Source organism: Haliotis asinina, chromosome 11, assembly GCF_037392515.1.
Source record: "Haliotis asinina isolate JCU_RB_2024 chromosome 11, JCU_Hal_asi_v2, whole genome shotgun sequence".
Lineage (NCBI taxonomy): Eukaryota > Metazoa > Mollusca > Gastropoda > Lepetellida > Haliotidae > Haliotis > Haliotis asinina.
The window spans coordinates 14,799,434-14,943,612 of NC_090290.1; the positions used below are offsets into that span (position 1 = coordinate 14,799,434).

The following is a 144,179-nucleotide window of genomic DNA, read 5'->3' on the forward strand; positions in this document are numbered from 1 at the left end:
AGATGGTTAGATGAGTAATAAATATCTTTTTCCACAATGTCATATATACTTGTACTACCAAAAAGTTTACACTCACCTAAAGCACTCACTAAATGCTGTGTGTATATATATATATGGTTATATGGAAGATGAATTTCTCCACTTATTTGAGGGAACCAAACATCACATGCAAGATAGACTGCTCGAGAATCATGCTGAACAGCATGTGCACAGGTGCGTTTTGTTGTAACGTTTTATTGAGAATTCGACTGTTTTCACCGAGTTTCATCACTTATTGACCTCAATACGATAATCATGTTAACCTTACTGATTTGTTTTACAATACATCAGTTAATGCGTAAACATTGCATTTAAACAGTATGGAATATTTTAAATTTTCTAGTTAAGAACAGTTAACTGAAGTAAATGGCTATATTTGCACTAGTGAGTCAACTTTTGATGGGCAGTGTAGCTTAGATTTCCCTTCACGCAGACGCAGTTGTCGGAAGAACCGTAACCCTACAATTGTCGTTAATCTTTAAGGTATGGGAGCTACGATCAGCTTAGTGTACAACGGAACCTCCTCGGCCCCATGAATCAGGAAGGAGTGGATCTTTCCCTGGTTTGGGCTGGAGGATAAAAGTTGTTCATCCAGGATACCATTATCATTATTGCCACTGTATGTAACACCGGCAGGATTCGGAGAAACCTTCTGGAACATGGATCGATTTAAATGTGCCTCACATCTTCACTGTCACAAGACACCACGCACATGTTCCACCTGCATTATCTTAAATGAGGAGTTTAGTTTTACGCTGCTTTTAGCAATATTCTTGCAATATTATATCGGGGACACCAGAAATGGGGTTCACACATTTTCTTAAGATTGGTCCCAGTGTTGTCACAACAAAAGCAAAGGTCAACTGGAGAAATTTAATCCTCCGTTGTCAGTTCATCTTCAATGACCAGATAAAGTACCTATCAATTAGGGCTGGGACAGGTAGCCTAGATATCCATGACGGATGGGAAATGAGTTGGATACGGGTACTGCCTCAATACCTTTACTTTTAACATCATGTGACTAGTATATTAATCGATGCAATATGTTATTTTTTCACGATTAACCGATTGCATTGTCTTTGATGATTTAGTCATCATTACAGTCACTGAAGAATATTGCCATTTCTTACAAATTTGATGTCAGGAATTAACATAGAAGGTATCCGGGTAGGGTAGGGTAGGGTAGGGTAGGGTAGGGTAGGGTAGGGTAGGGTAGGGTAACAGGGGATGGGGTACCCATGTAATTGGCCCTGTCCCAACCTTACTATCAATAACTAATGTTGCCTCCCTTTGTGATCTAAAACCATACAAGGTTCCATATTTGTCTCCTTTGTGAACACAGTGACAGGTGTTCAGTACACCATGCTTGACAGCCAGTGTGAACCAGGAGCAGAATAACTACCCATGCTTTTCTTCACGTGAGAATTCCAACCCAGGCGATCCATGGAGATCCAGGTTAGAACTGGTATTCAGCAACCTCTGTTTGTCGTAAGAAGCGACTATTGGAATCTGGTGGTCAGGCTCCGCTGACTTGGTTGATACATGCCATCGTATCCCAAGTCATGATATTGATCACAGGATCGTCTGGTTGAAACTGCATAGACTGATGCTCATGCTGTCGATCTCTTATTCCATGTCTGTCTCTCCCAGAAGATTCCAGTCCAGACCTCTGAACTACATGAGTCTCTCTGGTGCAGGTCTCAGCTCCCCAAATTTGCAACTGGATCCAAGTGTGGATAAAAACTCAGCAATGAAAAAAAGACTGCCTTAAACCAGAGACCAGTTAATGCTTTACTACAAAACTAAATGTACAAAACAGTGATGACTTAAGTCGAACAAATGTTAGACACATAGCTGTCACCTACACAGAGAAAGGCGTGTTACATCAAACAGATAGTTCAGTCAGTCAGGGTGTTTTCGTGGAGTTTACTGTCAGAGCAGGGTACTCTGTGAGAGTGAGTGAGTTCAATTTTACAATGCTTTAAGCAATATTCCAGCTATATCACAGACACCAGAAATAATCTTCACTCACTGTACCCAAGTACGGAATCGAACCCAGGTCTTTGGTGTGATGAGCAAACATTTTAACCACTTGACTACCAAGTGCTCTGTGAGAGAAGAGGGTTACTTTCTCAAGATATGGGCCTTTCTGAGGCAAATGTCTCAATGGAACACCTTACAGAGCGAGAGGATTCTTGCTTAAAGCAGGGGTATCTGAAGAGATTCACTACTATTTTCACTACAACATGTAGTATACAAAAACAATACACATGACACTGAAATGGTGAGCCAGAGTAGGTCCTTCCAAACAGGAGTTGGTACTGGGGGTTTCCGACTTCTGCCAGCCACCTAAAACTGTATACACTCTAAACCCCATCAGCTTAGCATGATTCTAATTTCTGGATATATGTACTCTTCAAAATAAGTAGGGGAACCTGAACTTTCAATTTGGATTGGAACTGTAAACGTTAACAAACGTTTCAAGGGCAGACATCTTATGAACGCACCACCATTTCCCTCTATTATCTACCCTAAACACAACACATGATATGCACGTGCACAACGCAGTAGCCCCATACACGTGCATGGGGTCCATTCTTGATTTTTCAAGGTCGAGGAATCAATTAGAACATTAAATTTGACACTCATCTTGCATCACACATTTGCTAGTGTTTGTTTCTAGTGTTTTTTTGTTTTTTTAAGGAAAATCGTATGCATGCAAATTACATGCCATCCACCCATCATCTTACAAAATACATTCCAAATAACTATGGTTGTAAGGAAGTGCAAATGGTGATGCACTCTCAAAACATTCAATAATATCATATCAACATTGATTGACTTCGATGAATTCCCTAAATATGTTTAATCGTAAATTAAAAAAATGAAGATCCCTACTTTTTTGAAGAGCATATTTGCATGCCTGCCATAAAAGGTGACTATGCTTGTCGTAAGAGGCAACTAAAGGAATCAGATGGTCATGCTCACTGACTTGGTTGACACATGTCATTGGTTCCCAATTACACACATTGATGCTCATGCTGTTGATCAATGGACTGTCTGGTTAACACTTGATTATTTACAGATCACCGCTATTTAGCTGGAATATTGCTGAGTGCGGCGTAACACTAAACTCACTCACACCCACTTCACCCCAGAACACATCACAGTTGCATTATAATTTTTCCACAATGCCTGCTCACTTTGTCTTCTTATTTTCATTTAGTCTTGAAAACATGCTTCCGAGTGAAACTTACAAAGTGTCAACAGAGCTAGTCTCGAGCTGACCCTGAAGTTCTTTTACTCCCTAGCTTCATCACTGCCGATCACACTGTCTGTAACCATATGATGTAACAACGTGGTTGTCATGTTCTTCATCACAAGAGCAGGCAGATATATACAGTGATGATGATGATGCTCTTCATGTCCTTGCCAACTGCATCACAGGTTGTCTACATGTATATGGAGGAGATGAGATGAGTGAATCTGTACATAAACTGTCCTTCATCAGCTGGGAGGTCCGAACATATCAAGAGTTTGTGTCACAAGGATCAGATGTTCCATGAAAGAGTTGACGCTCACCCGAAGTTTCCGAGCCTCGGTTGCCTCGAACATCCTGCAACAAAATTTGTAAACGGTGACATACGTTATGTTCAGAACCAGAGATTATAGCTTTAATGGAGAAAAGATTCATCCTGGACAATCCTAAATTAATATTTTATCATTGTCATTTTGCTGTTTATGCCAATAAGATTTTACTAACTGTTACTAGAAGTTGGTCAGTCTTTTGTGAAGCATGTGACTTTATGGATGAAAACTCCTTGTTTATTGCACAGAGACATTTTGTAGATTATTTAACTGGCCTCTTACACCATTATCTGAGCTTGAGAACAGTGTGAGAATTCACATGAAAACATCACTCAATGCAATAAACAAAAAGTCATCCATTTACTTGTATGCTTAATTATTGATTCTTCTGGTAATGGAACAAAAATTATATGGTATTTTTTTTCATGGTGAGAAATTATATATTTTCATCAATTTCTGCAGCACTCTAGCTAAATATTGTCACTTGATGTGATGGCAGACAGTAAATGCTAACTGCATTCTCAACATTTTTCACAAATTAATTTTCCAAAATGGCTAGATGTCACCAAAGAAAATGATTCACCTACATAAAAAAGTGTAGCCTTGTAATTCATATTAAAAGTTACATGTAGCCTAAGTACCCCCCATAATAACAACATGGGGTGGGGGGCTGTTGTCCGGGGTGCTATTAACCCAGGGGGCAGATAGCCAGGTGGCAGTTGTCAGGGGGCAGTTGTCCGGGGGGGCAGCTAGTCTGATACGGTAGCCTAATACTTTCTTCACATGAAATAAGGAATGAGTGAACTTAAATAGTCTATAAACATTAACATTAAACGTGGTGTCATAAGATCAGGGCAAGTGGAAAATTAGTCAGGACAAGTTACTTTCTTGAAGTCACTGCATATACATCATGTATGGAATGCATGAATGCTCATCTGTTAAAATATAAAACTTTAATTAGTTTATGTACCTTAATTAAAAAATCCTGCGAATTAAAATGCAAATAGGTCCAGGTCCTTTTCCACAACATGATCATATTGAACTGCTGATCAAGGTAACCATGCTGCAACAAGACTTTCATACTTACATACTGCTTTCTGGAAGAGAGCCTATGTATATATCAGAACAAAATTGGGATGAACAATACCTCAAAAGTGTTATTTGTTGATTTGCTCCTGAAGCAAAATACTCCAGGTCTAAATATACTTTTACTTTACCTCTGGAGCAGGTGTAAGTTTACTCCTTGGCCCCATTTCTCAAAGCGATCGTAGCGCTTCGACAGTCGTAAGTCTATGTTAAAGTATGGAAGTCACGACTGTCGTTAGTCCATGTTAAAGGATGGGAGTCACGACTGTCGTAAGTCTATGTTAAAGTATGGGAGTCACAACTGTCGTAAGTCTATGTTAAAGTATGGGAGTTACGACTGTCATAAGTCTATGTTAAAGTATGGGAGTCACAACTGTCGTAAGTCTATGTTAAAGTATGGGAGTTACGACTGTCGTAAGTCCATGTTAAAGTATGGGAGTTACGACTGTCGTAAGTCTATGTTAAAGTATGGGAGTCACGACTGTCGTAAGTCCATGTTAAAGTATGGGAGTTACGACTGTCGTAAGTCTATGTTAAAGTATGGGAGTCACGACTGTCGTAAGTCTATGTTAAAGGATGGGAGTCATGACTGTCGTAAGTCTATGTTAAAGTATGGGAGTCACGACTGTCGTAAGTCTATGTTAAAGGATGGGAGTCATGACTGTCGTAAGTCTATGTTAAAGTATGGAAGTCACGACTGTCTTAAGTCTATGTTACAGCATGGGAGTTATGACTGTCGTAAGTCCATGTTAAAGTATGGAGTCACGACTGTCTTAAGTCCATGTTAAAGTATGGAAGTCACGACTGTCATAAGTCTATGTTGAAGTATGGGACTTAACGCTACAATCGTTTTGGGGAATGGGGCCAAGGAGTAAAAATATTTATGTCAATAAATTTGTTAATATAAGTAAGTTTACAAATAAGTAAATATACTCCTGTAAGTAAGTATGTGGACGTAAACACAGTGTTAGTTTAAGTTTGGATAATATACAATCCAATTTTAAAAGTAGGCTTACACATTCAAGATGTTCCCCTTCAGAGACAGTGTACGTCGGACTCCTCCTCGGCGAGGTTCCTCATCAACACTAAGCGTCGTGTGAGCTATCTCAGCCTGCCTCTGTGTCGGGAATGGCACCTTCAGATCACTTGTATTTGTCAAGGACAAATGTTACAGATTTGAAGTCTACCTGCATATCTTTCTTCACTGTATTACTGCAACAGTCTTGTCTACCATAATTCCGGTTAGAATGAGAACTTTCACATCAAAATGACACCACTTGGCATCACCATCTGGCATCACCAAAATAATAATATGATGCACTCACAAAAACGAATGAAACTGAAGTCTAGGGAAGAATGAGTTCATTTTTGAGACAGATCAAGGGTTAAAAAATTGCATCGAACGACGCCCGGGACAAGTCAGTGTTCATTTCGGGCAATCAAATAATGGCATCTTACTTGTCTGTGGGCTACTAGATAACTTCCACTTAAGGTTTCAAACTGCAAATAATCTTGGATTCCATTTCTTATCTGCTCTTAATGAAGCTATTCCCGTTTGAAATATTAATAAAGTAGAGCAAGTAGAGAGTGAAATTATCACTCTTCAATATATAATTAAAGATTGCAATAATAATATAGTAGAGCTAGCGTAATGTAGACCCAAAAATTGTAATACTTGTCTTCCGGTTGCATGACTGCGTGTGTGTCTGTCCATGTGTGTGTGTGTCTGTGCGTGTGTGATTTCATGCTGCTCTTAGCAATATTTCAGGAATGTCACGGTGAGAAGGGTGGGGACACCAGAAATGGGCTCAACACATTACCCAGTGTGAGAAATCAAACCTGAGTCTGCAGCATGACGAGCAGCGCTTAACCATCTGGTTACCCCACCACCCATTCAACATAGCAGTTCAAATGATCAAATTAGTAGTTTGACATAAAGTTAGTTGTCAACTAAATACATGAAAATATAAGGGATTCTGAAAAAGATAATGTGACACTAATCAAGAGTGAAGCTTTACGTTTGCATTACCTGCAACAGCAGATTTCCAAATTATCACCATTGCATTTCTTCTTGTCCCTTTGTTTTCCATATTTAATCAACAACAATTTTTGCCAGCATGCTCTGTGCCATTTTGAAACATTTCAACCTTAGCTCCAATGTGCATAACCCACAGCAAGCCAAGGTCTCCACATCACTGATGACAAGAACATCAAGCTATGGTAGGGCTTGTGATCATGATGATTCAGTGTCAATAAATTTGCTTTGCTGTTCCGGTTGAGCAGAGAATTAATTCCATTTGCAAACCTAACATCGGAGAATGCAGTTTCCGTGATCTAACATGCCTTTGTGGATCACCAGAGGAAGTTGAATTTGGGCTACACATTTGGGACTAATCCTTGTCTAAACTCCCAAGTTGATACAAGGCTGTAAGTGAGTGAGTGAGTGAGTGAGTTTAGTTTTACGTGCACTCAGCAGTATTCCAGCTCTATGGCGGCAGTCTGTAAATATTTCAGTCTGGACCAGTGACCAACAACATGAGCATCAATCTGCGCAATTGGGAACAGATGACATGTGTCAACCAAGTCAGCGAGCCTGACCACCCAATCCCATTAGTCTTACGACAAGCATAGTCACCTTATATGGCAAGCATGGGCTGCTGAAGGCCTATTCTACCATGGGACCTTCACAGGTGTATGATGATCACTATGGACAGGTTGTACAATGTGAGTGCCCCACTTCCCCTCCCCCAGCTAAAATTTATGCACAGAGTAAGTGACTTGCATGTCATGGATAAAAGCAATGACCCGAGCCACCACCCCACCTACCCACCCCCCCACCCCCACCCCCCACCCCACCCCCCACACACACACCATCCCCCGGCCCCTCCCAACCACCACCACCACCACCATTTATTGTGTTTAAAATTGCTGACATACCCACCCTAAATACATGTACATAAACTGATGACAATGAATGAACCGCACATAAATCACCAGCCATATTCTGCCAGATATTGTGAATGGTCCTTCACTTGATATTGTGTGGGAGTAGTGCACCAAAAGTAAGCAAACCCTAACCTTTACTCACTAACCCTAAGGATCTAGGAGGAGGTTGCCCAAGGGTTAAGGATCTAGAAGGGGGTGCCCAAGGGCTAAGGATACAGGAGCTCAGTTGTCAGTTGTCACCAGGTAGAGCGCCCGGTAAACTGCACTCTGGCCGAACATAACACCAGTTTTAACCGCGAGGGCAAACCGATTGAAGACCCTGCCGATCCCTCAACCCGTCAGTCAGCGTGTCACGCTAAGATGCATGGGGCCTGATCGCGAACACTTTTGCGCGGCGGTAGTTGTACCTCTTTCCTAAGTTACTGACAAGAAGCGAATAGGATACACACTTAGATTCCCTTCCATAACGTCGATTGTTTATCGTTGAACTACAGCCTTGTTTTCATTTTGCCATGTGAAACTCAATCAGGAAGTGATGTAAGCCGGAAGTACTTGTAGAATACTATTTCCCAACAAACACATCTCCTTGTATATTTTAAACATAAGGTGTCAGCTGAAACTGAAAACGACATTTCATGTTTATCAGGGATTTCATATTTCAGCCCTTGTACGTCTTTTTATACCTGGCCATTGGTATCGAAGAAAAAACAGCAACAAGTCTTTACATAAGAATGAAGATTTTTATGGATATCAACTTCTTCATTGTGAGAACACAACGTTTCGGAGTTAATGTTTACTCATTCATCACCTGACGTATTTCACTTCTAAATGCCCTTCAAAGACGTAATTCTTTACATAGTCAATGGTCAAAGGGACAAATATTTTTCACAATCAGAGATCATTTACACTGGTGTACGATCTCTGGCCAAATCATGCTTACTTTCTTTGTGGTCAATGAAAGCATTCTAAACACACTAAAGCTAAAGGTAACATTATATGAACATATTTGGATCCGTGTTGAACGTATTTTAAAAAAAACACACGCTAATTTGATGTAAAATCTTGACATTAACCATCAGACTATCACATAAATGTACGTATCATTCGGCGTATCACATGAACAAGATATTGCGGGGGATTCTTCTGTTGGTGAACATTAGCTTAGTCAAGCATTTCAGAAGAGGTCCTATCCAAACGATTCAACGAAACGACAAATTCAAGATTTGTGTATTAATCTACGTGATAATCATTCTGACAAGTAATTAGAACATATAAACGTTCCAGATATCCCGGAATCATGTTTATATAAGATATTGTGTGAATAAATACACACCCAGCCCCCATTTCTAAAAAAACCCAAATCTGATTTTTGAGTTTTTACTCAAATTACAGAAAACACATGAAAAAGCATTTCCCAGAATGAACTGAAATCGATCTTATACCAATACATAGTGGACACTTAGATGGATTACTGAAGTTGTTTGGGTTTTATTTTCAAAATGCAGGCATGTTAAAATTCAAGCTGTTCCACATTGCTAAACTCAGTTTGAAATAAAACAACAATACAATAGAATACACGTGTAATGCACATGTTATATGTTATACATGTAATTGAAGATGAAAAGAAATTGCATCATAATGATGTCAGTATCTACATCAAAACGTTGCAATGATTGCAGTAAAGAAGTTGACTAGCTACAGAACCCGGTTTTCCTTCATCTTTACAACTTCTCAAATGTCTCTCAAAGAAGAGAAATGATTTGATATGATCTCACTTGCGAGACAAGTGACACAATGACTGATGCCATTTTGGCACAATGTCGTTTAACTTGTTCCCGTATCAACTCCTTGAGAGATAGGTTGGAGGCGGGTCTCCTAAGTGTGAGACTCCCACTTGTGAGACACTGGAGTAGGTGATTAACAAAGAAAGCACACCACACTCCCCTATCTGACAGAATTGATTAAATTTAGTTAATTAGGGTTTAACTGTGTAACTGAACATTCTGAACAGAACAGGACACACATTTTATTCAGAAAGATCCCATACAGTGACACGGAAAGCATACAGCACATTGATAGGTATCAAGATATTAGGATGTTTACAGAAATTTTGGGAAATAAATTCATGTATAATGGCTCTTACTGCTGGACAGTAGGATATGACATGGAGTTCATCACAGACTTGTGATGTATAAAATTGGTAGGTTCTTTTAATCTTTCATCGCCGTAACAGCGTCCTGTTTCAATCACAGGCCCTCGTGTCATTGCTAGGATTAAAGAAGTTTTTTTTATAAAATATATAAAAAGTATAAAAATTTGAGATGACACCCGACTTGAAAGGCTTCACAGTGCAATATACTAGCGATTACAGTATGTATCTAGATGCATTGCACTAGGCATTTCAAGGCGGGGGGTCATCTAAAAAATTTTACATTTCTTTTTAAAAAGACATTATTCCTCGCAATGACACGAGAGCCTGTGGTTTCAGTGGGCAATCGGTGGTTTGAAGTTCTAAATTTAGTTAACCAGAGCCTATGATACGGTAACTTTAACAAGTATAGGTTCAAAAAGGCATACGATCCGCTTGGCACTTGATAACGATGAAAATTAAAATCAACATTTAAGAATATAAATCGTGCGTAACATTGTTAAAAATGGCATTCAATTTGTCATTACATCATAACATTTTAGTCCGGTTTACGTTTACGGATATAACTGATATCGTATGTACCTAATTCACCAATAATAATTCAATCTGATTGAAATAACTGTTTTAACTATAATCAATTTATAAACTTTTGACGGCTCTTTCTGGTCACCATAATATGGCAGGCCTTCTTGAAGTACCAATGGCCGGTAGCTCGTGTCATATCTTTGATAATCTATTCCATTATTTTTGTATCTATCGATGTTCTTTATTTCGAAACAAAAAGTGGTCTTTAACGAAAAATGTCTTCTGTGTTAATTAACGCGTCAGTAAACTATGCTAGCTTCCTGTGGGTGTTCATCAACTGGGCTGTTACCACTTTCTTTGTAGGGATATGGAAGCACCACCTATGTGCACTCCACCATAAATTAACGTGTCTCACAACTACGGGGGCACCGGGAAGCTACTTTGTCATTCAGTCGGTAATTAGCACGTACGCCATTAAATAATAGCCGTAATATTATGTAAAACCATCCGAAGGCAAAGTCATACGTACATCATGTAGAGAGTTGTCAGGAAGCTACGGCATATGACTAACGCATGCCCATCTGTCAATTAGTCCACTTCCGGTAGCTCGTGTCAACAGCAAGTGGAATTTACGCAAGTTTATTTATTGTCCAACCGAAAATTCCCCGGGTTTTCTTAACATGATTTTGTGGATCAGGAACAAGAAACATGTATTATAGATGATTGGAGGCAGTCCTCGTTTCTTAAGCTGTTTTTAGTGACTTTGTAGTATACAACAGACTGCTCAAAATGGGTATTTTGTTCTCGAAGCTGTGGAGTTTGTTCACAAATGAAGGTAAGTTTAAATGCCACCGTTGAATTTTTTTCCGTGTGTAAGATACAACTGACTTTTGAGAGGACAGGAGTCAAGTTTCATCCAGGTGGGTTAATTTAATTTTGGAAATTGCGTAGTTTCTTTATTCCACCGACATTTGGCAGAATACAAAACCGAAAACCCTTCTGATTTGATCCAATCTCAATTTGTACAAATTAAACATTCCACCATGTTTTCTGTTACCATTTTAACTTATTTAATCAGTGTCAGATAAGACGAGCAGCTTCCCTCTGTCATGTTGATTACTTGTCCTCATAATGTTAGTTGTTTTCGAGTGTTGTTGTTCATGGAAATTGATGATGAGAAGCATTTTGTGATTACATGTTAATCACAATGATTCACAATCACATGTACAGCTATTATTTGTCTTTCTAACTTATGAGAGATAAGTTTATCTTTGAAACAAGCCATCATCTGAGTATTTGGTTTATGTGTTTGCTGCAACAGGTCTTGTTATGTTATGAGTAGACAGGTCAATAAGCATCTGTCATACATGTAAATGTGTAACTATAATCCAGCAATGTGACCATATATGAAAGTAATAGTCACATTAGCAGAAAAATCATAATTGTTACTGCTCTGGCACAATTTTAACTAGAGTCACGCAGCCTTATGCCAGGTAGACTTGTACATCTGTAATGTCACATGCCTATGTCCATACTTATATTGAAAAAAAAACATGTAAGAGATTTTAAAAACAGGATGTATACAAGTTACAACATTAATCAGAATACTAGTGTTATTATTATGAAGAAACAGTTTAGAAGTGTGTAAGTGTTTTGTTTTGATTGGTGCTTTGTGTTGAAATAGCTTTGAGCACGGTCATCAGAGCATGACAGAGGACACTGACAGTTTGAAGTCAGCAAAGCTTCTGGTCTCATTTACTTAGTCATGTGTAGGAGTGGCCTTTGGATAAGACATAGGATGATACAAATCCTTATATGTTCCACCCATTTAAAGTCTACAGACTGTCAACTTCATTGTAAAAGATAGAAACCTCAAATATGAACTATTATCTTAAGAGTCACAGATCTCATACACTCATATGTAACAGAGTGTTTTGTATATCTACAACTTGTGGTTCTCATAATGTTTTTATAATTCCTGATATGTGAAGTCTAGTTTGGTTGGAATGTGAAAATCAAGTCACACATTCCAGTATTTTCTCCTGGATTCTGTTAGTTTCCCTTTTGTGTCCACCTTTGTTGTCCTACCATGTTTGTTGTTTTCATACATGTTTAACTATCTTTGTCATTTGAGTAAGGAACACAAATATTCTCTGAAACGTTGTTTCCTTCGTATTACAGAAGTGGAATACAGATCTCCCCTTTATGCCATTCTACGACTTTCTTTGCCTGTTTCAGTCATGAAAAAGGAAACAGTGTATTTTCTTTGGACATTGAGTTATTCCTCACATAACCCATCTCAAATCAATACAGAAGCCGTGTCAAGTCGTTGGTCCCTATGAAAATGTATTCATGGTTAATTATGATTTTTAAGCATGGTGAAGTTTTTGACAAACTTCAAAGTCAGTGTTGTTTTGCTCTGTCAAGCAGGTTCCCTTTTAGGAAATGTGTTTAGAATGTCCATCTGAAAGCATCATTCTCTTAACATTCTCTCCAATCAATCCATCTTGCTAGTCTCTTATTACTGAGCACTGGACACTGGCCATTGTCCTTCCACTGCTGTGTGTGCCCTGAGGAAATATGTCAACATGATCAAAGTGCTGTGACTGTGTAATTGACCACAGTAAACGACCGGATCAAGGTCATGATACACGACCTGGTTGTGGTAACAAGGACATGTAATTGTTGATCTGGGACGAGAGTTGCTGATACTTGGCAGTACTGTTGTGTTGTCCCGCTCTGGAAAATTTCATGATGGGTCTCTGTTGTTACTCATTTGTGTTCACTGTGAACAGTTTTAAAAGTAGAACATTTTAGAATTAGAGATCTTGATTTAGACTGAACAAGATTTGATTCAGACAGCAGCCCCAAACAAGATGATTCTTGAGGATAATTAATTTGTTGCTGAAACAGCTAGCAGTTTACATGTACAATGGTGTTGGACAGGATGGATCTTTGTTCTCAAAATTGATCACTGGGTTGTTTGGCCCAGACTTGCGGTGATTTAGCATGAATACTGGATAAAACAACGATGCCAAACCTGTGTTAAAGTGTTGTTTCACTATCCATGGCTGACACTATAGATACATGATATGACAGTAAGTCTGATGTGTCCCATACATCCAACATCTGTAGCCATGCTGTGTAGGTGATAATTGTGTCAGCCTATGTCAGCATGACTTTCCACAAATTCTGTATGCATGGGATCACAAGTCCATGGCATAGTGATGGACTATAAGCTTAATATGGATGTCGTGTATAACTTCCCATTCAGTTAACAAGTATAGGATTGTCAGTATTATCACTACATTCCTACGTATCCAAACTGATGAAGACCTGGTGAATACCTATGTTCAGCAACAGATGCAGAAGAGGCAGTAAAAAGGGAATCAGGCCCCGATTTCTCGAAACAAACTTAAGTTTTTACTCAAATCTCAAATTGAGTTTCACAGTTTGAAACAACTGAATTTTTCACTCAACTGCATTTTTGAAACATAAAAGCCCAAACTACTTAGGTAATCTATTCACCAAACTTAAATTGTCCCCTATAGTTTGAGTTTTATGTCGATTTCAGTTCATTCTGTGGAATGCATTTTCTCAAATTTGAGTAAAAACTCAGACTTAATTTTGTTTCGAGAAATTGGGCAAGGTGGACACATCTGTCATATTTTCTCTGTTTCCATGAAGGGGCTCCTTTCACAAAGCAAAGGTTTACTAAAGTTAACCTTAAGTCCCATTCTTTAACACTTCACTAAGGTTACCGTAGACTTAGGTAACCTTAGTACAGTGTTATTAATTGTTAAAGAATAGACTTAGGTAGCCTTAGTGCAGTGTTAAAGAATGGGAGTTAAACTTAAAGGTCACATGCAACGTATAACACAACTTTGCAGATTCTTGTACCTTTCGGTGTGCATTTACCGAAACAAATCATAAAAAATGCCAATTCAACCTATAAAGTTGAAAAAAAACGCGAAATCGGAGTTCAAACGTTTCACTAAATTCCCCCCAGTGCTGGGTGGAAAACTGGTTCCAACAGATGTGCTGCGCTGCGCCCGTGACGCATGCACAGTGAATAGGTTCGCGGAGCTTGAAACAGTATGCATGCCCAGCGTCTGAGGCTGTGAGCAGTAGTCTAATCTTGATTGTGTACACAAACAAGTAAATAATCTACTCGTTACGTAAAAAAAACTGTTGATTGTGGTAAGCAGTCTCTGTCACAGAGAAAGCTCAGTGTCTGGTTTATTCACACCTATATATTCTGCCTGCCTGTCTGCTAAAGACAACATGCAATACAGCTTCGATCACTGACCACGTGCAATTTGAACTTAACACCTATCAGACTATACGACATAAAGAAAATAAGTTGATTTATGACTCGTGCACCCGAGTCCCGTGTCTGCCACATTATGTAATTAGGCACATGTGATACACATGACATGTTTTTATGTCTGTGGGTTGCAAACATACTACATTCATTTTTTTTCGGATGACTGGATCTGACGGTAACTGGTGCAAACTCTTGTCAGTTTCAAGTCCTGCTTTGTACTTGGATGAATGACAGATTCCAGTAGTTTATCATCTCTACTGAAATGATTTTTGATTGGATCGAGCGCAAATTCAGAGAACATGTATTTTCAAAACCCAACATCTCTACATTCTTCATGGATAACCTCTTTTAGTGTATATGATTTTGTTTGACAACAGTATATGAATCCATACTGAAACGACGCATCAAGTACACAAAAAGAAGTCGTTATCCATACAGAATCTTACTTTCTTGTGACTGGCTATACTTCTAAAATGCCCATCAAACAGATCATCTTTCTGTACACACAATGAACCGTCAGCATATCAGCAAATGAAACAGCCAATCGGAAGCCGTCGTTACACTTGAGTGCATGTACACCCGCTATGACTGGGTTTGGTCTCCCGAGGCCTTCGTTTCGGGGGAAGTAAGCCCAAGTACAAAATATTGCACTTTTGAATCGCGATTGTACGCTTATAATTTTGTTTATTTGTTTTTTTAAAGCAGCAATGTATATTATGTCACGAATAAGTGATAAATGTGTTTTAATTATGTTTGATTTTTTGGTTGCATGTGACTTTTAACCTTAGTAAAGTTTGCTTTGTGAAAGGAGCCCCAGATCTTGTGCAGGTTAAGCTGGTTGAGTGTTCTCCCTCCAACAGCCAACCTAGCCAATAAGTACAGCAGCATACTATATCATTACATATATATCATCTCCACTACACATTGATTGCTGTCTCTGCAACCTGTCTGAAGGGATCGTTACCTCTGTGAGAGCTGACTTGTAATTGTATACCTTGTCTTGATGTATTGAGTTAGTTCAATATGCCAGAGATAGAAAGGAACCTGTTCACTGTCCAAACTGTGGTAACATGTACAGGAAGTGATCTATCTAGATTTGCTCACAGGCCAATATTCAGCCTCGGGTGTACTGTCAGCAGCAGTATTAATTCTTCAGTATTACAATTCCTAATTCTTGTAGTTGTATATTTGATTATGGGATATTGAATGATGGGTTGTCACGAGAATCACTTGTATTTCAGTGATACTAGGCCCCCAAAGGAGTACCAGAAATGTTAAGTTATTAAGTTCACACTGTTGCATTGTTTACGGATCTCTTGATTTGGGAATATAAAAATTTAAACAATAATACTACTTTGGCAAAATAGCATTTTCACTGATTGCTTGACAAGAGTGATTACGTTATACCCTGATGAAGGCTAAACTAAAACTGCTTGTTGATCAATTACATGTTAGTGTTAATCTGCTGTTTGTGAAAAATGCTATGCACATATACCTCTCATCATCTGGTTGTATTTAGTATTAGCTTGTTAATGATGTAAGAATCTACATCGAAACGTCAGTCTGTGCAATAAATAAGAAGGCATCACCCATAAAGTTGCATGTATCCATAAAGCAGTACATCTCAAAGCTAAAACAGTTCAAATTTGAGCCCAGAGTATGCCTTGCTCGTTCAGTTACAAGCTGCATGACTTGCTGTCCAGAGACACACTTTGACACGCAAGACCTTTCCCTCCCACAGGTGTCCAACTCCCACTGTTTGGTATTATGTAATCACCATAAAATCCCACTGAGACTAATCAGTGCCTCCAGTGGGACATGGTTAATCCCCTCCTAAAAGGCTAATTATCTGGCTATGGGAAGATGTGTTAATGCTTGTGTACAAGGATGTTATTAGAGTCCCTTGACACCTAGACGCGCTGGGTGTATTAGCAAGTACTCTGTCTCAGCCTGTGAACCACATTATTTTCCCTATATGTCCTCCTTCCAATGCTAGAGCCCTACATGATGCAAGCCTACATTTCTGCAGGTCCTGAATCTTTCTTACTGGGCCTCCTTTTCAATTTACAGGTTATTATTTGTTACTCTCAAAATTCTATATATTCATGGACTAGGCATTAGTCTAGTGGTAGGGAGCAGGGATTTACCTTGAGTTCTGTATTTTGAGGGTTCCTAGACAACAAACCTGTGGTCCCAGACACTTAAATGTCAGCCCCTCCTGGATTCCGCGGCAAATTTTTAAGAATTCTGAGGCAAATTTAAGCAAATTCTGCACCCCATTTTTCAATATTCTGCAAAACATTCTGCGGTTAAAACATTTAGAAAAAACAACTAAAACGTTATACAGACCTTCATGGTTTAATTCTCAAACAGATATAAAGTTACGTTGACAGTACACATCACATCTTGAGTAAGTTTGATGACAAAGCACCCACATTTTTTTCTGTGTTTAAGAATTAAACACTCGCTGAAAGTTATTTCTCTCCTCTCAGTTGTAACTTTGATGCAGATGAACAACTTAAGGTTTCATGCAAGCAACCGTTTTATTCCTTAAAGAAATCTGAATAATTTCAATTTTCAAAATGATCAATTTTGAGAATGTAATTGCAGTGTCAAATTCATCTAATATTGTTTGAAAGATGCCTAAAACTTGCTTTATTAATAAAGTATCTTTAATCATGTTTATTTTGAAAATGTTGTCACAATAAATATGTCCGTCCTTTTTATGTGTACCCAATCCTACTTTTGTCATTAACTCTACTTTTCGTTTCGGCTGAAGTCAGTTTTCACTCAGTTTTGAAAAGAAGCAAATTCCGCAGCAGAAAAGTGGCAAATTGTGCTCGGATTCTCCACGAAAATGCGTTTTCTGCGGACCAGACATTTTTCTGCATGGCAAGATAAATTCCGTGATTTTTTCTGCAACTGCTGAATCGTGGATCCAGGAGGGACTGAAATATCATGATATTAATACAGCTGTTGTATTGTGTATCTTGATCTTCACAAAAATTATTACAGTAAGTAAATTGCAAATGGTAGCCAGCTTGTAACAAACTCAATAACATATTGCTACTGGAGTGAAATATTTACAAACAGTATTTAGACAGTTCCTGCATTCCTTTGGATGTGCTGGTAAATTTTGTTGCATCCATTGTCAATATTTATGCATGTAGGATGCAGGAATTCACGTCCTGTAAATCCCTGAGAGAGAATGTAGGAGAGAGGGCTGTGTCAGTAAGTGACCCAGGGAGAGTGGTAGAAGTGGATGAGTGAATACAGGAAGTCAGGGAAGGAAATGAGTGAGGGCCGAGTGAGTGGGAAAGAATGAGTGGAGTGTTAGTTTGTTGCACTGATTCTGTATGTTTCTCAATCCGGATGTTACAGTTCACAGATTATCCTGGCTATCAGGTCTTCGTAATGTATAGAAGTGAATTATTTCAGTCTTATCACTGTTTCATATTTAGCCAGTTACTGGGTCCATGATAGTCTTGTACTTTGACTTTCCTTCATGTATTTTATTACCCAACTTCTGTCTTAGCTTAACATCCATACAGAAACAAAATTCTGGAAGTTGTTGAAGAAAATGTTTCTGCTTTACTATTGATGTTCGCAATAAAACGCAACAGGTTGAAGCTGCAATGTTGAGGTCCTTGATCCTGAGGTCTTGTCACAGGATGTCAGACATTCCTATAGGTCCAACACCTTCCTCATTCCTTCCCATGTTCATAGTTGCATTGTATCCCTGTGTACCTTGATGCCTCTCCCCTTGCGGCAGAGTCCAGTCAAAGAGTTATTTATAACACTGCTCCATGACCTATCATTCCTGCCCGTGTTGACAGTTGGTTTTGTCTTGAAGCCTCTCCCTTTAGTCTCTGGACCCAGTTGAAGTGTTATTTATAAAAATGTTCAAGACCTTTGTCACTCCTTCCCATGTTGACAGTTGGTTTAGTGTCCATGTCTCGAAGCCTCTCCCTTTAGCCTCTGGGCCCAGTTGAAGATTTTTTTTATAAAAATGCTGCAAGACCTCTGTCACTCCTTCCCATGTTGACAGTTGGTTTAGTGTCCATGTCTTGAAACCTCTCCCTTTAGTCTCTGGGCCCAGTTGAAGAGTTATTTATAAAAATGCTGCAAGACCTCTGTCACTCCTTCCCATGTTGACAGTTGGTTTAGTGTCCATGTCTTGAAACCTCTCCCTTTAGTCTCTGGGCCCAGTTGAAGAGTTATTTATAAAAATGCTGCAAGACCTCTGTCACTCCTTCCCATGGTGACAGTTGGTTTTGTGTCATTTCTTGAGGCCTCTCCCTTTAGTCTCTGGGCCCAGTTAAAGAGTTATGTATAATGCTGCTCCAAGACCTCCCTCAGTCATTCCCATGTTGACAGTTGTTTTTGTGTCCATGTCTTGAAGTCGTTCCTCTAGCCTCAGGGTCCAGGTAAAGAGTTATTAATAACACTGAGAATCAGGTCATCAATTATCCAGGGGCGGAGAAGACAGCTGTCACAATTAATATACCACGTCACTTTGGTAGAGATATTGTATCTTACCATGACAGGGACACTGATTTTCCACTGCATGCCAAGTTTGTATTTGAACAAGATGAATCTGATCATTCTTAATAAAAGTGGTATATTTGTCACAAAGGCACTGACATTTTTATGAGGTATTGTAACTCAACATTTAATTTTTTTGTCATATTTAACAGATCATGTAAATTGTTGGATAGTTGAAAAGCAGTTTGTCATATCTGTATTATGGAAACATCAATTTGTTGCATAGCCCATGAAGATTCAGGTTAGAATCTTTCTTCAGCAGCCCATGCTTGTTGAGGTGACCAATGGGATCTGGTGATCAGACTTGCTGACTTGGTTGACCCGTGTCATTGTACTCCAATTGCTGTTGATCACTGAAATGTTGTTTACTAACAGAGCATTGCATTAAGGTTTGAATATTGTTGAGTGCAGTGTTGAACAACGAACAACTTTCCTAGTTAAAGGCATGTAGTTTAGAATAATGAGAGATGAAAACTGCAGTGCAAAGCTGGAATGGATTTTTGCAGTGTGTACACAATACTGCATGTTGTCAAGTTTCATGTTTGTATAAATCAACTAGCATAACCTCACAGACTGCTTTTATGATCATCCCGACTTATGGCTACCAGATTGACCTAGCTGAACACAAAAACAACATCATGCTCCACCCAACTTGTCATGCCGATGAGCTGCAGAAGTAGGTGTGGTCAGGTTTTGTGATCATTCATGCAGACATAAACACAAGACACTGCTATACCCTTGCTAGGTCAGTGAAGTGTACTACATCGCTTGTAAATTATTTGACTATTCACAATCGAGAAGAACTTCAGAGAATGATAGTAATGGTAAATAGAAGTATTACTGAGTGTCTTGTGTTATTATGTGTATCAACACTCATTAAACACTCAGTAAATGTTTTTCAATGAGTTGATATGCTTGATATGTTGATATGATTGCTCGCATGATCAAGGCACATAACTGTATATCTCAGTCATTGAAATCTACCATCTGTTAAGCTGAATATTTTGAATGATTGTTTGCTCTTCCATAAAGATCCAGGTAGTACAGGACCCGTGAAGATCCGGGGTTGAAATTCAGCAACCAGTGCTCAGTGCCAAAAAAGGGCGAATGTGATTGTCATAAGAGGTGGCTAACGGAATCGGATGGCCAAGCTCGCTGACTTGGTTGACACATGTCATCGGTCCCCAATTACACAGATCAATGCTTATGATGTTGAATACTGGATTGTCTGATCCAGACTCAATTATTTGCAGACCACCGCCATATAACTGTAATACCTTTGAGTGCAGCATAAACCTAAACTCATTCACTCATTCACTCTAGGTAGGGCATTTGAGAAAGTTTTTTCCACTTTTTAAGAAGTGATTTGTATGAATTGTACTGTGCTTTCAGAGTGATGCCAAGTGACAATGGTTAACGTTTGTTACACCAGTTCATTGACAGCAGGGGAGGCACCTTCACTGGATACTCTCCTGTGTTAATCCCAGTTACCATGGTGACCACAGTCACACCTCTTCTGTCACTAAGGTGACTTGTGTCATTTGTACCATTTTAGCTTCATCACCTCCAGAAAGTTGTAGCTTCATCATCAGATTCACATGCTGGACTTGTCACCTTGAGTGATTGTACAGAGGGGTGTGGTATTTCAGGTGAAGTAATTACAGCACAACCCTGCCAAGTCTTTGTCTTTTATTTGGTCCTTCAGAGCAAGAGTTATGATATGAATAAGAAAATATTTTAAAATCTTTAAATTTGTCAGTGTTTCCTTCTGTGGTCAGTATTAGATCGGAGACATAAAGTGATATATATGAGATCACAGAAAACAAATTCTTCTGCTAAGAAAAAAAGACATCTGCAAAGTAATGAAACATTTTGCTCGTTTGTTTGGCATAATTCTTTCTGGTATTTGAAGGCTTTCTCAGTTGGCAGAGGGCAAGTGGTGCTTGCTCTGAATCAAACATCTCTCACTCTTAGATAGATGAGTTATTGGTTGGTTGTTGAAGGCTGTACTTGACAGTACTTAACCTGTATGGCAACAGACTCTAAGTAATTGGGTCTGGACCAGACAATCCAGGGATCAACAGCATGAGCATCTATGTACACAGCTCCGAAACAATGATGTCACCACCTCGTCCTGTTACAACAAGCATGGGTTGCTGAAGGCCAGTTTTAACCTAGATCTTCAGGGAGGTGATGCATGATAGAGTGGTCAGCTTCCGTACCTAATGTGTGTTTCTGTACCCAGGTGTCTGAACTGTAGACGTGCCTTTAGCCACAGGTTAGATTTAGCCAAGTCTAGATTGTTTTAAGGCTGTAATCAGCTGGAATGCTGCTGACTGGATTAAAATAACAAGTTCAGTGGAGCACATCCAAAACTGTCCTTAAGTCATGGTGACCTAGTTCCTCTCAGTTTAGGCTAAAAATGTCAGTCCGATAGAGTTTTATCTCTGTCATATGTGAGTAGATGATAGATTAATAAGTGTTTCCTACACTCACTAGCATTCAGTTTCTTGTCATACACCAAGCGAGAGCGTGAGTACATGACAGATTAATGAGTTTCCCTCACTCACTAGCACTCTGTCCTCAGGCAATCCTTGGTCAGATTGTTTGATTTCAAAATTATGTTTATGCCACGTGCCATCAATCATTTCCTTGCACAACTACTATACAAGCATTGTGATTCAGACATCACGATAGACTGTAGTTTGAAGGCTGTGCTCTGACTAACCGTGAAACAACGAGCAATTATTGATTCACCTGTTAGGAAACTCAGTGTGAATACAAGAGATGAAAGTGACTGTATTGATGATTTGAGATAGCACATGTCAGCAGTCAGGTCCGTGTTTGCCAGAATTGGAAACTTGTTACAGCTGAATATGTCTCATTAAATTTACCTGGATTGTGAATCTGTATGAACGTCGTTCGACTGAAGCACCTTATCCAGTTTTGATGTGGCAAGAATAATCCACCTACCCAACTATCCATAGACCCACCTTCCCATCCATCCAATCACCCACCCATCCACCAATCATCCATCCATCCACCCCAAATGACTTATAGAAATATCATAGGACTAAGAATAATAATAGGAATTTAAGAGCTCAGTAACCACCCCCCCACCCTCACCACTTTCTATAGTATGGTGACTGCACAACATCTGAAGAATGTTGAGGGTCTTCTTACGATGTTTTTTGTTATATCAGAGATATATGGAAAATGTCTTTTATGAGAGTTATGGACAATGTCATTGTATCAGAGATGTATGGACAGTATCATTGTATCAGAGATATATGGACAATATGATTGTATCAGAGATATATGGCCAATATCATTGTATCAGAGATATATGGACAGATAATCACTGTATCAGAGATATATGGCCAATATCATTGTATCAGAGATATATGGACAATATGATTGTATCAGAGATATATGGACAGTATCATTTTATCAGAGATATATGGACAGATAATCACTGTATCAGAGATATATGGACAGATAATCACTGTATCAGAGATATATGGCCAATATCATTGTATCAGAGATATATGGACAATATGATTGTATCAGAGATATATGGACAGTATCATTTTATCAGAGATATATGGCCAATATCATTGTATCAGAGATATATGGCCAATATCATTGTATCAGAGATATATGGCTAATATCATTGTATCAGAGATATATGGACAGATAATCACTGTATCAGAGATATATGGCCAATATCATTGTATCAGAGATATATGGCCAATATCATTGTATCAGAGATATATGGACAATATCATTGTATCAGAGATATATGGACAATATGATTGTATCAGAGATATATGGACAGTATCATTGTATCAGAGATATATGGACAATATCATTGTATCAGAGATATATGGACAGTATCATTGTATCAGAGATATATGGACAGTATCATTGTATCAGAGATATATGGCCAATATCATTGTATCAGAGATATATGGCCAATATCATTGTATCAGAGATATATGGACAGATAATCACTGTATCAGAGATATATGGCCAATATCATTGTATCAGAGATATATGGCCAATATCATTGTATCAGAGATATATGGACAGATAATCACTGTATCAGAGATATATGGCCAATATCATTGTATCAGAGATGTATGGCCAATATCATTGTATCAGAGATGTATGGCCAATATCATTGTATCAGAGATATATGGACAGTATCATTGTATCAGTGTATGGACAGTATCATTATATTGGAGATATATGGACAGTGTCATTAGACCAGATGTATATGGACAGTATATTGTTGATGCTATCATGTGTGTTATTACAACAACATAAATCAAATAGTGTACGTTTTTCAATCATAAACAGGTCTATTAACCTGGGGTATTCAGTTTCTGCTAAAAACACACAAATTTTCAGTACAAAGTCTATTTGGGACTCAAGTTAATTGTAGGTCGATGCAGAAAGTATCCCTCCTGAATCTGTGTGATAGTCTGATACAGAGTGGAATGTTCTACCTGTGGAATGCTCCTGTCAACACCAATGACAAACATTGAAATTACTTCATTGTTCTGTATGACAGGCCGTGTTTGATGTGAAGCCCTGGATGGTTGATCTTGGCCTTGTGTGTGACCAGCTTCGTCTTTCCGTTGCTGTGTTTTTATCAGGCTGCTTTTCTGTTCATGTACCCTACTCTACAGAAGTTGAAGCACACTCGTATAAGACAAGTCATAAAACTATACAAAGCTAGGTAAAACCAGCTGACTTACTCCCTATACACAAACAGAAAGTCGAACTCATAAGGACTTGAAGTTCAGTCAAAATCTGTAAAGTGTTTCCAAATCATTTCATTTTGGCAAGGAGGTGTATTTAGTGTACTTGCAGTAAAACTTGCGTAATTGAAAACTTGAGTGTTTTGGGGACAATGACCGCCGAGACTGTTGAGTGTGGTTAAAGGATTCAGCAAGTGTTGAGGACTCTCCTTTTTAAACTTTGAAATGAGATCCAATTTGTCTGATGCCAGCCATAGCACATTATCAATAGTGAGCTCTTTGCCTGACAAACTAGTGAATGACGTGAGCATCATGAGTCTGTCAGTCAGTGACTGAGTTTTTTACCACACTCAGCAATATTCCATCTGTATGATGGCAGTCTGTAATAATTTAGTCTGGACCAGACAATCCAGTGATCAACATCCTGAGCATTGTTCTGCACAGTTTGAATATAATGACATGTTTTAGCAAGTCAGCGAACCTGATCACCCATTCCCTTTGGTAGCCATTTATGACAAGGATAGGTTGCTGAAGATGGAACGATTCTAACCCGGATATTCATGTGTGTGTGAGGGTGTAGGGGCTACCTGATTGCCGAGTCAGACCACTTGATTCCATTAGCAGAGATGATGGTGTATTTCGGTCTAGAATATTCCTTTTGTGAAAACGTGCTCTATATCGAAGCAAGCAGAAGACAAGTATTACACTTTTTGGTTCTACATGACACTTTTTGACATCCGGTGTTACACTTATGCCCAATATAGGGTTGACATCTGTGCATTAGTCAACTGTAATTTGTGTGGGATCTATTTTTTCCCAGGGTCCCATGGGAACAAACCATAATTGCCTGCCACAATCAAATGTTGTCCTTTCAAACACAGGCAGACAGTTTATCAACTATTTAGGTACCACTGACCCATCTGCCCATCTCCATAGGTATTATAGTGTCACATGGTTCCAGTAAGAAATTTTTTTTAACCTTAGAATTTTGAGTATTGACCAGATTGTAGTGTATTGACATGAATCTACTATTAAGTTAAGGCAGATATATATTTCACAAGCAATTATTTTTCTCACAGACTAAGAAAATGTGGAATTCTTTGCCAGTTGCTCCATTCAACAGATACTGTTTTTAATTTCAACATCTTTCTTTCTATCTTTAGTGAATATGTAATCAAATCTGTCAGGGTTACCCCTAGACATGTATATGTTTGGGGGTCAGGTATATGCCTCCAAGTCTGACTTCTAAAGAACTATTGTGTGTACTTTCTGATCAGTCTGAAATCAGAAGACAATGTAGTTATATTTATTACATATGGCATTGACTTGTGTGGTTTTGATTAGTAATTTTATTGCATCTGAAGTGATGCAGTGTTTGGTTTTTATGTGTATTGTGACTTTGCTCTGTGTCATATACACATGTTTTCCATGTCAAGGGAAACCCTGAGCCTTATGAAAGAACTTAGCCGCGTGCCATTTCATGTCACAATGGTTAGAAAATGTGTCAGTTAAGATACTACATAAGATAGTGAAGTATCTATTGTCATGGCTTTTTCCACAGGTCTTCACCAAAAACTGTACAAGGTAACCTGTGTTGTTTGAAGGTTGCATCAGCCCAACTGTAACAGGATACAACAGATCAAGAATTTCATTTCTTATTACTCAATACAGATTTTGTTTGAGAAAAGCTCACGATTGATGCATTCCACTCCAACTTAAAACAAAGGACAAACTCACCTTCTGCTGCCACATGATTCATGTCCACGAAAAGCCTGCAATTTTGTAAACTTTCCTAACTGAGAAATCGCTTTGTCTAATAAAAAATGTTATAATATAGGCCAACAGAAACTGGCATGGTTGGGAACGTTGTTGTGCGGTAGGCTGAGCAAATGTTTCAGTCGCGTCAGGACTGCCAGAAATGTTATTGGTTCAGCCTCTTCACCAACAACAAGCAAACTTTTGAGGTAAAAGACAGCCAGTTACTGACAAGATTAAAGGTTTGTCGAAAACAAGGGGAAAGGTATTCACTGTCCTGTTCAGTGTCATTGGCCATTTCACTTACTTGAACTGTATTCTTGTGATTGTTCAACTCAGGGAATGTTATATGTTGGATGCTCCAATTGCATCGTTTGTGTATAAAATGCCTAATTCTGGAAAGATCAGTTCACTCAACTGACCAGCTGATACAGCTGTTAGTTTTGTATATCACTTGCTGGTTAGATTAATCTCACAGAGAGTTGTGGCCCTTTGTTGTGCAAGAATCTGAACATTGTGGGTTCTGACCTCCTTTGACCCATGGTTTCTCAGCATTTGTCTTTTCATCACATCCACAGTCATCAGGGATTGTGATTTTACATTCTTGTGCAAGCCCTGAATCTCTTAAAATGTCTTGTTCCAAAAAATAGATCACAGTAAAGAAACTAGCATGTCTTCAGAAACAATGATGTAAACACATTCTGACATGCCAGCAGAGACAGGTTTGACACAGACTGACAAGTGACGTTTTCCTTCAATATCCAACTAACATTCCATCAGACTAATTTGTCAAATCACTCTGATTACCATTAAACCCTGGACTCACTGACTCCTTCATGATCACTTGATTGACATTATCTGCTATAGTTCATGCCCTTGTTATGTGAACTGGTAGTCGATATTTCAAATGTCCCTTAATGCATTCTACTAGTACTTAAGATGAAATATTAATTAAATTCTATGTATTCCAATGAGCTTTACAGCATGCCGTGGTGTCATATGACAGTGTCAGTTGGGGGTAATGTGTCATCTAGGAAATGAAGGCTCAACTTGCTCATGATATATTTCCAGAAAAAAGAAATCCTTGAAAACCCATGAACAAGCTGTTATTTTCTTGCCTTTGTTTGAATTTGACACCTCATATTATTCCCATCAGTGGGGCAGTTCTGCTTGTTTAGTTCTATTTACAACTCATACATGAAATGGACTAGAACCATCATGTGACTTGAAGGACTTAGACTAATGCCTAGTCTCTGAATGGATACGATTTTGATATTAACAAACAAACCTATTATAAACTGAAAAGGAGCCCCATTGAGACCTGAACAATCTAGACTTGTTTCATTTAAAACTTTAGCCTTGCAGGGAGGGCCAGGCTGTGGGGAAAATAATGTGGTTCAGGGACTGTGAGATAGGCTACATTGCAGGGAGGGCAAGGCAGTGGGGAAAATAATGTGGTTCAGGGACTGTGAGATAGGCTACATTGCAGGGAGGGCTAGGCTGTGGGGAAAATAATGTGGTTCAGGGACTGTGAGATAGAGGAGAAATCAAGCATCTGTCTTAACCAATCTTCCATGTTACTGCCTTGCCATGTTAATAACTTTCCTGTTCATGTACTCATATTTAACATCTTTCCATGTTAAGATATGTTCCATGTTAATGTCTTGTTATTCTTTTGACATCTTGCCTGCTTAATATCATCTTGCCAATTGTAAGGCCAGTACATAATATCTCATTAGCAGAACAACACACCTCAGTGTTAGAGCCGGGGTGGGGTAACAAGGTACCCAGGACGGGTGGGTAATGCGTTTGACCTGGGTACCCATGTCAGTACTGGTACCCCGTGTTGATCATGTGACTAGCATATTAGACAATTTAATATGTTATACCCTCATGATTAAAAGGTTGTATAGTCTTTGAAGATTTAGGTGTAGCTGTGCAGTAACCGTTTTGAATATAATACATGATTAAGATGTTGAATAACTCGAAATTGTAGCTTCCAACCTGAGGAACATATTGCCATTTCTTACAGATTTGATGTCCGAAATTGATGTAACGAGTATCTGGGTAGGGTAGGGTAACCAGGGTATTGGGTATCAAGGCAGACAGTCTAGACCTGTCCCAGCCGTAGTCTGTGTAATCACATACACAAATCACAATATTAGGCATCAATCATTATTAAATTTTGATTGAAAGGATCACATGCTGATGTTGATTATCAGCCGTCTTAGGGTCGTTTGTCAGCAGCTCATGTATAGGACGACCTGTAATGATTGATTGTTTGATTAGTGGCTCCCCGTTCCAGCTTCCCTGGGCCAACACTGGGCAGGCAGGCATTGATTCCAGTGTTTACACTTTGAAGTGATAAACTAAACACAAATTAGATGGTAATGAGGCTGAATGATCCTTTGGGGCAGGTTTCTTGTCTTTAGAACATTTGAGAACTGACACTGGAAATGCTTAAATTATTGCCATCATGGGTCAAAATCAGCTTCAGAGATCGAAACAGGTTATTCAAAGGAAATCAAGTGTTTGGGGTAATTTATTTTGTTTCTACCACAGTGCTTTTGATTTCAACCATGAGCAAAATTTATGCTGGTCCTGTCGTCCCTGCCAAGTAAAAACTGATCTGGACCACTAGATGATAAGTTTGCAATGGTCCTGGTGACCTGAGTGAAGTATATATTTTTAGTTAAGTAAATCTATGTGTGTTTGTTCAGACCAATGAAGGATAGGACCACTAATTATTGTCCACTTACTGATCCTGTGGTCTTGTTGGAAATATTGAAAGGTTTCTTTCACTATTTCTACATTCTGTTTACGATTTTAGACAGTATTTATAATCTGTAAATAGATACATTTTTAATGGATCAGAGCTATGTTAGAAAACATCATGTTTGTGAGTAAAAATGCTTGCAGGATTTCTTGTAAGAAATTAATGCGATAACAGTTTCTTTAGAACTATTCAGATTTATAGCATACCAGTAGAATTCCATGGAAGGAATCACGTCATGCTTTTGGTCAATTTGTTCCATTGAGAGTTATGTCCCTTTTCCGTACCAGGAAACCAGATTCTCTCATACTATGATTCTTGATCTCAGCAACACACTGTTTGGTATTACAAATATCACAAATGGCTATAACTGTCACTCCTTTATGCTTTTTATTGTGGTCAGTTTGCAACATGTGGTGGAGTTATGTCCCTGTACGCTGCCAGGATCTGGGATTCTTCCATATCATGATTCGCGGTCTGTCAGCCCTACACTGTTTAATTTTACAAATATTGTTAATGTCACCGACTGTCATTCCTTTTGGCTTTGCTCCTAAATAAGCTGACCCCATGGCCATGTAATTGCGACCATATTTCACTCCAGTTTCCAAAAGGTGATATTGATTGCATAGACTCACAACTGCAGACAGCTGCATTAAGCTTTCATCATTTTATAATCAGGGTCTCAATCAGTGAATCTGTAAGCTATGTGTTGTGTGTTTAAAATTACTGTCAGCTATTTATTATTTCTTTAACATGATAAGAACTTGCAGAGGAGGGAATAATGGTGTTAAATATGAGCTCAGTGTTTAGTTTGTATGGTTGTTCCACAAACCTGGACAAAATATTGGTCCAGTCTGATATTCATTATTTTTACTGCTTGAGCCTCCTGACAATGACACCTTGAATGTAGATACAGTTGTTTCATGTGACAAGATGGTGAGTCACAGGACTCCAGATAAGGGCGGTATTGGCGTATGTATGGATAAGAAATATACTCAGTACGGTAGGAAAACAATCAGAAAATGTAGCAGATATGCACCACAGCAATGGTGTATGTTCTTAGAATCATTTGCGGGAGTATTTATCTGAAAAGCATTGCTTTATTGTTTACTGACCTGTTTGCACAAGAGGAGCAATGTTGTGGTACATGTATGAAACGAAACACACGATTACTTACGCGCCATTAAATTCCATTCAGCAATCTAAATGCACTCTTAACATTTTCCAGTACTCTTATATTGAAAACACAAGGCATACATACTCTTCATGTTGAAAACTTATCAGGATCCTTCCAGGTGTCATGTATACACAGTCAGTGACTACCTGGTGACGACCGCTGCTATGCCTGGTGACGACAGCTGCTATGCCTGGTGACGACAGCTGCTATGCCTGGTGACATGGCAGCTGTCATGTATACACAGTGTGCACCTAGTGATGACAACTGTTATACCTGGTGACCATGATGGCAGCATGACCACTGTACATTCTGAAACAATCACATTGGAAAAGCACTGTTACTGTTTGCCTCTTCCATTCTCAAACACAAAAAGGTCTGTGCTTTTACAAAATAATGTCATCAAGAAGTTCTGGAATTTCAGGGAATTTGGGCTAAACTTTGGGAATTGTATTGTTTAGAGTTTTTATTGTGAGAAATAAAATTTTCCAAGTAAATAAATATTGTGCTTCATTTTTTTTCTCAAATTATTTTATCGAATAAATCCCATGGACACCCTTTCAAAAAATATCAGTTGACATAGTCCTAAAGAACCTAACATGATATATGATAATGAGAGGATTGTATGTTGTGTCGTAACCATTCAGCACAATTTTCAACCTATGAGATGGTGGTCCTAAACAATCCAGTGATCAACATCATGAGCATCAGTCTGTACAGTTGGTTGTGATGATAGGCATCAAACAAATTAAGAAGTTGGCCACCTGGGTCCCATTTCACAAAACTATCGTAGAACTAGGTCTGTGTTACCGTGTAATAGGTATGTCAGTTGGAGTGCTAAGGGTACTTTATGAAACAGAACCCTGATCGTGTTCGTTGCTTTTATGACAAACATGGATTGTTGAAGACTAGTTCCAAACTAAAACCTGGTTAATAAGATGTATTAGGATCATGATGATCCTTTCCATTTTGCAGTAGATCTCTATAATGATGCTCTGCCAAGTGGAATGTTGATGCAGTTTGCAGTATTGACTGGTCACAACACTTTTATAGATCAAGTAGGTTTAAATGGATTGTGTGTACTGGAATCTTGTGACAGGGTCAGACTGTAAAGGTCACCTTTCCATAATTTTACTGCTTATGTGTATAATTAGTGTTGAGTTCCCACAGGTTTTCAGTGAGCCTTTAGGTGATAATCTAAACCAATGCTTGCTTGTATTTGCTGTAAAACATGTCGCTAGATCTGGCAAAATATTCATAAACTGCCAGTTTGTGTTCTGTATGATCAGAGTTTTTTGTCTGGATATTGTCTTTTTTTTTGTTTTTGTATTTGCAGTCCCGGATTGTGATCATTATTCTCATTGTACAGCTTGTCAGTGTAATCAATACGCCTTTGTTACTCTCACGAAACCTATACCTAACATGTTATTCAATCAAGTCAATTAATTTGTAATACAATGTTTTCAAGTCTGCCTGTGAAAATTATGCTTTCTGTATCATGGCCATTGTTGGTACTTGGATAGGCACTGTCATTGTGGTCCTAATTCCTGGTTACCATGGTAACTGATGTGCAACATACAGAAATAATTGGATTTTCTCCGTTCATCATCATGTTATTTGAGTCCAGATAGTGATGTAAAAAAGCTGTAAATAAGGAAAGATCTACTTCTTGTATTACTTATTGTGTTACCATGGTAATGTATACATCTGTTAGAAGGCAATGCCAGTTTTATTCTTTTAGTTGGTTATAATATAGGAGTCTGTATTGTGATTGAACATAATGGAATTGGCAATACCCACTGAGTGTGGGAGGGAGTTTTGCTTTACGCCGCACTCAGCAATATTCCAGCTATATGGCAGCGGTCTGTAAATAATCCAGTCTGGTCCAAACAATCCAGTGATCAACAGCATGAGCATTGATTTGGGAAACGATAACGTGTCAACCAAGTCAGCGAGTCTGACCACCCAATCCAGTTAGTCGCCTCTTGTGACAAGCATAGTCGCCTTTGCTGAATGGCTATTCTACCCCAGACAGCAATACCCACTGGCAGTAATACCTTGATTCTGAGTTTGGTCTGTAACTAATGATAATGTTATCACTGGATTGATTGTTGGGCGGAGACTCAATAGTTACAGTAGGCAGTCATGCAGCATGGACATTGCTGAGTGTTAAAAAGACTACAAAACACAGTGGCAGAAATACCTTGACTGGTGCTGATTAGGCAATGGTAATGTTATCACTGGATTGTCTGGCAGAGACTCAATATTTGTTGATGGCATTCAAACAGCATAGATGTTGCTGAATGTGAACCACAAAACACACTATGGCAGAATGTATGTTCAGTATGCATGCAGTGAGTTGCCACAACAACTAATGAATGTGCTAAGTCCAAGTTTATTGAAATGACTATTTAAGTAGGCTCAAATGTTATGCGAGTTGCTTCTATCTAGATTAATGCTGTGTTTAGCAATATCACAACCGAGGGAACAGCAAAAATAGCCTTTAGACATTGTACCCGAGGAGGAACATTGAACTTTTAGGGTGACATGTGACCACTTTAACCAGTAAATTCCATAACTTTATAAGAGAGCATTATGACCATAAGAATATTTTGACAACATGATTGAAGAGACCACTAACATACATAGAGGACCAATGACATTTCCTTACAGACTTGCTTGTTTACGAATGGTCCTGATAGCAGATCATTTTGGCATGCATGTGAATATGAAATGAATTTCTAACCCTGCTCGTAAATTTATGTCTAATGGCATGGTTAGACTTAACAGGTTTAGGATATTCCAGTATTCTACCAAATGCACCAATCCTTTGGACATGATATTCATTGCAGTGCTGTGATCCGCACTTAAACTGCGTTGTCCCAATAAATTTGATGACAGACATGCAATCTGCATTAGACACGGATAGGTCATGAGGTGCCATTGTCTGGAGGCGGCAATAAATACAAGTGGTGGGTTATACACTGGGGTGACTTGTACTTTAGATGAGATATCCCTGGGGTGATGGACCTGGGGGATATTGACCTAGGGCAATAGGTCATGGCATACTCGAATCATAATTTTTCTCCTGGATAGTTAACTAGGACGAACATGATACAGAAAAGTTTCCAGTATGAATGGATTGCACAGTAATAGTCATGATGCTAATTCCTGACAATAAATAGTACATGCATATCTTTCCAAGTATTGGAATCGGTGCCTGTTTTCAAAACTGACTTAATGAAAAAACAAGTGGGTGAAATTAATGAATTACATGAAGTATTGGATGGATTAATTAGCAATGCATAATGTGTTTACTAACATATGTTTTCTCTGTTTCAGAACATAAGGTGATAATAGTTGGCTTGGACAATGCAGGGAAGACCACGATTTTGTATCAGTTGTGAGTATAGATGTGAAACCTTAAATCATTGTCAGCAAGTTTGTCAAGGAATGTGTTACGATTGACATAACTGTGTTCACGGAAGGTTTTGTGTGAATGTATGCAGAAATAGAATCATGAGTATGTAGTCAACATCTTCTGCGCGTGAAATCTTCATTAAGATTCTGAGCCATTGAAAAATATATTGTTTTTTATGTTTCAGTTATAAGGTACTTTCTAAAATTAAGTAGATCTGAATCTGAATGTTGTTTGTGGGTTTTTTTTGCGTGGTTTCCATGTAAAACACAGGTTTCTGCATTAACGCAAACACTGCATAAGTGTTAACCAGCTAGAACTGGATACCTGTGCAAGCCTGCTCATCTCATATAGACTCTGATCTGCTAGTCTCATACAGCCAATGGTCTGCTAGTCTCACACAGCCTGTGGTCTGCTACTCTCACACAGCCTGTGGTCTGCTACCCTCATACAGCCTGTGGTCTGCTACTCTCATACAGACTCAGGTCTGCAAGTCTCATACAGACTCTGGGCTGATTATAGTCTCATACACACTGATCTGCTTATCACAGGCAGTTACTGATGAATGCATGATGATACCTCCAGTTTTCTGTTCAAATTAATAATTCATTTAAGATCACTGAAAGCAGTCATCATCCAGACTTAATGTTTGCCTGTTGCCATTGTTACAGATAAGTCTGTATTTAGTGAGTTAGATTTAAAACTTCGAGCATTCCTTGTAGTATGGGGTATGGGATTAGCCTCGTGGTTATAACAGCTGCTTGTGACGTTGATGACCCGGTTCAATTCCCCACATGGTTGCAATGTGTGAATACCATTTCCCGGTGTGCCTCGCCCAGATATTGCTTGAATGTGCTGAAAGTGGCTTAAAAACCATACTTTTTCACTCCATATGGTTGAATATAGTCAATCTGAGACTTTGTCCACTGGCCTTGAACACAGGTACAGAGTGGTGACCCAGTGATTTAAGTGTTTGCTTGCTGCACACCCAAGACTTGGGTTTGATTCCCTACATGGGTACAAGGTGTGAAGTCCATTTCTGATGTCCGCCTGTGGTGATATTGATGGAATATTGCTAATAGTGGCATAAAACCACTCTCATTTACTCTGCTAGAGGTGATCCCCAAGCAATTTTCATAAGTCTGAGTAACAATGGCAGTGTTCACGAATAGTGTTTTGAGATGTTTGTATGACCCACTGAAAATTCACATGACCCATAGAATAAAATTAAACACACATTTCAGATTTAACATTTATTATAAATGACTTTGAAATTTAACATTATGTAATAGCAAAAATATGATTTCAAATGCCATATGCCATAAATAACAACTTCAAAGTCATCGTGAAATATTCAGTCAGACACTGGGGCTGGCAGGCTGGCAACTTCGCTCTGACCGTTGGGGAATCTGCTGGATTGGTCAGAGGGTCAGATGCTATTCGTGAAGTAGGGGTGAAGGTAAAATTGGGATGAAAACTGATAAGATTTTTGCACAAAGGTACAATCTACGGCTTGCTTGTTTGCAGTTTGATGAATGAGGTCGTCCACACATCACCCACTATCGGCAGCAATGTGGAGGAGGTCGTGTGGAAGAACATCCACTTCCTCATGTGGGACATCGGGGGACAGGAGACGCTGCGGTCAGCTTGGAACACCTACTACACCAACACAGAGGTAATGGCCTATGGAGACGGGGCTAAGGGGATAGGTAGTTACAGAGGAGGCAGAGAAGATTGGGAGTTAGAGAGGATGAAGTTTGAGTGGGTAGGAGTTTGGAAATTATGTGAGTGTCCTGACTTCATACTGGCAGAGAAGACTTTTGGCAATTAGATTTAGAACTCATCTGAAACTAATTTTGAGCAGTTCAGTATTAAGAAGGTTTTTGGGTACTTGTGATATTTTATTCCCTAAAGGCAGATATTCAACAAGGGAACATAGTAGAAGGATTGTGGAGCTCACAGTCTCAAAGGTTAAACTTGTGACAAAGACATATCGTGATGTTCCCTGTAATAAGTCCCTCCAGCACATGCAGAAAACTGACAGTATGAGGGTTTTTCAAAACTATAATTCGTTGTCAGAAATCGGTCAGGTGGAAACCGACTTCAAGCATTAATGAAGCAAAAAGCTGCTTAATAGTTGCAAGCTAATATGTAGCTTTTTTTTGTTTCTGTTACCATGGTAACAAGGTGTATAATGTTCTAGGCACCCACGGACTGTCAGTTTTCATTCTTACCCCAGGACAATTTAAAGGCTGTATTTATGAAACAAGTTGGTGAGGTGTGTTGTATAAATGGAATATGATGATCACGCATTGCAGTTGCATGTGATCATGGCATACTTACTTTCTGAGGAGATCAAGGTGCAGAATTGATCCAAGTTATTGTATCATGATTGTACTGGACATTTGTAAAGCACATATTTATATCCAGTTCACCAGTTCACCTGTTCAAGGGCACTTTGTTTAGCCTTTAAATTCATCACTCCGATGTTTTCAGTCATCTACAAGTGTTGAAAAATATGCAAGATATGGCTATAAAAACACAGCTGTCAGTGTTGGATAAAACAAGTGATATAACATGTTTTAACTAGTCAGATTTGAGAATTGGGGTACAAAGCTGAATTTTCTGATCCAAAATCGATTTCTCCATCACATAAAACAAAATGCTAAAAATTCTAATGATTTTCATGTCCACTTGATCTCACATCATCTGTCATCCTGACCGTTTTTGCTTCCACTATATGCACATTTCCCAGGTCTGCATGTTAGTTTGTGATGAAATCCTTGGCACTAATGGAGCTTGTCTGTACTGCAGCATTGGAACATTAGTGCTATCTGATTCGTGTCATAATCTATTAATTATTTATGCTGGTGATAAGATGCTTTTGCTGCAAGTTGTGATGTAGGCACTGATAAGGCCTTGAGATAATATGCATTAATATGCATGGGCATATCTTGCCTTTAGTGGAAGACAATGGTAATGATCTGGCTCATGTAAATCCATTGATGCTATCACATATTTATTCATGTACTAAGCCTACCTGCATTTGTATATTGCTAAAAAAATCTTAAAAGATTGTGTTTCACCCACACAATTCATTTTCATTACCCTAGATAGATCAGAATTTGTAAATCTGTTCGAGAAAAATGAAACAAAACTTGTGTCAAGCACATAAAATGAGAAAGTGTCACTTTTACTCAGCCAGTTAATATCAAGCCCAACCTTCTACTGAATACATAAAAACATAAGACAAGATTATCTGTATGGTTGCCTAGAGACCAATTGCAGTAGGATTTTGAAATATTGATTTTTATAGAATGCATGTGACCTGGAATATTACTAGAGTGTATTTAGAGATATATGTCATGTCTGTGAGGTGTCACGTTTTGTATTCTGACAGCTCCTGTTCTTGAAGATTGGACAAACTAGTTAAATAAATATTGAGCCTTTTAGTGTGGTGGGAAAATACTGCAGCTTGTATGCTTACTGCCCTAATTTAATTTGAATGTGGGCCAGAATAAGTCTGTTGTGACAGAGCTATTTTACTGCATATTGTGGCATCAAATACAACTAACAAATAAAACTTGACTTGATTTTTCACTTTATGACCACTTGCACCATTTGTGTTTGTTGGTTTGTTGCTTGTATTGATCTCAGCAATAGTCTCCCTGTATTGGGGGTGAGGGTGGGTGTCTTTAAATATTGGAGTCAAAACCAGACAACCCAATGATTGTCATGAGCATTGGTCAGTGCAGATCTCCCAACAAAGTCAAAAGACTAAACCACTCAATCCCTTTAGTCATTTTGCCGCTTCTAACCAATGTCTTCCTGTGTTCATTTGTGAACTATTGACCAAAAGCAATCCCATTGTTTAGCAGACGAAAGGACCAGGATGTGACTTCAGTGAAAGTGAAACTGCCTTCATTAATGTGGTGTTACATTTAACAATACTAATGGCGACAGCATCATGTTTCAGTTTATTATCATCGTGATTGACAGCACGGACAGAGAGAGATTGTCCTTGACAAAGGAAGAATTGACAAAGATGATGCATCATGAGGTAGGCAACCATGGTAACAGTGCAGACTTCATATCCTGTCTCACCTTACACAGGTTTTTCTTCTAATAAGAAGGCATGCATTTTAAGTCCATCTGAGGATTCAGTAATGAAAATACTTTTCCTCACAGACAGCATTCATAGTTTGCCCAACATTGGCCCAACATTGGTCCAACGTTTGCCAATGTTGTGCCAACGTCTGTCAACATTGGGCCAACTATGAATGCTCTCTGGGCAGTCTCTACAGTGGCTTCTACAAAACAACATTCCATTGCATATGCATATGTATTTTTGATATCAGTTGCAACTGCTATGTCGTACTCATGTGTTCACTTGTAGCACCAAAGTCCTGAGTTTGATTCCCCTCACATGTACCATATGTCAAGCTCATGCATGGTGATATTCCTGGAATATTGTTGGAAGCAGTGTAAAACCAGATTCACTCTCTCAAGAAGAACAGGAAATGTTTCTGTAGTAAAATGGGGAAAGTGCAGTTGGATAAACATTTACCATTTTGGCAATTTCTACAGTGAGCCACCTAAGCAGACTGATGTCAACAGCAAGATGATAATCTGTCCTGATTTTGTCTTTTCCCGTTTGATAACAACTTTCGTGAAATACCAGATTGAACAAGAATGGATTACAAGGTTAATATGGTGTTTCTAACTCAGTGATCGTGGTAGGTTTTGTACGAGTGCGTGCAGAAATACAATTATAAATATGTAGTCCAAATCTTTTGCATGTGAAATTTTCAGTACAATCCTGAATCATGTTAAAATTTATTGTTTGTTTATATTTTGCAGTTTTAAGGTACTTTTGAAAATTATGTAGATGAGAATCTATATGTCCAAAATGCGCACAAAATATTTTTTGCGTGGTTTTAGTATTGTTTTGCGTTAAAAACGCTCGTTTCTGCATTAACACGAACACTGCTAACTGCTAAAGCTATATCACTCAATCATTCACTTGCTCTTATTACAGGATCTGAAAAAGACCTCAGTGCTGGTATTTGCCAACAAGCAGGACATCAAGGGATGTATGTCGGCGGCAGAGATCTCTCAGCAGCTATCTCTTACCTCAATCAAAGACCATGTATGGCACATACAGGGGTGCTGTGCCCTCACAGGAGAAGGGTAAGACCACAGCTAACATGTTGGGGAGGAGGGTCACTCGCCTCTGACAGACCTGCAGGGGAGGGGGTCACTCTCCTCTGACAGACTGACAGGGGTGGTGGTCACTCGCCTCTGACAGAGTGGCAGGGGTGGGGGTCACTCGCCTCTGACAGACTGACAGGGGTGGGGGTCACTCGCCTCTGACAGACTGACAGGGGAGGGGGGTCACTCGCCTCTGACAGACTGGCAGGGGAGGGGTCACTCGCCTCTGACAGACTGACAGGGGAGGGGGGTCACTCGCCTCTGACAGACTGGCAGGGGAGGGGTCACTCGCCTCTGACAGACTGGCAGGGGAGGGGGTCACTCGCCTCTGAAAGACTGGCAGTACAAGATAATTTCCGTAATTACCTAACTTCGTTAGTTCCCTTTGAGGACCAGAGTCTCCTTTCATGAAGCAACATTTACTAAGGTTAACCTTACTCCCATTCTTTAACATTACGCTAAGGTTAGTCTGAGGTAACCTTAGTGCAGTGTTAAAGAATGGGAGTTAAGGTTAACCTTAGTAGAGGTTGCTTGTGAAAGGAACCTTAGGTGTCCATTCCACAAGGCTGCAGTTACTAAGGTGATCATAACTAAAACAAAGACTTATGACTTAGTAACAATTAGGAATGCTTTGAGGAACAGGTCTTGGGTTGCACTGTAGAAAATGATTTTAATGCAAAGGTGATTGTAACTCCTGTACTGTAACATGACACTCTTAGTACTAAAGTGGCTTTGGACAATCACTCAGAGGGCTACAGTAGGTAGCCCATCTGTATCTGGTGGCAACTGAGGTTAGTTGCCGTCTGGGGCATAACCCCATAAACACTTCATGAAGGGTTTGATTTCATCTCCAGAAAGCCAGGCTTGTTGTGAAGACTGACAAATGTCTGGCCTGCCAAGTCTGAACTTTATTACTTACAGAACATATTGCAGGAACGTTGATAAATGCAGTGCTAAGTGACAAACATCCCAAACAAAACTTAATATCAACATCTTGTTTGTGTGTCCTTACAGTGCACATGCATTAGACTGAACACCCACCAACCATACTGGATCACATCCTGAACCCTAAACCTCACCCCTGTTTGATAACCCATGACCCCTCACCTCTAACACCTCAAAAAAAATCTCAATGAATAAAATAAATTGGCTAAAGCTGCGAATAATATAATATGGTGGAAGGTGTCTACTGTAATGCATTTTTTGCTGACTCGCAGTACTTTATAGTGATCTCTCACAAACCAACCCCAAGTCTCAAACTCAAGCATAGTAAGCTAAACATTTCTGACTCAGTCTGTCAATGGCTGTGACAAATGGAGGTGGAAGGGGAGCCTAGTGTGTTTGCTCATTTATGCCAAAGGCCTGAGTTTGATTCCCATGTCTGTACAGTGTTCTTGTATCTGAAATGGTATCTACCATGTTTCTGAAATAAAAGCCACATAAAACCCACCACACTCACTAATGAACAATCAACTTTGTTTGCAGGTTGTACCAGGGTTTAGAATGGATAACAAACCATTTGAAGAAACGGTGACAGATGTGATGAAATAGACCCAACAACTCTGTATAGTACAAATGGCTGCCAGGAAAAACAATCCAAGAACTTAACAAGAATTTCAAGTTATAAAGTCAGTGACATTACAGAGTTTCAAAAGGCAAGCCATTCTAAGCCAAATAGGAGGGGCTTCGGAACTGATAACTTTTCTCAAGGTGCTTTCTTCAAGCGAATGGTATGGATGCAGAACCTTTTCTTGGCAATGTGGATGGTAACGTGGAGAGGTATATGACGTGGATTATCGTCAGCACTTAATGTAAATTCCAAAATATCAGACCCCATTACCCACTCTCAGAACTGTGGATGGGACACTGCGGAATGAGTTGTTCTGTATTTTGCATGTAAGAAAATCAATAATGTATATTTTATTCATGTTTCAGGTGATATCATTTTCCAACTGGAATGCCCATTATAGGTCGATTCCTATGCTATTGTCTCCCAACAGTTTGTGTTCCACTGTTCTGTTTGTATTTTTGTGCAGAGTATCACCTGGTTTACACCTTCCTGCCCCTCATCCAAGTACTGATTCAGGAGAACCTAAATATTTCATTTCCTTATTTTAATTCTGTTTATTGCTATATCCCCTTTGTATAGAGACAGTGCTCATTACAAGTCTCCTTGACCTTTGGCTCAAACCTAAATACTGACTGAATGTTGGCCAAAAATATTTCTTATGATAGTATGATGTGTATGTTTATCAAGGTTAGGAGAGAATAGCAGATATATTTGCTTTCTAACTGGCAACATACAAGGATGTATGAAAAGAAATATTTGGTTTTATTATTTTCTGTATTTGTTTTAGCATTGTTTGACATTGTTCAGTGTGATTATTTCTCGTCACTGGAAATATTTGTAAGATATTTTCATGGGTGATGAATGAATGTATTTTGAGTGTATTTTCATCTGTACATGGTTCTTCTGTTCTGAGAAGACAAAAGTTTGTATACTAAGTGTAAACTGGTCAGTACCCATCCTGTGTTATGCAGGGTACATTATTTCTTTCTCTACAATAACACCCTGACCCCTTTCACTCCATAGCTTCATCTTGGGCTTAACTTTGCTGTCTATTTCTGTTGTCACTAACCTAACACTATATTGTATTTCTTTTGAACTTAAATTAAGTTTCCAATGTTTCCTGTGAACCTCAGTTTGCTATAGGTGCACTTTCTCATTCAGATACTTTAAATGGGATCTGAAATTGGAAAAAAATGTTTAAATTTGGGTTACAGTGTTTGCCCTGATGCAGAAAACCTGCATATTTGACACACATATTATCTCCAATACGCAGTGAATATAAAAGCTTGGGTCATTGTTCACGTAATGCTACTGGGCCCTAAGTTCAGATAATCTGTACTGAATAATCTTGTGTCCCAACTGTGATATTGCTGGAATATTACTAAAAGCAGTGTAACACTCACTCACTAGATTGTTGTGTCAGTCGAACCAAGCTGAAAATGAAGCTATGTTAATTCAAGTTATGTTGGTGTATGGGCTCTGAGCCTCAGGTGTAAACTAGTACTTCACAGAATAGAGATACAATACATTAGGGCTGGTTATGAAGACTGACAATCAGATGTGTTGTCAATTGGAAATACTATCATGAATTATCAGTATGGAAATTGTGTCACTGGTAATAAACTGTGGTGATGAAATAAAGTTTTAATTTACTGAGACATTATACAAACATAGATTATATTCTCAGGCAGCTTCCACATAATGTTTGGGAAAGAGTGATGTGGAATGTGGTGGTCTTTTTGCTATTTTCGAGACACTTTTGCTTAGAGTTACTTCTCTGATCAATAATCAATTGATTGTAAGGTCATGGTTAATGATGTATATGATCTTTACCCATATCCAGCCCTATAACACCCTGCATAATCTAGGATTGGCGGCAAGATACATATATAGAGAGAGGCAGGAAGAGAGAGAGAGAGAGTTATGCAAAATGGATAGACGTCTTTAATTTCTTTAAGGAACAATTTTCCAAACTACCTGTATATTTCATTTTAGAACCTGCTTAATCGCTGTTGAGGAAACAACATCAATTTCTGAATGTTTTCAACATCAACAGTTCATAACCTGAAAGAATACCATGAAAGGGAGGTAACTCAGCATCACACGGGTACTTGCAGTGACTGAGTTACTTACCTCACCTAAGTCTAGTCCACAAATGAAAGTAAATATTATTTGTTTGTCTCATGAAATAATATTCCTATACCAGTTTATGTTCTTTATGTCAAGTTTGTGTAAACTTTTAAATGTATATGGCCTGGTCATCGATCATTGTGGAGGATCTAGTGGGATTTAAGGGGGAGGTAATAAAAACATGAGGGGTCACAACTACATGGGGTTTGGGACTGGGAGAACACATTGAAAACGTCTGCTGTATTTTAGGAATTAAATGAAACCTAATTGGAAAGAAAATTCAATTTAATTTATTCAAGGTCTGGATTTCAATTATTAGAGTTGGGGGAGTCGTAAAAAAAATGTTAAATATAAATAGGGGAGGAAAGGGGACATTGTCATGATACAGTCCAAAGACATGTCAAGTTACCATTGTTACTGACTCAACTAAATGAGTAAAGTCTTCCTGTGCAGCCACGATAGAAGTTCAGTGTTTATTTTAGCCTGATCTTCAAAATGCTTTCCTTCGTTCACATTTTCTTAAGAATTTGAATATTTTTGCCGTTGCTTACTTATTTCAGAACCTCGTCCACTGAAATACAACATTGATAACTTTGTGATATTCAGAAAAATATGAGTCATATTTTGCAATGTCCAAAAATGGAAAGATCCTTGAAAACGTTTAGAAAGTGACAAGAAAGGAATTCTGTTTGAGTTACATTGGTATCATCACCACAAATTTGCACATTTCGCACTCTGGCCAGCATTACCTCCCTTGCAGCTTCCAGCTTGTGTTGAATGGTTTCTTGTCAAAACCTTAGAAGAATGTTTCATTTCGTTGGGATGTAGCTTGTTTACTAACATACTTGCAGTAAATCAAAGACGGAAGAGTCACAGTCAGTTTCACTGCCAGAGATATTCAGTATTTTTCTGTATTACCAGCATGACACTCACAACCTTGTTGATGAATGACAGGTACTTATCTCATATGGTGTACCTTGCAAAGTTCAAGACTCGGGGATCCATGGGTTCAAATATTACACAAGCTGACATTGTGGAAACAAAGAACTTTAAAATCTCCTTTTGTGTATAATATCCAGTACAGATCCACCTGTTTGTTTTAGTGAAACATTCCTGGTGTTTGCTTGCTAAGGAAATTGTGAAATAAACTGTAAAACAAGTGATTATATTGGTCTAGATTATTACACTGTGCTCCTTCATACATTGAGGCTATACTAAGAAAAACATTGTGTCATTGTTACATGTCACGTTTTTCTTTAAATGAATAATTTGGAACCTTCGCAAAAAAACAACGAACTTAAGATTTGAAACTTGATTTGCAGTTTTACAATTTCAAGGCATATTTGATGACAGAAGTTTGTATTGTTGCAAATGATGAAGTTTTAATGTCTTGTAAATATTTTTAAAAAAGATTCTATGACATGCTGCTTGAGAATATGTTTTATGCCAGACCCATATTTTTCACATTCTTGTATGTAGCTTGATGTTGGATAGGCTTTAAACTTATGAATACCAAACTGGATTCATGACAGTAGGGTAATGAAATGTGCTCACTCTGAAAATACCCTCATTGATGTTGTGGTCTCTCATACTATGCCCTCCTCTATCAGACATCTTGTGGTGTCTACTCTACATAATGATTCTGTGACAGAATTGACATCTCTGACTTTTTTCATAGCCTCATTTCATGATGTAAATCTACACACATCACCACTACACTGCATATGGACAACTTATTGACAGGTGATGGGGGAACATTGTATCAGGATATTAACTGTCCTGAGTGACTGATGGTAGAGCAAATCATTTGATTTTGACAGTAAAATTACATTTAAGCTCTATTTATTTGGCCAGAGATCAGAACAATTCATCAGCAATATATACTGAAGGAAAGAAATAACAGAAACATTTCCACCAGAAACTGCCTGCAGCTGAGCAGTTATACTCTGTTCCTACAAAATGGCAGAAAATTAGCTCTGATCAGTTGTCAGGGTGACATAGTGGTCAAGTGTTAGCTCATTACTCCTGAGTCCTGGGTTTGAATCCCCAAATGAGTTCAATGTGTTAACCCAATTTCTGGTATCTCCAGCAGCCAATCAGTAGCTAGAATATTTCTAAGAGTGTCAGTTACCTGTACTCACTAGCCTTGACAGACACCACTGTCACTCAGTGTGCAATGATAATGCTTTACATCTATCAGTGCTTCGTGTTACCATTATGTTCTGTTGCCTTATTTGTTTCTCTCAGTTCAGTATATATGTTTAAATGGACTTCCAGTGAAATCAGCTAGTTAGAATGCGTGTCCAGCTGGAAACAAATCAGTTTTGAACATGGACACAGGATCTGGCTTCAGATTAAGTCACTTGATTATCTAATGTGTTGTATCGCCATTCTATTTATATTGCTACAATCCAACACTATGGCTTCGTCATGTCACGGGAGCGGTGGGGTAGCCTAGTGGTTAAAGCGTTCTCTCGTCCTGCCGAAGACCCGGGTTCTATTCCCCGCATGGGTACTATGTGTGAGGCTCATTTTCTGGTGTCCCCTGCCGTGATATCGGTGAAATACTGCTTAAAAGCGGCTTAAAACCAGACTCACTCACTGACTCGTCATGTCACGTCCATCTCTCTTTACTTTATTCAACACCAAATTTCTCCTGAAATCATTATTACTGGCATCGTTACCCCGCTTAACCCAAGATGTCCGTGAAGTGATAGAAGATTGATAGTCGCATGACTTATCCCACCAGGTACTCATTCACTGATGGGTGAATAGAAATATGTTAGCTAGTGTTGTTACACAACGGTGAATGAAGCCATTATACCACAACAGGTGACTGGATGAAAGTCCAACACATTTAAATGCACAGCTGCTTATGAAAGAACATTACATAATTTGGATGACAGTTTTCATAAAACAATGCTTTTGGTATTTATAGAATGCAGATATGATGCACTTTACAATCAAGGTTGATTGATCAATAGATTGAATGTTTCAACCATCTTGTCATTTTTGTCTGAACTGAATGGTAACAGGTCTCTATAATTGTATGTGGCCATCATGTACATTCTGTACAGACTTTAGATAACAGTCTGAGTCCCAAGTCTAGTAAAATTCTGTTTTGTCAGGTCGGCTTAGCTGGTAAGTGTAAATGCTGCTTTTGAAAATACATTAGGCTGCATAAAATAAATTAAATGTTTCTGGGGCACAGTTTCTTCAAAAGTGATGAGAGTGGTAGGACTTTTTAATTTTTCTTTTTATAGAAAAAAGGTGAAACGAGAAGAACACATTTCTCTTTTTTTTTCTTTCAGAAATACTGCTTGGGAGGTTTATAATGTGTTAATGAGTAGTACATTCAGTCACTCTTGTCCTTACAGACTGTCATTTTTTATAGTGGACAAACGGATGATCGAGACATATCAAAGTTAAAATTATTTGTTTTAAATGGCAAGAAAAAATTGTCATGCACACAAATAGAAGTAACTCGCTGATGCCCGAGAAACATTTCACTTTTTTTATTTAGCCTTGGTCCTGAGTCAGACAGTGAAAACCTTGAAAGAATCAACAACTGAGCATTAAGATGCTATTTGAGGATGGAATCAGTATCTCTTTGTATCACTACATCAGAACTTCACTTTCTCTGGCTTCAGATTGTGTTTTCCCAACAACTTGCTCAGGTAGTTGTTAATCCTATACAATTATTCTATAGGTCATGGCTGAATGCCTGATGGTTGAATAGTCAGAGGTTAAGGGTCATGGTTGTATATATTTTTATGAAAATATCATGATAATGTCCACGTTGTCATTAAATATGTTGTGGAAATTTGAAATCATAGACAATAAAAATATGTACTGTATTTTGGTAGCTTTGTTCTATTTTACTCTGATTGACTGATTGAATGGTGTAATTGAATGATGCAGAAAGCTTTAAGAAGAGCTGTCAGCATTAGCATTGGATTAGATTTTCATTAGAAAATATTCTATTAACACTTTTATATATGAAAACAGAACAGTATTTATGCTTTGTCAGTACTAAAACAATGCTATGAGGTTTGGGGCGGTGGGGTAGCTTAAAGGTCAAAGCACCCACTACTCACGCTGAAAACCCGGGTTCAATTCCCCAGATGGGTACAGTGTGTGAAGCCTATATCTCATGACCATAATCATGATACAGCTTTGCTGAAAGCAGAGTAAGACCATACTTACTCATTCAGTGAAGTTTCCTTTTTCTTAATATGTAGTGGAGTTTGACTATCGAAGATTAAAGTAAAAAATACTCCATACTCCATGGTGATGCATGTTTAAATTAGTCAGCTCATTTTTGAAAAATCAGTTTTTTGCCCCATTTCAAACAATGTGGTCATTCATTCAAATTCAATCCTTATCCCGGAACCATTTCATTTAAAAGCACAACTTAACCATCATTTTAAGCTGATTTACATCAAGTAATTGGTTTAGTAATTAGTATGCAGATTAACATATTGAGACGGGGGCTTATATTGACTTTTTATCATTCTTTAAACTTAAAGTGGAAATATAGTAAACTGGCCGTTCATGCAATCATCAGGCTCATTAGGATCCCATTTGGATCTGGAATGTACTGCTAGTGTATGTTGACCAGTCGCAGTCCAGTTCCTCCAAGATAAGTTCACATCATCGCGCGCAGTCTTCAGTTATGACTGAACAAGTTCTGGCTTCATGTCAAACTGTGACATTTAGTCCATCGTAACGAACCCTCTACCGACTGGGCAATCTTTTAAATTGTGTCACATGCAGTGATAGATTCCGAGTGACACCCGGAAAGAATACCAGACCAATTCTCAACCCTAGTGATCGGAAAGGATAGCAGACCCTGGTGCTGACCCTGACCCTGACCTTAATGATTGGAAGGGATCCCAGATCCTAACTCTAAGCGCAAGTGATAGGAAAGGATGCCAAACCGTAGCCCTAGCCGTCGTCGTGATTTGTGGATGTACGCTTTGCAGGATTTGGAGACAGGAGTGAACTACAGGTACACCAGGGGCTCCTTTTACTAAGGTTAAACTTAACACCCATTCTGCACCAATGCAGTAGGGTTACCCTAGTGACTTATTATTAACTTTGAACTTTGTGAAAGGAGGCTCTGGTTTAAACTCTCTTATATGCGTGGGACTATTTTGATTATATTGTTAGCACAAGTCATTGTTATACGAGCGTATACTCTTAGGATGAGGTCGCACTGTATGTATTCATACCACAAAGGTCCCAGTTTCGAGGTACCGCTAATACTGATTTGTGATTTCCTCGTTTTATGTCCACTTCATGGGTGAATATTGCAAAATCATGCTCCGCCCACAGATAGATTTAAGTCCACATTCCTATGTCATGGCTAGGTGCTTATCCGTTGTAAGCCTCCATGACTGAGACATCTCTGAAACCACTCGGCCCATGGGATATGAAGCCGACCAATCAAGTAATGGTGTTTGTAAGTAATGCTCAGCCCTGACTCGACTGCCGTATTGATAGAACTGTAGTCCAATTGGTCAACCCATTCCTCTTAGGTTATCACGAGGACTGTATGTTTAACGCGTAATTCAACAATATTCAAGCTATGAAATTGAGTGTAAAGCTGGAAATAATGGTTGACCTTACGACATTTTGGTCCAGTGAGAGGCATGAAGCAAGTCTGCGAGCTTAACCATTCCTGGCACATAACGAACAACGAGGATGGCTGAAAATAAAATCTTTCTTAAGTGCCATTAGGACATAACACATGCATTGCGTATCTGCATAGTAATATGCTCGTAACTGGCACAGTTTCAACCTTCAGCTTTCAACCTCCATGTTTGACTGTGGCCCTCACCACTCAAATTAAGGACACCGAAGGTTTTCTTCAGTGGGCTCATCAGCACATCCACCCATGTACGTTTCAAAGTATAGATTATGGAACGTGCACGTTTGTTGTTTAGGTATCCAACAAACTCTAGAGGATGTGTCGACGTTTGTGGTATAAACACAAAACCACACACACACACACACACACACACACACAGAGAGAGAGAGAGAGAGAGAGAGAGACAAACACACATTCTCTTTCTCTCACAGAGTGACACACAGTGACACAATCTCGCTCTCTCTCTCTCTCTCTCTCTCTCTCTCTCACACACACACACACACACACACACACACACACACACACACATATTTGGGAACTTAATGCAACTTAGAGTTAGAATTAAAGGTTTGTAATGGCCAGGCAATGCCAGGCCCGTCATTGGTGTATTCTTACATTTAAACTGAAATATAACATTTTGTAACAAACGTTTTGAAAGTTGGTAATGGCAGCTCCGACAATCCTATGACCATGGTCAGTGTCCTGATGATTAAATAAAAAATGAAACACAACCAATTGTAGCAAATGTATTGAAACCCTCAATGAAGGGAATTATACAATCTCCCGAGGGCTGTCAACTTGGATGTGTTAACTTCAAGAAGAGCGTTCTCCTTGTGGATGAAGTTATTGCCTTGTGTTATTCGAGCCTGGAACCACGCGTATCGTGCCACAAACGGCGCAGCCTCAAGTCGAGGGACGATTGCCTTCATGTAGTTCTCTATGTGCGACAGGGAGGAAGAGTAGGGACAGGCGAACTCCGTCAACCACAGCTTCTTGTTGTACCGATGGTACACAGTCTCCAGGAACCTCATGTCGCTGTTAGCGTTGCAGGTGTAGGTGTGGACGCCGACGTAGTCGACTTGACAGCCGCTGCAAGCTTTGAAGAAGTCATCCAGCCATTTGTAAGTTTCCTCTGTGCACAATCCCCCAACACTGCCGCATCGAGCTGGAGCGGGACTGACCAAGGACATCCCGTGGGCCGCTGTTTGGATCTCTCGCCAGTGTGTGGCAGCAGCTTGAGGGGTCATGTGGGACTGGTCTTTGTGGTTAGGTTCGTTGAAGCCGAGAACGTGTTGTGTGGAGCTTGGGAAGTTCATCTTCTGACCCCAGTAACCCCAGACCATGGGCACGAACTCCCCGCGTGGTTCGCCTTGACAACCCAGCTCGTGATGCTTGTTGTAGTTCGTGCCCCAGTCATACCTGCAGCAAGAAGGTGGCCAGTGTACACGCGGTGGTCAGTAGACAGTTAACACGTGATGGTCAGTAGACAGATTACACGTGATGGTCAGTAGACAGATTACACCAAATCAGTAGAGAGTGGGCCTAGATTTTATGCCGCTTTGAGCAACATTCCAGCAATATCGCTGCAGGGACACCATAAATGTTGTCTCCACACATTGCGTCCACTTGGGGAATCAAACCCGGGTTTTCATCGCAACGAGCGAACGCCTTAACCACTGACCTACACCACCGCCCTGGTAGTCAGGAGACAGTTTGCTGCTGTATTTTAACAGTGCTCACGATCTAAATATTTGATCAAGATGACCACCGGATGGTCGTGACCTACCACCAACTGACGTCGTTGAGGGCCTGTGTGTCGTTGCAGTGGTAATTCCCCTTCATATACAAACACACACCTTTCTTCGGAGTACCCGCGACCAGCAGGGACGTCCCCAACACCAACGTGCCCAAAAGCAGCAACATGTCGACTGCGTTCTTCAGCGTAGAACACTATCATGAGTACACATTGTTACTATTATTTGAAACCATCATAATGAACCAGTGAATGACAGGCGCTGCACGCTTTGATTGTTGTTACCGAACACCTCAGTGTTACTTTGTTAGAAACACTGGTGTCGGTTCACATTAAAGTGTACCAGCGATACACCATTAGCCAAGACAAATTTGCATTAGCAAAACATCGGTATTTTCCTCACATCATGCGTGACTCAATTATTGTTTACAAACAATTACTAACACCAAGTACTAAATAAATCCCCACAGTTGGGCATTCCAAGCGTGCTTCTCACTTGTAAGCGGAGTACATTGAAAATAATAGAAGACCACTCAACCAATCAGAAAACGGGAGGTAAGATCAAAAATATTATAAAGTCCTCCTAACTACACTGTTATCTCCTGCAACTCATGATATAACATTTTATAGATAGGTCCTGCAGCTCATGGTATAACATTTTATAGATAGGTCCCAACATAACGAGAAGTTTAATAATAACCACACCCATTACTGACCAGCTGAAAACCTGCTGACAAAATCGGGCAAATACTACCCCGAGGAAACCAAGCACCTACCTATTACGTGTGTAAAGCGCTTACAGGACGAAGGACGCATCTGTTGCGTTTACTGGGTTGGCGAGTGGGCAGATAAGGAAAGGTCAGATACAATCTGGTCAGACACGATCTTATACCTCAATTAACAATGAAAACATGTCAAAAGTCTTCTGCATTAATTCCTAGGGACGGAGATAGCCGAACAACCCGGATGCAGGTGCGGTCATTTTGTCAGAAACGTCAGACTTTGACCGAGTATTCTGCCCTGACCTCGGAGATCTACACACCGAACGCAGTCGGTCAGCTGTCTTGCTATCTCTGATTATCTGCAGGAACACTCCGACCTGAAACAGATAGAGTGTTTGCTGTGTGCAAGGACTGATTCCTGGTGAGTACATAATGTTCGGCCTTGTGCAACCATGTTGCACAACACAATCTCAACTTTCAACCAAAGCATGTATCAACTGTTTAAGAGCTAACCTCGCTTCCATTGGAAATATATGAGTAATGCTATCAGATAAGGTATGAATAATGATTCAATCAATATAGACGCCAGGGAATAAATAAACAAAACAAAACAAAATAACAACAACAACAACAAAACTATGGTAAACGCCCAGTCTGTGGTACAGTTACACTTGTCGTTTGTCTTTCTACTGGTACGGGCCTTGAGGGAAGTGGTTAACGCGCTAGCTCATCACGCCAAAAGTCCAAATTCAATTCCCCATATGCGTTCGATGAACCGCGCCTTGATATATAATGAATACCTATAGTCGTATGTAGAAATATTTACTTTCTTTTTGATAATAGTAATCTAACAATTTTTCAAGAAAACATTTACTGAACGTGATGAATTTAAAGTGTATTATCATGTCGTCTCGATTACGACTTTTGGACAGCCTGCACTGCAGCGATTCTTTCAGAAAGCAGCGCTATGACGTGGACGGTTGCCATCGTTACCGGTGTGGCCGGACTGATCGCTACAGCGGTGACAACACCAAAGAAAGGCATCGGCATCAGCATGAAGAACTACCACTGCAACGACACCGTGACGATGTGGGACGTCCACTGGTGGTATGTGTGTTGTCTTGTTATGTAGCGTTTTGTAACGTTAACGTTTAAATATATCGTTCAGTGAAAGTAAGAGTCAAGGACTGACATTCGCATATTGTTATTGGATGTGTGAGGTGGGGTGGTGTTGAATGGGGCAGGGGTGTGTGGGCTGAGATAGGGGTGCGTGGGGTGGGGTCGTGTTGCTTGGTGTAGAGGTGTGTGGGGCGGGGCACGGGTGTGTGGTGGGGTATTACTGTGCGGTGGTGTGGTGAGTATGTATGGTGGGGTAGGGCAGGGTGGCTGATGTCGGTGGGGCGATGTGGGGATAGATATTATCACCCACTTACCCTTTCACTCACTGAACCTCTAACTCACACATCCACTCACTCATCTACTGACCCTCTGACCCTCTCACACACTCACTCACTCACCTTCTCACCCACACACATAAAACATCTTACTCACTCAACCCCTCAGTCACCTACCCTCTCACTCACTCGCTCACTCTCACTGAACCTCTCTCTGACACACATTCACTCACTCATCTACTGACCCTCTGACCCTCTCACCTACTTACTCACCCACCCACTCACTCACCCTCTCACTCCCCCCCTGTCACTCCCCTTCTCCCTCACGCACCCTCCCTCACTCACCCTCTCACTCACTCACCCTCTCACTCAATCACCCTCTCACTCACCCACCCTCTCACTCACCCACCCACTCACTCACCCTCTCCCTCACTCTCTCACCCACCCCCTCACTCACCCTCTCAATCACCCACTCTCTTACCCTTCCACTTACTCACCCTCTCACCCACTGACCCTTTCCTTACTCGCCTTCTCACTCACCCTCTCACTCACCCACTCACTCTCTTACCCACCCCCTCACTCACTCACTCATTCACCCACTCGCCATCTCACCCACTCACTCTCTAACTCATTCAACCTCTCACGTACCCTCTCACTCATCTAATGACCATCTGACCATCTCACACACTCACTCACTCACCCTCCTATTTACTCGCCCTCTCACCCACTCGACCTCTCCACACCAGGTACAGCTGGACGCTACAGTACAACAATGACCACACGATGGGATGTTCCTCTAGAGGAGAATTTGTACCGATGATATGGGGTTTAGCTAATTTCACCCAACTAAACATACCGAGCTTCGCAACCCACGTCCTCGGCGTTAACGAACCCAACGAGAACCACCCGGGACACATGACGCCCAAAGTAGCTGCGTCCCATTGGCCTCAGATAGAATCTGCAGCTTTGGGCAAGTCGCTCATCAGTCCCGCACCCGCCCGATGTAACGTCAACGGCACCAACTGCCTCATGGATAACCTCCAGTGGCTGGACGAGTTCTTCAAAGAGTGTAGTGGCTGTAAAGTCGACTACGTTGCCGTTCACACCTACACCTGCGGCGTCGAGAACGACATGCGGTTCCTGGAGACCGTCCACAAGCGTTACAAGAAACGAATCTGGTTGACGGAGTTTGCTTGCCCCATGACCGACTCCATCACCCGTGTTGAGAATTACATGAAAGGGATTGTACCCAGGTTAGAACGTGCGCCCTTTGTGGCTCGTTATGCGTGGTTTGGGAGCCGTATTCCAGTCGACAAATACGTCCACAAAGTCAACGCCTTGCTCGAGGACGACAAGTCCACGCTGACGCCACTGGGAAGATTGTATAATACCCTACGGTAATAAATACTATGCCTGAATGCTGATACGGTCACCAAGGTGTCGGAAATGTGTGATCTCTCTCTGTGAAACGTGATACCTAGTATTAGTCTTGCCTATGTTGGTTTTTTTATTGTTGGGAATAAAATGAAGAATCCAATACTTGAAATGGAGCCTGTTTCAGGCAATCAAGGGATTGATAGTATGAGCAAACATTCCTACTATCCCGACTCGCACTGTCATCAGCATAGCAGGCTGGGTACGGTTGTGGCAGCACATAACAATATAGGCACATAACGTGTGAAGATATCATGCTACGCATCGGCAGAGCAGAATTAGGCAGAGAACCGACTGTGGAACGAACGACTAGTCGGTGTGTTCAGGTAATGACATTTGGTTTGTTTTGGGTGACTGTTTCAAAACATGTTTCTCCGCGAAAGGACACAAAAAACCCAAACATGAAAAATACACCATAACAGCCCCCCACCCCACCCCACCCCCTCCCCACCCCCACAACACATACACACACGCACACTAATAAACAATTGGAATATTACTGAGTGCGACGTAAAACTAACCTCACTCAATCACTCTACTACCAAGTGTATTAGAGATACTATTCTATTTTGGACACACCCTACAATATAGATAATAATGTATGTCCCAGTCCTGGATTAGCCCGTATATCATATGTATACTGAACAGCAAAAGTAACATCACTTTTCAAAACCTAATGCAAATTTGTTCTTACAACGTGGTGTTTTTGTTATGATTGTACTGTTTAGTTAACTCGTTTTTCAATACACATTGACAGTTATTGCAAAAATGAGTGTGTTTTCTGATAAGAAGACATATCAACCAACTGACCCGAAAAGCAGACGTGGTAAACGGTTCCGTATCACATTCGTGAAAATGAAGATGCTCGTGCATGTCGTGACAAACCCTACCGATGAAAACCAGTCCTAAACTCCCCTGAAATTATTCTTGATACAATCGACATACCCCAACTAACGCTATAGTGTGGCGTCAATGAGTATTTGCTTGACACTTTGCAAACTGGAACCACCTGGTATAGGAAAAGTGTCTGTCTGGACATCGGTCGATGATTCGATCCCCAGACTGTATTGTATCAGATACTTCTTGTTATCCTGTAACTCGGCCTTGCTGGGATAGATGACATGGTCAGCTACTAGTAAATATAAAGTGCCTTTTGTTCGGTATCCTTGTGGGTGGGGTACATAACCAGCATACATCCGGACTGTTACGAGACGCCGCAGCCACCCACACACACAAGAACACACACACATGCGCACGCGCGTCTACACACATAAACACACACACAAAAATGTGCACGCTTTACAAAATTAAACATGCTTTTGAAGAGACTGACGTGACACCATTAACGCTGTGACACACCATTATTCAATTTTGTTTCATGTACATTGAAAATCCTTCCACAACCCTACAAACTAGTCTGGTGTATACAATTCCATGTGGGGTTTCTGGGACAAAATGAGAGATCTCTTCTGAACCATCCTGAAATAACATGTATTTTTCAGTCGTTACTACAGTGAGTTGTAAAGTCTACCCAACGGCGTAAGACTGGAAGAATTCGGCTCAAGCAGACTGCAGATCGGGTCGATGTAACCACTTTGTGTCAGACGCGCTATGAACCAGGAATATCCTCCAACAAACTCTGCCTTTTCCAGACGAGGTATAATAGCTTCCATATACTCCTTTACTTGCTCAAACGTTGGTTTCCCAGGACAAGCAAATTCCGTCAGCCAAACCTTTCTGTTGTACCGACTGTAAGCGCTCTCCAAAAACTGCATATCACTGTCTACTTTACATGTGTAGCTGTGCAGGGCTATATAATCTACCCGACATCCCTTGCAGGCTGAGAAGAACTTGTCTAACCAATCAAACGTCGTATATGTGCAGAGACCCCCTACCACACCACATCTGGCAGGGGCTGGGCTCATGAGAAGTCTGTCTTGTGCAGCAGCTTCTAGCTTCGGCCAGTTAGCTGCAGCATATCCAGGTGTCATCCGTGACTGGTCTTCGTGGTTGGGTTCATTGAAGCCGAGGACATATTTGGAATGACGAGGAAGGGAGATGGCCTGTCCATTGTACCCCCACACCATAGGAATGAACTCGCCCCTTGGGGAACCATGGCAACCGTGTGCATGGTGGCCGCTGTCGTTCGGTCCCCAGTCATACCCGGAAAGACAATTTACGGTCAAGGTCACAATTTACGACAACATGTCGGTGAAAATCCTAATGTATCATTAGAATGTTGGTATACCGTGCTGCAGAAACGTACTTAAATGAATCGTATGTGTATTTTCGTAGTTTGGAATAGTGAGTGTGTGGATTGCACATAACGTTATATTCTGCAACTTCGCAGCTGTTTCATGCAGTAGGTCACACAGATTGTAGTACTAACTCCGCATAGAAGGGTATGGTATGCATGAATTATATGTGTCTGCCTGTTCAACAGAATCATGCACCTTGAACTTACCCCTGTAGGTAGTTTGTGCTCTCAGAGAGGAAGGTGCTGCTGTCTGTTGACTTAAGGCATGCATGTGCTGCTCATGTGACACAAGTATCTGCCTGTACCCTTAGACATATGGAGACCTCATCACTTTTTGGACATATTGTGACACATGGCATCTTGTACAGACTGAGACTTATGACGTCTTGGGCATATGGAGACTCATGACCTCTTGGACATACTGATCCTCATGACCTCTTGGACAGATTGAGACTCATGACCTCTTGGACAGATTGAGACTCATGACCTCCTGTCTATATTTTGAAATTCACCACCTCTTGGACATATTGAGACCTCATGACCTCTTGGACATATTAAGACTCATGACCCCTTTCGCACATTCATACCTCATGGCCTCCTGTCTATATTGAGACTCATGACCTCTTGGACATATTAAGACTCATGACCCCTTTGGCACATTCATACCTCATGGCCTCCTGTCTATATTGAGACTCATGACATCTTGGACATATTAAGACTCATGACCCCTTTGGCACATTCATACCTCATGGCCTCCTGTCTATATTGAGACTCATGACATCTTGAACATATTGAGACCTCATGACCTCTTGAACATATATAGACTCATGACCCCTTGGACATATTGAGACCTCATGACCCCTTGGACGTATTGAGACCTCGTGAATCCTTGGACATATTCAGACACCATGACCTCTTAAGCATATTGTGACTTCATCATAGAGCTGCATGCAGATGAGAATGAACGAGTAGTTTTTTGAATGAAGAGTTACGAGGATATTTCCTTGCTTGACGTACAACATGTCTTCATGTATTTCCTTCAACCCACAACGGATATTACGAACTTTGTATCCGGGCCACGTGTTATATATTTTAGTCGAAATGCTTAGAACGAACAACGGTTATCACGAACACAGTTCGCTTCAAGTTCGTTATAGCCCAGGTTTACTGTGTTTATGGGCCGGTGAAATAATTCAAACATTAATAAGTTTGCGACGTGGAACAACAAACACACAAGAGAACTTACCACCAGCTGACATTGCTCAGAACGAATGTGTCATTACATTGGTAGTGGTCCGAAAAGGTCAGTGAAACACCCTTCTTAGTTATAGCATTCACTAACAGAACTGACCACGCACATACAGTGAGCACTATCCAGGTCATATCACAAGCTTCTGAGTTAGTCCTGGTGTCACCCACACACGGACTCTGTTCATTTGGAAATGCGTTTTGGCGCTGTGACCGTAACGTTTGTTCAAAATCAAGGAAACGAGAAATCTGCTCCTTTCCACATTTGATGTAATCTAAACATCATTCTTTTAGAGTTTAGTATGTGATTTATTTAATATATTCAACACAAACCTTGTATTTGTGTTTTGAATATATTAAATGAATATGTGGCTATGTTTATAACGTTATCTGTCTGCGGTGATAATCTCATCTAAAGTAACCATACCGGAGCGAATTCACCATATTTCCTTCACTAGCCAGTGAAGATTCGGGTTAGAACTGGCCTTCAGTATCCCATGCTTGTTGTAAGAGGCGACTAACGGGATCAGGTGGTCAGTTTCGCGGACTTGGTTGACACATGCATTTGTATCTCCAGTTCCGTAGATCGATGCTCATGCTTCTGATCACTGGATCTCGTCCAGTCTTGAGCATTTACAGACCACCGCTACAAAGCTGGAATGTTGCTTAGCGCGGCGTTAAACAACAAACCAACCCATCAACCTTCTCCAACCTTCTCCTCTTCTGCCCTCTGAGGGGTGGTAGGGTGGTCTGGTAGTTAAAACGTTCCTTCATAATGCGAACGTTAAGATCAGGGTTCGATTCCCGACATGGGTAAAATGTGTGGAACCCATTTCTGATGTCCTCTTGCTGCATATTGCTAAATCTGAACTCACTCACTCATCCAGCAGAAAATGGGTCATATGACCTGGCAGGCAGCTTGGGTCATCCGGGAAATTGTGTCCATTGTGCTGCATGCATTTACTTCGTGGGTTCATGACTGTCAGCGTCAGCCTCCATCGGAACAGCAACTATCGATCATGCATACATCGTTTTTGAGTCAGAGTTCAATTGTGTCACCATGTTGGTTTTGGCCTTTCAAGATACACACACCAATATGTACTGAAACGTGAAGATCCTCTGTTGGTACCCCACTGGTCTGTCAGGAAAGAATGACAGTCAACCTTGAGTTTCTGGACTGTCTTAAAGTGTTTCCATCACAAGGGATCGATAACTCAAACTTTCATCAACAAGAGATGTTTAACTAAATAAGTTTTGATTTTGTGATGTTTTGTTACTTACATTGAAAATACATGTTGATGTACATTGTAATTATTTATGGCTGTGCCATCAACGGGGTATGGTCAGTGGAGTTATGCAATTTCATGAATGAGTGACTTTAATTTTACGCCGCTTCAAACAATAATCCAGCAGCATCACGGCTTCACGCATTGTGGGGGGGGTCGAAACCGGGTCTTCGGGGTGAACACTTTAACCACTTGGCTACCCCCACCGCCACCATAAAGCATTAATTAGCACGGACAGGTGCACTACAGAGTCACACACACACACACACACACACACACACACACACACACACACACACACACACACACACACACACACACACACATTAATAAAAAATAAATAAAAATAAAATACCGAATTCATTCACCACCCAAATTCCCCAACCTGTCTACTATATTATTTATTGAAAGCATACACTCCGTGGCCTCTTCACAAGTTCTTCTGAAACCAGACATATTCAAAGCATATATCACAACGTGATATGAATAGATCAGTTCCCCCACATGTAGAGCCTCACGTAATGGCGGGCTGGGATGACTTCACTGTCACTCGAGATGACCTGTACAGTTTCTGTATTCGATGTCTGGAGGCTACTGGTGCCAAGACAGAGCACGCCAAGTGTCTGACAGAGGTGCTGGTAATGGCCGACTACAGAGGTCACTACAGCCATGGCCTCAACCGTATAGGTGAGACTTGTCGGTTTCTACGAATAGAGCAGGAGGTCAGTGGTGGTTGAAGCTTGTGTACTCACATAGTTGTGTTGTGGTCGGGAGTGCAGATACTGATGACGTCATTAAAGGGTAGTGTTTATATTGTAGAAACCCGATAACGAGAGTGCTGATACTGATAACGTGAATATTAAGGGTTATTGTATATATTGTTCAGACATGCCAACGAGAGTGAAGATACCTATGACGGTGAATAAAGAATTTACAGACCCATACAAAAAGTATTCGGACACTTGACGTAATTTCCATAGACTTACATGTTAATTTAGTGTAGCATAAATAATTTTCATGATTTTAATTTTCGCAAGACTCGAGTCAAATTTTGCACATTTGTGGAGAATCATCTTACCTACAATCACATAATTTCTGTTTAATTTTCCGTTGCTTGTTCATCGAATGGCGATAATTTAATCAACATGTGTACAGTGCCGTGATCTCCTTAAACACGGCGGTCTATGGGATTGTGCAGTGTGGAACCATACGTAAGTTGATAAATGTGATGTCATTAGTTAAATAGTGGTCGGAAAATTGAACTGAAGTTATGTGCGCACAGCAGAGATGATTTCCAATTTGCCGGTCAAATTTTACAAAGATCCACCCTAAACCCATCTCAAGAAAATTATTTATGCTACACTGAAATAACATATAAGTCCATGGAAATTACGTCACGTGTCCGAATACTTTTCGCACAGTTCTGTATGTAGGTACTGTTCAGACATGACAACGACCCCGGTGTGTTTTGGAGCTTCACCTGCTTTCGATGTGTGGTTTTTAGCTTCTGAGATATTCTTATGGTTGGATTCAATTCGATGTCTGATTGATAACTGTTTGGTGTGTACATTTATGTTGCCAGTTATAATGAATTCTATTCATGAATATTCCTGTATTAAAATTGTTGGTGAACAGAAGGCCACTCAACCCGTGGAGATCCGGGCTCGAACTTGCCACGTCATAAGAGGCGGTTCGGTTCGCTGACTTGGTTGTCGCATGTCATCATGTCCCCAAAGCGTAGATGGATGATGATGGTCAATGTATTGTCTGGTCCAATCTGCATTATTATCGGACCACCGTCATATAGCTGGAATATTGCTGAGTTTGGCGTTAACAAGCAATGATCATACTGTTGACCATCTTAACTTTTGATGCACGGCTATTGGAGATCTGACGTTTTGATACATGCCTGTCGACCTTCTGAACTTTTGTGAAGACACATTCACCCTCTGATCTGTGATAAAGACACAATCATCATCTGAACTATACAGTGGAAGCTGTCTAAACCGGCTCTCATTGGGACTGAAGAAATAACCTAGTTTGGACAATGTGCTGGATTGTAGAGCCGATGATAAGTGTACAAACCAATGATATGCCAGTGTTGACAAGTTGCTGGATTGGACAGATGCCGGTTTTGGCAGCTTCCTGTGTAATATAAACACGGGGTGTTTAACAGACACATATACCATCAGAATGTTTTAACAGATATACAATCTGACCTTTGCTGCAGAGATGTACCTAGGTGACCTCGTGTCGGGAATGACGTCAACACTAGACGAACCCGAGGTAGTGAGGGAGACGGTAGCAACAGCTCTTGTAGATGGCAAGAACGTGCTAGGTACGTATCATTTCAACGATTGGAAGATCAGTACATTTTACGGAACACACCATTTAAACCCATTAAATCAGACATGTATAATTGTCTTCAGCGAAATAGTGATGTGTTGTAATGCAACGAGGCAGCTTTTAACTCTTTACTGGACTTCCCTAAAATATGCTCCTGGGAGCCGATTGAAATTAAAATATTTTACACGATCAGCACATGCAAGATAATGCCCAAAATACCAACAACTATACCATAAGCATGTGTTTACCAGATACTGTGCCACTATCGGCAACGGTCACAAATGCATGCAAATACACGTCAATTATTCAACTGTGAAAATTAGAGGGCACTCAAGAAAAGAAATTGCATCATTTCTGTCACTGATGCGCGAAATTCAGGAATGTCCTACCCCCGGCTTCTATTAAACTTTTGTAAATATTTTAAATATTTCGTAAAAGGCCTTCGGCATTGGACGTTCTTCTAACAATCTTCCGAACTATTTCAAGGACATTAGGACGAGATTTGTTCTGAGCGTTGGTATAATTTGATTCAGCCTTACGTCTGTGTTCCTTGTATACACGTGTTTTTGTTGATTCTGTCTTCAATTCTGATTAGCACGAATGACTCACTGGTCAACGGCAGCTCAACAGGCTGTGCGTTTGTGATGCTGATTCAAACATGTGAATGGTTCAACGTTGGGTGTATACAAAGTGTATAGAAATCCACATTAGTCATCATGCATAGTCATATATTGTCTCTATTGTGTTGTGAACTCTTTCAGGTCCAGTGGTTGGCAGGTTCTGCATGGACCTCGCCATACAGAAAGCCAAAGAGTCGGGGATCGGATGGGTGACAGCCAGAGGTATATGTTGTATCAACGTCTTGTCACTTAATACTGCAATTGATTGTACAGATCGGGCAACTATTGATTCCTTTCGGCTCTGTCACGACGGTCTGGTCCAGACCAAAAAGACGTCAGTTTTTACTTAGTAAATAAGTTTGTTATTATATAATTAGTTGTCATGGTGAGTCTACACAGGGTCCACAGCAGAATATTCCTGATATTAGTGCCAATTTTCAATAATACACATCTTCTTCATTTGCAGCATCAAACCACTTTGGTATCGCTGGCTGGTACGAACTCCGTGCAGTGGAACAGGGATTAATTGTGAGTTGCTGAATAAAGCACCAGTACACGACATCCAACACAAATGAGTGAGTGAGTGAGTGAGTGAGTCAAAATTTAACGTCACATCTGCAATATTTCAGCCATATCGTGACAAGGACATTTAACATTGGGACTGAATATATGTACTTTATAAGAACCTGCCAGCGATGGTAAAAATATACTAGAATATCACAGAAGAAAAACAGTAAGAAAAACTGAAACACTGTAATTAAAGAAGACAATACAAAATAAAACACGGGCAATGGGTCGCCAACAACTGAAGGTAGATCACCATACTAGAGACCACGGGGACTTACAGTACCTTTGCTACCTGCATGGACCCAAGGCCTAATAATCGACAATCTTGTAAAGGTCACTAGCGTCACCAACAAAGAAGGCATGAATAATATACGTAAATTTTGAAAAGTTCACTAGCATCACCAACAAAGTTTGCATCACCACTGAACGTTAATCTTGGAAAAGTCACTCGCAGAGGTTGCGTCACCAAAAATCGCCAATCTTGTAAAAGTCACTAGCATCACTAACAATGATTGCATCACCAATAATCGCCAATTTTGTATAGGTCAATAGCATCACAAGCATAGATGACGTCACCAACCAGGGCCTCCTTTCACAAAGCATGAAGGTAACCTTAGTGCAGTGTTAAAGAATTGGAGTTATGGTTAAGTTACTAGTAATGGTTGACTAGTGAAAGGAGCCCCAGATCAGGATCTACCATTTTATTACAGGGTATGGCCTTCTGCAACACCTCTCCGAATATGGTTCCAACACGTGCAAGAGAGGTACAGTACTATTTACTTACTGCACATCCTAGCATCTCGTTTCAACCCAGCAGTTGCAGCCATTGGCTAACTCTGTCAGGTTTGTCTTAACTAGAAACAGAAGACTTTCATGATCGTATACTGTCTCTGGAAAGTACTTCTTGTTGATGTGCGTTTTTATCTTCCATTCATAAACGTGTTATCACGAATGTTTAGTTGCTGATATATTCATTTCATAGAAAACACTTGGAACCAATGCTATGTGCGTAGCAGCACCGGGTAACCATGGTGACAGTTTTGTCCTTGACATGGCAACGACGGATGTGGCACAGGGAAAGGTAGGTCAGAGTTTGTATGTCAAGTTCACTCAATACACGTCACTCAATATGTTAAAACTGCATGTAATTATCAAACATACGATATCAGATACGATAACCTATATTTTGAAGCATTCCTGGCTGACTATATTTCAATAGTGATAGCTATCCTCTACGTGTCTCCATGGCCATATGTGTTTGTTTAACACCACACTCAGTAAAAACTTAACCAGACAAGCTGGAAACCAGGATCATTATCATCTATGCAATTAGGATACGATGACATGTGTCGACCAAGTCAGCGAGTCTGACCACCCGATCCGATATATTTATGTCCATATGATTCCTGCACGCCACCAACACCGTCCAAGAAATACAACATGGACGACGACTTTCTGATGTGTTGAACTTACCATCTATTTCCAGCTGGTACATAAGCCTAAGATTAAGAACTGTACTGCTAGGTTGTTTGGATTGGTAAAGTAAAGATGTGTCAGAACCGGCATTAACCATCAAGATGACAAGGCTGTTTGTTCACACACTTGTCCAGCTTAGAGAGGTTTCTCTGTGTGTGGTCAAACAGCTCACTGAATGAAGATGAATGTATGCGTGTCCCTTTATTGCACAGGTGGAAATGAAACACCGGTTGGGACAGGACCTTCCTCATGGCTGGGGCGTGGACGAAACGGGGAAGGTGAGCTACAATTCGTTAAGAACAATGGGTGAAGTACAGTCGTACTTTACCTATATTGACAGTATTGTCATCGGTTATAGTGACATATACACATGCTGAGCAAACACACACCACAGTGGAAATTCAATTCAGTTCATCAATGTCCAATTAGAGCTACCGGAAATGATGACAACAAACCGATGAAAACAAGAATAGGACAGAATAGGACACTCTGTCCACTTTAACTGATCGTGTTACATGCGTCACCGGTAGATGTATGATGATCACTGATACATATTATATGTTGCTCACTGGTCACGAGGTGGAGGTCATGGGTTGAGGTACCCTCAATGTTTGTTTATGTCCGTTCGGGAACATACCATGTCAGTTAACTAGTTAAGGTAGATATGCTACATGCTAGTGTAACTTGCATTATAACTAGCGGAAAATGACTTTGGAAAATGTCGTTGTTCCCAAAACCTTAGGCAAATGGCATCATATCGAGTGTGGCCCTACGTACAGGGACATAATAACCAGAGTGCACTGTATATTGTAAAGTTTGACTTTGCAATGCTATCCTGCAGTATGGGCACTGTGATAACAGGCAGTGAGTTACAAAAAAAGTAAATGACCTTCTTAATACTGAAACCCAGAAATAGAACGTAACATATTCTTCTATCCGTGATCAGTATTTGTTAGGTGATCGCTGTGGGTTGTGTGGGAATGGCGTGTGGTCCTGTATTTCTGTTCTCCATTTCCCCAGGCATCCACTGACACCCACCGGGTGCTGCACCAGGGTGGACTACTGCCTTTAGGGGGCACAGAAGACACCAGTGGGTACAAGGGCTTTGGACTAGCTATGATGGTGGAGATATTTTGTGGCATCCTCAGCGGATCCGATTTTGGTCCTTTCATTAGACATTGGTCATCTCATTCTAAGCAAGCCAATCTGGTGAGAGAATATGTCCTTTGAACAATAATTATTGCTACAGCTGTTAACATGCAAGACTACGTTTCTAAGCTGTTTTGAATATGACGCAACACAGTTGTTGGTCAGATCCCCGCCGATCCTAGGTTCGAAACCTGTGTTACTACCTACATACCTTTGAAGATCCGAGTTAGAATTGATCTTCAGAAAGCCATGCTTGTCGTTAGAGGCGACTACCGGGATCGGGTGGTTGACATATCACCGTATCCCAAGTGCGCTGATCGATGCTGAAGATGTCTGTCTCTGGACTGTTTATTTATAGACAGGGCTCCGTCTTACAACTAGACATGTGTTACGTGTGACACATGCTGTGTTAAATATTCATAATGTTTATGGTATTATTGTGTGGAGCAATGTAAGTATTTCTCTCACCGCATTGCAGTCTATTTTCTTCTTCACTGATGCTTTTATCTGTCCGTCCGTAACTGCCGTTGCATACACTTGAAATTGGGCTTTGATAAAAAAAATTAATATCACCATCTAATAAGTATTTATTAATTTTCCATTTCAGCCACTATCAACTATGGGTGTATACCTTCTTTTGTCAATCAGTAAATTATTGTAATACTGACCGTTCCTGTTTCACAGGGCCAGTGTTTCGTTGCCATCGACCCCGGTTCTTTTGCGCCAGGATGTGAAGACAGATTGAGTCAGCTAATGGATCACTGCAGAGGACTACAGCCGGTATGTTAAACTGAACGTAACTAAATCATTGTGATATTGATATTGATATTGATATTGATAATGTTGTTTATTCAAATTCTGGGAAGTCATATTAGTTAAAATGTTGGTTTAGACGATCATCGCTTGGGCTTCCTACTATTATTCCAAGCGAACAGGGCTTTCTCATTTCCGTAGAACGCCGATGTAAACGCGCAGTTCCAAACGAAAACAGTGAGTGAGTTTAGTTTCACACCGCATTTAGTAATATTCCAGCAATATCACAGCAGGGGACACCAGATAATGGGCTTCACATATTGTACTTATGTGGGGAATCGAACCCAGATCTTCGGCGTGACACTCGAACGCTTTAACCACTGGGCTACCCCACCGCCGTGAAAACAATAAAGGTGGATCAATTTAATAATACACAGTATGACTACAATCTCATTTCGCCTTAATACTAGTCGACATGTTTCATTATTGTTACTGTGAATAATTTGCCATGGCAAAAGGTATAAGAAATCCCCTCAGAACCAGCAAAGTATAACACTGAGAAGTCTGAAATGTTCTATAATTTCGTGCTAACAGAAAGCAAGATACATAGATTCACAACAGAGGTTTCATGTACAATGCAAATGAGTCAGATCTAATGAAATGGGTCACAAATATAATGTCAACTCACCAAAGTCTTGGTGTGAGAGTGAGAAACAGTTATACTGAATGTAACACAGCGTGCGGCCATGGAGTGGTTATGTAGGTCAAGCGTTGACAGAGGCAGGCAGATATATATACTCCAGTTAATCTGTGTGTGTCCGTCCTCAACGCGATAACCAGCCTTTATGTACAATGTCAGCGTTTCAAGGACATTCGAGCACTTTGCGATCGTCGCTATCAACGTAGATTCTTTTACTAGTCTCGCGGAAGTACGCACAACTAATCAAAATATTAAGTCAAGAGGAGGGTAACTCCAAAGCGCTACCTAAAAGCCTGCTGCCAAAGTACGAAAAGTACTGAACATTTATGATACGAAATGTGACCCATTATAATTATTACTTAATCAATAATACAATTTACAGAAAATACACGGTCGTGATAGTATTTTACACATTTCACACTGTATATAGATGTTTGCTTACTTTCTGTTCCCGACGATGACTACGACGTCAGGCGGAAGGAGAGACGGAAGTGCTGGTTGCTGGAGATCCGGAGCGCAAACACATGAGTCTATGTGACAGTCTCGGAGGAATACCTTACCACAGAAATCAAATGAAATTTGCGGTGAGTTGGACGAACACACATATCTCTAACTGGGCAGAGCGTTGAGATGACCAGACAGGTTATTGGTTCGTCTGCTACTAGATTCTCAAATGGGCAGTGATTTTGTAATAACGCCGTTTTGGACAATATTCAAGTTTCATCAGAGTTATTCATAGAAGGGCGAGATATGCGAAGACTTGACCAGAACAATTCCACCCTAGACAAAAGAATCCCGATAACGCCAAGAAACAGACATCCACATTCTCAGATATCCAGAGGGGAGATGGGGCTTGGCGGATCCAGAGGGGGTTGCAGGATGTGCCTCTAAAGTCTGCGATATGCCACAGACGTAGTAACCTGGGACGACGTACATCAAACTTATACTTGTGTGAATTCATTTCAGGATGACGTGGCAGCCAAGTACAACGTTGAACCCCTCCGGAAAACGAAACGAAGAAATAGCATACAAGAATCTAAATCTCCGTAGCAAATCTGCCAAATGTCCGTCCATGTATTGGTGTTTGAGACAGAATTGAATAAAATATTAATAATGAGTGTTTTATTGATTAGAATAATAAGACAAGAGCAGGGAGAGGTTCAGATTGGTGCTTACGTGTTTTTCTTTCAAATGCTATGTGTCCCTGAACATTTCCTCCATTGACGTGTGTGTGAGTGTATGTATGTATGTATGTATGTATGTATGTATGTATGTATGTATGTATGTATGTATGTATGTATGTATGGATGTATGTATGTATGGATGGATGGATGGATGATGGATGTGTATGTATGTATGTATGTATGAATGTATGTATGTATGGATGGATGGATGTGTATGTATGTATGTATGTATGGATGGATGGATGGATGGATGGATGTGTATGTATGTATGTATGAATGTATGTATGTATGTATGTATGTATGTATGTATGTATGTATGTATGTATGTATGTATGTATGTATGTATGTATGGATGGATGGATGGATGTGTATGTATGTATGTATGTATGTATGAATGTATGTATGTATGGATGGATGGATGTGTATGTATGTATGTATGTATGTATGTATGGATGGATGGATGGATGGATGGATGGATGTGTGTGTGTGTATGTATGTATGTATGTATGTATCCATGTATGTATGTATGTGAGTGTGTATGTATGTATGTATGTATGTATGTATGTATGTATGTATGTATGTATGTGAGTGTGTATGTATGTGTGTGTGTGTGTGTATGTGTGTGTGTATGCATGCATGGATGGATGTGTATGTATGTATGTATGTATGTATGTATGTATGTATGTATGTATGTATGTATGTATGTATGTATGTATGTGAGTGTGTATGTATGTATGTGAGTATGTATGTATGTGTGTGTGTGTGTGTGTGTGTATGTGTGTGTGTGTTGTAAATAGATAGAGTATAATGAGTTAAATTGTCCTATTTTCGACCATGTCGAAATTAACCAGTTTTATTATGTCCAAAAGCAATATTGAATAAAAAACTGGTGATTTGCGTATAAGGGAACATCTGAAATGATCTTTGTTAACATTGTTGCTTGCAAAGTAACATTTTGTTTCCATTTTCTGTTAGGAAAGTTAGAAATGTTTATTGATAGGAATAATGTTTCTATACCACAAACTGAAAATAAAGTCGATGACATTGGAATTCGTTATTATGTGTCCATGTTTGTTTAACAAGTCCAGCTTAACATTCCACTCGATATTACTGAGAGCTTTTTTGTTGAATGCCACATTGCCATAGTAACACAAATTTTCCCTTTTGCTTACCCAGGTTCATATTTTGTAAAAGCTGATTTGCGACACCGAGACAACGTAGAAAGAATAGAAGAAATCATGTAAACATTGAGGCATTGTCAGATATCTGCACATCAACGTGTGCAATGATGCAATTTTGTCCACACACCACCTGAGTTTTGAAATCTATTGTTTTCAATCAATCCATTCTTTTACAAAGAAAACCCGAAATTTGAACTTTTGAGGACATAACTGAAAATGAGTGTCAGTATCATTTACCGCCAAGCCATATCCATATACCCCGAAGGATGCATTTGGAATAACCAAGCCTCTCATCAACCTGGACAACACTGGATAGCTATTTGGATGAAAGATTCGAAAAAAGCAGAGTTTTTGGACAGTTTGGGAAGAGAGCCTGAGTAAAATCAAATAACATTCCACATATTTCTACAAACGAATGGTGTGTCTTTCCAACACATTGATGCTTCAAATTAAAAAGAGTAAAACCTGTGGACTGTATGCTTCGTTTTATGTGATGATGAAAGCCAAAGGACATTCACTGCATGATATTCTTAATCATTTTGCTTTCAAACCAAGGTTAAACGATATGCCAGTGTAGAGATATGTTTTTTCATTATGTGTCGCTTATAGTTAACATGGTCCTCCACCTTAAAAGATGTGTATGTACATATCAAACTGAAAACATGTCCACGCCTTGGACATCTACATCAAGGGCAGGAATGGTGATTTAGTCTAATTGCCCATGGACCCATGTCAGTAACACGATGTGTATGTACATATCAAACTGAAAACATGTCCACGCCTTGGACATCTACATCAAGGGCAGGAATGGTGATTTAGTCTAATTGCCCATGGACCCATGTCAGTAACACGTCATGTGCAACCACTGTCTGAGAGTCTGTATTCAACCGGAACAAGAAACATAAACAAGAGATACTGGAGGCCCTATCCTGATGACCCTAATATTAATATATTGGAAATGGACCAACTACTACTATTTGCAGGCAAAGGCTATTCTATTCCCGTTGCTAATGTGGATGTTTACATGATCTGTTACAAGAAGCAAGGAGTCAAGATTGACATACCCCCTTCTACAGACACGTTTGCTCTCACGTCTCCCACCCAACAAGTCGATCAACACGCTAAGATAGTGAGTGAGTGATTGAGTTAATATATCGTGACGAGCACATTTAACAATGAAAAGTAACATGCGTACATTATAAAACCTGTCAACGAAGGACAGTAAAACACCTAGCATGTCACAATTAGCATTAAAACTAGTGTGGAAAGTTAAAACTGATACCATTATATGGACTATACAGTATAAAAAACAGGCTATAGATCGCCAACAACAGAAGGTAGATCACCACACAACGGACCATAGGAACTTACCGTACCTTTGCTACCTGCATGGACCCTAGTTGGTTTTACATCATCCCCTCAGCCGTCAGCAATTTGGGAAATCTAGCCATACAATAAAAAACACTTATACTACGATTAAAAACCTGGAAATTTAGAATTTACTTTGAATGTTTGTGGACTTACATAGCCTCTCAGGCGGATAATAATTTTACAATGCTTCAACCCCCTTTGAGGGTACAGCCACCAGCAATTCAAGTTACTAATTCAAACTACAAGTCATTAACATACACCTATTTACACAACATACAGTTCAAACTTCAACCAAAAAAATCAATTTCTTTTACAAAACCTATAATTAAATGAGAATTATCGCTACGATTAAAACCACTGGAAGTCTAAACGTACAGGAAATGTTTTGGGACTTACGTACCCTCTCGGGAGGACAATAATTTTACGGTATTTCAGCCCCCTTTGAGGGTACAGCCACCAACAATTCAAGTTACTAATTCAAACTTCCAATAATTAAAATACATCTATTTACACAACAAGTTTTTACAATTCAACCAAAAAATCAATGTCTTTTAAAAAAACAATAATTAAATGAGATCTAACGCTGGTAAAAAGATCCTTCATTGTTTTAACTGTAAAATACTTATCCCTTGTGATGGAGAATTCAACACAGTCAAGCAGAATATGCTTGACCGTGACTCTCTCATCACAAGGAATACAAAACGGAGGATCCTCACCTTTTAACAGGTGCACATGAGTATATCTAGTATGGCCAATACGACATCGTCTTAAAATATCCTCTTCAAATCAAGACTGACAGCCAAAGTAGGTGCAACCAATATACGGTTTTATTTCAAGTAATTTATTTGTACCTACTTGGGTGTCCCACTTCTTCTGCATCAGATCACGGCTGTAAGTTCTAATGCTAACTTTATAATCAGAGTATGGAATCAGAAGTGGTGTCACAGATTTGTTGAGTGCTGCCTTGGCAGCAAGATCGGCCTTTGCGTTACCAGAAATGCCTACATCGCTTGGCTATGTTTTCCAGCTCAATGCTGGCAGCAGAAATAAATGGTTTTATTCTTAAACCAAGAGGCGGAACAAGAGAAGATTTCTTATTGTATAAATCCGCATACAGAGAATTGAAAACACAGTTATATGCAGGGTTGGATTCATTTGAATATAGTTTTATTACATACTGTAAAACTAATTTTATACGGCGCTGCTCAAGAGGTGGTTCATCAGCTTCGACATACAGGCTGTCTACAGGTGATGTTCGAAAGGAACCAAGACAAAGTCTGAGACCTTGATGATGGACTGAATTTAATAGTTTTAAGTTGCTTTTGCAGGCTCCACCATACACGATGGAGCCATAATCAAGTTTAGAACGAACTAGTGATCGATATAGATGGAGAAGGGTAGCTTGATCGCCTCCCCATTTAGAATTTGAAACCACTTTCAACAAGTCAAGTGCTTTCAGGCATTTAGTTTTAAGTGACTTAATATGCGGTAAAAACGTTAAGTGTGAGTAAAACATGAGACACAAGAACTTAGCTTCCTTCACAACTTTGATTTGGGTGCCATCTAGAGAAAGTTCAGGGTCTTTATGTGGTTTGTAGTTACGACAAAAATGTAGGGAGTTAGTTTTCGATTTAGAATGTAGAAAAATTAGAAGCCGTTTTCAAGACACCATTTATTAGTCTTGTTTAAACACAACTGCAGTTTCCGTTCAATAGTATGCATATTTTTACCACGACAAGAAATATTAAAATCATCCACAAATAACGATCCATCAATTGAATCGTTTAAAACTTTGGACAAACTATTTATCTGATACTAAAAAGTGTTACAGACAAGCTGCTGCCTAGTGGGACACCCTGATCCTGATTGTAATGATCAGACAGGGTAGAACCCACGCGGACTTGAAATTGTCTGTCATTTAAAAAGTTGGCTCTGAATTCAGGCACGCGACCTCGCAAACTGAAATCATTGTAAATCTCTTAAAATGCCATATATCCGGGTCGTGTCATATACTTTTTCGAGATCAAAAAAGATAGACAGAGCATGTTGTTTATTAATTAGTGCGTATTTCACAAATGATTCCAGTCGAACTAGGTGATCGACAGTACCTCTGTTTTTACGGAAACCACACTGTATATCTGTTTTGAGGTTATTTATCATGCGTTCCATGGTCTTGCAAACACAGCTTGTTAATGAAATCGGACGATAATTTGACGGATCCGAATGATCACGTCCAGGTTTAGGTATTGGTACTACTATATGCATCACGCCACGAGGAAGGAAATTTCCCGGAAGTCCAAATATCATCAAATATATACGAGAACGTCTCTAAACAGGATGCTGGTAAGTGCTTCAGAAGTTGATAGTGTATGTCATCAGCTCCTGTAGTAGTGTCATGAGCTTGATCAAGAGCAGTGTGGAGTTCATGAATGGAAAATGTTTCATTATAATCTTCCCCATTATCTGAATTGAAATTAATAGTTTTCTTTTCTTGTTCCATACCTTGGACTTGGGTGTTCCGAGAATTTATTTTGGATACATAATTTTGCCAAGATTGGCGTTTGTTCTGTTTAAAAGTACGCCGCGCTTTAGCATTTAAAATTTTAAATTTATCTAAGTTATGAGCCATACGATGGCGAAGGAAATAATGTTCTGCTTTTTTCCTTGCCTCCCTAGCTTGTTTGCAGTCATCGTTGAACCATGTTTTTTGAATATGTGGAACTGCAGAGGAATTTGGTATACACTCATCAGCTGTGGAGTTCAATTCATCAGAAAAGTAGTTAATAGCACCAGGAACGTCAATAAAACGTTCAGGTTTAAGTTTTTCAGCACACAGTGTTTCATATAAAGCCCAGTTAGCCTTTTTAAAAATTCCGCCTTGATGATGGAGGAACATCAGATGGAGTTACAGCTTTTAATATAGTAGGAAAATGGTCACTTCCACAGAGGTCATCGTGGACTGACCATTCAAATTCATTTAGTAGTTCTGAATTTGTGAGTGACAAGTCGAGGGCAGAATAGGTTTCTGTACCAGGGTGTAAATATGTGTTGGAACCATCATTATAAATACATAAATCATTATCAAAACAAAAACCCTCCCGTAATTTACCTTTAGCGTTTATAGTTACACTTCCCCAGAGTGGATTGTGCCCGTTCAAATCTCCCATTATAATACAGGGCTTCGGGAGGTAGTGATACAGAGCTTGAAGATCGGTTTTGTGAAACGTCAAAGACAGAGAGATACAGAGAAAGCATAATGTAAACGCAACGTGCAAAGTTAGTCGCACTGCAACGGCCTGAAGATTAGTAGTAAGTAATACAGGGCTATGGATAACGATTTGTCTGCCTACAATGGATGATCCTCCTGTGGCCCTATCACCCGGAGGTGAAAAACAATGATATGCATTAAAATGACGAAGATCAAATGCATCTGTCTGTTTTAAATATGTCTCTTGGAGACAGATCGCTGAAGGTGTACAATCTTGGTCTAATAGCTGTACTTCATGTAAGTTAGTCCTCAGTCTTCTGCAATTCCTTTGTATACTATTGTTGGAATACACTATAAGTTATCACATCGTATCGTGCCGAGGGAAATACGGGGTTTGATCAGTCCCGAGTAAGGTTGTATTCTCCGAGCCGGAGGCGAGTGGAATGCAACCTTAGGAGCCGGAGGGGAGGGGAATACAACCTTACTCGGGAACATTCAGCTAGATAAATGCGTTATCACATCGTGTCGAGGGAAATACGGGATTTTATCAGTCCCGAGTAAGGTTGTATTCCCCGAGCCGGAAGCGAGTGCAATGCAACCTTACGAGCCGGACTCGAGAGGAATACAACCTTACTCGGGACTGATAAAACCCCGTATTTCCCTCGAAACGATGTAATAACGCATTAATCTAGCTGAATGTTTTCACTAAATAAAAACAAAACAACACGCATCGAATCGACTTGCTGCCATGTTGACACCAGTTGATCGTTTGACCTCAATGCACCGCACGTTACTAAAAGCTTGTCGATGCACGCTTTTCTCCCTTCTCGCGTCGTCACCATTTATTGGGGATCTACCCCGCACTATTTTAGATGGCGACAAGCCATGTGCCCTAGAATGGACGTTTTCAGATACTTCCATGTCTTAAAGAGATCCATATTTATTGAATAATTGAATTTTATTTTCTGACCCTTTTGGGGCTCTGCCACTGAGTTGTTTTTTGCAAAATCTGGCTTTTTACTTTTAGTTTTAGAGAGACTTTGTTGAGACTTTGTTGACGATTGTGAAGATGATTCAAGATCGGATGATGATTCTGATTGTGTTTGAGCGGGACCAGGAGGTGATGCTCCTGTTTGAGTAGATGTAGTGGGTGAGTGAAGGCTAGGAGAATTCGTTTTCTCCCAAGGTAAGTCTGTCTGATAGCTGGAAGATACAGTAACTATGCTAGATGTTGTTTCAGACGTTCTTTTGGCAATGGAAGCATAGCTTTCTGTTTGTCCCGAGCTTAGAACTTGTCTTTTTGCATCAGCAAAGCTGATGTTTTGAGTGAACTTTATTTTATTAATTGCCATTTGCTGTTTCCAAACAGGACAGTCCTTAGAGTAAGATGGGTGATTCCCTGTACAACTGACACATTTTTTAACATTACTGTTACAATCTTCTGTTGTGTGGGTCTTTTCACTGCAGTGAGCACATACAACAGACAAGGTGCACGAATTTACTCCATGGTCAAACGTTTGGCATTTGAAGCACCTGAGGGGATTGGGAATGTATGTGTCAACATTTAGATTGCAGTAGCCTGCCTTGAGTGATTTTGGAGAAGAAGGTAAAGAAAAAGAAAACAGATATGTGTTGGTTTTAAAGGCTTCATTGTTTTTACGAGTTGGAAAACGTTTCACATAGAGTACACCCTGATATCTCATCTCAGATGCGATGTCTAATTCCGACATGTCAGCGAGTAATCGATCATGGTTTCTTACAATTCCTTTACTCGTGTTGAGTGTTATGTGGGCTGTGATGGTGACGGGAATGCCAACAAATGTTTTGGTGTTCAACAGATTGCTTGATTGATGCTTTTTGGCACACTCAACCAACAATGCACTAGACCGTAATTTTCTGATAGTCTTTACATTTCCAGCAATGCCTTGGATTCCCTTAGACACAGCAAAAGGGTTTAATTTCAATGGAGTGTTATCTTCAGTCTCAATAACTAGAAAACGTGGTCAGTATTCGATTGGTTTAGGCAATCTGAGGTCATTGCCTACGGGATCTACTTCAAGCTGACGTTTGGTTTTCTTCAAAGGAGTTTCATGAGCCATGGTTATTTGTTTTTTATTTCATCATCCGAGCTCCCCACCCACCACAGAGTACCACAAGGACAATGCTAAAAGCAAGTAGGTCTCCAACTTGCAACACCAAGGATATTCAGATGATATACTCCAGCAGAGGAATTATAAATAATTAGTTCCCGAGATTGGCCCATGAGCCACCGTCTTCTGGACATATTCGAAGGCTTCAAAATGAGAAAAGTTTTTGATGAACAATAGAGTCAAGACCGAAATTAAACCAAGTCCTAAATCAAATTTGTTCGATGAAATGGATACAAATCATGCACATGACTTGGCATGACCGGCAGATTGGTTGAATCGGGCCCATTCGACCACCCGTCTAGGTGAAGTCAGGGCCAAAGTGGTGTACTGAGCAACAGGAACACAATTGCAGGCCCCCAAGCATATCTTGCTTGACTGTGTTAAGTATTCCATCACAAGGGATCAGTATTTTAATTCACGAACTATGAAAGATCCTTTTAACAGTGTTAGCCCTCATTTAATTATTGCATTTTTAAAGGAATTACAATTGTTAATTGAACTGTAAATAGATAAATATTTTAAAATTGGAAGATTAAATTAGTAACTCAAATCGTTAGTGGCTGTACCCTCAAATGGGGTTGAAATACCGTAAAATAATTGTCCTCCTGAGAGGGTACTTTAGTCCACAAACATTTGAAGTAAATTTCAGTTTTCTAGCTTTTTAATCGTAGAATAAGTGTGTGTTTACTTTATGGCTAGATTTGTCTAAATTGCTAACAGCTGAACGCATGATGTAAATCCGACTAGGGTTTATGTAGGAAGCAAATGTACTGTAAGCCCCCATGGTCCTTAGTATGGTGATCTACCTTCCGTTGTTGGCAACCTATAGCTCATTTTTAGATTATACTGTCCTCTATAGATACATTGTTTTAGGTCTAATAACTAGTTTTACATTCTACTCTGTGATATTCTAGTCAGTTTTACTGTCCTTCGTTGACAGGGTTTTACAATGTATGTGCTATTAATTCATTTGTATTTTCATAATTAATCGTTCTCGTCACGATATGGCTGCAATATTGCCGATGTGACGTTAAATATTATCTCACTCACTCACTCACTCACATATCTGAAATTAACAAAAGTGACAATATCTATTCAAACCAAATTGTCGTCACTCCTGACACAAGCTAAATTGGTAAATGATGGAAGATACTAAGCAATATCTGAAAGCAGAATTGACTGGTAAACCACCAAATTGATAATTCCTGTCTATTTCAGGTCCTGCAGCACCATTCCAGTTTACATGATGACATTACCCATGTAGGAATGAACATTTATATGTTCCTTTGATTCATTGTTAGGGGAATTGTTATTCAGCATGTTCAATAATGGAGGATAGATAAATTGATATTTCAAGTGATGACATCTTTTCAATACTGTAAAATTTCATCTAGCGCAAAGTCATCATTCCTTCTCTTTCAAGCATGTGCATATGCAATTACTTTGCTGTAACTATCTTTATTAAGGTTCTCTTCTCTTCAGTGTGATATCACTAATGTGCTTCGATATATTGACTTGTAGTTAAATGTGCTAGCTGACTTCTCAATTATTCACTTGATGTGGTCTTCACTGATATCACTCATTCTCTGTTTCAAATTGCGTTGATAACACCATACAGTCTTTCAGTGGTACACAAATGGTCTTTAATATGATGTTTATTTGGCACATAATAATCCCCTATACGAATTTGGTATTGGTGCCTATTGCTCAATCGGAGAACTTGTCTTGGTTCTCAGCGATCAATGGAAGAATTTATTTCCCCTGTACAGGAAAGTATGAAGGACTGTGAAGCAATCCGTGTTGGTGGAGTGCAAGCTCTAAATACAATGCTGATCATAACGATCATGATGCTGGTGGTGTTTTTTTTATAAGAGTGATGAGTTAGGAAGAGACACATGAAATGTGACCGATCATATACCTTGTCAGCCTGCAAACCTTCTGCCCCTGCATGTTGTCATGAACCCCACTGATGTTATAGATCCGTACGCTAAGTTGCTAGTTCAGAAGATTGTTCAGTAGCACCTTTTCGATAAACCACCAACAGTCGGACATTGTGCCTTCGAAATCTATACATGTCAGAGTAACAATAATCTCATTGTTTAACATTCTACCACTGACAGCAATCGCCTGAAAGGATGATGCCTCAACTGCTCTGGTTTTGGTTTATCGTGTCGTTGGTCTCAATGTACAACATAGATGTGATCACAGACACGACAGCATATAGAGCATGTGCACCAGATCAACAATGTGATAACGACTCTCTTCTTGTTGAACTGAAACCATACGGGCGTTTGCAGTGCGTCGCTAAATGTTTGCATCTTGTTGACTGCAGTCATGTAAGGTTTCACTCTAAGGGCCTGGTTTGCAGGATCTGCATGACATCAAAGAGTAAGAAGTCTGGTAAACCCAGGGACGAAGGTTGGATTTGCTGGAAGAAGACAGGTTCGGTAAGAGGACAAGTATGTTATCTTTAATTTGAGGCAAATCAGATTTGTGAAGGTTCTCCATATGGGTTTACCCTAGTACTTAAGTGTTCGCCGAGTTCAGTTACAATGTTTGGTGTTTCTCATCGTAGTATTGCTGGAATATTTGCTAAAACTACGTAAATCTAAACTCACACAATCTTTTTTCAAGGATGTTCTGCACAGTCCATAACTAGCTGTCTGACTGTTCGTGCCATATCCGACATTACCTCATCTATAGAAGAGTCATTCTCAAAAGATGCAGCTTTTTTTTATCAGGATTAAAACTTCAGTATAACCTTCAAGTTTTATCAATGTGTTAAAAATGGCAATATCTAATCTAGCTTGATAATTTTTTATTACAAACAAAAGGCCAAATACTTTATATTTTATCCCTTTATGTAACAAGGGATATGCATTTTTTCATGTTTCCGAGTGCAACATCTGTACATCAGGTGTCTGCTGTTCACTAAATTTCATTTAAGAAGACATTGTTTCTGGAATAGTTGAAAAGAATAGACCTTTTTCCCATTCCTGGTAAGCTGAATTTTAAAGTTAAAAACAAGCTTTTTCTCTTGTACACGAGAAAAATGTCTTTCCTGTAACAGTTCCATAAAAGTACGGAATAATTAATAATCTCGCATCCTGTGAAAGTGGAACTTCCTGTCATACTCATTAACAACTTCAGGTTGTAAGTGATAAACCTGTGGTGTTAAGTTCAAGACAAAGTTTTCGAAGAAAATCAAGTTGAAAAGGTAAACATTTGCGAGTATTTTGTCTCGGAGTCTTTTAAGTAAAGTCAATTAACAAAAGAAACAAACACTTTTCCAAAAATATGTGTTTCTCATTGCATTTGGAACCATAATTACAACACAAGGATGTTGTCTGATATGGGAAAGGGATTGGTCATTATTTTTTTCTGAATTTACTTTTACAATTTGTCTCTCATATGATAGTCTTTTCTGTAACAGCTGTTTTGTTATCGGAAAGACCATCAGTGTTACTTCAAAGAAACATATCTTGATTAGTCAAATATTCTTTTTATTTTAATGTCAATTTCATTAACAGCTGAATTATGGTAAAAACCTTAGGTATATATGTGCTAAAAAAACTGAAACATGTTTTTATACTTTCTCTTCTGAATGCAGTTATACTTATTTTTGTAAAAGGATGTTATTGGAAAGACAAATTATGTAATTGCAAAGACAATTCAATACAAATCTGAAAATACCTAATGTATCTAGTACGTCTTTGTTCATCTAGATTTGCTATGCACTCCTATTAGAACCATTAAGCTCATATTGGAGGTAACAACTGATATGTTTCTTAATAATTTGTATGTTTCACGTCTTTCAAAAATAGCTGTTACTTAAAGGACTTATGTTGTTACTACAAAGATACTTTAACATTAGTGATCTTTCATTTTTGGGTTTTTTTTCCTGGTTGATTCGGATGTACATTAATATATGAGATGAAAGTATCTTGTGTTTAACAAAGAAGTCTGTTATTGAAACTTTGAATGCTTATATCCATTTTAAAGACTGCTGTTTGAAAGACTGACGTGTGTGATTGACGATACTAAATATGGCAAATCGTAATAATCAGTCTGCAAAACCATCAAAGCGTTGAACATCTAGTTTCCTAAATAATGTTAATGTGTGATAATCAATCTAAAGCAAAAAATCAGTGAAACATTCATTTCTGTATCTATTTCAGAATTGGAAAGATGGTTATGACAAATACAGAGATTAATTTTGTTGATTTATTTGTTACTTTAACAGCTTGAGGAAAACCTTTATACTTTTGTTAGTAGCAAGCCTTTGTCACTGTTTGAGGCAGCAAACTTAGATTCCATTGTTAATTGTAAACCTGTTTGAAAGTTTGATAAATTCATGACAATTACCGTCAGCTTCTCGCTATATTTTCTTCTGAGTTCTCAAAAGAAACAAATTTCAAGATGGTAAAGGCTACGTTATTTGTTGTTTATTTAAAGCACAATGTCTATCATTTTTTCACATCAGAACTCATTTCTTCTTTGTCTTCCATCAGCTTGTTCTGAAATGCTGACATGCCTTTAGGGTAACAGATTCTAAAATATACACTATATATTATGCACTTCAAGTACTGGAAAAACAATGCTTTTAGAAACTGATTTATATGGAGCTAGCTTATCATCAATGCCACTGATGTATTCTTGTCCTAACTCAAATATACAATCGAACTGTCTTCTCTGTAACAAACGTGTCATTGTTAGTCACTTTATTGGGGGACCCGTGAAGGTCCCGGGGTAGAATAGGCCTTCAGCAACCCATGCTTGCCATAAAAGGCGACTCAGCTTGTCGTAAGAGGCGACTAACGGGATCGGGTGGTCAAACTCGCTGACTTGATTGACACATGTCATCGGTTCCCAATTGCGCAGATCGATGCTCATGTTGTTGATCACTGGATTGTCTGGTCCAGACTCGATTATTTACAGACCGCCGCCATATAGCTGTAATATTGCTGAGTGCGGCGTAAAACTAAACTCACTCACTCACTCACTTTATTGGGAGATATGGATATAACATGTAACATATACTATACTTCTGAAGGTAACAGGCAAAGAACTCTTTCTTTCATTACAGATAGATCAAAGATTTTTGTTACAATTAAATTTAAATTTCAAACTTTTCTGACATATTTTCTTTCCAATAACATAGAGTGTCTTTGGCATAACGGTACTGTCTTTGATATAACAGGAGTAGAAAGTAAATGTTTAATGACCTAAAGAGTAAGACATTGTCAGAAATCAATCCGAAATATCAAAATATTCTCTTCAAATCACCTTCGGTGCAATATTTTTGTGTGAGAGACAGCTGAGGCGATACCAAGAGTATTGTAAAGTACTAACAGATTTCAAATTTCCGTCTGACACAGTGTAGAACAGGTTTATTTTATTAACATACAATCATGGAGTGGAATATTTAAGTGTGTGTAACAAAATAACAGGTAAGGTAGAATTTACAATGCAATATCTTTAAGTATCAATGTAGTTTTAAGTAAAATATGAATATCACTGTTATTACAGGAACGACATTGTGGCTTCGACCTAATTAGTTGAAGTAGTCTTCATAACAATATTGAACATAATTAAGCCTCAAATATTATTGATATGTGAACCTTAACAATGTAACTTGCCATTTGTGAAAATAGAGACTGATTATTTTGTGTTTGAATTGTGTTGTCTTTTGTACACCAAACAGCTGCAACTTTGGAGAATGACTCATATACTGCTCGGTCGATTAGTTGTCCGGCTGTTTGTGTCATACCTAACATTAATTCATCGATACAACCGCCATAGTCTTGAAGTAGTTTGTCTTCCTGCTAGTTCGGACTCGCATCACATTATGGATTTCTTCACATGTATCGAACAGTTGATATGTGTAATTTAATGTTGTTAGAAGCAGCTTCTAACTCAAACCCATTGTTTCATTTAACAGGACCCTTGTTCCAAATGTCAGCCTAGAAGCACCTGTATAAAGTCTCGAAGTGGTGAAACAAAGTGTGTCCAGTATGGTACGTACAAAATACAAATGTTTGTGCATACTAGTATAGCATTTGTCTACACACATGCTCTATAAAGATCTATCACCTTTCTAAGTCTCAATATTTCCTGGCATATAATAGAATCCGCAGATTTATCACAATTATGGTGTGTCTCTTCTCATCAAACTGATATCCGGATATATCCACTCGCCACATAGGCCACAGTACACAGGTCTTTGTGCAACGTGTAAAAGCCACTGATGATGAACTGGAAAAGAGCAGATAACATTATTTTATACGGTGTTCTGTAATCCGATGATGATAAAAGGTCGATGGCTTGTAAGGAGTGTGTAACTGCCCTATTTCATGATGTCAAAAAGCCGACAAACCTCACACCACCACAATCAGATTGATGGTATTAGATGACACAGTACCTCAGGAAAAGTGTTTTGGAATATCTTTTGTGATTTAACGACAGATGAACAACACCTTCAAACGCTAAAGTTCAGATGTGTTTCACAAAGCTGCCACATTTAGAACATGTGTCGATCGGCTGGAAAAAAATGAATAAAGACCAAATTAAATGAATAATGCTCTTGAATCTTATTTATATGACTGGTACAAAGTAAAACATTCTTAGATGACGAGGCGATAGCTAGAATGAGAATTACTTTATTTTAACGCAGAACCGTTTTTCTTTCCAGACCAGCAAGAGGAAATACAAAATGAAGCCACAGTGTCGACAGGATCTAATCAATCTCTAAAAGCAATACTTTTGAATATTTCAAAGTCTTATTATGAAATTCTACATTCAACTTTTGGATAGAAATAGTCTATTTCCATATTGCATTGTTCAAAAATGAATAAACATACAACTGTATGAATTACAACTTGTTTATTATGTTGAGTGACATGCAGATTCTTACATCAAGCTAAATGGGACATTTAAACGATGTAAGAATCTGCATCGAAAAAAAACGTCGCTCAACGTAATAAACAAGAAGTTGTAATCCATAAAGTTGTATGTTTCATTTTTTGACATACCAACTTCTAGATGTTCAAATCTAGTGATAATCTAGTACTTTTCTTGTCCTTTGTTGACAGGGTTTTATACATTATATGTATGTATTATGCATTTAAAACAAACTTTAGTCACCATATGCCAATGTCACTTTAATTCCTGACTCATTCACTCAGTCACTATCAAAGTCCATAATTACCTAGTTCGTGGTTGTAGACTGGGAATTTTAAATTTTGCTCGTCCCGCGGACACCCGGGTTTGATTCCCCACATGGGCAGCAAAGTGATCATGCTGAAGACTCGGACTCGATTCTGCACATGGGCAGCAAAGTGATCATGCTGAAGACTCAGGCTCGATTCTGCACATGGGCAGCAAAGTGGTCATGCTGACGACTCAGCCTCGATTCTGCACATGGGCAGCAAAGTGGTCATGCTGAAGACTCGGACTCGATTCTGCACATGGGCAGCAAAGTGGTCATGCTGAAGACTCAGAGTCGATTCCCCACATGGGCAGCAAAGTGGTCATGCTGAAGACTCAGGCTCGATTGTGCACATGGGCAGCAAAGTGGTCATGCTGAAGACTCAGCCTCGATTCTGCACATGGGCAGCAAAGTGGTCATGCTGAAGACTCGGACTCGATTCCCCACATGGGCAGCAAAATGGTCATGCTGAAGACTCGGACTCGATTCTGCACATGGGCAGCAAAGTGGTCATGCTGAAGACTCGGACTCGATTCTGCACATGGGCAGCAAAGTGGTCATGCTGAAGACTCAGAGTCGATTCCCCACATGGGCAGCTAAGTGGTCATGCTGAAGACTCAGGCTCGATTCTGCACATGGGCAGCAAAGTGATCATGCTGAAGACTCAGGCTCGATTCTGCACATGGGCAGCAAAGTGGTCATGCTGAAGACTCGGACTCGATTCCCCACATGGGCAGCAAAGTGGTCATGCTGAAGACTCGGACTCGATTCCCCACATGGGCAGCAAAGTGGTCATGCTGAAGACTCAGGCTCGATTCTGCACATGGGCAGCAAAGTGGTCATGCTGAAGACTCAGGCTCGATTCTGCACATGGGCAGCAAAGTGGTCATGCTGAAGACTCAGGCTCGATTCTGCACATGGGCAGCAAGAGTGGTCATGCTGAAGACTCGGACTCGATTCCCCACATGGGCAGCAAAGTGGTCATGCTGAAGACTCGGACTCGATTCTGCACATGGGCAGCAAAGTGATCATGCTGAAGACTCGGACTCGATTCTGCACATGGGCAGCAAAGTGATCATGCTGAAGACTCGGACTCGATTCTGCACATGGGCAGCAAAGTGATCATGCTGAAGACTCGGACTCGATTCCCCACATGGGCAGCAAAGTGGTCATGCTGAAGACTCGGACTCGATTCTGCACATGGGCAGCAAAGTGGTCATGCTGAAGACTCGGACTCGATTCTGCACATGGGCAGCAAAGTGATCATGCTGAAGACTCAGGCTCGATTCTGCACATGGGCAGCAAAGTGGTCATGCTGAAGACTCGGACTCGATTCTGCACATGGGCAGCAAAGTGATCATGCTGAAGACTCAGACTCGATTGTGCACATGGGTAGCAAAGTGGTCATGCTGAAGACTCAGGCTCGATTCTGCACATGGACAGCAAAGTGATCATGCTGAAGACTCAGGCTCGATTCTGCACATGGGCAGCAAAGTGGTCATGCTGAAGACTCGGACTCGATTCTGCACATGGGCAGCAAAGTGGTCACGCTGAAGACTCAGGCTCGATTCTGCACATGGGCAGCAAAGTGGTCATGCTGAAGACTCGGACTCGATTCCCCACATGGGCAGCAAAGTGGTCATGCTGAAGACTCGGACTCGATTCCCCACATGGGCAGCAAAGTGGTCATGCTGAAGACTCAGGCTCGATTCTGCACATGGGCAGCAAAGTGGTCATGCTGAAGACTCGGACTCGATTCTGCACATGGGCAGCAAAGTGATCATGCTGAAGACTCGGACTCGATTCTGCACATGGGCAGCAAAGTGATCATGCTGAAGACTCGGACTCGATTCTGCACATGGGCAGCAAAGTGGTCATGCTGAAGACTCGGACTCGATTCTGCACATGGGCAGCAAAGTGATCATGCTGAAGACTCAGACTCGATTGTGCACATGGGTAGCAAAGTGGTCATGCTGAAGACTCAGGCTCGATTCTGCACATGGACAGCAAAGTGATCATGCTGAAGACTCAGGCTCGATTCTGCACATGGGCAGCAAAGTGGTCATGCTGAAGACTCGGACTCGATTCTGCACATGGGCAGCAAAGTGGTCACGCTGAAGACTCAGGCTCGATTCTGCACATGGGCAGCAAAGTGGTCATGCTGAAGACTCGGACTCGATTCTGCACATGGGCAGCAAAGTGGTCATGCTGAAGACTCGGACTCGATTCTGCACATGGGCAGCAAAGTGGTCATGCTGAAGACTCAGGCTCGATTTTGCACATGGGCAGCAAAGTGGTCATGCTGAAGACTCGGACTCGATTCCCCACATGGGCAGCAAAGTGGTCATGCTGAAGACTCGGACTCGATTCTGCACATGGGCAGCAAAGTGATCATGCTGAAGACTCAGACTCGATTCTGCACATGGGCAGCAAAGTGATCATGCTGAAGACTCAGACTCGATTCCCCACATGGGCAGCAAAGTGATCATGCTGAAGACTCGGACTCGATTCTGCACATGGGCAGCAAAGTGGTCATGCTGAAGACTCGGACTCGATTCTGCACATGGGCAGCAAAGTGGTCATGCTGAAGACTCAGGCTCGATTCTGCACATGGGCAGCAAAGTGATCATGCTGAAGACTCAGACTCGATTCTGCACATGGGCAAAATGTGTGAAGCCCATTTCTGGTCACTCACGTTGTGGTTTTACTGGAATATAGCTAACAGTGGAGAAAAACTAAACTCACTCGCTCACGTTTTCGTTGGTGGGTGTCTTTGTGTCTTGTGTTCGCATGTAGTATCCCTTGTTCTGCAGTTAAGTCTAAAATGTGTTTTGCCCTTGGTGTTTGCTATTTATTTACTGGTTGAAAATAAGATACACAGTGAGAATGGCCAATCGGATAGCCCGAGTCTGTTTGTGCGAATCTGCGCAAGTCACTTGAATGTCAAGCTCACTTATGGTCGACAAGTGAGTAGGATTGCCGGCGTTTTTGTTGAAAATGCTTGCGTACTGTCAAGAAAATGACATGTAGATTTTGCAATAAGCTTTCGGACCCGCGGAATGCCGCAGCCGATCGAATCCAGCTTAACGCTGGTGCTCTCAACGTGGCTGGAATTAATAAACGAATTTAAAAGGTGAGTTTTCGCCCTATTGGGTGATTGCGAAGGTAGCTGTTTTCGATGATTCGTGGCGTATACGTTTTGAAATAATGATGCGATTGTGACCATTTATAGCTCAATTTGCAGGGAAATGATCTGGCTTTCGATCCGATAGTCTTGACGGGGCCTTAAAAATATTTTACACGGTGACATGTACCTTTCATCGAGGAGGGGGTTGTTCGTTACATCCCTTTCCTTTTACGTATATGTCTTCAGAACACCGTTTCTAAGCGATACAAGTCCCTGTGATGTCGGGTATCAATTTCAAATTGAGGAAGAAAACAATACAGGTTTTAACTGTATCATGCTCCACGCCATGTTGTTGCTGTTTTCAGGAGATTTCGCATTTGAATATACTTACCAGTGTCCATGTCTGATGGAAGTGTAGGAGCATTCGCCGTGGCTGTCTAAAATTGCCAGGAAGCACAAACATAAGGCGTGACATAGAATTAACCTTAAATGTATTAAATATGGTGGCTCACACAAAGGCTTTTTTAAACGCTAGGAGATCGTCCTGACCATAAGCAGTGTCAGTGTTTAGAATAAGCATTGCCATATCCATGCTGTTTGAAAAGTTAAGGGTTTCCGACAGTGCATGTGATCAGCTTAAACAAATAAATGATACTAAAACACCCTACGACCAATTTTGTTGTTTTTACAGTTGTCAGCCTTGGAAGGACTCGTACCTTGCAGCTGTTGGGCTTAAATTTATCCCGTTGGATGGTCTTCCAGAATGGTAATCAAAAGAAGTCTATATACTATGTATGTTGGATCCCTCAGATGTAAAACTAGAAAATACTGACCCAATATCAGATGGGAGTTAGTGAGTTTGGTTTTACGCCGCTTATGGTAATAATCAGAACCAAGGACACCAGGGACACATTGCACACATGGTGAGCCAACGCTTTAACCAGTAGATAATCCCACTGCCTCTAAAAACATGAAAAGTAGCAGCACTGTGAGACATCCACATATATTTACGACAGTTGTTTGGTCATTTGTTTGAGAATATTGATTGTGTGGACTGTGCATTATGCTATATTTAGCCCCAACTCCACATAGTTGGGTACAGTATGCATGAATTATGTGAGCATATCTAGCTGTTCAACACAACCATGCACGTCGAGCTTTACCCTTATAGATAGTTTGTGAGTTCAGAATAGCAAGTGCTTCTTTCTGTTGACTTGGGACACGTGCCTGCTTGCTTGGACATATAGAGACCTCAGCACCTCTTGGACATATTGAAACTCATGACCTTGGATATATTGAGACCACATGATCGACAGAACATACTGAGACACATGACCTTTTGGACATACGGTGCCCACATCTCCTCTTGGACATATTGAAACTCATCATCTTTGGGCCATATTGAGACTCTTGACCCCTTGGATATATGGAGGCCTCGTGACCTCTTAGATACATTGAGACCTCATGACCTCTTGGATATATTGAGACTCACGACCTCTTGGACATATTGAGACACTTGACCTTTTGGACGTATGGAGACCTCATCTCCTCTTGGGCATATTGAGGTTCGCCACCTCTGGACATATTGAGACTCACGACCTCTTGGACATTTTCAGACTCAATTAGACATATTGAGACCCTTGGAGCTTTTGTGCCACCCCATCGCAGCTGCTTCGTTTCGAGGTAGGTAAACCCGAGTACAAAATATTGCACTTTTGATTTGAGATTATACGCTTATAATTTTGTTTATTTGTTTTTTCTTAACTGATAACTGTGTTTCAATTATGTTTGATTTTTTGGTTGCATGTGACATTTAATTAACTCATCACCTCAATGATATTGAATATCTCACAATCTAGATGTGTCATGCTAACATAGTGATAGTTAAAGTGGAGCAGACGAAATACTACTATCCTGCAGCTGGTTACATATTCTGACGTCAGCTATGGACTTCAGAGAGCGTATTGTAAAGTAATGGAAAACTAAAAGCTGTGAAATCTACAAAGCTATCATATGGAAAGTTGTCTCACTGGGACAAAATGGACTCCACAGTCATCGAGACAACCTTTAACTGTAGCTGTCTATTCAATAAAATATCACTGTTCCCTCATTTCACTACAAAAGATACAAGCGTTTCCGATTAATTTCAGTGCAAATAATACGCAGTGAGTGAAACATTTCTGTGGGTAGTGTAGAACTGTCTTCCGGCCAGCCATCTCTGATAATTCTGGCCAACACTCCTAGATCACGGTCGACCTTGGTTGCAGATCGAAACTTCTCAAGAGTTGTGGATGATACAGGTACAAAGTCAACCATGTTGATATGTTGAACATCTTTTTCAAGATCACTTGAAGTAGTTGGCTTGGTAAGAAATGCATGGCTAAGTGTATCCGCCATGAACATTTGTGTACCCTTCTTGTACTCCTCATGAATGTCGTACCTCTGCAACAATCATGTCCATTGACCACACGATCAAACAACTGTTTAGGTAATACATTTACAGTAGCACCACAATCCAATTGGAAATTGACAGTGTTGTCATCAATCTGCATTCTTGCAAAAAGTGTTTTGGGAAAGTCACTCTCTGTTTCTTGTCCATTATCACCAACAGTCAACACATACTTGGCATCAGAATCATCTGAATCATTTTTGTCTGTTTCGACAAGATTAACTCTAGACTTCTTCCTTTTGAATTTACCAGACTTTGGTTTGGCCTTCTCTTCACATTTGAAGGCAAAATGGTTTTCTCTCTTGCAGATATTGCAATTGGCTGCAAGAGCTGGACATTTATTTCTGTCATAGTCATGTGATTGTCCACAGAAACGACAATTGTTTACTAACTTCTGATCTGACTTACCAAAAGTTCTTTTATTCAAATCAGATCGTGATTTAGGTCTTCCAGGTTTGTTAGAGATAGCTGAAACCTGTTCACTTTCCATTTCTTGAATCTGAATGTTTGTACTCTCGCAGGCTCTGCATATTGAAATACACTTCTCAAGAGTAAGTGCCTCACACTGCAACAATCTCTTTCCCGTAGCACTGTCCAGAATAATAATTCACAATTCTGTCACGTACCAAAGAGTCAGCTAAGGCTCCATAATTGCATGATTTTACTAGTGTTCTCAACACTGCTATGTAGTGATCAAATATCTCTCCATTTTCGTGACCCCGTTTGTTGAACAAGTATCTCTCATTTGTTTCATTTGTGGCACCTACACAGTAGCTTTCAAACTTTCCTAAAACTGTATTTATATCGTCTTTGGCCTGCTCATTATCAAAATGGAATCCGTCAAATATCTCCAATGCATGACTACCTATGGCACTCAAAAGTGTAGCTGTCTTGAAACTTGCTTCCTCCTCAACCAGTCTAGCAGCTATGACATAATTGTCCCAATTTCTTTTAAATCTTCTCCAATTCTGTGCAACATTGCCTTTAAGTTCAAGTTTTGGAGGTAAAGGGATTGCAGAAGGCAAATGTTTATGCTGTGAAACCTGTGGTTGCTGCTGTTGCTCACCGCCCTCTGCAATGCTTGTGCCAAATATTACAAATCGCCTCAGCAAGTCTAGGTTGAAACGAGTGGCGTCCGCTTCATACAATGAAATGTCTGTTTGAAATGTTCTTTTGAAACAAACGAGGGAAATATTCATCTGTTATTTCTAAATGTCACATAGTTTTCCCACGTAAGACATGTAGGTTTGTGCCTGTTAATCTGAATTTTACTTATAAACCTAATTCTGATCACTGCCTTTAATGGTCATTATCCTTTCTACTTGCACCAATACCCGGTAAGAGGTTTTACACCCAATGTAAAACCTGGGAATAGGTTTAACTAGATTTAAGTAAAACCTATTCCCAGGTTTTACTAGGAGTAAACCCTCGTCCCGAAAGTACCGGTTTGGAGCGATCAGCCACCGAAATCTGCATTCACAGGAAAGGAAAAACAAAAACTCTGACAACAGTGTTTTAATTGAAATTGAACGTCATTGTAACACTTCCGTGAGCGACAGTTTGTGTTGTACCGGAATCTCCCTCTGAAGTAGGAACCGACACTGTCGCAGACGTCTGAGTTTTCTTTGGAGCTGAACATGAGAGAACATCTGACGCCATTGCTTGTTGTTGATCACTGGTTCTCTTGTAAACCCTCACTGCCTCGCTTTTGTGACCTACAATAAAAGAATTCATCTTGATAAGTCATTTCAAATTGTACATAACCGTTTGAAAAGCAATTTATATGATATTGTAATCGCTTTGCTTGGGGCCATCATTGGGATTCGAACCCGGATCTTGGCATGTTAACCATAACACATGTTGACATCACAAGTTCTAGCATTTAAAATCGCCAAATTGCAATTTGGCCCAGTCACTTCAAGTTTCATTCGTGTTTTGCAGATATTCATTGAGTTACATACCAGTTTGTTCACAAATCTGTTGCTCGCTTATGTTTGCCTCGTAGAGACGGGTAGCAGCAGTGCATCTGAGCGAGTGGTTCGTTTTCCTTCCTTCAATTCCGGCTTCAGCACATATTCTCTTCACCGTTGTCTGGATTGTGTTGTGGCCCATGGGCGACTCTAGGTACCATTTTCCATCCTTAGGTTTCTTCATCGGGGTGAAGTAAAACGCATTTGCTCGAGTTGAAGATGGTAGGCTGGAAAGTTAAATTGTGTTGACATAGAATCAATTAAGTATGAAATGTTTGCATTTGTCATTTATATGCCCCTAAACCAATGCGTGCAATCATCATCAGGGAGTAAAATTATAAGACAATTTACATGCAGTATGGGTCAAGTCACCCGCATGATGTGATTAAATGAGTGGTATATCTAAAGAATGTATAACATGTATCAGAAATGTATCAGAAAACATCTAATACATACCAAAGTGACTTGTACTTCATGAAAAGGCGCACATAACATCGTTCCGGGTTCTTGGTATTTTCATACGCTCGCACCTTTTTCTTCTGCAGTTTCCTGTCTTTCACTCCCCCGGCATTTGTCTTAGAGACGTCTTCCACATACTGCAGGTACCTGCGGCCGTTCTGGTCTGTATGTGGGCCTGTAATCTGAGGTTGTTGGTGTAGTCTTAAACTCCGATGTTCCTTTCCACCTCTCAAGGCGAAGTTAAGTCCTGGAAAATAAAATTCCGTACACAATTATATAATGTTTATCTATTTTGGTCTTAACACGGGATTCAAAATATCCATCCAAACTTTGTTTGGTTTGGTTTGCCTCAAAGTGAAGTCGGGCATTTTGTTCCAGTTAATCACATTTATTTTCGATGTGAAGGTTTGATTGTAAATGCCAAAATTGCTAATATCCGACTTTTCGACAGGGAAATCAAATGCAAAATGCAACTCACCAGTTAAGTAGAGGACTGTGTCCAGGAGTTTTTGCGGCGTGCCTTCTCCAAGAGCCCCCTTCTCCCACAGAGTGTTCTCCTCGTCTCGAGTTATCACCTCTGTAGGTTTTCTCACGTCTGCTCCAAGACCAGCTGTGGACCTCTCACGCATGCATGCGTCCAGTGCCTGTCTGCTGTCCTGGAACGCTTCGCCTTCCATCAGATTGTAAGGAGATTTGTTAGCTTTCAAGTGTGACGCTATCGCCGTGAATAGCCCATACACAGTAACAGCTGGGTAGCAAGTCCCGTCCACTTTCCTCGCCTCGAATAGGAAATACTTTAGGGCTGTATTTATATCTTTAGCAGTCATATCCAGCAAGTCTTCAGTCAAGACGGACGACGACAGCGCGATGTTTGCATCCATTGACCTCGTCCGACGCTCTTCTTGCCATCGCCTGAATACTCCTTTCGCCCAATCATTTTTGTACCTTGTCGTTCTTGGAACACATCGAGATAATTTCCTTTCAATATCTTCCTCAGTCAAAGGTGCCGCGAAACGGAACAGAAAATAATCATCATTATCAGCAGCAGCAGCATTGTCATCATCTTTCTTAAACTGCGACTGTGTTAAAAACATTTCGTCTTCGCTCTGGTTTGCCATGGTTAGCAATGAGCGGATTCAAGTAACCACGTGGTATATAACTGACTCACTCACAAAAAACACGTGCACTGCGTGAAAATCCCGTGCGTTTTCTAACTTGTGCATTAGAGTTGCGACATTGCTGTCATTCCGAATGTTCGCGGTATAGTGAGGTCCTAATTCCTTATAACGCAATATTTAAAATGACGGTTTATAAGCAAGAGAAAAAACTTCTCCTCAGTTTTGGTAGAGAATGTAAACCTTCGGGGGTCGGGAAATCCCTCGGGGCTACGCCCCTCGGGATTTCCCTACCCCTCAGGTTTACATTCTCTACCAAAACTTCGGAGGCGTTTTTTCTCCTATACGAAAAAACCTCTGCGCGAAAATGGAGGGTCTGACCCCACACCGAGTAGCATTGACACTATCGCATCGGCATGGAAATCTTGAAGAATAACGTTCACAAGATAATGTCATCGAATTATTATACTTGTCAACATTATTGGGGGTTTTGATTCGTCTTCTGACACCATGTTACGTCTACGGTTTCAGGTAAGAAGCAAGAGGCGATTGACATGTGACTTCTTTATTTGAATCCCATAATGACGACCGAACAAGGGGAGGTCATCCCAACATCGACCTTAACAAGCATACCGCTACAGCAGTGAGACTAAGTCTTCATATTGCCTTTACAATATGCTCGCTGTATATTCTGCCTACTTTCACAGTTCATTTGGCTGATCTTCAAGCTCTCTATGATCAACTTCCAAATCCCTGCATTATAATGGGTGATCTTAATGGCCATAATCCACTCTGGGGTGGTACAAATACTAACACTGAAGGTGAAACACTGGAAGATTTTATCTCCAATAATGATTTGTGTATATACAACGATGGTTCGGGTACTTACCGGCATCCTGCAACCGGCATCTACTCTTCTCTGGATTTATCTGTTGCAGACTCTACTTAATGAATTTGGATGGTCAGTCCACATATGGATGATTTTAAAAAAGTTTTAATATGCGTACTATTGAACGGCAACTACATTTGTGTTTGTAGAAAATATAAGCCGGACCCTGAACTATCTTTAAATGGCACTCCCATCAAAGTTGTAAAGGAGGCCAAGTTGTTAGTAGTAAAGATTTTGATGAATAAAAAACCGCTAACCGTTGGAAGTACTATTTTTAGCGCGTGGGTGGGTGAACGGGTTCTAAAAACTTGTAAAACTGGTTTTTCAACCGGATGGCGCCGGTTCGGACTTGTAACTGCGAGGGGTAGGGGGTGGAAGTGTGGGAACTGGTTCTAAAAACTTGTAAAACTGGTTTTTTTTAACCTGTTTAACCGGTTTATATTTAGTGTGAGGTTTGGCCTTTAAAACTTGTCTAACCAGTTTTCAAAATTCATAATTTGAATGGGAGGGCTTTTGGACTTCTCACTGATGCTCTCTCTCTCTCGCTACTACGTTCACATTCGTGTTGGTTCTCGAGGTAAGACATTTTCACGTTTATGTTATTATTTGTCTTATGTAAGATATAGAAATACCTTTTCTTTAAATTCGAACATTTTCATCTCTTTCTTTCAGACAAAAAAATTAGATCATCATTGTGCTTTGTTTGCTAGACTCTTTCTTTTTTCTTGTGAATATTTTTGGGGGTTTAATTTTGAAAATGTCTAGCACTACTGAAACACCCACCGTACACACCTGTGAGTTTTGTCAGAAAACTTATGGTAGTAAATATACATTGAAGAGACACCAGAATAACTGTGGTCCCCAAGCAACACTATTTCGTTGTGATCTTTGTGAAACTTCTTACAAACGTAAGGATTATTTGATGCGTCATAACCGATCTCGACACAATCGTATCCCTCAACAAACACCACTTTCTTGCTCTTCTTCCACTTTTACATGTCAATCGTGTTCTCAGACGTTCCCTTCGGCGAAAGCTCTCGTGCAACATAAGAAACATGTGCACACTTCTAAAACATATTCAAATCAGCAAACTGGCGGAGGCGCTTCCAAAAAACGTAGGATCACTGAGCCTCGTGATAATCAACAATCGTGCTCTAGACAAGCCCTGAACGGAAGTGTTAGGGAATTCGATTTCATCCCTAGGGATCATGAAGGAAACGATCCTTACTATTACTTCGTGAAAATTCAAAGCGAAGTGACAGAACATATGAAGAGCGAAATAGAATCGAAAAACGCTATCAAATGGGGCATTTGCACTCAGTTCAAATTTAGCAAAACAAACGCTGAAGGTCAAACGACTTACTCTGTACCCTACTTTCGTACCAAAATGTCTCCAGCTACCACGGCTGACGACTTAGACCAACTGTACACGGAAGGTGTGCAGACCATTATGAAACTCATGGACAATTACGAGGGAGATAGTTCGAATTTAAATTTCGAGACCGTTTTAAGCGTTAAAATAACCATTGTCAAATTTCAACCATTCCGAGGAAGTTCGTATCTCCCCCTGCCTCCGTCTTTGGAGAAAAAGCGTTGTCTTTTGAATATTAGAAACATGGATGATGATATGTGCTTGGTCTATTGCGTCTTGGCTCATTTGTTCCCGCTACCATCCACTTTGGTTCGAGAACAAGTGAGTCATTACAGGGATCGACTGCATGAGTTAGATTTGAGCGGGTGTGAATTTCCCATGAGTCTCAAGGGTATTTCAAAATTTGAAAAAGCTAACAATCTCTCCATCAATGTTTACTCTATCGACGAAGACGAAAATATTGTGTTTCCTTTACGAATCGGTTCTGACATGTCCCATGTGTCCAAAGAACGTCACATCGACCTGCTTCTGCTCACCTCAGAAATCGATGACGAGGAGGAAACCATGGAACAAGAAAAGGGGGAGCGGATAGTTCCTATTTCTCACTACGTTCTCATTACTAGTTTGCCAGCCTTGATAAGAAAGGATGGAGACCGTCACAGCAAATTCATCTGTCGTAAATGTCTGTGGACTTTTACGTCCGAAGAGACTTTGCAAAAGCACTACCCTTACTGTTATCACAAAGCGCAACGCATTCAAATGCCTCCACCGAACAAAGCTGTCCGAGAATTTGGTTTGGGTGGGTATCGTAAAATGGTCAAGGTTCCATTTGTCGTCTACTGTGATTTTGAATGCGTTTTGTCAAATATAGCGCGTAATGATGTTGATGATGATGAGGTATCGACACAGGCGCGAACTCGACATGTCCAGGAACATATCCCGTGTGGATATTGTTATCAGATTGTGTGTAGGGAACCCGACTTGTACAGCTTTCCTTTGAAAACATACAGTGGCAAAAATGCCGCCGAACACTTCATGAAAAGTCTTTTGGAAGACTACGACCGTATTATGGAGATTTTGAACCACCCTGTTCCCAAAAAATTGAGTGCTGAGGAAAAGTTGGCTCTCGATTCGGAGTCCGTTTGCTATCTTTGTGGTGAACAAGTGGCAAACAATGACAGAACCGTCGATCATGATCACGTTTCCGGCAAAGTGAGAGGGCTTGCTTGTAGTAAGTGTAACATTAGCTATCGGGAATCCAAATTCATGGACGTTATTTGTCACAATGCTTCCAGATACGACAATCACTTGATTTTGCAGGCAGTCCAATTGTTTGCCGATCGAAAACTATCTTGCATTGGGCAAAATACGGAGCATTTCATCATGTTCCAAATTGATCAACTGCGTTTTTTAGACAGTTATAAATTTTTGAACACCAGCTTGCAAACTTTGGCTGACAATTTGAGAAGCAAAGGTCAACAAGAGTTTGTGTATTTGACCAAAAACTATTCCCAGCATGTGGATCTGTTGACTCGAAAGCTTCCTTACTTTTACGAGTATGTAGATAGCTTTGAAAAGCTGGACGAAACAGAGTTTCCCGATCGCGACCAGTTCTATTCGTCACTGACGGAAGAGACCGTTTCGGTAACGGAGTACGCTTTCGCTCGTCACATTTGGGACACATTTCACTGTCGATCAGTGAGAGAGTTCATGGAACTTTATGTCTCCGTGGACACTCTGATCTTGGTCGACGTGTTCGAAGCTTTCCGTGACATGTGTCTGAACTATTACAAGCTGGATCCGTGTCAGTATTTCACGTTGCCAGGCATGGCTATGGACGCTTGTCTGCTCATGACCGGAGTCAGTCTGGATCTCATGACGGATCCTGACATGTACAACTTTGTGTCCGACGCGATCAGAGGGGGTGTGGCTAGCATTAACCACCGTTACGCAGAAGCAAACAACAAACACATGGGGGAGGACTATGACCCGTCCAAACCCGAGTCTTATCTCACGTACCTCGACCTCAACGGACTCTATGCCAAAAGTATGACATTCAGTTTACCTGAAGGTCGTTTCGAATGGTTGGACGAGTCGCAAGTGGACACTATGGACTGGATGCACATGGATCCCGAAGGTGAAGTAGGTTACATTTTAGAGTGCGATTTGGAATACCCACGTGATTTGCACTCACTCCATCAGTCTTTGCCACTCGCTCCCTCCAGAGAAAGCATTCCCTTCGAACAATTGTCACCTTATCACCGTCAGTTGCTTGCTGATTTGGGTATGCTGGGTAAGAAAAATGACAGGAAGCCGTCCACGGGTACGAAGCTGTTCTCCACGCTGAAAGACAAAAAAAATTACGTCACATATTTCGGCACTTTGCAACAATATTTACGACTGGGGATGAAACTGAAAAAAGTTCACAAAGTTTTGAAATTCACTCAGTCCAAATGGATGAAACCGTACATTGATTTTAATACTGAAAAGAGAAAACAAGCCACAGACAACTTTTCAAAAGATTTGTTTAAACTTTTGTCAAATGCCGTGTACGGTAAACAATTGCAAAACGTGAGAAATTACAAACAACTCGAATTGGTCACGAACGAGAAGAGAGCGCGCAAATACATGGCCAAACCCAACTTCAAAAGCGTGAACATATTTTCTGACAGTTTGGTGGTCGTGAGCATGGAAAAATTGATGGTGACCTTGAACCAAACTGTCAGCATCGGCTTTACTGTTCTCGAGCATGCCAAACGTATTCTCTACGATTTTCACTACAACGTCATGCTGAGAGAATATGGTAGCGAACGCCTGCGCGTCCTCATGACTGATACAGATAGTTTGTTTTATCAAATTAGATCCTCCCCTGAAGTGCCCAGTCATCTTCGCGATCCGGAGGACTTCATGTTAAGCAACATACACCTCTTTGACACGTCTAACTATCCCAAAGATCATCCCCTTCACTCTATGGTTAGACATAAGGTTTTAGGTTTGATGAAGAATGAAGTGGCTGGCAAAACAATTCGAGAATTCGTTGGTTTACGGGCTAAAAACTACAGTTTCACTTTTGACAAAACTCCTGGTGGTGTTAAGATGGAAAAATTCACGGCGAAAGGTGTCCAAAGGAATTACATAGCGAAACACCTACGTCATGACATGTTTAAAGAATGTCTTTTCAATCGACAACAATCCATGGCAACTTTCCACCAGATTAGTTCGGTACACAACACTCTGTACACGAACCGAGTGATCAAATTGGCGCTCACTCCGCAAGACGATAAGCGATATCTTTTGGATGATGGTATCGAGTCTCGGCCTTATGGCTTTCACCCCAAATAAAAAAAAAAAAAAAAAAAAAAAGAAATCATATTTCAAAAATGGATAAAAAAATTGTCTAGCAAACATATAAGCCACCCGTCTTCCCAGTAGAATGTGCCTCAATGAGTACAAGCAGTGATCGATCTTCCAAGAGACACGTGCATACCATACACAGAGAGAGAGACAGACAGACAGACAGACAGAGAGAAAAGGTATTAATAATTAAATTCTGACCAGGATTACCCGAACCCTCTCTGCCACATTTCTATCTTTAATCTGTAAAAGATAATACAATGTATAATGATAATAAAACACGTAAGTCAGTGATCACAATTTGGACACGTGAAGTGGAAACATGTATCAAGCCAAGTGAAATCTGTACAAGTAGTTGAAAAATTGTTCCATGAAACAAAATCTTGTACAAGCTAATGTTATTTGTATGTGAGTAAAGTCAAGAAATATGTTTGAAGGTTTAAAAAAATGCACGATGGATTGTGAATTTTGCACAATGTTAAAGAAACTTGTAACCTCGATGAGAATCTTGTATGGTTAATAAGAAACTTTTGCATGAGTGTTAGAGAAACCTGTACCATAGATAAGACACGTGTCCGATGGCATTTTATTCATTTATTTATTTGTTTGTTTGTTTGTTTATACTTACAGACATGAATTCTTGTGGAAGGATAAGACGATGCATGTACAGATACGTCGTGACAGACAACACAGTCAACAAAGTAGTTCAGCAAGGTAGAATCCTGCGTCAATCCCATCTCGCTGCCTACTTGGCAGGAACGCAATGTCTGACGAGGACCCTAAAACGACAGCTGACTTCGTCAAGGATGCCAATGGAAAACAGAGGTCCGTTCACCATAGATGTGATCTCCGTGCATGTTCCCAAGAGACGCAATGGCAGAAGTTATTGCCTGAAACAAAGCATTAAAATATTTGAAGATTTGCTGGAAAACGTGATCGCTGAATACATTTCTGCTAAAATCTTCCAGTTAATGAAATCTCAATGTTACGGGTGTGAAGTAGACCACCCGTCGCAAAGACAGCACGAATGTCTCATGATGCCCGATTTAGCCGTGAGCATCAACAGACATTTTGACGAAGCCTTGGTTTCCGTCCTGTCCGAATCCCTATCCAAAATGGTGGAGGAAGCAAGAAGAAAATGTAGAATTTCTTCTAACCATTTACATGATTTATATGACATTCATACTTTGCGATATGAAACAATCGATTATGTGAATACTCAATTTATTACTCTGGACAGAAAAAAAAGTCTTACAGTGGAAAGTGTTTGATATGATAGAGTAAGTTTTCTCCTGTTAATTAAAAAAATAATCATATTATAATAGAGTCTCGTTTCATATACTCAAGGAAAGACTTCTGTTTATCCTCTGTGGTCACTATGTGTATGTGTGTGTGTGTGTGTGTGTGTGTGTGTGTACGTTATTATGAAGTGAAGGTAAAGGGAAACAACTATATCACTTTTCTGACGTTGTCTTAGCTTGTAGCTTTTCGAGATTGTCTCCCTTGCAACATTAAAGGGCCATGCACACTGATCGACTGGGAAATAAATTATCATATTGTTTGTTTGTACTTTTTTATCTTTAACATGTAGGAGTAGAAGAAAAACTGAAAAAGGAAATGAGACATTTTAGATTGTGTCAGTGACATCACTATATTCATCATTGTGAATTTGAAAATAATTCAAAATGAGACATATATCTCATCAACCAATAAAAAAACATTAAAAAAATGTAAGACTCAAATATTTAGGTCAACAGTTAAAATCACAGATCCTATAAGTTCTGTCTGTTTCAATGTTATAAGATCACGTGATAAACATAAGACCTGATAACCAATGAAGTTTTCAGTACTGTAATCGTGACAAGTTCAAAGGTGTGCTTACATCACTTATTTCATCCTGTACCGTCAGACACAGACGTTGTGTTTGTTAGCTAAGAAATAACCCAGCATGGTCGATAAGAATGTGTGTACGCTTTACACTTGGAAGCAAGTCGTGCGTGTACCTCACAATCTACATGATGCTGTCCTCAAGGAATCTAGTGACTGGTTTCACCATCGAGAAGCATGCGTGATGGACGCCAAAAGGAAATGTCCTGACGATGACAGTAATCCCAGAGTCAAAAGAGTGATCGTAAAAAAGTCAAGGACATTTCCCACATTCACTGACGAGGTAGACATGATGAATACAGTGAAACATATTGAGAAACTTCTCACTTTGTGTTTCAGTTTAGAAGTCACTAAAATCATTCTACGACTTTCAAGTGAGTTATGTTTTGGATGCATGTTTGACACAGAGGGAGAACAAGTTCATACCTGTTGTGACGTGACAGAAGAGGCTCAAGTGGAGAGATACTTCAACATAGCCATGAACGAAGTCAACGATGACCATGTGTTGGATCACTGGATGAAACTGTTGGCTGATGATTCATCACTGAAGCATGTGACTACTTTCCATCTCATTCCTTATCAGTGTAAGGACTATCGTGACTCACAGTTCAAATCACTCGAATGGCTCAGCGATCTGAAACAGTGTGTTATAAAGATGTTAATATTAGATAAAAGATTTAAATTACAAACTGAGTAAGTTGAGACTGTTTGGTACCATAAGCTGATGATGATGTTTGATGATTGTTAGTGATGATGATGATGATGATTATGATGATGACTATATTGTATATAACCTCTTTGGACTGTTTATGAGTTTACACGTGTGTGTGTGTGTGTGTGTGTGTGTGTGTGTGTGTGTGCATCTATGGCTTTCAACGATGTCAATGAACACTATGTAGGAAGATAATGCATTGTCAATTAATAAACGCATGTTTCATGACTCGATGTGTTATGTAACTATATATGAACGTTATATATCTGTCAGCTTATCACGATGTGAGTCAGTGTGCAGCATGAGTTCCAAAAAGAACAAACGTTCTCAGAAACATGAGATAGCTCTAGAGCAGTATTATTTCAACCCACGCAAACCGGGGGCTTATTATGGTCCATCCAAAGTTCGCGATGAGTTACAGTTGAAGAAACCAGCAAACATTACACTGAGGAAGGTCAGAAGGTTTGTGAAAAATCAAGATGCATACAGTTTACATAGACCTGCTCGATATCGATTCAAAAGGATGAAAGTCAGAGTCAATTCTATCGATGAAATGTTTGATGTGGATTTAGCAGACATGTCCAGGTTCACTAAATGGAATGATGGTGTGAAATATTTACTGGTAACCATAGATATCCTGTCCCGGTTTGCATTTGTCTCACCTTTGCAAAACAAGCAACCAGAAACAGTCCTAAAAGCCTTTAAGGACATAGTCGCACAGAGAAAACCCCAAAAGATCAGAGTTGATGCTGGAAGCGAATTCAAAGGGGCTTTTAAGACATTCCTACGAAAGGAAAACATAACCCTCACCATTGCACGCAATGAAAACATCAAAAGTAACTATGTTGAACGTTTTAACAGAACACTGAAATCACTGATCACACGTTACATGACGCACAAAAACACCAAACATTACTTAGATGTTCTTCCGAAACTGGTCTACAACTATAACCATACGATGCATTCTTCTTTACCACGCATGGCCCCTGCACAAGTTACCAGAGAAAACGAAGTGAAAGTATGGGACCATGTCTATCTGAAATCCTTGAGGAAAGTTGACAAACCCAAAATCAAGAAATACCTATTTAAAGTAGGTGACCTGGTTCGCATCTCATATCTCAGGAAACCTTTCAGCAAGGAACTCGATCTCAAATGGACGGAAGAGTTGTTTAAAGTGGGTCGTCGCTATAAGAAACAAACGTTTCCTCAGTACAAACTGAAAGATTTTCACGGTGAACCCGTGATTGGTTCCTTTTACTCGAACGAACTACAGAAAGTCAGCAAAAACGAGGATGTACTTTGGAAAGTGGAAAGAATCTTGAAACGGAAACAAGTACGTGGTAAGACTTATGCTCTGGTACGGTGGGTCGGTTGGCCAAAGTCTTTCGACTCGTACGTGGATGAAAGTGAATTGAAAGAGGTGTAATAGCTATGGAGAAGTATGTTTTTCTCAAGAGCTCAGACTCCAAGTTGACATCCTTCCCGAGGAATACGTCATATCATTTTCGTGTGAAACTCAACCAAAGACTGATGTTTGATGGGTTTTGGGTGGTGTCCTTAACCGAACTGAACTTTGGTCAGTTGAATATGACTAATGTTAAGGATCCATACGTAAATGTGTTGTGCAACCTGTGTGACACTTCCTTGGTGGGTGAAACTCAGCTGCCGTTATTGAGACGCATCGATTTGAGGGAGGGACCTAGATATTCGTTTGGAAACGAATTCAACATTCGTGTTAAAGTAAAAGAAACTGACAATATCGAGTTGTATATAAAGTTGACGAACGATTCCAGTGCATCATTCTTAACGGAAGATACCTATGCTACACTTCATCTCAGGCGATATCCTTTCCTGGAGTAGCTATGGAGTCACGCCCACTTTATTTCCCCGACTACGCCAAGTTCAAACATTACTTTGACAATAAGCACACGATGAAATCCTCAAACCTACTCCATGGGAAAGCATCACGACGTCGCACGGTGATCCCGGTTCACCGAGCAGCACAAAAGCAACAACAACAACAACAACAACAACAACAACAACAACAAGAACACCTGACTCGGGTCAGTCTGCAAATGACATCAGAAACCCAAAGCGAGGTCGAGAGAGCGGAAGCCAAAAACGAAAGAGAGAAGGCTTTAAAACGCAAGGCGGGCGAAAGGTGTGTCACAACGAAGAAGATTCGTCGAACTGACAACAAGGCTGCCCCTTCCAAGACAGCCAAGACTCTCAAGTGCACTCCAGTACAAGAGAACGATATCTTCAGTTAGATAGATAGATTGATAGATAGATAGAGAGAGAGGCAACATGTCACTGCTAAACGACAAAGAATTTGAAGAGCTGGTGCCTGAATCCCTGAATCTCTTCACTTTACCTCCTTATCAGACCAGCATACAAAAACATTACTTCGTGAATGTGCGACCTTTAAGTCAAATCAACGATGCTGCTCCATTGGAGTTTCATGTGAACAACTCTGGCCCTGACTACACCGACCTGAGACGCACCCGTCTCCATGTCAAAGTCAAAGTAACACAAGACGATGGCACCGTTTTGGGTAAGGGCGAGAATATTGCCCCCGTGAACCTATTCCAGCAATCCCTTTTCGCGCAGGTGGCGGTCTACCTGCAGAGCCAGCTCGTCTCTTCAACCAGCAATCATTATGCCTACAAGAGCATCATGAAGGTTCTGCTTGAATATGGTGAGGACGCCAAGAGGACTCACCTGTCTTCACAACTGTTTGTCAAGGATTATGCCGAGAGCAACTCCGATCTGGAAAGCAGTGACGTCACAGGATCTGTCAACAATGGAATGACTTCACGTGCCCTGTTCATTGCCGAAAGCAAAACTCTAACCATGTCCGGACCCATTTACGAGGACATCTTCGACATGAACCGGCTCCTTCCCAACGACGTGGACCTGACTCTGAAAATGTACAGATCAGACCCTAAATTTTGCTTGATGAGTAGTGTGAATGCACACGAATTCAAAATTCAACTGTTGGATGCTTATTTGCAGGTGTGCAAGGTCAAAGTCAACCCTGCCTTGATCTTGGCTCACAACACGCTTTTCGAAAAGTCAAACGCTCTCTACCCGTACACCAAAAGCGAAATCAAAGTGACCAGCATTCCAACCACCCAACAGGCACACACCATAGACAACGTCAGCAATCCCGTCGCCAATCGATATGTCGTGGGACTGGTGGAAAGTTCGAGTCTGAACGGGAGCTACACCGGCAATCCATATAATTTCAAGTCATCCATGCTTAAAAAGATGGCACTGTACATCGACGGAGTCAGTGTGCCGGGTCAACCCGCCGAAGCGGACGATGTCGCCTGTTACGTCAACATGCTCGACGGCATGGGTCTGTGGAAGGAAGACAAGGGCAATGCCATCAGCAGAAACGATTTTCTCCTGGGAAATGCATTGTTCGTCTTCGACATCGATACCATGTGCGCAGATTCGGAGTACCTGAACTTGGTGAAATCGGGTAGCGTGAGACTCGAACTGGAATTCAAATCGTCGCTCACCAGCACGCTGAGTTGTGTCATCTTGACTCAGCGAAATTCCCTCATCGAAATTGATCGAGCTCGCAACGTATTTGTCAAGTAATCACCAGAGGATGAGAGCCTCACAGCTTCGGTGCGCCTTACGATGCGACCCAACTTTAAGATCTCATGTTGTGGGCGTGTTTGCGAAAGACACTTTACCTATGCTCACACCAAGTCTCCGAGCTAAAGGCGTGGGACTCATCGTCAACACGGAGAACAGCAAACACGAAGGTCGTCACTGGATTGCCATGTATTTCAAAGGGAACAAGGCAGAATTGTTTGACAGTTTGGCGGAGCAGCCTGTTGATAAAGTCTTTGATCACTACATGAAGTATGAAAATAGCAGCTCCTCCTACACACACAATACAGAACAACTACAGTCTTCTAAGTCAAATACCTGTGGATTGTTTACATTGTATTATCTCTTATGTAAATTCAAAAGCAATTTACGCATGCACGATATTGTACACCAGTTCGACGGGAACGATTATTTCATCAATGATGAGTACGTATCCACATATATTTGTCAATATTTCAGATACTGTACAGATTTGTGTTTATCGTGTACTAATCATACATATTTGTAATATCAGTGAATGTATACTGTACTCGTAGGAATCATGAATAAAAAAATAGACTAGAAAAGAAATAGCTTTATGTTGTGAATGAAAAAAAACAGCAACAAGTTTTTGCCACAAATATGACAATGTCCTCCCGCCGCTAAAGAACAATGGATTAATGATAACATTTTATAGAGGTCATATTTGGATGATATAGAATATTACCTTTAATTTGATGTAGTTACAATCATGCTAGTTTTCTATTTACTGACACTATTAGTGCGCGTGATCTGGGTAGTATTTTATCCACTGTCATCTGTAGTGTGCATGTTAATTGTAGTATGAACTATTGTATCCACTGTCAGTTGGTGTGCACAATCAGGGTAGCATTTTATCTACTGTCACTATTAGTGTGGACGATCATGGTACTAAGGTGAAAGTCACCCAAACTGAGTGGCGTCTGCATAATCCCCCAATGTAGGATGTCACTAAATTTGAACATATTGGGATACTGTAGTTCATGAGATATCGCGTTAACAAAAATCTGAAATGTGGCCAAAGTGTCGTGGAGACCTTGAAAATAAGGTCAAGGTCACCAAAAGTGACTGGTGTCTGCGCAATTTCCCTATACAGACTGTCACCAACTTTGAAGATATTGGATACAATAGTTCCTAAGATATCGTGTTAACAAGAAACGGGGGGAGTTCGTACGAACAGACTCCGCAGAATACATAGTCACACACACACACACACACACACACACTCACACCCCCATACCCACCCACCCCATAAAGCTCCGCATTGCAGTGGAAAAAAAAACACAAAACAAAAAAAAACAAAAACACAAGGTATAAGTCGATGTGCAAAGGACATGATGACTTCAGTTGTCTCAAAAGATTGGTCCTGTACAGCCATGGATCGCTCTAACGATGGATCTCCTGTCGCAGAAACTTCTTGTTTATTACCGTTTCCAACACCTACGACTATATCTGTCATAGGAGGAAGTTCCTCAGGCAAAACCCATCTGGTAAAAAGGATGCTGGAACAGGCCGAGGACATGTTTGAACCATCACCCAACTTGATCGTGTATTGCTACGCGGTTTGGCAGGACGCGTACAGTGACATGCAGCATTCCAATCCCAACATTCGATTTCACGACACCCTTCCCACGGAAGATGAACTGAGATCCTGGTCTGTTGAGTCGGGAAAATGTGTGTTGTTGGTGTTTGATGACTTAATGATGCAGCTATCTAAGAATCACCTCATGCTGCATCTGTACACTACGCTCTCTCACCATCTAGGCATCACGGTGATCAACATCCAACAATCGGCTTATCCTAAGGGAGAATGCAACAGAACCATGTCCTTAAACACGCATTATTTCATATTGCTATCTAATCCAAGGTCAGCTCACGAATACAAAATTTTGGCATCGCAAATGTTCCCGGGACAATCCAGATATTTTAGCGAATCCTTGAAAGATGCTATAGAGGGGAAAAAATACAGCTATTTACTCATAGATGCCTCACCCTACGCCGATGACCGCTACGGTCGCTTACGGACGTGTGCACTGTGTACTTGCCTAAATAGCTATAAAAGTGGTTAGCACGTTTCTGACGAAGTCATTTGTGGCTTGTATTATGGACAAGAAGGTGTATTCGTGGATCGTAGTGGCTTACCCGACACCACAACCACCAGAAGGACAATCAGAAACGACGTTGCTTCAATGTGACAGGTGGTATCTCGATAAGAGTCAAGCTGTAAACGAGCTTAAAAACATTGTCAAAACTCGAGGTATCGACATTCCAAATCGTTGGGGAGGCCCTAGTTACTTTGTGGTTGCTCGCAGTCAAATTCATCTGTGACTACACTTCATTCAACTGACTACCTCTCTACACCATCCATCTCGTCCATCTAGGTACCATGAGTGAGCTATTGCAAAAGCATGTGTCTTTTCTACGCATGCTGGAACAAGTGAACACCAAGCAGCGGAAAGCTTTGATGACACATCTTTCTTCCGAACAATTCAAATCTATCATAACTATGATGTACAATATTTTAAGAGGTGTCATCCCACTGTCCGAACCTGATAAAAATCGACTACGAAGACACAAGACCCTCATTCGGACACTAACCAGCAAAGGGATGAGAAGTTGTGAGAAACGTCAACTGCTAATCTCACATCATTCAGTTGTGTGCATTTGTATACGATCATTGCTGGCTTACTCACCAGAATCACCCACACAGCTCAGTACAAAATCGAAAAATTACCATGAGCGACGCGATGGTAATACTGAGGAGAGACACTTACCAGAGATTGATTTCTGCCGCACAAGACAGGAAGACGACGGAGACAGCCTCAGCGAGTCGTCTGACAGCGACATCGACAGCGAACCAGACAGCCTCTCATCAGACAGCGAATGTCGAATCAAATGATGATGATAATGATGATGATGATGTCCAGGGCGCTAGAAAAAACACTACTTCATCCAATGACCAGAACCACAGTCAGACACCTGTAAACAGTGAATTTTTGTTAAGAGTTCCCGATCTTCTTCTCAAGAACATTACTTCGAAAAGAACCATGGGAAAATTAATGGCTCTTTGGCTGTTTCTCAAGAGTAAAATCAAGTCAGGTGAATTGACAGTGAGACATACTTTGGAAATTGTGTTACCAGACGGAACATTGTCTCGAGGTTCAAACCTCGTGAAATTGATTCGTTACCTTATTATGCCCTCTCTTAAGAGACCAATTGGTTATAGAGAATTTCGTCAAATGTTATACGGATTAGGTGTACCAAAAGATCTCGTGAGAAGACATCAGCAGAGAAATGTTGGAAAAAAGCGTGCAACAAGACTGTATATGAAACGCAAATCAGAACTCGGTATACCCGGAAATATTGTATCATTGTAGCAAATAAAAAAATAAAAAAGAAAACCCCACGTTTTCTGAATGTTTGCCTGGGTTTGTTTTGTTTGTTTTGTTATTTTCCCAAGTGGTATTCATGTAAAGTACATACACACTGTATATATCATTATTCGTCTAGGTTTTATCATTCTATCACAACCCAGTTGTACCGAGACAAGCAATCAAAGGTCAAACCTTATTACAACCCCGTTTATCCGGACATATTGGTCACACTCGGAAATCGTCCGGACAGCGAGGAATCCGGGTAACCGAATCAACCTGTGTATTGAAAATTTATTCATTTATCTCAATGAATCAAGAGTCAGTAGTAAAAATAGTAAATCATAACATATAAATATACCACGCTAACACTTTCAGCACGCTCTGACATTTCATGTGCACATCACACAACTTGGGATGATTAACAGTGACTACATTTAGTCGTGTGGTATAGAGTACTGACGTAACACTTACACATGCACACAGCCATTTCTATTTCTTGCTACAGGGAAGAGTAGCTAAGAGTGACTTTTTTATATCTTTATTGTATACATAATTATCAAATATAAGTTTAACAAATGGGAGGTTAAAGAAAACAAGACGAGCAAGTTTAAAATCCATTTTTCAACCAAGACAAGGTAACACATAACTACCATGATTCCACTCTGTACTCCTTATAAGACACTATCCACACATCTCCGTTGCTGTTTGACCCATGCCTCACCTCAATGCGTTATAACGAAACACCACTTAGAGAATGTGACATAAACTTTCTGAACATGAGTCGACGGTGTGTTTTTTTCAACCTTCAGTGTATAAAGTAAATAAAAAAGAACCCGTTCGCCCAGGGCTCATACGGGCGAGGTGAAAAGATAATAGCAAGGAGAGGCTGGAAAGAATGTGGGGTGAGAGACGGTGAATTTCGAGAATTGAAAGATGAGACGCAGATATTTGCACAAACCTACACAGTGATGCATGTGATGATATGTGCAAGCTCGGTAAGCTGTATGACCAGAGTGATTAATATGGAGGGGGTTGTAAGCGGTTCAATAGCCAAACAAACAAAAAATCTCCACATCTCATATCTTCGTAGGTGGTGATCATTGAAACGAGATTAAATGAAAAATTATTACATCACACTAGTTTTGATCAATGTACAAACTTTACATTTTTTACAAAGAATATAACGCCTTCACGTTTTCCAACACGACGTCATAACCAAACATTAGTAATCACGAACAGGAAATCAACTTTGTATATAAGTCGGAACAAATTTTTAAGTTTTAAGATACGAGCCTCCCTCGTTTTTTCCTTCATTTTCCAATTTATTTTGTTTTCGGTATACAGTCATGTTGGGTTCTTTTAAGGTGATTTTCAATCACAACAAAACTAGATTTCAAGTGCTTTTGGGTCAGGATATGTCCAGTGATATGCTTCTGGATGAGAATGTTTCGAATTCTCTCCCCAAAGTAATGAGGTACTTCCTCAATGAAATCAAGCTGTTCGAAAGTTCTAACAGCAACCTTACGAACACCTGGCCATTCGTTGGACAAATTACACTTTCCAGGGGAGATACGGTTTTCACTTTGGATCGTGTCTTGCAATCGTTGCAAATTCAAAAGCAAGGTTGCAATACAATTGCAATGCTTGACATTACCGACATGAAGGAACTCGTCAGGACGTGCTACACATCATACTGCACGATGATGATCACAGATTTCGAGAGAGAATACGAAGACCTCAAATAAGCCTGCAAGTATATCTTTCATATCTTCACTCATACTACAATCCATTTTTTTTATGGATTCTTCTTATTTTGTTTTCTAAATGGTACATCTCCAAAAGTACAGTACATTTACGATAGGAAATTATCTCTCCTAGAAACTAACATAAAAAAAAAATAAAAAAAAACATAAACAAAACCCGAGATGACGAATACTTACAAGTATTACTGTACATAAATCAAACGAAATTAACAAATTTTAGATTCATTGACTATTCACAAATCTCCCCTTATATAATGTTCGTGTCAATATGTAGACAAAGAATATCTCATCTGACAGAGGGGGTTGTTTTATGAGTTAAATGTGTAACACTTATTTGACATCGTTCATGAATTATCTTATTAAGTAAACAATGTCTAACCATGTGCACATTAAACGCTAATTCAAAGCGACCAGGTTGGGGGTGGGGGTGGGGGTGGGGGATGGGGGATGGGGGGTGTTGTCGACGAGATGACATAAAACAGAAAAGAGCTCTCACGCGGCGAAGTAATACATCAAACGGGGTTTTTAGTTGTTGTTGTTGGGGTGGGGTGGGGTGAGGGAGAGGTACCCGTGATTGACACGGGGTGGAGTTAATGGGAGTATTTAAGTGCATAGCAGTCATCATTTATGTCACTTCATTTCTGCACGCCAAGTCATGACGAAGATATTGTTAACCATTTGGTTAGCACTCCCCATAGTGTGTTCTCAGACCAGTTACATTTCTCGAAAATGTAGAGTCAGGGGAGTGACACTCTGGTGTCCTCAGGGTGGACACCAGTACATTCATTTACATGGCCACGTATACAGAAATGTATACAATCTACATCTTCGGGGACGAGATGATACTCTAAACATTAACCTGGATCTTTTTCCGGATTTGAAGGTAAAAAAAAAAAGCAAACCAATAAACCCAATACTATTTACATTTTTGTTTCAGTCCGCTGATGGGTGCAATTTTTAATATCCTGGTAACCAATAATCCATCATTATATAATATATGCATATATGTATTGTGATTTCTAACTCATATGCCGAGTACAAAGCATATACTTGGTGCATCATTCTGTTCATTTTCATATTAGCGGAACCAAAATACTAGACTGTACATTCTTAGCATTTTAGATATTCAGAGTCGTCCTAAAAAAGGTATATGCGGCACGCCATTTCTATAAACGTACATGTTATTTCTGAGTGAGGTAATATGTTTTTATGAAATGAGTTTACGATGGATCTTTATCAAATTTGACAGGTAAATCATCTCTGCTTGGCGCACATAATTCTCCGCTCGCTATTTAACGTAGGACACACGAATAAAACGAATTAAGCAATTCTAGGTAAGACGATTTCTCACAAACGTACAAAATCGCAGGATCGCACAAACATAATTCAAGAAAATTATTTATTCTACTCTGAGATAGCATGTAAGTCTAAGTCTATGGAAATGACTTCAAGTGTCGAATACTATTTTTTTGGGGGGTGGGGGTACGACTCTATAGCTGGTATAAGAATAAGCAATAAGGAGCGCTAACCAAACATTAGAAAAGATTCAGTTAAGTTTCTTAAAAAATTCCCATAAAGTTTACTGTACACGAGAGACTGTGCCATTACATTAATTACATTAAACGATTCATGATGTACCAAGTTGTAAACTTATGATAACCAACATTCATTCATTCATTCATTCATTCATTCTAGATCGTAATTGGACAAGCCGCCTCATGTGAAGACATATATGGAGGACAAACACTGGGGCGAGTGCTTGAAGTGAACGGTCACCTTTGTCAAGGTAATTCGGTTGCTAAACTACTATTGATCACAACATTCACTATGATACCCGATCACTAATGAAGTAAGTAGCTAAACGATACGCTCAAATCTATCGTATTTAGATAAAATGTCTTTCAACAACACGCTGTGGCAATCGGCTTTCTCCGTCTCTTTCCATCTTGACCTTAGGGTAAACAAGTTCGATCACTGTACGATGTACCTGTATGTTCTGATAGATAGATAGATCGATAGGTAGATTGATAGATTTTGCTGTCCAGTAAATTAATGTCAATGCGTTTTATTTTTCTCAATGGCATATTTCACAGTAATATATATACTGGTTCTTTTGTTTTCGTTATTTTCAGATAATGTCCTAACAAATGATATCACTACTTCTCGTTACTCTTCTGTTGCTTATGCTAGTCAAATATACTTTACTGGTGCTACTACTACTGCTGCTGCTCCCACAACTACTACTTCCACAACTACCAGTACTAATACTTCTCCTCCTACCACCACCACTACTACTAGTTTTACTACTGCTGCTACTACTACAGTAACTACTACTACTGCTGCTACTACTACTGCTACTACTACTACTACTGCTGTTGCTGCTGCTACTACTACTACTACTACTACTGTGCCTGCTACTGATACTACTAATAACAATGCTAAAAATGTTACTCTTGTAGTTAGTATTTCTTCTTCTACACCCAAAACTAATATAACTACTAATCCTAACAGCACTGAAACTGCTACATTATCTGCTTGGCCAAACGTATCTATTCCAGTCTCTGAATCTGTAACTAAACATAATGATGGTGATGGTGATTACGACGACTACGACTACGATGACGATCAACATGCTATAGTTGGAAGCGTAACAGGTACATTGATCGTCATTGCTTTGATAATCATTTTGTATTTTCTCTATGGAAAGTGTAAAAAATACAGACAAAGTAATAAAGTTCATCGTATTCATAATCCAATTTATAAATCAACCACCACTGCTGAAAGTTATGTTTGATTTTTAATATATATATATATATATATATATATATATATATATATATATATATATATATATGTGTGTGTGTGTGTGTATGTATATTTATATATATATAGTGTCTTTTATTTTATCTATCGCTCTATCTTTCTTTCTTTCTTCTTCTTGCAGACGAGCTGTTACCACTCATCCGAGGTATTCTCGGATTGATTGTTATCATGGTAGCCACAGCACTAATTGTTGTTGTTTTCCGATACAGGATGTCGTAGAAAACATCAACCCGACCATGCTTACGAGCTACCTCATGCACCACCTCCTCCTCCTGCCCCTCGACAACGTCGACCGAGTATTTCTCAACCCATCCTATGTCAAGCAACCCCCCGCCCGATGATGACTGTATCCAACCCTCTGTCATTCATCCCTACACTTTCAACTACACCAACTGGCATCCCTGCCGACACGTTGACCACGACAAGTAGTACTCGAACACCACTAGGCTTGTTACCACCGGTAATCTCGGAAGCGAGTTTATTTCCTCTCATGTCCACCCCCATCTCTTCCTCGCTCCTTCCTCACCCCGACTTCAAGAGTTTACCCTCGACCATTATCAATACTACTAGCCTCCTGCCACTTCCCAATGACATTGACCCTTCTCACCCAAGTACTGCTGCTGCTGCTTCTGCTTCCCTCGCTAATGTAGACATGGTTCATGAATCCTCCATACCCCTTCCCTCTTCACCCCTCTCCTCCGTTGGCAAAGTCTCCTCACCCATGGGGAGGAATGATGTGATCGACGTTGTCGATGATGATGATGGTGGTAACGCTTCACCTTCGACGGCGCCACCGGCGGACTCGGGCATCGCTTCCAACGTTAACACCCAAGAACTACTTCTTGAACAAACTGTGATTCCTAAGGTGGTGTTAGGAAAAGGAAGCGGACGACGACGGAAGCTTGCGTTGGTGCCACCAGCTACTGTTAGCCTCAGGAGGAGTGACAGGAACCTCAGGAGGAGTAACAGGGATAAAAGGACTCTCATCCCATAAAACTGACATTTCTCAGATTATATATGTGTTCCAATCTTTGTGACTGAGAGGTTTACAAAACCAAAGAGAATACTAATTTCATTATAAAACAGGATGACTATTTTAATTTCATTACAAAGCAGGAGGACTATTTTTAATTTCATTACAAAGCAGGAGGCAGGAGGGATTCTTCGTACATATTATCCATGTGTTTAAAGAACAAAATAAATGTTTCCAACGTGTAACACTTTTAAGGATGATGTGTGTGTTTTCTAGTGTGTAAATTTTTGACACTATATTTCATTGACTTCAAACTTTATGAGACAGACCAAGCCCTCGCATTCCTGTCTAAACAAGAAGATAGTCTGCTTATAGTGAGTGAGTGAGACAGTTCTACGTCGCACTCAGAGTGAGTGAGTGAGTGATTACAGTTTTACGTTGCACTCAGCAATATTCCAGCCATATGGCGACGGTCTGTAAATAATCGAGTCTGGAACAGACAGTCCAGTGATCAACTGCATGAGAATCCATCTGTGCAATTGGGAACCGATGACATGAGTCAACCAAGTCGGCGAGCCTGACCACCCGATCCCGTTTGTCGCCTCTTACGACAAGCCGAGTCGCCTGTCACAGCAAGCATGGGTTCCTGGTGATCAACATTGATGCAATTTGTTGCTCAATATTACGAAAGATCAAAAAAAGGCACAGATTTGATGAGTGTAAATGTCAGTCACTGTCTAATCTGACGTCTTGTCTAAACGAGATTTTGTGGGGTGCTGGTTTATACAGATTCACGATACATAGATGAGCTGGTTTGAGCAAGGGTTGAGTAGACGTTCTCGACCAAGTGTTTACACTGAACCTGTGTTTGTGCATTATATGTGCATATGATCACAGATGGTTGGTGTCATCTCATTGCAATGAAGATAATATTTTCTACTTAACTATGGTTTCGAGTCAAAAGTATTTCTCATCGACGTCAGTTTTCCTATTATGATCACATGATTATCGGGAGTGTTTATAATGAACATGAACGGGGAAGCGAAACTCTGATACGTTACCAAACTACATGACATCGTGGAGAAATGCTTTGGACCAGTAGCAAGACAAGTTGTTACTTACGTAAGCAGAAATCCATAATATGGACTGATCCCGTGTACAAGCGAGGGAGTAGAGAGACGCGGGAGGTGGGGTCAAAGGTAGTCCTAATTTCAGAAACCTTGTCCTCGAAGCAGATAGAGATTTCTATATTACGGTCATGAATGAAAGAGTCTCGTCTCGCTATGACAATGAATCAGGACAAGCCTTTTCTTATGTCGTGCAAATGGTTAACATAAAACGTAATAACCTATAAAAGGTTTGCATGATCAAAGACGGATCATAAACTAAAATTGTGACTTAATTTTCCTGCGTTCAAGACTATACCTTAGGTGGTATAAGATTTTCCCATATGTTGAACACGTTGGAAATTACAACAAGAATGTTGTATTCTCTAAAATACACATGAAATGTAGAACAAAAACCAATAATAGATATCGCTCTCTTTTAATGATAAACAAGATCAAAGAAAATACACGCGTTTGTATTGATCAAAATCGATTGGGAATAGTCAGAGAAGAATCTGAAAAAGAAGAAACCAAAAATGGAAAAATATCATTTCTGTGGTGTAATTGTTTACAAATGACAACTGGTGCATCGTTTAATAATTCAAGGGAAACAATTGCATAAAGATTAGTCTCTGAAGTCACACACCAATTGTTTACCCTCAAAACTGATTTGACAAGGCTAAAACAAGTGATTATATATATATATATATATATATATATATATATATATATATATATATATATATATATATATATATATATATATACCACATGTACCCAGTAACAGGATATATTACTCACCTCCCTAGTCTGTCTTTCTAAGCTGATTACAAAGCCTGGGATGATACCAAAAAGACCTCATCATCTGTGGTGTCATCCTCATCAGGAGATGTAGTCGTTGCAGATGATGCAGCTTTTAGTTGATGTTCCTTCTGTTGCTCCTGTCCTTGCTGGTGCTGGCCGTGTTCTTCGTTCAAACTCTCTTCGAGACAGTTGAAGAATCTTATCTTGTTAAAGTACCTGCCCGCCTTGGACTTGGACTGTCCGTGAAATATGAGATGAGTGGATTCGTTGACAGCTTGGGTGTACTGTGTTGACAACAATATATCATAATCCACACTATCTTTCTTTTTCAAGACAGGACTTAAAACGACTTTCCAGAGCTGTTCGTCGCGAACTGTAACCGTCTGGAAGGACACTATCTGCATGAGCAGGTCCCGAGGGAGTTCGCTGACCTTGCAACGAGTCGCCATCGATTCTTCCTTTAGGGTGCCGTCATCTTGCAACTTTTTCAAGAGAGATTCCTTAGTGACGGTAACAACATTGGGTTTGAACACTTTGGTGTCAACAGAAGCAGGTTCCGTGGACTTCCGCTTCACAGCAGTAGTAGACATGGTGATAATGGAAGATGGATAATAAGGTGATACAACTGAAAAAGAAAGAAGAAAAAAATGTGAAGAAAATGAAGGATTTCCTGACTAAAGTATTCTATCCTACAATAACAATAAAATATGAAGAATTGACATGTAAGATTAATTCCAATTTATTTCTCACGGCATTAAACCCAGTGCATTAAAACATTTTTACTGAAGAACATAGATGTAACATACACGTGATTTCTTACCTTGAGAACAGACAGGTCTGTACACGCACTAGAAGGAGGGTGTGTCAGTGTGAAGTACAAAATCCCTCCACTTCAGAATTTATAAGCTGGTCGAGGTTGATTCTGGTGCCATTTTTTAATTATTTTTTTTTAAATTGTGAAACCGGTTTTACAGGTTTATTAACCAGTTTTACAAGTTTTTACAACCATTTTCCACCCCACGCCTCGTACTAATAATAAGTCCGAACCGGCGCCATCCGGTTGAAAAACCAGTTTTACAAGTTTTTAGAACCCGTTCACCCACCCACGCGCTAAAAATAGTACTTCCAACGGTTAGCGGTTTTTTATTCATCAAAATCTTTACTACTGTTGTTTGGTTTAATTTTCGATTCTCATTTAACCTTCTTACCCCACATTAAATCCCTTAAAGCTAAATGCCTGACGGCACTAGATTTGTTGAAAGTTGTTTCAAATTCAAAGTTGAGAGGGGATCAAGCTTCCCTCTTTCACTTATACAGATCATTAGTATGATCTGAACTTGATTATGGCTTCATCGTATATGGTGGAGCCTGCAAAAGCAACCTTAAACTTCTTGATTCTGTCCACCATCAAGGCTTAAGACTGGCTTGGGTCTTTCAGAACTTCACCTATTGATAGTCTCTACGTTGAGGCCGATGAACCATCCCTTACACAACGTCGTATAAAATTGTCCTTACAGTACATTACTAAATTATATTCTAATGTATCTAACCCTGCCTATAACTGTGAGTTCAATCCGCTTTATGAGGATTTGTATAAGAAGTCTTCTCTTGTTCCGCCTCTAGGGCACAGAATTAAGCCATTTATTTCTTCTGCCGTCATTGAACTGGAAAGTATATCCCGTCTCCTCCTTGGCAATTGGCAATAAACCATACATAATCTATTCAGACTCCCTTTCTTGTCTTCAGGCGATTAAAAATTTATCATGTAAACATCCACTTTTAATAGAAATTATTGAACTGTACTGGCCAGTACGTCATCGTCTGTTGTTGGTTGCCCAACCACGTAGGCATTTCTGGTAAAATGATGGCCGATCTTGCTGCCAAAGCAGCATTCAACAAATCTGTGACACCACTTCTTATTCCATACTCTGATTACAAAGCTAGCATTAGAACTTACATCCGTGATCTGATGCAGAAGAAGTGGGACACCCAAGTAGATATAAATAAATTACATGAAATAAAACCGTATATTGGTTACACCTACTTGGGCTGTCAGTCCAGATTTGAAGAGGTTATTTTACGACGATGTCGTATTGGCCACACAAGATTTACACATAAATATTTGCTTAAATGTGACGATCCTCCGTTTTGCATCCCTTATGATGAAAGAATCACAGTCAAGCATATCCTGCTTGACTGTGTTGAGTATTCCATCACAAGGGATCAGTATTTCAATTCACGAACTATGTAGGATATTTTAATAATACAAGTTCTCATTCAATCATTGCAATTTTAAAAGAATTAGATTTATTAACTGAATTGTACATAGATAAATATGTTATTATTGGAAGTTTAAATTCACAACCGTGCTTGTTAGTAGCTGTATCCTCAAAGTGGGTTGAACTACTGTAAAACTATTGTTTCCTGGGAGGGTACGTAAGTCCACAAACATTCAAAGTAAATTCAAACCTTCCACGTTTTTAATCATAGAATACGTGTCTTTTTATTGTATGGCTAGATTTCCCAAATTGCTGACGGCTGAGGGGATGATGTAAATCCAGCTAGGGTCCATGCAGGTAGCAAAAGTACTGTAAGTCCCCATGGTCCCTAGTATGGTGATCTACCTTCAGTTGTTGGCAATCTATAGGCCAATTTTATATTGTATTGCCCTCTATAGATAAACTGTTTTAGGTATAATTACTAGTTTTACATTTTTTTCTGTGATATTCTAGTTGTTTTACTGTCCTTTGTCGACAGGTTTTTATGATCCACATATCTTCCATTTCAGTGTTATGTTCCCGTCACGATATGGCTGAAATATTGCCGATGTGATGTTAAATATTAACTCACTCACTTACTCACAATCAAACAGCACATTCCCACATAAAACTGTATTATTCCAACGCAACTTTGCAACAGCACATCCTAACACTCCATTCTGACAACCTTCAGCAATTCAACCCAACATCATGTTCCCATATAACACTATATAATCAAATATACCAACGTAACTTTCCAACATCACATCCTAACATCGCATTCTGAAAACCTTCAACAATCCATTCCGACTTACATGATTACTATTTGCATACACTCTGCCTCACTTAGAAGAAGATTTTCAATAATCTACCCACAAAACAGTCTGTACTATTTTATCTTTTAATCCAAGAGATACTGTCTTCTCTGGTGCTGACGTTTCAAATGTCCTGTCTTTTCCACGGTGAGGTAACCTTATGCTCAAAAGCGTTCGAGCGTCACGACGAAGCCCCGAGTTGGATTTTCTTTGTGGGTACAATGTACGAGGCCCATTTCTCGTGTTTCAATATAGCTGATCTATTGCTGAAAGCGGCATAACTCACACAACTGGTTACTAAAATGTCATGTCACAATGTCATAGTCATGTTTTAGCTGACATCATTAAATGACAAAATGTTCAAGATATTGGTCGATGCGACGTCTACTTTTATTGTTATCCAGCCGTGCTGGAGTCCTTGGAAACACAATGGCGAGCTATGAAGTGATGCAGTTAAACCTGCGTATCACCGTTGTTATGTCAATGTTGTTCACTGTGTAACAGTGTTCCATGTATTGTGTTGCACTGGTTAGCACTCAGCAAGGGACAATGTTGTGCTTTATATTAACAGACTTATGCTTTATGTAGACAGCGTTTGGGAAGTACTATTGAATACTGCATCTGTAAGGACCTTCCCATTATTTCCTGACCAAGGGAGGTGGAGTCTTTTTCGTAATTACATAAAGGGAGATCGCTCTCGTCTGTCACCTCAAATTCCAGCCCACGTTACACGAAGGGGAGCAATACGTAGAGAAATATTGTACATAGCGATCTTCTTACCTTATATACTCAGCCCAGGTCTAGTTGACCAATTATGCAGTGAATAATTCAATGGCTGTCATTGTGGCTATAACGCTTCTTTAGCATTATGCTGCGTTCAAACTTGTGCTGCCAGTCTGTGCTATACCCCCATTTTGATAAAATTGTAGTGTTTGGTTTCAATTTGTAGAATTATCTAAAATCACAATGCTGTTGGTAATTATGCCATATTGCCTTGTTGTATGCTGGTGAGCGAGTAGTGTAGATTGCGAAATTGGAGCTATTCGGCAATTCTCCGTAGATTAAATTCACGCGACACCAAGTCTACCCGTAACCTTCGTAACTGTAACTTCGAATCTTTCCGTTTATTTCCGTAACGTACAAGGAAAGACCAGGTTTATTTGTATTTTGTGCAATAGTGTGGACTTAGCTCAGTCGGTTAGCTGACGGGGTCACAGATGAGTCCGGCGAATAGTCACTAAACTGTTTGCTTGGTGCTCTGGCTGCAACAGTGAAATGTCGCATGTGAGGTTCACATCAATGAAGTGTGTTCTCTGAAACGTGCCAGTTGCATTTGTGAAAGAGAAGTATATATTCAGACATATTAAACTGATTTCACTGCATACATCTATAGAAGAATTTAAAGTGGTTGAAGTGTCCGTCATGGATATGTCTAAGAAGAGTTCAAAAGAATGGTTTCATTTTTTAGGAAGTCTTCATATCACGGACAGACCTCTGAGAAAGCACCGAAAAACATGGCAAAGACGGAGTGAATGATTGAGTTAAGGCTTATGCCACACTAGACATTATATTACAGCTATAAAGCAAAGCCTACTTTAACAAAATCCTTTTAATGGTAAGTAAAATTTCTGGGGTGTCTTTTTCGGATCTTCTCTTTTTAATTCCCGTTTTCTTGACCTCGCTGAGAGAATTTGCTCTGCTCCAAGCCATGTTTATTATTTTTTTAATACCATCTTTTACCTACAGGTACCTAATGCCCCGTTGTAAAACAAAAAGATATGGGCATATGAAACGATGAAACGGACATTACGAAGGTTGTGGGTAGACTTGGTGTCTCGAGATTTTAATGGACGGAGAATTGCCGAATAACTCCAATTTCGAAATCTACAACATACTGTGTGTTGTGAAATGAGCTAATTTGGCCCGAACTGAAAACGGTTGTTGACATCAGGCGTCATATGTCGAATGGCATGCTTTCAAAATACCATCTGGAGATTTTGTGACAGAAAAGTATTCTAGGGAACATTGTGAGGGTAATGTAGATCGCACAAAGGAACGGAGATATATCTGGTGACAGCACTGCTAATAAATTAAATACGTTGGTCGAAGCGGCATGAAAATGGCTGACGTGTCCAATGTAATGCACGTATATGAATTCCTATTTCTAATTCATTTAATCCTAAAAGTTACGTCAAAACCGAAATATAAAGTATATTTGAAATATGAGTGCTCTCATAAACTGACGTGTGCTATAAAGTGCATCGTTAGGGTCCATGTTTAGCACACACCCCTAAATCAATCAATCAGTTAGCTTAAAAGCCTATCGACCCAGCAAGATTAAATGTATAAATTCATTGTAACTTACCAAACAATGCATAGGGGTGCGCTTTGGCTCTGTCTGTAGGCGTCCAGTTTATTCATCACATTGTTTGCCTGGTGGAAGATTAAAAGTGATCCATATTTGTCTCGGTCCCCTGGGATGGACGCTTTTTGCTGATAAACATTGATCACTTGACTTGATGTGAGTGAGTTATTTTTTGTCAATATGTTAGCAATATCACAGCGGGGAGCACCAGAAATGGGCTTCACACATTGTGCACATGTGGAGAATCGAACCAGGGCCTTCGGTTTGACGAGCGAACACTTTAATCACTAGGCTACCAGACGGACCCTTGTCGTGACTGAAATATTTCGCAGTAAAGCTCTGCTTTCAGCTTTATTCATCTGTACTACGCGGTCTGCAGCCAATAGAATCTGGACCAGACAATCCCGTGATCAACACTATGAGATATATATTTTATAAAAGTATACAGTCAGTGCGTCATAAGCAAAACAAGAATGTTTAAACTCCCAATCATTTTTTGAACACCCTCATAGTGACGTAGTTCATAGTAACTTCCAACATACACAGGTAAAGAAGCTGAGCATATATTGAAGCAGATTATATATCGCAAGAACTGTTTTAATAGCATGTTACATTGAAACAATTATGCAACCAGATTCTTAATTGATACAGTCGTGACTGAAAGCCATCTTGAGCGAAACTGATGAATCTTTCAACGTTTCTTCGTTAAAATAATGAAGTAACGGAGCCTTTAACCGCTGAACCTTACGAGGCAACAAACTGTGGCTTCAACTCTTAGTGAAAACACAAAATTACTTTGACATTATGTGTGAAACTAAGAACAGAAACATGCCAGGTCTAATTTTCATAATAGATTTTGAGAAGATTACAGTGTCCAAAGACTTCTTGAATATTGGTCTAGCTAAATTTGGCTTTGGGCCTGAAATCACTCGTTGAATAAATATACTTACTTATGAAACAACATCATGTACCATCCAACATGGTAAACTCTCTGATGTTTCGTAAATGAACGCGGATGCAGGCAAGGGGACCCTCTGTCACCGTACCTCTTTGTCGCCGAAATACTTGGTTGTATGATTAGAAATAATGAGAACATAAAAGGTACTGTTATTGACAATAATGAGTATAAATTGAACCAATATGCAGATGATACGGAACTCATTCTAGACGGAAATGAACAAAACTTACAGACTGCTATTGATGAAATTAATGCATTTTATAAAATTTCAGGATTAAACAAAAGCAATATGAACTGGCTCAAAAATAAATACTATGGGCATACTATTTAAAGATATGAAAACAGAATGGCAAAATGGTGTGTTTGAAGTCTTGGGAATTAAATTCTTCCGCAAGGATCTTAACAGTCTGTGGGTAATCAATACAAGAAAAAGACTAGACGAGATAAACAGACTGCTTTCACAATGAAGGAAAGGACACTTGACAGTGTTTGGTAAAATAACTGTCATAAAAACTTTGACTTTGCCAGAACTTGTTCATATGTCCAATACTTTGCCTAGTGCCCCTAAGGACTTCATTACTTCATTGGAAAATTCATATGGAATGACAAACCTGATAAAATCAAAAGGCACAATTTGAAAAGAGTATACAAAAAAAATGATGCTCTAATGATGGTTGACACTGTGAAGCTTTGTGAAGCTTTGAAACTAGTTAACCCGAGATCATACTGTAGAAAAACAACAGTTGCAAACCCTACAGTATTCCTTTCGATGTCAGTCTAAAGTCTGGTGCAAATGTTGATCATGTAACACACATCGATAACCCTTATTGGAGGTATGTTTTGAAATCTTGGAACAAATATTCTAAAAAGAGTGATGCGAGTAATATTTACGAAATACTAGCCCGACCACTATCGTTTAACCATAATTTAAGAAATCCAACACATTACAATAAACACTGGGCACAATTAAGGACCCATGTGGTTTTGTATCCTTTGACAAGGTAAAGGAAATGTATGACATTAAAGGCACATACCTGGACTATTTGTATGTGTTTTGAATATACTTCCTGATTCTTGGAAATATAATATAAGACACTTTAGAAACATCCCAGTTTTCTATTTACTCATAACTGAGTGTCACTTGAATTTATTGAAATCATGCAAGAATTGTTTTATGACACCATGGCTTCCGATCTAGATTTACTTAAAATATATCTTAAATGGCAAAAATCGTTCGGTAATATTACTTTTGATTGGAATAAGACTTTTATTTCGTATAGAAATGGTTTGAAGGATGTTAAACTACTTGTTTTCCGACAGAAAGTAGAGATCTATATTTCCAACTTAATAATGGAAATTTGACTCTATTTTCGGTCAATGTTTATGTGAAATGTTAATTTTGGGGTACTTTTGAACAACCAAACTTTACAAACGTACATTTGTGTTTCAATGATGTACTCTTGGGAACAACAAAAACATTATATAAAGCAGAAAAAAGGTTGTGATTTCAGTAAATCCTTGCATAAGTGTGAAAATGTAAGTACCACTGACAATAATTGAACATATGATTGTTTCTACCAAGGCACAGTTGGCGGGCTAGGCGGCTGACTTTGTGTGCTGGCGATTAGGTGCCTGACTCTGAGGGTGCAGGTTCGAATCCCGGATGGGACTCAGCCAAAAAGTACTAGATTTTGTACTTTACTGAGAAAGTGAAATCCCAAATATGACATATGTTGCAAGGCACTGCTTTCTTGGAGGTTTTTTGTTTTGGTTAACTGTGAGTTTCAGCTGTGATTAGGTGGCGTTGATGTTTGTGTGTGTGTTTTTTCAAATTATTTCCTTCTTCGTTTGTTTTTTAATTATAATGGTTTCTTCTCAGTGTTTCAGTAGAACATTTAGGTTAATCTAAGTCAACTCCCTCCATATTCACAACGCTAGTAACGTAATTGTTTTGATCTCTCTGAAGTTTAGCGTCAGAGGAGAGACATGGCAGTGTTCAGAGTTTTTTCCATATTTGTTTTCCTTTCCTTGGTTGGGTTAATGGAGTGGCGTTGGGGTACAATTTAAAAAAACTCCGTTTTGGGTACTTCTGGGACACTGTAGTACTCGTTGATACACCTGTTGATATTAATGCAGGAAATCAGTCCTTGATACCACCAACATACAACAATGCAATGTGGCATAATTACCAACTGCATTGTGGTTTTAGAAAATTTTACAAATTAAGACCAAACAGTACAGTGTTATTACAATGAGGATCATAGGACAAACTGCCAGCACAGGTTCAAAAGCAGCATGATACGAAAGCTGCATTATAGCCAAAATGGCAGCTTTTGAATCATTTACCGCAACACTGATCATTGAGAGGTTGCAGGTGGGTTCCCCAAGATTTCCTAAGTGAATGAGTTTAGTTTTACGCCGCACTCAGCAATATTCCACCCATATGGCGGCGGTCTGTAAATAATCGAGTCTGGACCAGACAATTCAGTGACCATCGACCTGCGCATTTTCGAACCGATGACATGTGTCACCCAAGTCACCGAGCCTGACCACCCGATCCTGTTAGTCGCCTGTGACGACAAGCATAGTCGCCTTTTATGGCAAGCATGGGTTGCTGAAGGCATAATTTTACCCAAGACCTTCACGGATCAAGGCTGGAGGGTTTAATAATGCTATATTTTTCATATTTATGTCCAGGAGCTATGTAGCACACTATATGGGACCTTGAAGTTTTACCATATTCTGTCTGAAGAAGTTTTACCATATTCTGTCTGAAGAATGAACATACAACCATATAATGGTATTCCTGACCAATATCACACATAACGGAGATCAGTTCCTTTATATAACTAACCATTTCGTTAATGAAAATCACCCATTGGTAATGCATGAACATTTCCTGTGTAAAACCGACAATCAAAGACTAGAAGAAACTTTCAAGAAGCTCTGTATAAATGACACCCTACTTTCACATTATAATTAGGCAGTGAACCTACCCGTGGAAATGTTTCACTCACTGTGTATTATTTGTACTGCAATTAATCGAAAACACTTGTAGCTCTTGTAGTGTACGGAAGGGTCCAGGGTGTTTTATTGAACAGACAGCTGCAGTTGAAAGGTTGTCCCGACGGCTGTGAGCTCCAGTTTGTCCCAGTGAGACAACTTTTCATGTGATAGCTATGTAGATTTCACAGATTTTAGTTTCACATTACTGTACTCTCTGAAGTCCATAGCTGACGTCATGATATGTAACCAGCTGCAGGATAATAGTATTTCCGTCTGCTATTTTCAGCGCTCCACGTTAACTGCAAATATGTTAGTGTTACACCTCTATATTCTGAAAGATTCAATGTCCCGGTATCAGGTTCATGACGAGAAATGCGATTTTAGTTTATGCATGTAAGTATGATCAGAAAAAACAAACATAAACATCCTTTCTTTAAACAAAATGGAACATACTAATCATTGTTATGCCATCACCTACCCTTGGACATATTTGACTAGAAAACACTTCAAGGCTACCAAATGTTTTATACTAAACTTTGTTTTGTTTGATATTGAGGTGAAAATTGCGTTGTTCATTTTCTAAGGATTTTGAGACACCTCTGAGGTCCAAGATCAGTTTTACGAAATAGCTGCCACAAATACAGTGTTCCCAGAAATTATTGAGAAAATCTTTGTTTTTTTTCTAATGATGCTAAGATTGGAAAAAGGGCTTTCACTATGCACTAAGCATACTAAATAAGGGAGACAACTCTTGAAGGCTTAGAAGGCAGCTCATTACGTCAAGAATTATCTCCCTTGTCTGAGCAGACGGCTTCCTGTGTTGACATGGCAGAATTTACAGCAAGAGAGAAAAGAAAGCTCATTCTAGATGATTTTGAAAGGGGTGAGGCTGATGCTAAAGTGTTAGCTTGTAGACATGGTATTCCTCTGTCTACGGTATAAAGAACTTTGAAGAATATTCAAACAGGAACCGGGATAGAGCACAAAGCAGGGGCAGGTCGGCCTAGGAAATTCAGTGTTGTGGATCGCCGAAGACTTGGGCAGATTGTGAGTAGGGGCAAATTGAAAAGTGTTGAGAACATCAGAAATGAAATGATTAGCAGAGGAAGTCCTCGACTCAGGTATGCAATGAAACAGTTAGGCAGGAATTACAGAGACTTAATTGGGTGAAAAAATGTGGAATTCCCTCGCCGTTGATGAAAGATGCACAAAAGGAAAAACGTTTAAACTGGTGTCGGGCTCATGAAAATCCGTTTGGCTTTTCCCTAATTGTGTGAAAATTTGGACCAAAGATACTGTCAAACCTGTCTACCAGCGACCAAAACATAGCCCGAAGTTTCACATGTGGGGTGGCATATCGGCTCGCGGAGTGACGCCATTGTGTGTTTTCACGGGAAACTTGACAAAAGAAAGATACGTTGACATTCTAAATGGTCACCTTCTTCCGACAGCACAAACATTGTATGAAGATGATTGGATTTTCCAGCATGATAATGACCCAAAACACACTGCGCGCTCCACAAAACTGGTTGTCGGGCGAAAATGTTCACGTTTTAGACTGGCCCAGTTACAGCCCAGACCTAAACCCAATTGAGAATATGTGGGGAGTCATGAAGGACAGAATAAACCAAAAGGGACTGAGAAATATTGAAGATATGAAGGCCGAGGTGGTCCAATATTGGGATACCCTGTCACACGATTACCTACAAACTTTGATGGGTAGTGTGCCTAGGCGTATTCAGGCATGCATTGCTGAGCGAGGAGGTCTTACAAAGTACTTAAACAAGACTGAGACTGTAAAAGGGTGATGTTTTAACATGTTTATGTAAGTAAAACGCCAGAAGTTAATAAACGTAATGAGTTACATGACGCAACATGATTCTCAATAATTTCTGGGAATACTATACTTTCTGCTTACTTGTCAACAGAAAGCAGCACGTACCACTCTGAGCCCACGGGGATGGTCGGAATCTCGAAGTGCTGGAGCTGATGAGTCTCAATATGTCCATACAAGAGGTCATGAGTCTCAATATGTCCAAGAGGTGATGTACCTCAATATATCCAAGAGGTGATGAGGTTTCCATATGTCCAAGGATACTGCCAGATACGTGTGTTTCACGTGCAGTATACACGTGCCCCAGGTCAACAGAGAGCAGCACTTGCCACTCTGAGGCCACAAACTAGCTATACGGGTAAAGCCCGAAGTGCATGGTTGTGTTGAACAGCTGGACATACTCATATAATTCATACATACCATACCCAATTATGTGGAGTTGGGGCTACCATCAACGTCCCCTAGATCCCATGTTGATATGATATTATTGAATGTTTTGAGAGTGCATCACCATTTGCACTTCCTTACAGCCACAGTTATTTGGAATGTAGTCACTTTTTAAAGATGATTAGTGTATGGCATGTACTTTACGTGTATACGATTTCATTTTAAAACAAACAACTATAAACAAACACTAACAAATGCGTGATGCAGGATGATTGTCAGAATTAATGTTCTAAGTGATTTCTCTCCCTTCTTGTAAAAACGTCAAAATCAAGAATAGGACCCTAAGCACGTGTATGGGGTTACTACGTTGTGCACGTGCATATCATTCGTTGTGTTTAGGGGTGATAATAGAGGGAAATGGTGGTGCGTTCATAAGATGTCTGTCCTTGAAACATTTGTTAACGTTTACACTTCCTATCCAAATTGAAAGTTCACGTTCCCCTACGTTTTTTAGAGTATATACAGGATTAGTCAGTATGAGGCCCATTTGTCTCTATCAGGTTATACAGGATGTGTGTAAATGGGGTTCGTATGTCATTAGTGGGATATACATGGTTGGTACACAAGGCCTGGAAATATGTATGTAAATGGGGTTCGTATGTCATTAGTGGGATATATACATGGTTGGTACACAAGGCCTGGAAATATGTATGTAAATGGGGTTCGTATGTCAAGAGCGGGATACCACTACCCCCTACACTTTTGAAGAGTATACAACTGTTGTAACTACGTTTCTGTACCGCCATTCTAATGACACATTATTATTTTCCCAGACATGTCATCCTGAATATGTGTGGATATGTTACGGTGCTTAATATTTCTCTGATACTTTGACAAAGTGTAATGCAGTTTGTTAAGACATATAACTTCTGATATTGGGTCAATATTGGGTAAGATGTCTCTTAAAACATGGGATATTTTTGAGGCAGTGGGGTTAAATCGTTGACGCATCATGGGTACAATGTGTGAAGCCCATTTCTGGTGTCCCCCGACATGTTGTTGCTGGAATTGTGCTAACTCACTCACTCACAGTTGATATTGAGTCAGTATTGTCTAAAATGTCTAGGAGTACATCGACATACTTGGCATATAGACTTCCATCACGGGTTAAATTTAAGCCCAACAGATATGGGTTTATCTGACGTTCTCCTCGTGACTCAAAGACTGACAACGGTAGAAACAACAAATTTGGTCGTAGGTTGTTGGAGTATCATTCACTAGCATGCGCTGATCACAAGCATTATCAGGAACGCGATATCGCACTGTAGGTTAAACATAGACCATAGATATACACTCACGTCTTATATATTAATAGAGTAAAGGAGCAGCAGTTGCCATATTGGATTGTCGTGCAGACACGTTATCCCGCACTCGCAGCCTCTCAAGCGATCTCATTGGTCCGCTGTTCATTACATTCCCGCGAAATTTAAAAATTGTTTATTTTTTGTTGAAGTCTGATCGGGTGTCAAATTTATAGCTCATCCATGATTTTTCGCTCTCGAACCATGTCGTCGTGTTTACCCATACTATAAATACTTCCGTTCAGCGACCAAGCGAGAGGCTGCGAGTGCGGGATAACGTTCACCCCAGAGGTGTTTTGGTTTGATTTTCGAGTTTGAGGACGTTAATAATAAAATGGGTGTCATGTCGTGGAAATCAGGCAAGATGTGTGGGGAATTATAATTGAGAGGTACGTGTGCATAGTTTCGAATGTCACTCTAAAATTTCCCTTATGTTTGTGCTTCCTGGCACTTTTAGAACAGGCACGGCGAATGCTCCTACACTTCCATCAGACATGGACATTGAACGTATATTCCAACATAACAGGAGGAAAGTATATTCGGATGCGAAATCTCCTGAAAACAGCAACAACATGGTGTGGAGCACAATACAGGTGAAACCTGCATAGTTTTCTTCCTTAATTTGAATCTGATTAATCCCCGGCATCACATCAATGATTCTAGGTCAAATGATATCGCATGATTTGAAATGACATCACATGAATTACCTGAGCAAATGTCAAAGAAATGTCGAAAATGAGTGAGTGAGTCGCACTCAGCAATATTCCAGCCATATGGCGGCGGTCTGTAAATAATCGAGTCTGGACCAGACAATCCAGTGATCAACAACATGAGCATCGATCTGCGCAATTGGGAACCGATGACATGTGTCAACCATGTCAGCGAGCCTGACCACCCGATCCCATTAGTTGCCCCTTTCTTCTAAGACGTGCTGGTGGACGTGTACATGGCATGCAGTGGGGTCACTAACTTTTATGTTATATAAATAGGGGAGGGGGAAGCATGGTTATGTGAAATTCATATTGGACATGTTTCTTCATAAAAATCACCATCACCCCACACCTCACACCCCACACCCCACACCATACCACTTGCCATGTATTTTGAACTGTCCCTTATAATCTCTGAACTGACCAACATTATCAAGACTGCATTCTGTGGGGGTACTTATAGTAGAATGAACCCGCCTGGGGGATATGATGACATATCATATTCATATTTGTATCAGTTGCAAATATAGACTTGTTGAATTTGATAATGCACTATTGTCAACATGAGATTTCTACAACTTACACAATTTGCTAAGCGATAGATGAACGCATACATCGACACCACCAGGTAGTCGCCTGTACATGGAAGGTTTGATTGCTTGGCTATAACAAATATCAGTCTTGTAACCTATCAACAAATGTTCCTACAAACCATTCAGTTTGGAAATGGCGTAAATGATTAAAAAAAACAACATTGTCATAGATTTTGAATTTTAACCCATTCAGGAAAGAACGTTAAAACATCAGAAAATACCTAGAAAACCAGATTATCGTACTGAACCTCTCAATGTTTAACTTGAATTTTTTTAAGCACAGGTACAAATCTTTTCGCTGACAAGAAAAAACAGATTGAGAGTTACATCCCATTTATCGATTTGCATTCGCAAAACATCGGTAATTTACTTACATTAAACGTGATTCAATGTTATTCAAAATAAAGATTTCTACCACGGAGTACCCAGTGAGTTCAGCATTCCCGCGGTCAGTGTGGGGAACTGGACCATGGTCACGAGCACTTTAACCACTACTTTTATCCCCCACTCCCACCTATAAGGAGGAAAAGACGGCAGTAAATAGCAAACATCAAACACAAAACACTAAACTGCAGCACAAGGATATCACATGCGAACGCCAAAAAGAAAAACACCCACCAAGAACAAAAAGAGAGAGCGAGTGAGTTCAGTTTTACACCGCTGTTAGCAATATTTCAACAACGACACGACGCCAGAGACCGGTGGAAATGAGCTTCACACATTGTGCTGATGTGAGAAATCGAACTCGGGTCTCCACTGGGCGAGCAAAATCTTAAATTCACAGTCTAGATCTACAACCACGAACTAGGTAATTATGGACTTTGAGAGTGAGTGAGTGAGTCAAGAATTAATGTGACATCGGCAGTATATCAACCACGTGGTGACTAAAATTTGTTCTAAATGGACAATAAATACATATAATCAGCACTTGTGCTTTTCTTGAAATTGTCCGAAAAAACGAATGTCCGGATATCTGAATCACGGACCATATGTACATGTACAAAGAAACGTACAAAGAAACCAACATAATAGTCCTCAGACGCAATCTTCATTGACTGAAAACAGATCAACAAGCACTTGCTGCTTCACCTTCATATTTCCTTCTTGATACATATGGTGAATAAAATTTGTTTAAAGGCACAATACATGCATATAATATATAACACCCTGTCAACAAAGGACAATAAACGCATTACATGATCACAAAATGATTTTAAACCAGCAAGCAAATAACTTTGAAAGTAGAAAACTATTTTTGGACAATGCTATTTATAGCTGTCAGGTGAATGAAGACTAGCATAGACAGATATCTGTTGGAAATAGATGGGATTCTGTGGACATTGTGCCTCCGTTTTGCATTTCTTCTTGTGGGTTTGGAAAGAGAAACGGTTCTACGTTAAAAGAAAGAAATTCTCATTTTAACGGTCGCCTCGTTATCTAAGAATGTTTTACTTTGCACCAGTCATATAAATAAGATTCAAGAACATTATTCAGATAATTTGGTCTTTATTCAGTCTCTGAATTTGGTAGCTTCGTGAAACACATCTGCCCTTTAATGTTTGAAGTTGTTGTCGTTGAGTTGTCGTTAAATCACAAGGGATATTCCCAAACACCTTTCCTGAAGTATTGGTCTAGCCTTAAGAGCGCTGACTGTGTCATCTAACACCATGGCGAACCATCTCGTCGTTTTGGGTGCTGGGTAACGCTAAGAGCTCGCCAACCCCTGGTTGTGGACCCGGGGGCATATATGGTCCACCAATCTGTTGGCCGTGGGTTGTGCCCTGTGTCGGTGGAAGACGGGATCCTGGTGGCTGAGGACATGAGAGCCAGGAGCAGTGTTCCTATTGCTCAACACACCAATTCGGCCCTAACTTCACCTAGGTGGGTGGTTGAATGGACCCGGTTCAATCAATCGGCTAGTCACCCCTAGTCCTGGGCATTATATTAAGTAATATTTCACAAAAGTTTGAAAATTGCAACTTGTGTCTTGTTATGTCCTCAGAATTTCAATTACACAATTTCATATATGTTCTTGCCTAGAGTCTAATGCCCTCAAGCTATTGGTATTTTTTTCTGCTGGAGCATATCATCCGGGTATCCTTGGTGCTGCATGATGGAGGTTCGCAAGTTTTTGGCATTGTCCTTGTGATACTCCGTGGTGGGTGGGGAGCTCGGATGATGAAAAATTACTCATTCATCACGGCTCATCAAACTCCCTCCCTCCAGCTGGAGAACGACGATGAACAGCAGCACTCATAAACTATCTGGCCCCATTTCATTGTGATTGACACTTTTGATAAAACTCCTCTGAAGTTGAATCCCTTTGCATTACCTAAGGGCATTCAAGGTATCACAGGAGCTGTGATAAATACTAAACGCTTACGTTCAGGTGCACTGTTAACTAAATGTTCCAAGAAACAACAAGCATCCAATCAACCGATTCATTTGTTTTATCCCTTTTACAGTCTCTGCACACCGAACACTGAATACCAGAAAAGGTATTGTGAGAGATCGGGATCAACTGTTTACTGACATGGCAGAAATTAATATTGTCTCTGAAATGAAAGACCAATCTTTATAAAAAGATTTACCACTCGTAAAAACTCTGAAATCCATCAGGCAAACTCCTACATGATTTCGTTTTCATCTCCTATTGCTCCTAGATCAATAAAGGCTGGTTACTGCAATAAAACGGTTGACACATATATTCAAAACCCTTTCAGGTGTTTTCAAGTGTCAGAAGTTCGGCCACGGTGTGAACACCTGCACAAGGTTTGTCACATGCGCTCAATGCAGTGAGAAGATGCATGTGGACAGAAGATTGTGACAGTAACTATAAAAAGTACGTAAACTGCTCTGGAGCGCATTCATCTTCCTCTAAGGAATACCCAATATCGAAACACCAAACGGAGATAAACAAAACTAAAGTCATTAAAATTATCAGTTTTGCAGAAGCGAAAAGGTTTGTACAAATTCCAGCACAGACGGAAACATATGCGTCAATTACCACACCACTTTCTGATACACACCTCAAACTATCAAAAGTCAAAACTGCATCAATGGCATGCCAAACAAATTTGACATGGATGAAAACTGACACTCCTGAGAAGTTTTCACCGGAACAATTCATACAAACAGCTGAAATAATTCCAAGTACATCTCAACGCCAGTCTAAATCATTGGGTATTCACGCTTCATCTGTAGCACGTGAGAAATCATCGTCTCAACCATGTGCAAATTTGAAATAGGTCAGTGAAAGTAAACCTAAACATGGACTAGAGTCTTCTACAAGACAGAGTATCAAAGGATCAGATAATCAAGTTAAGCTCTATGGTAAATATGATAAACAAGAGGATATGGATGTTTTCCAAAATATACTTTAGAGAGCACATAGCTTGTCGCCCTCTAAGAAAGTGCGGGGTAGATCCCAAGTAACCCTGATATGCAGCTATAGGTCAAGTGTGTACACCTTGAGCGATCTGTCCCCAGGAGACATATTTAGAACAGACAGATACATTGACCTTCGTCATTTTAATGCATATCATTGTTTCTCCCCTTCAGGTGATAGGGCCACTGGAGGATCTTCCATCCTAGTCAAACAGAGCCTTATCCATAGCCCTGTTTCACTTATTACTAATCTACAGGCTGTTACACTGAGAATTACTTTACATGTGGCGTTTTCACTATGCTCTCTGCACATCTTTCTGTCTTCAACATTTCACAAAACCGATCTACAGGCTCTATATGACCAACTCCGCTGCATTATCATTGTAGATCTAAATGGTCATAATCCACTGGGGTGTCGAAACTACAAAAACTAAAGGTAAACTACTGGCAGAGTTTTGTTCTGATAATGATTTATGTATTTGAAATGATGCCGCCAACACATTTTACACGCTGGTACAGGAACATATTCTGTTCTCGACTTGTCATTCTCAAATTCAGAATTGCTAAATGAATTCGAGTTGTCGGTCCACAATGATCTCTGTGGATGTGACCATTTTCCTACTATACCTATAACTCCATCAGATGTACCTCCATCATCAAGGAAAAGCTTTTGAAAGGCTAACTGGGCTCTATATGAAACAACAAGAAAAGAAAACTATTAATTTCAATTCTGACAATGGGGAAGATTAAAATGAAACATTTTCTATTCATACTGCTCTTGATCACGCTCATGATACTGCTACAGGAGTTGATAGCATATATTAGAAACTCTTGAACGACTTACAAGAATCCTGTTTAGAGACGCTCTTATATATTTTTTATGATATTTGGACGTCAGGAAAGTTTCCTTCGTAGAGCCAGTACCCAAACCCGGACGTGATCATACGGATCCGTCAGGAAAGTTTCCTTCGTAGAGCCAGTACCCAAACCCGGACGTGATCATACGGATCCGTCAAATTATCCACCGATTTCACTAACTAGATGTGTTTGCAAAACCATGGAAGGCATGATAAATAATCGACCTGTTTGGAACATGGAAACAAATAACCTTATAAGAGATATACAGTGTGGTTTCTGTAAAAACAGAAGTACTGTCGATCACTGAGTTTGGAAATATTTGTTACAAATGCTGTAATCAATAAACAACATGCTGTGTGTATCAAAAAAGATCTTGAAACAGCTCTGATTGTCGCATCTGATACCATCAGTTTGACGAAGGCGGGGCTGTATTTGTTGGTGTTTGACTATACACATGTGCACGGTGAGTGTGCACGGTGCCAAGTTTTACATCATAAATTGTTCACTGGTTACGATTGGGACATGGGTTTTTAAACAAACATCGGGGGTACATCAACCCATGTGTCCCTCATGACCAGTGAACAACGTACTTATCGTACTGAACTTCTCAATGTTTAACTTGAATTTTTTTAAGCACAGGTACAAATCTTTTCGCTGACAGGAAAAAACAGATGGAGAGTTACATCCCTTTCATCGATTTGCATTCACAAAGCATCGGTCATTTAGGTATATTATACGTGATTCAATGTTATTCAAAGTAAAAGGTTTTTACCACAAGGTACCAAATGAGTTCATGGAAATGTTACTCGCATGTAAACAGGGTACACGAAAACTAATAGAAGACCACTCAGCCAATCAAAAAAACACATTCAAGAAAGCGTCCTTTTATCATCATAGGACTTTACGTGTAAATAATGTTATCACTTCTGCGATACGACTGTTTTTTTCCAGTTGATCACCATGGCCTTTACACGTTGCACTCATGTATGGAATTGAACCAGGATCTTCGGCGTGATGAGCAAACACTAGGCTACCCCACCACCCCAGGCATGAGGGAGAACAGCAGCTAGCTGCTTAAGAGCACAAACTTTTATACTACCTTGACTACGCCCATACTAATATGGGGAACTGAACCGTGGTCATGAGCACTTTAACCACTACTTTTATCGTCCGTTCCCACCTGTGAGGAGGAAAAGACGGCAGTAAACAGCAAACACCAAAAACAAAACACATTTTAGACTAAGCTGCAGCTCAAGGGATATCACATGCGAACGCGAAAAAGAAAAACACCCACCAAGAACAAAAGGAGAGAGCGAGTGAGTTTAGTTTTACACCGCTGTTAGCAATATTCCAACAACAACACGATGCCAGAGACCAGAAATGATAAATCGAACTCGTGTCTCCATGGGACGAGCAAAATCTTAAATTCATAGTCTAGATCTACAACCACGAACTAGGTAATTATAGACTTTGATAGTGAGTCAGTGAGTCAGGAGTTCAAATCACATCAGCAATATTTAAGCCATATGGTGACTAAAATTTGTTCTAAATGGACAAAACATACATAAAATAGAGTCATGCCCCGTCTATCCGAACACTTGTGTTTTTCTTGAAATTGTCCGAATAAACGAATGTCCGGATATCTTAATCACAGACCATATGTACATGTACAAAGAAACGTACAAAGAAACCAACATAATAGTCCTCAGACGCAATCTTTATTGATTGAAAACACATCAACAAGCACTTGCTGCTTCACCTTCATATTTCCTCCTTGATACGTATGGTGAATAAAATTTGTTTTAAATGCACAATACGTGCATATTATATATAATACCCCGTCAACAAACGTATTAGATTATCACAAAACAATTTTAAACCAGCAAGCAAGTAACTTTGAAAGATGAAAACTGTTTTTGAACAATGCAATGTGAAAATCGGTTATTTATCGCCATCAGTTGAAAGCAGTTTCATATACAGACTTTGAAAAACGCAACAAAATTTGAGTTAGAGATGTATTGGATCCACCATTTTGCATTTCCTCTTGTAGATCTGGAAAAGAAAAACCGGTTCTACGTTAAAATAATTCGCCTCGTCATCTAAGAATGTTGTAAATAAGATTCGAGAACATTACTCAGACAATCTGCTCTTTATTCAGCCTTTTCTTCCGGCCGATCGACCCATGTATCGGTCTAGCGTTAAGAGCACTGACTGTGTCATCTAATACCATTGGCACTCGTGGCGAGCCACCTCCTCGTTGTGGACCCGGGGGCATATATGGTCCAGCAACCTGTTGGCCATGGGTTGCGCCCTGTGTTGGTGGAGGACGGGATCCTGGTGGTTGAGGAATGAGAGCTAGGGACAGTATTCCTATTGCTCAACACACCAATTCGGCCCTAACTTCACCTAGGCGGGTTGATTTTTGTCCCCGGTTCAATCAATCGTCTGGTCACGTCAAGTCCAGAGCATTACATTTATTTACGTAATGTTTCACAAAATTTTGTCTTTTGTCTTGGCGAAATTTTAGGCCTTCAGAATTTCAATTACACAATTTCATATATGTTCTTGCCTAGAGTCTAATGCCCTCAAGGTGGTGGCTCATGGGCCAATCTGGTGGAATAATTAAACTTTTCATTTTTCTGCTGGAGTATATCATCCGGGTATCCTTGGTTCGCAAGTTTTTGGCATTGTCCTTGTGATACTCCGTGGTGGGTGGGGAGCTCGGATGATGAAAAATTACTCATTCAACACGGCTTATCAAACTGCCTCCGAAAAAAAAGAAACAGAACGTCCACTGGAGAAAGACGATGAACAGCAACACTCACAAACTATCTGGCCCCATTTCATTGTGGTTGATACTTTTGATAAAACTCCTCTGAAGTTGAATCCCTTTGCAGTATCTAAGGGCATTCAAGGTATCACATGAGCTGTGATACCTTAAATCATTGACAGGTTTTTACAATGTGCCCATGATTAATCTGTATTTTTGTAATTTTTAGTCCTTGTCACAATATGGCTGAAATATTGCCGATGTGACGATAACGTTTAACGCAAGGACGGTTACACAGTAGCTTGTGCCACTGGATCCAGAACAATATCTTCTAGATTACCGGACAACAGTTATATTTTTACAGCTGAAGCAAACGCTACACTAACAGCTCTTGACTATATTAATCTACACAGAAAAATATAAACAATACATTATCTTTTCTTACTCTCTTTCATGCCTTCAGGCTATTAAAATCTTTCTCGCAAGCATCCACTTTTATTAGAAATTATTGAATTATAAAATGTCCTTGCTACTGGTCAATACGACATCGTCTACTTTTGGCTACCCATCCATGTTGGAATCTCTGGTAACACATTGACCGATCTTGCTGCTAAGGCAGCACTCAACAAATCTGTGACACCACTTGTTATTGCTTACACTGATTACAAAGCTAACATGTAATCTTCTGTCGTGATTTAATGCAGAAGAAGTGGGACTCCCAAGTAGGTATAATTAAATTACAAGCGATAAAACCTTATATAGGTTATACCTACCTGGGCTGTCAGTCCAGCTTTGAAGAGGTCATCATGCGACAATGTCGTATTGGCCACACAAGACATACTCATACGTAACTATTGAAAGGTGAGTATTCTCTGTTTTGCATCCCTTGTGATGCAAGAATCACAGTCAAGCATGTCTTGCTTGACTGTGTTGAACATTCCATCACAAGGGATAATTATTTTAAACCAAGAACTATGAAGGATCTCTTTAATAAAAACAGTTCTCATTTAATTATTGCCTATTCAAAAGAATTAGATTTGTTCAATGAATTTTAAATAGATATATATTATGATTAGAAGTTTGAATTAGTAACTAAGATTGTTAGTGGCCGTATTTTCGAGGGGGTTAAAGTACCGTAAAACTTGTGTCCTGAGAGGATATATAATTCCCCAAAACATTTGAAGAAAATTGAAACTTTCCGCGGTTTGTAAGTGTAGAATATGTGTCTTTTTAATGCATGGATGTCTAAGTTGCTAACGACTGAAGGGATGGTGTAAATCTAGCTAGGGCTGATACCGTAAGTCCCCATGACCCCTAGTGTGGTGATCTACCTTCAGTTGTTGGCAATCTGTTTTATAATGTATTGCCCTATATAGTTGAACTGTTTCAGATCTAACTAATAGTTTTACATTCTTTCTCTATGATATTCTAGTTAGTTTTATTGTCCTTCGTTGATAGGTTTTTTTTGTACAATTTGCCATTAATTAATGTGTATGTTCTCGTCACGATATAACTGAAATACTGCCGATGTGACGATAAATTTTAACTCACTCACTCACTATAATACCATCAGTTTGACTTTGGAGGGCGACGTTTGTCGGCTTTTTGACGTCTCATTGCAAGGCGGTGTGTACAGTGAATGTCACAAAGCTGCCAGAGTACGGAACACCGTATAGAACAATGTTATCACGTCTGCTAGTAAGACTCTCATCACGTTCATCATCAGGGCCTTTACAAGTTCCACAAAGAACTGCACCGTGGCCTATGTGGCGAGGCGATATATTCATCCACCTGACGAAGGGGCAAGGAAGGAACAGCCCAGAAATCTTGTGAAAAAAAAACAATAAAGAAGATGTTGATATCCATAAATAATATTTAGTGGTATATTAGCGATATATTCCGATACTAGTTTAATGAGGAGAGACACGCCATAATTGTGATACATCTGCTGATTCCATGATATGCCTGGAAATATTGAGACTAAAGGTGATATATTTTTATAAAGCATGTGTGTAGACAAATGATAAACTAGTATGCACGGAAATTTGCATTTTGTACGTACCATACTGGACACACTTTGTTTCACCATTTCGAGACTTTAAACAGGTGCTTCTAGGCTGACACTTGGAACAAGGGTCCTGTTAAATGAAAGAATGGGTTTGAGTTAGAAACTGCTTCCAACAACATTAAATTACACATATGAACTGTTCGATACATGTAAAGAAATCTATGTGATGCAAGTCCAAACTTTACTTAGGAAGACAAACTACTTCAAGACTATGCAGCTTGATGAGTTAATGTTGGGTATGACACAAACAGCCGGACAACTAATAGACTGTGCAGTTTATACAGATGAGGTAATGTCGGATATGGAACAAACAGTCGGACAGCTAGTTATAGACTTTGCAGAACATCCGTGGAAAAAGATTGTGTGAGTTTAGGTTTACGTAGTTTTAGCAAATATTCCAGCAATACCACAGCGGGAAACACCAGACATTGTCATGCATTGTTTCCATGTGGGTAATCGACCCCGGCGAACACTTAAGTACAAGGGTACACCCCATGCAGAACCTAAAACAACCTGCTTTGTCTCAAATGAAAGATGACATACTTGTCCTCTTACTGAACCTGTCTTCTTCCAGCACATCCAACCTTCGTCCCTGGGTCTACCAGACTTCTTACTCTTTGATGTCATGCAGATCCTGCAAACCAGGCCCTTAGAGTGGAACCTTACATGACTGCAGTCAACAAGAAGCAAACATTTAGCGACGCACTGCAAACTCCCGTATGGTTTTATTTCTACAAGAAGAGAGTCGTTAACACATAACTGATCTTGTGCACATGCTCTATATGCAGTCGTGTCTGTGATCACATCTGTGTTGTACATTGAGACCAACGACACGATAAGCCAAACCCAGAGCATTTGAGGCATCCTGTCAGCCGCTTGCTGTCAGTGGTAGAGTGTTAAACAATGAGATTATTGTTACTCAGAAATATATAAATTTCGAAAGCACAGTGTCCGACTGTTGTCATGTGTTTTATCAAAACTTTGCTACTGAAGATTCATCTGAGCTGGCAACTTAGCGTAAGGATCTATAACACCACTGAGGTTCATGACAACATGCAGGGGTGGAGGGTTTACTGGTTGACCAGGTATATGATCAGTGACAGTTCACGTGTCTATTCCTAACTCATCGCTCTTATAAAAAATACACCACCAGCATCATGATCGATATGATCAGCATTGATGAATGCATTTAGAGCTTGCACTCCACCCACACGGATTGCTTCACAGTCCTCCATACTTCCTTGTACAGAGGAAATGAATTCTTCCGTTGAAAGCTGAGAACCAGTACATGGGGTTCTGTGATTGAGCAACAGGCACCAATGCCAAATTCGAATCGGGTATTATCACGTACAAATTAAACTACATACTAATGACTATTTGAGTGTCACTGGGAGACTGTATAGTCTTATCAACCCAATGCGAAACAGAGAATGAGTGATAAGACCATGCACCTACTCAATAATTCAGAAGTCAACAATCACAGTCAATATATCGAAGCACAATAGTGACATCAGACTAAAGAAAAAATCAGCAGTAATAAAGAGACATGTAAAATGCGAAATAATTGCATAGGCACATGCTTGAAAGAGCAGGGGCAACGATTTTGCGTTTGACGAAATCGTAAGTGTCGAAAGGACATCAATATTTCAAATACCAATGTATCTATTCTGCGTTATTGATTATGCTGAATACTAATTACAATTTATGAATCAAAGGAACATATAATTGTTCATTATCTGTGGGTTATGTCATTAGGTAAACTGGAAATGTGCTGGAGGACCTGAAATAGACAGGAATTATCAATATGGTGGTTTACCAGTCAATTCTACTTTCAGTTATTTCTTAGCACCTTGCATCATTTACCAATACAGCTTGTTTCGGGAGTGACGATAGTTTAGTTTGAATAGATATTGTCACTTTCTTTAATTTCAGGGACGTGAGCAAAGCAGAACAGTTCATATAATAAATAAGAGATTACTAAAAGAGTATCTGTAAGATACCATTTATCTTCCAACTCGTTTCAAATCGTATTTAATTCGCTTTGGCTCGTTAAATACGTTTAGAAACGAGTTGTAAGATAAATGGTATCTGACAGATACGACTTCAGTAATCTGTTGTTTACACATTATAACATAGCATCATTTCATGGTCCAGTAGATTCAATTTTCATATTTTGTCATCGTAGCTGCGCAGTAATACACAATACAACGTTTACGCATAAATGACGTCAGCTGGCTTCCTAGTCATTACTTATCCCAAGGTGACCCTCCACAAAAAACGATTCGTCTATCAAGGCAATGGCAAAATGATAATAGACAAACCTAGATAATATCGAAGAACATTTATTGAACATTCTCAAAAGATGATGGTACCATGTACACTGGCCAAACAAAGTTCCTGGCACATGAAAATTTTGAATATTAAAAACAATTAAAAGCTGGGTACTTTTTTGGATTAGAACCTGAAAGAAGTTCAGAGTCAGCCAACAAATTGACATCAACCCAAGTTTACCATGCAACGCAAGTGCAGAGCATGGTGGTCATCAGTATTTAAGCACATTGTGTGTCCCGTGAATCACACACCACTGTTACACGTAAGGTCACGTTATGAAGTTGTTGCCCAACTCTGGGACATCCTGAAGAACACTTTAAAGTGCGGAAAAACCTCATGCAGATATGCCGCGATTGACGTTAAACCAGAGACACCAGGCGTTAGGGATGCTTGCGGCCGGCTTAAGTCAACACGAAGTAGCCAGACGTTTTCAATGCCATAGGAACACCATCGTTGCATTAGTCCAATGTCAAAGACACCATAATGACGTCAGAGACCGCCCCAGATCCGGTCGTCCACGTGTTACGACGCCTGCTGACGACAGACATATCCGCCTTCTTCATCTCCGGAACAGACGTCAAACAGCAACAGAAACCGCACAGACATTGTTTAACCACCGTCGCATCAGTGACCAGACCGTCAGAAACCGTCTTCGAGAACATGGGATACGCGCACGACGTCCGGCGATCCGACCAATTCTCTCTCAACGTCACCGCGCTGCTCGACTGTTGTGGTGTCGCCAACACAATCGCCACCTTCTTTGATGGTGGAGATCTGTAATTTTTAGTGACGAAAGCCGATTCAGTCTGTCAAGATCGGAAGGACCCCAACTTGTGTTCCGACGTAGGGGTGAACGCTACACTGACATCTGTCTGATAGAGAGGAACCGTTATGGGGGCAGGTCAGTAATGGTATGGGGATGTTTCACTACTCATGGCCGTTCGCAACTTGTCATTGTTGTGGGGAAATTCAGTGCAGTTGGGTATCGAGACCAGATTCTTCAGCCTGTTGTTCTCCCGTTTTTCCAACGTCAAGGGCCAAGGTTGTTGTTCCAATAGGATAACGCGCGTCCTCATACCGCGCGAATTGTTGTTAATTTCATGCAACAGAACAATATCAACCTACTGCCCTGGCCCGCTAACTCCCCAGATTTGGCCCCTATTGAACATGTTTGGGGTGAGATGGACCGTGGACTACGACGCCAGCCTCACCATCCAGCCAACGTCCATGAACTCTCACGTGACCTGAGAATATGGGATGATATCCCACAAGCCTTCCTCGCTCATCTGGTTTCATCAATGAGGCGCAGAATCACACGATGCACGAGGTGGACATACCCACTATTGATTGTGTGAACTGAGAAATCGACCCCCATGTCAGTTGACCTTCAATGTCATTTTCCATTATTAATGGAGGACCATCAAACTTTAATTTACGTGTTGTCAGATAAAATCACTACACATTTTGATGAAATGCATTTTTCAATTAACATATCTAAAAAATAACATGACTTTATATCTATGCACAGGAACTTTGTTTGGCCAGTATGTAAAATATTAGAGCGTCTGACATCATCGTTTTATTTTGGATATGGCTGCACATTGGGGATCTGTACTGTACAAGTTTGCGTTCAATGTTTTCCCATCGACCGGAGTCAAGACTATTGAGTGTGTGTAATTTGGTATAACCCGTGTGCTTAAATGTGAAATTGTTGACGTTACGTTCATTAGCAATGGTGGACTACCCTTCTTTGTCACAGCCTTCCCGTTTTCCCAAGCCAGAAACTGTCACTTGTAATGTAACTCATGTGTTGCCAGTATAAAATGTGAATTGATTGCATCCTGCGTATTAAGAAGTCATGAAATAGTTGTATTATATATTATGAATCGGAGGAATATCTTAAGCAATAACATATGTGTTGAGAAACCGTTTCTGTACGTGTTCCGTGGAATCGAAAGGTCGCGTGTCGCCATTTGCAATCATGAACTCTTGGAAACGTTCCACTGAGGAACAACACCGATCACTGTTTCAGCGATTGTGTTTGGGTTCTGATTGCCGTGCGTGAATTTTATAACATCACGTAGTATCTCAGATCAGAAAGTGGATATATTATGAAAGAATCATCATGTTTACCAGTGAAAACTGTCAGCTTCATCTATTCATCAAAGAAACCAGAAGACAAATCGATTTCACATTGGACAGGCACTGACGTTATCGTTTCTGCTATTTTGCTGCTAGATGATGCATAACACGTGTCGCATTTGTCCAGTAAAGGTACCAATGTTGTACATATTTGAAAGGAATTCCGACCTTTATCTCAGAGATACTCACATAACTGTTAACTGACAGGTATCAATATTTACAATAAGAGGAATTAGAAAATAACTAGATTCGTGTATATTAATCTATTTGCGTAAGAGGCTGCTGGATGATATAAATAGCTGGTTATGTTGCAATCGCGGAAACACCAGGTAAGAGTATTTTAGGTGTTTGACTTGAGTAACGGGTTTCTGTTCGACTGAAACACGAGTGACGTATCAATGCATTTTCTTGAGGAAAATAGTTCGTCATAACCTGACCCTTGGTCATCACATTGGAGCAGCAAATTAAGAGATTAGATATGGATCTTACTCGTATGTTTGATGCCAGTGTTCTCACATGGTTTCTCCCTCAAGAGTGTGTACGGAACTGGCTTCTACAGGATGTGGATACTCACATACAAACATCTCATGAACCAAATTCGTTAGAACAGAGGGTAAGTAACATTCAGTGGCAATTACCAGTGTTTGGTTAAATTCATTTTAACGAATTATATAAAAACACTGCAATACGGCGTGTCTAAATGAAATGTATGGTAGAACACCGAATGTTAAACCCTCTTTAATAGATCACGCTGGACACCTTTTGCACTGCGCTGACAATATGTAAACTTCAAAGTTTTCAGTGTGCCATTCATGATATAAGTTCTCACAAAGCTGGATATTTTTATCAGCCGGAGAACCAATCAAGACAGGTTTCTGAATATCATTTTTGAGGCCAGTTATTTCATAAAAGGTATGCAAAGCTGCAATAGCCTGATCGGTCAAGAAAACGTTGAGTATCACCTGCATACTGGCCTAAATCCCATTCTTGCCTATTTAAAGTGATACTTTTAAAGTCCTTATTTTCCCTAATGAGACTACGCATAATTTCTTGGCTCTTGGCTTTATAATGCAATGTTTTCTTTGTACATAAATCTCACTGGCTTCGTAATTATATTGTTAGCTCTACACATCATCGTAGCTATACTGTTATCTTTGTACATCTATCTATCTATCAATCCATCTATCTATCTATCTATATGTATGTAAGTATATGTATGTATGTGTGTGCATACATACATACATACATACATACATACATACATACATACATACATACATAGACAGATTGTACTGGCTCATGTTCATGTTCGTTCAACTTCTAAATGCCTTTCAAAAACTTCAAGAATTTAGTAAACAACTACATTATTAAATCAAACATATCATCAGTATATATATATATATATATATATATATATATATATATATATATATATATATATATATATATATATATATATTTGTCCTCATTCCAAACACGGTACCCGTGAAGGTCCCGGGGTAGAATAGGCCTTCAGCAACCCATGCTTGCCATAAAAGGTGACTATGCTTGTCGTAAGAGGCGACTAACGGGATCGGGTGGTCAGACTAGCTGACTTGGTTGACACACGTCATCGGTTCCCCATTGCGCAGATCGATGCTCATGTTGTTGATCACTGGATTGTCTGATCCAGACTCGATTATTTACAGACCGTCGCCATATAGCTGGAATATTGCTAAGCGCGACGTAAAACTAAACTCACTCACTCACTCACTCCAAACACGGTGAGTTCCAGGTCAAATTTTATGGTGCGAACATGGACATTTAGCATTCAATGATTCTAGAAAACATTTCAAAGGAGCTTGTAAACGGTCACAGTACCAACATCACTGGAGATTGTTTCAACCTCACATCGACAACAGGTACGAAAGCCAACATCAGACAAAAAAAATCATATTATAATTATCACTCTTGGCTCCCTGTTAAAATTGTACGTGTATTTTACGACCCTTAAAGGAACCATGGAGGAACACAACTTGTGTGAACGACCACCACCACGAGGATTTGCATTTAATAAATTAATTTCTTGTGAGGAAAAAGATGAATTTGTTTCGTTAATCAGCCATTTTTCCAAAGGTATATCAGATATTTCATCATGATCAGAATGAAAAAAACAACTAACAAAACGATTTTGATAAAGATATGCAACTGAGGAATAAGAAGAAATGGGGTCGACAATTTCTGAGTCAGTCAGCGCGATGCCAGAAGAGTTTGCATCAGAACAAAGAAAGAGGTTGATACGTGCATCAATTCGAAGTTTTTGGTTAGCCTCTTAAACGATGATTACACGATGACATTTAGAAAGTGGTCAAATGCAACATGTCATATTTGGGATTTCACTTTCTTAGTAAAGTACAAATTCTAGTACCTTTTGGTTGAGTCCCATCCGGGATTCGAACCAGCACCCTCAGAGGCACCTAATCGCCAGCACACAAAGTCAGCCGCCTAGCCCGCTCAGCCACCGCTGACTTCCACAAAAATGAAAGTCGGACAACTGGTAGTATAGACTGCGTACTTTGTGCACCCTAAGAAAGTGAAATCCCAAATATGACATGTTGCCTCTTAAACATTCTGTTCAAACATAGGTTCATGAGCTCAACTGGTTCACGGCGCTTGTGAGTTTAAAAGTAGGGCGATTTTGCAATTTTAACACCTAGAATAATGCCTTTGATTGATGACTATATTTCTGTTCTGAATGTGTCAGGCAATCATAAAGTATTGTGTGGTGATTTTAATAGTCATAATCCACGGTTAAATTGAGACACTGCTTGATGAAATTAATAACTTCTGAATAATGGTTCCAAGACCATGTAT

The 144,179-nt window shown here is 39.9% G+C and overlaps 7 protein-coding genes across 9 annotated transcripts; 4 read left to right on the forward strand and 3 right to left on the reverse strand.

Moving 5' to 3' along the window:
* Positions 1–1,817: 1,817 nt before the first annotated feature.
* LOC137255655 (EKC/KEOPS complex subunit LAGE3-like) lies at positions 1,818–8,213 on the reverse strand. The gene is made up of 3 exons (XM_067793130.1): positions 8,105–8,213; positions 5,730–5,858; positions 1,818–3,655 (listed from the first exon to the last, which is right to left on the reverse strand). Exons 1-3 carry the CDS (start codon positions 8,122–8,124, stop codon positions 3,547–3,549), a joined length of 258 nt encoding a protein of 85 aa, XP_067649231.1. The 5' UTR covers positions 8,125–8,213; the 3' UTR covers positions 1,818–3,546.
* A 2,724-nt stretch (positions 8,214–10,937) lies between these two features.
* Positions 10,938–43,162, forward strand: LOC137255898 (ADP-ribosylation factor-like protein 5B). Its single transcript, XM_067793482.1, has 6 exons — positions 10,938–11,168; positions 33,016–33,076; positions 34,619–34,766; positions 37,068–37,151; positions 38,130–38,281; positions 39,788–43,162. The coding sequence occupies exons 1-6, from the start codon at positions 11,123–11,125 to the stop codon at positions 39,834–39,836; spliced, it is 540 nt and encodes a 179-aa protein (XP_067649583.1). The 5' UTR covers positions 10,938–11,122; the 3' UTR covers positions 39,837–43,162.
* A 5,223-nt stretch (positions 43,163–48,385) lies between these two features.
* On the reverse strand, positions 48,386–50,487 carry LOC137255584 (uncharacterized). 3 transcript variants are annotated; one of them, XM_067793009.1, is made up of 3 exons: positions 50,185–50,229; positions 49,442–49,605; positions 48,386–49,074 (listed from the first exon to the last, which is right to left on the reverse strand). In XM_067793009.1, exons 2-3 carry the CDS (start codon positions 49,576–49,578, stop codon positions 48,414–48,416), a joined length of 798 nt encoding a protein of 265 aa, XP_067649110.1. In that variant the 5' UTR covers positions 49,579–49,605; positions 50,185–50,229; the 3' UTR covers positions 48,386–48,413. The 3 variants fall into 3 exon arrangements, with proteins under 3 accessions (XP_067649110.1, XP_067649109.1, XP_067649111.1); XM_067793008.1 differs by lacking the exon at positions 50,185–50,229 and adding an exon at positions 50,301–50,487 and having other exon boundaries at positions 48,392–49,074; XM_067793010.1 differs by lacking the exon at positions 50,185–50,229 and adding an exon at positions 50,125–50,180 and having other exon boundaries at positions 48,392–49,074.
* A 610-nt stretch (positions 50,488–51,097) lies between these two features.
* LOC137255293 (uncharacterized) lies at positions 51,098–52,925 on the forward strand. The gene is made up of 2 exons (XM_067792745.1): positions 51,098–51,237; positions 52,271–52,925. The coding sequence occupies exons 1-2, from the start codon at positions 51,098–51,100 to the stop codon at positions 52,923–52,925; spliced, it is 795 nt and encodes a 264-aa protein (XP_067648846.1).
* A 1,375-nt stretch (positions 52,926–54,300) lies between these two features.
* On the reverse strand, positions 54,301–56,598 carry LOC137255585 (uncharacterized). The gene is made up of 2 exons (XM_067793011.1): positions 56,463–56,598; positions 54,301–55,122 (listed from the first exon to the last, which is right to left on the reverse strand). The coding sequence occupies exons 1-2, from the start codon at positions 56,596–56,598 to the stop codon at positions 54,467–54,469; spliced, it is 792 nt and encodes a 263-aa protein (XP_067649112.1). The 3' UTR covers positions 54,301–54,466.
* A 1,647-nt stretch (positions 56,599–58,245) lies between these two features.
* LOC137255586 (uncharacterized oxidoreductase YjmC-like) lies at positions 58,246–67,594 on the forward strand. Its single transcript, XM_067793012.1, has 11 exons — positions 58,246–58,436; positions 59,980–60,087; positions 60,857–60,937; positions 61,182–61,243; positions 61,993–62,046; positions 62,265–62,363; positions 62,971–63,036; positions 63,779–63,967; positions 64,592–64,687; positions 65,834–65,944; positions 66,327–67,594. Exons 1-11 carry the CDS (start codon positions 58,271–58,273, stop codon positions 66,408–66,410), a joined length of 1,116 nt encoding a protein of 371 aa, XP_067649113.1. The 5' UTR covers positions 58,246–58,270; the 3' UTR covers positions 66,411–67,594.
* Positions 67,595–101,302: 33,708 nt separating this feature from the next.
* On the forward strand, positions 101,303–102,604 carry LOC137255294 (uncharacterized protein F54H12.2-like). The gene has a single exon (XM_067792746.1). The coding sequence runs from the start codon at positions 101,303–101,305 to the stop codon at positions 102,602–102,604; it is 1,302 nt and encodes a 433-aa protein (XP_067648847.1).
* Positions 102,605–144,179: the final 41,575 nt, after the last annotated feature.

Bases quoted from the DNA above. Each gene is read 5' to 3' on its own strand.
- LOC137255586 (XM_067793012.1), top strand. From the start codon at position 58,271: ATGGCGGGCTGGGATGACTTCACTGTCACTCGAGATGACCTGTACAGT. The intron at 60,088-60,856 runs GTACGTATCATT...GAACTCTTTCAG, and splicing joins AGATGGCAAGAACGTGCTAG to GTCCAGTGGTTGGCAGGTTC. The intron at 64,688-65,833 runs GTATGTTAAACT...CTACGACGTCAG, and splicing joins ACTGCAGAGGACTACAGCCG to GCGGAAGGAGAGACGGAAGT.
- LOC137255584 (XM_067793008.1), bottom strand. From the start codon at position 50,339: ATGCAGAAGACTTTTGACATGTTTTCATTGTTAATTGAG. The intron at 49,606-50,300 runs GTATAAGATCGT...TACTCATGATAG, and splicing joins TGTTTTCATTGTTAATTGAG to TGTTCTACGCTGAAGAACGC. The intron at 49,075-49,441 runs GTAGGTCACGAC...TTCTTGCTGCAG, and splicing joins CTCAACGACGTCAGTTGGTG to GTATGACTGGGGCACGAACT.
- LOC137255898 (XM_067793482.1), top strand. From the start codon at position 11,123: ATGGGTATTTTGTTCTCGAAGCTGTGGAGTTTGTTCACAAATGAAG. The intron at 37,152-38,129 runs GTAGGCAACCAT...CTCTTATTACAG, and splicing joins CAAAGATGATGCATCATGAG to GATCTGAAAAAGACCTCAGT. The intron at 38,282-39,787 runs GTAAGACCACAG...CTTTGTTTGCAG, and splicing joins TGTGCCCTCACAGGAGAAGG to GTTGTACCAGGGTTTAGAAT.
- LOC137255585 (XM_067793011.1), bottom strand. From the start codon at position 56,598: ATGACCTGGATAGTGCTCACTGTATGTGCGTGGTCAGTTCTGTTAGTG. The intron at 55,123-56,462 runs GGTAAGTTCTCT...ATTGTCTTTCCG, and splicing joins TCTGAGCAATGTCAGCTGGT to GGTATGACTGGGGACCGAAC.
- LOC137255294 (XM_067792746.1), top strand. From the start codon at position 101,303: ATGTCACTGCTAAACGACAAAGAATTTGAAGAGCTGGTGCCTGAATCC.
- LOC137255293 (XM_067792745.1), top strand. From the start codon at position 51,098: ATGACGTGGACGGTTGCCATCGTTACCGGTGTGGCCGGACTGATCGCT. The intron at 51,238-52,270 runs GTATGTGTGTTG...TCTCCACACCAG, and splicing joins ATGTGGGACGTCCACTGGTG to GTACAGCTGGACGCTACAGT.
- LOC137255655 (XM_067793130.1), bottom strand. From the start codon at position 8,124: ATGGAAGGGAATCTAAGTGT. The intron at 5,859-8,104 runs GTATCCTATTCG...GACAAATACAAG, and splicing joins ATGGAAGGGAATCTAAGTGT to TGATCTGAAGGTGCCATTCC. The intron at 3,656-5,729 runs GTAAGCCTACTT...ATTTTGTTGCAG, and splicing joins AAGGGGAACATCTTGAATGT to GATGTTCGAGGCAACCGAGG.